The sequence below is a fragment of the Telopea speciosissima genome, chromosome 3, assembly GCF_018873765.1.
Source record: "Telopea speciosissima isolate NSW1024214 ecotype Mountain lineage chromosome 3, Tspe_v1, whole genome shotgun sequence".
Lineage (NCBI taxonomy): Eukaryota > Viridiplantae > Streptophyta > Magnoliopsida > Proteales > Proteaceae > Telopea > Telopea speciosissima.
The window spans coordinates 28,559,935-28,696,523 of record NC_057918.1 but is presented as its reverse complement, the minus strand read 5'-3'; the positions used below and the strand labels follow the sequence as shown (position 1 = coordinate 28,696,523).

The 136,589-nt window shown below is 39.1% G+C and overlaps 7 protein-coding genes and 2 long non-coding RNA genes across 12 annotated transcripts in view; 4 read left to right on the top strand and 5 right to left on the bottom strand.

Annotated features, from left to right (window-relative positions):
• The window catches only part of LOC122653712 (protein BIG GRAIN 1-like A), a 1,842-nt gene extending 412 nt beyond the window's left edge, over positions 1-1,430 (bottom strand). Inside the window, exon 1 of the mRNA XM_043847647.1 lies at positions 1-1,430. This exon is cut by the window's left edge and continues 412 nt beyond it. Within this exon, the coding sequence (XP_043703582.1) occupies positions 1-1,029 (1,029 nt within the window). The 5' untranslated portion in view covers positions 1,030-1,430.
• Positions 1,431-15,427: 13,997 nt separating this feature from the next.
• Positions 15,428-28,645, top strand: LOC122656859. Of its 2 annotated transcripts, none has more exons than XR_006332183.1 (3): positions 15,428-15,556; positions 25,588-25,597; positions 28,635-28,645. It is a non-coding gene; the product is annotated as an uncharacterized LOC122656859 (long non-coding RNA). The 2 variants fall into 2 exon arrangements; XR_006332182.1 differs by lacking the exon at positions 25,588-25,597 and adding an exon at positions 23,863-23,872.
• A 3,692-nt stretch (positions 28,646-32,337) lies between these two features.
• On the bottom strand, positions 32,338-62,382 carry LOC122656495. Of its 2 annotated transcripts, none has more exons than XM_043851037.1 (9): positions 62,062-62,382; positions 61,574-61,733; positions 59,664-59,838; positions 59,062-59,120; positions 45,987-46,970; positions 45,228-45,365; positions 33,954-34,244; positions 33,739-33,796; positions 32,338-32,567 (listed from the first exon to the last, which is right to left on the bottom strand). In XM_043851037.1, exons 2-9 carry the CDS (start codon positions 61,697-61,699, stop codon positions 32,392-32,394), a joined length of 2,007 nt encoding a protein of 668 aa, XP_043706972.1. In that variant the 5' UTR covers positions 61,700-61,733; positions 62,062-62,382; the 3' UTR covers positions 32,338-32,391. The 2 variants fall into 2 exon arrangements, with proteins under 2 accessions (XP_043706972.1, XP_043706973.1); XM_043851038.1 differs by having other exon boundaries at positions 32,338-32,559; positions 33,740-33,796; positions 62,062-62,381.
• LOC122656496 lies at positions 53,530-69,082 on the top strand. Its single transcript, XR_006332113.1, has 3 exons — positions 53,530-53,602; positions 56,757-56,763; positions 69,071-69,082. It is a non-coding gene; the product is annotated as an uncharacterized LOC122656496 (long non-coding RNA).
• A 2,338-nt stretch (positions 69,083-71,420) lies between these two features.
• On the top strand, positions 71,421-72,018 carry LOC122655636. Its single transcript, XM_043849887.1, has one exon. It carries the CDS (start codon positions 71,503-71,505, stop codon positions 71,878-71,880), a length of 378 nt encoding a protein of 125 aa, XP_043705822.1. The 5' UTR covers positions 71,421-71,502; the 3' UTR covers positions 71,881-72,018.
• LOC122655635 (replication protein A 70 kDa DNA-binding subunit A) lies at positions 71,788-74,842 on the bottom strand. Of its 2 annotated transcripts, XR_006331991.1 has the most exons (3): positions 74,148-74,842; positions 72,295-73,966; positions 71,788-72,248 (listed from the first exon to the last, which is right to left on the bottom strand). XR_006331991.1 is itself a non-coding variant. In XM_043849886.1 (2 exons), the coding sequence occupies exons 1-2, from the start codon at positions 74,405-74,407 to the stop codon at positions 72,358-72,360; spliced, it is 1,869 nt and encodes a 622-aa protein (XP_043705821.1). In that variant the 5' UTR covers positions 74,408-74,842; the 3' UTR covers positions 71,788-72,357. The 2 variants fall into 2 exon arrangements, 1 of the variants encoding a protein (XP_043705821.1); XM_043849886.1 differs by having other exon boundaries at positions 71,788-73,966.
• Positions 74,843-77,647: 2,805 nt separating this feature from the next.
• Positions 77,648-81,255, bottom strand: LOC122656635 (40S ribosomal protein S3-3-like). Its single transcript, XM_043851242.1, has 6 exons — positions 81,116-81,255; positions 80,875-81,022; positions 80,593-80,764; positions 78,451-78,505; positions 78,230-78,361; positions 77,648-77,866 (listed from the first exon to the last, which is right to left on the bottom strand). Exons 1-6 carry the CDS (start codon positions 81,143-81,145, stop codon positions 77,693-77,695), a joined length of 711 nt encoding a protein of 236 aa, XP_043707177.1. The 5' UTR covers positions 81,146-81,255; the 3' UTR covers positions 77,648-77,692.
• A 13,050-nt stretch (positions 81,256-94,305) lies between these two features.
• Positions 94,306-95,960, bottom strand: LOC122653577 (protein ELF4-LIKE 3-like). The gene is made up of 2 exons (XM_043847452.1): positions 95,753-95,960; positions 94,306-94,848 (listed from the first exon to the last, which is right to left on the bottom strand). Exon 2 carries the CDS (start codon positions 94,826-94,828, stop codon positions 94,484-94,486), a length of 345 nt encoding a protein of 114 aa, XP_043703387.1. The 5' UTR covers positions 94,829-94,848; positions 95,753-95,960; the 3' UTR covers positions 94,306-94,483.
• A 21,369-nt stretch (positions 95,961-117,329) lies between these two features.
• On the top strand, positions 117,330-118,537 carry LOC122656868 (stress-response A/B barrel domain-containing protein UP3-like). Its single transcript, XM_043851554.1, has one exon. The coding sequence runs from the start codon at positions 117,461-117,463 to the stop codon at positions 118,265-118,267; it is 807 nt and encodes a 268-aa protein (XP_043707489.1). The 5' UTR covers positions 117,330-117,460; the 3' UTR covers positions 118,268-118,537.
• Positions 118,538-136,589: the final 18,052 nt, after the last annotated feature.

Here is a 136,589-nt window from a genome sequence, read left to right as displayed (position 1 = left end):
GAGCGATGAAGCTTCTCCGATTTTCCTTACGGCTGTAACTGCCATCAGATTCGGTTCGTCTTCGTGAAGGCATTTATGTCCACAGGGTCTACAATCTTCATCGAAAATTACACTGACAGGGTAGAATCGAACGGACCTCTTCGTCCCATTACTCAATTTCCCTCTCGAAGATGGGGTTTTACTCAAACAGGACCTTGAGAATGAAGATGCCGATGAGCAAGTCGATGCCTGAGCTGATTTTGATTCCCTTTCATCGCCTCCACCTCCTACTGAAGAAGACGAAGAGATCTTTGCTTTCTTCGGATAACCTGCGGTGAACAGAGAATTGAGAAAGTTGGAGAGACGACCACCGGGCGAGATGGGCTGCTTCGCTTTCTTTAGATCGCCGTAGATCTTTAAAGCTCTCGACTTTGTCTTGATGAAACCACCTTCGTGCTTTGGCTTCTGCTGAGTTACAGAGTTATTTCTCCCCTGGTAATGATTATCAAAATCGTTGGACTTCCTCTGCTGCCGTTCATAGCGCGGAGGTTTCTCCGATTGAACGGAAACCACCGTTTGAACCGGTTTCAAACCTGAGGAACTTGATCTCGCTCCGTAAACTGACTCGGCTTCAGAAGAAGAAAAACCACCTCCGCTGCTAGAATCTGAGGAACTTGAAGTAGAATTGAACAACACAGAATTCCGATCCCTTGGTAACTTTGGTGGGTTGAAATCGAAATCTGCAACCGATGACTTCCGACGGACTACGACCTTCTCGCTTACCTTCTTCTCCATCCATTGCTCGATCAGGTCGGTTCGTCGAAGATTTACCATCTCTTCCTGCGGTAACACGCTGCTTCCTCGAACACTGCTACTCTGTTTCTTTCTCATAGTCTCCCTATAGAGAACCATCTCTTCTTCTCCTCCGTCGTCACCTTCGTCTATCGAGCGATAGATAGCGTCGAGAAGGGTCGAAGAGAAAGATGGGTTTGTCCTCGCGTGTCGACATCTGTCTTCTCGTTGCGACTTTTCCCACTTCTCCATCTCCATAGAAATTTATATATAGAGAGATTAACAAGAAACAGAGGGAGAAACAAGGAAAGATGGAAAGAATCAAGTAACGACAGAAGGTATTGAGCTTCCCTCACTTTCTTGTCAGCTCCAGGAGAAATTAAACAGAGCGATTCAGATCATGTGATGAGAGAGAAAGAGAGAGAAACTGGTATTCGTTGATGGTTATTCTCCTTGGTTCCTGTCACACTCTATTCTCTCTGTGTCTCTGGAGTGAGTGCGAATGTGAAGGAAACATATACAGACAGAGCAATCGATGAGTGCTCGAAGAGGTAAGAGAAAGTGTGTGAGAGAAATGGAGAGGACGAGTAATGAGAGCCCAATGCCACGCCTTGAACTCGAAAAAAACCAGAGAGAGAGAGAGAAGAGGGGGGGCCTTAGGGGCTGTCTTCTCTGTCTCCTCCTCCTTTTTAAGGGCTCATGCGAGCGCGCATGTAGTCCTAGCTGGCATGGATGCCAACCTGGCAATAGATGAAGTGGCAGCTGGGTTGCCCTTTTTAAACCTCCAGACGATAGTACCCTTCTTTTCTTGGTAAATGACGTAAATTTCCTTATGGGTTACATCTTCCATTTGAATGTAAATCTATAAATTACTTTCGATCCAATCCAAACGTCTATCATCAGGAAAATTATCTTCTTTGGGTGGACCGATAGATTATTGGGGGAATTGCGAAGATCTACTAAATAACAAAAAGATTTACAAAATTGATTTGTATTAATTATGTTTTACATTCATAAGTCATTAAGTAAAAAAGATTTATCAAAACCCCATGTGAGTAAAATAAGTTTAAAAAACCAAAAATACCCTTAACATCTCTCTCTCTCTCTCTTGCTTCTTCTCTGGGAACGAACATCATCCCAACCACTCCCTCCTCCCTCCTCCCTCCTCCCTCCTCCCTCCTAACTCCCTACTCCCCTGTAATCCCGCCCCCAACCCATCCCATTTTTGAAATGTACAGTCCTTTCGCTCACCTCTCTTAAACCCCGTCGAAGTCAAGACCAGAAACTAGTAAACATGACACCTCAAATCTAGCAAATCCACTCTCATTCCAATAGAGACTTTTTCAAGAAACTTTGTCCCCGAACCTTGTCAATGAACGAAAAAATCACGAAGAAGAGAAACAATCTTGAACAGTTCGATTAGAGAATGCATTTAGCTTATATTAATAGCAACTATTTCTCTGAACTACATAATCCTATATAATGGGAAGGTATAAATTATCCTCTCTAATTAAATCAAGGGTTCTTACCATAGTTGAAGATGACATCTCTAACAAATAGAAATGCAATTGCCTAGAAAAGTGAGTGGTTTGAAACTGAATAATAGCTTCTGAATTTAATCTTTTCTTTATTACAACGACTTGATCTGTCGTTAAAATTAAGAAACAAAGTTTGCCCTTTTGGTTTTTTGTTGTTTAGCTTCCATATGATTTTCCAGTACTTCGCACAACGTACTTCATTAATAGTATTCAAAAGATTAAAACTAACCAATTGAAGAAATGAAAAATCAGAAATAAAGAGAGAAATTCTTTGGTGGGAAACAAGGCAGCGGCAATTTAAAGATGAGAGAGAAAGAAGCCCCATGGTGGGATGGGTTTGCAGGGGAGGGAAGGGTAGTGGGGAGAGAGAGGGAGAAGGAGGGAGCGGGTGGCTGGCGGTGGAGATGGTGGTGTGGGGCGGGTTTGCAAGGAGAAGGGTGGGACGGGATTGCAGGGGATCGGGAATCAAGGGAGTGGTTATAGGAGAGAGTGGTTGGTTCTGTCGGAGAAGAAGAAGAAGAAGGAGAGAGAAGGCTGTTGGGGCATTTTGGGTAATTCATTTAGCTTCTTTTACTCATATGGGGATTTGGTAAATCTTCTTAAATTAAGTAACTTATGAATGTAAAACATAATTTATAGCTACCGGTTTTGTAAATCTTTTTTTAATCTAGTAGATCTAGGAAATTCCCCCTAGATTATTTAAGTGTGGTGAACTGGCTGCACTTGAGAGGATGAAAATTCCTATTATCATGTACATTACAATTGGAAAATCCAATTCAGAAATTTATCCTCTCAAGTGCGATGCACCACATTTATGAATCCAACAAAAATAAAACATGGGTAGTGACATCTTTTTATTCTCAAACGATTTTCATATTCTAGTTTAATTTTGGGAGACGGTTCCTCCGGTGCTCGTGTGTTAAGGAGTTTGTATACCACACCAATGATTGTCTTAAAAGAGGTATCATTTATATGAAATCTACATATTCAAAGTAGAAGAGAGAACATAATAATAATAAACTCATGTGAAAAGAAATTGCACTCTAAGGTCGTGGAAACAAAATTTCCTTTAATTTTTAAGTGGAAAGTACAAACCGTTACAACTGGTGGACATAGGTTATATATATATAGCAAGGTAAAAAATTGGCTCTTGTACATAATTTGGGGATCCTTCTTAATACATCTTTTGTTTTCTTTACTATGTTGACACGATGATTTGGGATTACAATTACAAGTAAGGAATTGAGTTTGTTAAACATTATAAAAACATGTGAAAAAGTTATGGGTAAGAGATCACAGCTTGGTCACGTAGCCCCTGCACTAATGTAGGGAAAATGAGAGCATGCACAAGGGCATGAACATGGATAAAATTTTTTATTTCATGGGGGTAGAATGATAATGTCGTACTTTTGCATCTGGGAGTAGGAGCCACGCTGCAACATTCTTTTCCCAAAAGTTATATTAGTCTAAAATATAACACATGATAATTGATAAGTAAGGATATCAACATTAATCTTTCAAATTTCAACACAAACCTTGTTGCCACATGGCAATTATAATAGGCATGTCGAAAAGCGTTCTATTGACATTAAGCATTTAGGGAATAATTATCACCTCCAATTCCTCTAATTCCTCTAATAGGGGGGAATGGATCCTACCTTGGGCAGTGTTTTCGAGCAGAGGGTAGGGTGATCATTTCAACCCCCATGTGAGGAATTGGAGGAATTGAAGAGGGCAGCAAATTGGAGGGGATAAGGATTCACATTTACGAATCCCTCACCCATTTTATTTTAAGGGTACATTGATTGAGGGGAGAAGGTTCCCCACATTGTCAATGTGGGGGAGGGGGAATCTCTCATGCCAAACCACTGGCGGCACATAAAACAACATCATTCACATGGGTCTACATGGTTAGTGAAAGAGAGAAAAAAAGCAATAAAAAAAATGTAAGAGGGTGATGGTACACTGGTAGTGTGGGAAATTTTGTGATTAATTGAGATATGGGTTAATGAAAACTTCATGGCTTGTAACATGGCCTTAAATATTTTCCACATGGTCATTTCATGGTGCAATGACTAAAAACTAAAAGGTACAACATTAAATTTAAGGGTAAATTACATGTCACCCCCTGATTTTCAAACGAAACTCAAAATCACTTTCTGATTTTTGAAAATATTCAAATCATCCCCTGGATTAGACCCCAATATGATAATTTAGTCCCTACTGTTAGTTTTATGTTGTTAAGTGATGATGTCAGTAAATAAATTTAAATCCTTAAACTACCTTTGGCATCCAGACATAGATTTTGAAGGGTAGCATTGTAAATTTAATTCTAATGTTTTAGTACAAGGGAAAAATAGTCCTTTCCCACCAATAACTAATAGCGGACTAAAATATGACAATTTAGTCCCTACAGATGAGTATTTTCAAAAACTAGCGGGTGATTTGAGTTTTGTTTGAAAATCAGGGGGTGATGTGTCATTTACCTTAAATTTAAATATGTTTCAAGGATATGATTGAGATTTGGTATCCACAATTGAAAGGATTACTTTGTGGTTGTGGTAAGAACATTTTCCCTTATATTAGGAGTAAAATGAAAAGAATGGTAAAATCTCTAACATATATGATACAAAATTGAAACTTTAATCTCCAATGGACATAGAAAGAAGGATTGAGTTTCCCTCCACTCACGGTGGATAGAATCCTATTCATCGAAGGGCAAGAGCGGACATAGAAAGGACTGAGTTTCTGTCTCCTCTCTTCTTATTTAATGTATACAATTGATCACCAATCAAAACCCTTTTCTCTTTTATTTTTTTTGGGGCATGTGTGATACCTATATGGACTGTGAGCACATTCCTCTCCCAATGAAAATATATGTGCTTTATACAATCGAATATAATAATAAATGAATATTTTATAGAAGGGGGGAGGAAGAGAAAAAGAAGGTTCATAGTCAGACCATGAGATTTCATATGAGCTGTGTCTGAGTGGCGCATGTCGGAACTACCAAACATAACAATGACAAGAATGAGAGAAGAAACGAGTTACTTAGCATATGAAGAATCATTTTTTATATTTACTTATTTTTTATTTCTTTCCTGTTTTTCCCTTACTGTTGTCCTCACTTTCCAACTTATCCCTGTCCCTAGTCAGGGGTATAATCGTTAATACATGAAACACTGGCACATGTGTTGTCATTCTATTTGTTTATAAAAATTATTTAATTACTAACATATGAAGAAAAATAAGGTTCATTTATTCATACATTAGTACGGGGGTTGATCTCATATCGGTTTAATAAAAGATTGGGTAAGAGTTGATATGATCGTAGGCTCTCACCTTATAAGTCAGTTTTTGGGAGTAAATTCTTCTAACATTCGTATTGAAGCAGGGATTAAGTTTCTGACCACCCATGACTATAAAGGATGATTCACCCACCATTCTAGGGTTTACAAACCTCTCCTAGAGTTTTAATATGTTCCAAATACCCTCCCGATACTCTTTCCTATCCTCTACCATTCACCGTGGGTGTAGGGAAACTAAGTCCTTAAAGCAGTTGATATTTGATCACATCCGTCACACAAAAGGGGCGAGTTAGTTATCATTTGATAGAAATCCTAGAGGAGAATGAAACCCCTTAGAAAGTGTTATCTCATTCAGAGTAGACCAACTTGGACATCGATTTGGAATTGTGGTGGTTTATTACAATCCAATATTAATCATATGGGGACCGATGACGGCAATTGATTTGGTCTGTGGTTTAGGGTTTTAGTGCATGGTATCGGCACATCATTGACATTGATACTACCACGAATTGACCGTATTGGACTATTTTACCCCTCAAAATAAAAAAACAGGTTTTTTAAATCATTTGCCCTCCTCTGTTCTGATACCACCGATACAATATTGATCAAGTATCTAATACCAATACCTAAAATCTTGCCCAGGTTGTCCCACTTTGCAACTCAACTTTTAGGGACGAATTTTCCAAAATTCGTATCTCTCTCTCTCTCTCTCTCACACACACATACACACACATACGAGGGAAGAGTCGTTTTACTACTTTTAGTTCTTCCAACCAAAGCATAACAGCAGCCATCATTGTTGCCTCATAAGCATTTTCAGCTTAAATTGTGTTGACCGATGGACATGACCCACTTACAATCTGATATTCGCCGTTGGATTTTGTGGGCCCATTATTTATAGTTTTTTCCTTTCTTTTTGAATTTTTGAATTTCGAAAAAGATCTATTAAAGAACAAATAATTAAATTTTAATTGAAGAAAAAAAAAAAAGAGAGATGTGGGCTTCATTCAGTCGTCTGATCCAATAGGGATGGCCCACAGCCAAGTGCCCACCTATCGAATCAACTCTGAAGATTCTAAAATCTGAACTAAAAGTGGGAGAATTTGGGGCGGAAAAAGAGAAGCATTAAGGAAGTAAATTAAAATTAAAGGAGAAAAATAGAGATGTCTCCATGGGCCATGGGCCTTATGACCTAAGATGAATAAAAGAAGAGGGTTCTTATGAGTATGACCCCCCAATATCTTTTCTTTGGCTCTCGTAAATAATGAAAGGGAGGGGATAAAGATGGAGGTCTCAATCTATCTCTTTACTTGAGAAGATCATAACGTTTGAAGGGACAACTGACCCCACACAATCTTTCTTTCTCATCTTTGAAGGATTGGAAATACTGTTAGCCCCACTAATTGAGATTGAAAATAATTCTTAACCCCTAAATTTATCATTCTTCTTTGTATCTACTCAAACTATTTATCTTTTAATTATATTGAGGATAGAGGATCACTACGTCACTTGCGTCGAATGGAATCTCTCACGTCAAGCAAATGGAAGTACTGGAGGTGGCGTCATACAGAGGGTCTACATGTCAATGAGGAGAGAGAGTGTGTGAGAAGGCTCATGATACCGACAACGTGGCCAACTAGCATTTTCCCTTATTTTTAGATCTATTTATTTCTATATGTAAAATTATGAAAAAGAAAAATTTTCTTGTAAAATAAGTTTTTTCATTGTTTATTTTAATGTAAAATACAAATAAATACACTGAAAAATAAGAAGATTTTAATATTTTCATTAATTTACTACTAGCAGATGAATAGCTAGTGTGGACAATATTATTATTGAATTTTGAGCCTTCCCAACTCCCTACATGGCATTACTGATTCAAGTGTTAGATTGGCTTCTTGCCTTATATGTGCAGGAAAGGTGTTCTTCTATTTTCTATTATTTTTCTACAAAATATATTTCTATAAAATTTATGGTATATATATATTAATTTTTTTTTTTTTTTGACATGTTCCATTATGAAACTTATGAAGTGAAAAATATCTACCACGTGATAGATTGGGTGGGGTTGAAATTTTGTGGATAAGTAGATCACTATTCTTGCTCACATTTCAAGTTTTAGCTCAAATGAAATCGATCAACGACAAAATTAAGATTGAAAAATCTAACATTAAAAAAAACTATTAAAATGAAGGGAAAGAGAATGCTACCTGAACGTGTACGGTGTGCTGCCCCTGCGTCCAGACACAGGAGAGTGCGAAATGACCATGGGCGCGCCCAAGTGATGTTCTTTCTCCCTAAAATGAAATAGGTGACAGAAAATACAAAGGAAAATTTTCAATACATAAAGAATATGATTGAATTTAAGTGCAAATTTTCATATATGATCAATCCTTCAATATCTAACGATTGGAATTGCAACATCACCCTTCCACATGCACAACTAGGTGGGCCATGCAAAGTCTCCATAGTTGTAAAACCTTTGCCACTATTAAATTATCAATTTTCTTTTCAATGGTACAGTGTAGCATAGTGCATTACCTTTCATGATGCTCCGCTAATCTTGTCCACCAATCAGACGTTTTGATTGTTAGGTGGTGCTCTTCATTACTATCAATTATTCTATAGTCTAGTCAAGATGAAATGTTATGAGAATTGAGCCATATCTTAAATAAATTTTTTTATTAGTAAAACGTCAAATAGAAATTAACAAAACATTTATTTATAAATGTCTCATTTTGGTGTAGTTTATAGGTGGAAATGTATAATCAAGATGATGCTCTTGTTGGTAAGTTCAATATACTCCATTATTCTCAAGTGCTTGAACAACCAGCATAGAGAAGCGCATTAATGAGGTGCAATAGAATGATTTCATATATAAGAGGCATCAAGGTCTTTATATATATAGAGAGAGAGAGAGAGAGAGAGAGAGAGAGGGACTAGTATATCCTCCCCTGGTAGCTCTGAGAATCTTTTTCTCAAAACATAAAAAAGAGGGGGTTAATTGGAGTGGAATTGACCTAGAGATTAAATTAAGCAGTTAATGAAAAGATTAAGGAATGTCGTGATTCAGTAGTATAGACGGTTTAGATCAATCGACATTTATAGACAAAAAGAAAAAGCCAAGGCAGATAGATAATTCACAAGAAAAAGTTCTCTAAGCTAGCAGTGTAGGGAGAGTGCACCATTCAAGGAGTACTTTTATGGTTTTGTGATGGGCGATGGGGATGGGGATGGGGATGGGGATTATTAAAATAGAGAGAGAACTACTCGCGTAGTCGACACCAATAATGTCGATACATTTTTTTCATTAAATACTTAAAAAAAATTTAATATTATGATAATTTATATTATCATTTTATACGTCAAGTCAATAGTAATATCAAAATAATATATTAAAAAATAAAAATATTCATAATAATTTATGATACAAAAAATAAAATAATAATATCATATATAGAGAGAAAGAATAATGTGAATGTCACGTTGAAGAAGAGTGAAAAAGATGATTGGACGGAGGGGATATGCCGAAATGGTGAAACATTTACCAGCCAAAATGATGAAAGTTATGTTAAAATAAAGGATTGAAGCCCAAGGTGTCTAGATCTTTGTCTCCCCCCTTCACCTCCTCGGGTTCTGTGTGTGTGTGTGTGTGTGTGTGAGAGAGAGAGAGAGAGAGAGAGAGAGAAGTCAGTCTTAGTGGGTTTAGATGCACTAATGATTGCACTCGTGGCTCTTGCTTACTTTTCATATCTCATTGAGAGAGACTCCGAGCGAGAGACAGAGGATTTGGAAGTCTCTTGCTCTAAAGAAAATAGAGCGTTTAAGATATGATTATTAAACAAATTAGAAGATCAATTAATAGAATCATAAGAAACTGTTAAGAGATCTAGAGACAAGGTTGCAAGCAAAGCTTAATGGAGCGTGTGGTGTGCAATGCGAGGAGGAGCTTCGCACCTTCTTCCAGCTCCCCTTCTCTCTCTCTCTCTCTCTCATCTGCCGCCCCGCCCCGCCATTTCTTTCAAAAATCAAAACTGAGGAGGAGGAGGAGGAGGAGGAGCTAATTACAATTGCAGAGAGAAGTGCTTACGATTAATTCCTTTGAGAAATGTACCCGACAAAGTTTTTCTTGGCTGAGGGATCTAATCATCTCTAATCGGTGGTTCGATCAGTACCCGATACCCAATGTAAGAGAAACAGTCCATCGAACCGGATAATAATAATAATCAAGTGGTTCTTCCTTGTAATAGATTCCGTAAACCTTTAATTATATATCTAATTAATAGTTAAACACCTCCAGCAGTAGGGATATTCAATTATTCATAACACGGAATTGGGGTCCGGGCTGGTCCCGGCTGATTCTGGTCCAGATTGAATTAGAATCGGCTAGGATCAGTCCTAGAATCAGTATAATCCAAGTCTCTAGGGTATTTGTGTTGCGTGCAAATATTTAGAAAAGTTGTTAATTTATGATTAATTATTGTATTTAGATAATTAGATATTGTGTAGTTATCTATTTCTTTGTGAAGTTAAATAAGATAGTGTTAGTAGTGTTGTATGTGGGTTGAAGAAGTTATAGGAGTCTGTAACCGTTTTAAATCCTAATTAAATAGGTAAGAGATGGAATGGGAAAGTAGACTTTGAGAAAGGAGGTACGAGTTCTTCAGCAAAGCCAAGGCGTCATGGCATGGCTTCGCGCGTAAGGCCAACCCTATCATATTATCCTTAGTTATCTCTTCTTCCCCTATTTTATCTATCTCTATCCCATATATTTTCTTTGCATATTATCTTCACTTCTGTGTGCGGAACATTTTAATACGAGGATGGATGAACTGGATCGATTAGAATCAGGATCGACCTCGGTTGGTTCCGATCTAGACTAGCCGACCAATAGTATGTTCCAAAATACCCTCCCCATACACATTCCCATCTTCTCCTGTCCCTCGGTTAATTGGATCCCATTCACCATGGACGGAGGGAAACTTGGTCCTGTTTTTTTGTGTGAAAAAAGATACTTCTTAATTTGGGACTGTTAATGGACGCAATGGTTGTTTGGATCCGACCCTTATCCAGTTCCAATATTAGGACATTAATTGGATACTATTTTACAAATTGTAATGATAAATAGAAATTGAGAGAATGGGAGTTACTAATGTGGATTGTCCATGTCCAATTTATATTATAAGCATAAACTGTGCCATAAGAGTTGAGTGGAGTTTAAGTCAAATAAACAGATTCCGGATCCTCTCCCTAGGTAACCACCACATCCCATCTCACACGGTCCATGGAGTGTGGGGATCACACCCCATAGATAGTGTGAGATGAGGTGGGGATGGTTATTCTCGAGACGGATCATATCCTTGTACAAGTACCATTCAAGGCCCTCCAGGGCCACTCACATGGAATCCACTATGGGACCCACAAGAGGAGTGGATTCCATGTGGAGGTCCTTGGACGGTACTAGTACAAGGACATGATCCGTTCTCCTTGGAGGAACCTGATTCAAATAAACATGTTTGGCATTGGTAAGACAAGCCTTAATCTTTTATGTAGTTAATCACAACTGGGTAGGGAATTCATAACCAAAATTTTTTTAAGGATAAATGTTTCTCACAACATTAGTGTATTATCGCCCTTTGACATAGATTTTTTCTTTTTGTCGTTTACTCTCTACTGCCTTGATTGTGTGGTTCTATATAGATGATACTATTTTCCACGCAACCATTGGTGTGGTGTGGGTGATTCCCCCTACTCTGACATCGTGGAAAACCCTCTTAATATTTCAAATACCCGAGTTAGGAGAAGAAGAATATCAATTAATTCAATTTTTATCTAGTTCACCAATAGACTTTGAATCTTACTGTTTAGAAATATATTTATCATTTGCATATTCTAACAAGTGAAAACCTCTAGGGCTTAAGAAAAGAAAAAAAAACTTAATTTTAAATGATATTTAGGGAAATAAAATACAATTTCTAAGGATGTTCTTTTACTATTTTCTAAATTCTGGTAATTCAAGAAGTTGACAAGCGCTAAGGTTTCAAACTCAAAATTTTAATCTTATGATCTTCCATTTATCAAATATTCTCCCTTGTATTTTTTTTAGCTATCCATTTCTTTTCATTTTTCAATTATTATTTTCCACCTGGCTACATCTATTTAACCTAAAAAACTTAACACGAGAGCAGAGAACCTTGTGTCTATTTATCAATATTTTCTATAAATCACTCACTAATCATGGTCAAATTAATGGAAGGAGAGTGAGATTCATTCAAGAATTACCTGGATATCAGGTAGAATAACGGCGTCGGAAAAATATTTGGGGAGTACTTACCCGGATGTCGGGCAGCGTAATGGTGTACGGGTATTGGGTGCTGAGACCTTGGACAGAACAACAGCGTCGGAGAGCTTAAAAAACTAGGCTTCTTCAAATATCGGATAGAGTAACGACACATGGACGTCAGATACTAGGACCTCGGACAAAATAACACCGTCGAAAACAGCTTCAGAATCTAGGGATTAGGACATCGGGCAAGGTGACTAGGCCATGGGAGGCATCGGGGTTTTGGACAGAATCAGGTTAGGCAAGGTGGGTCCAGAGGACTCGGACTCCAGACAGAGGGACTAGGCTCGAAGGCTCAAAATCGGACAGGGGTAGGGCCCCGAAACTAGGAAAAAAAGGAAAAAACTGAAAAACTGGAGCTCTCGGTGTCCCCTTACTCCTCAAGTTGAGACTTGTTGAAATGAGGGGTGGGGGTAGGGCTATTTATAGGCAAAAATCCATCTAGCGGCGTCGCGGGAAATCTGGCGGCACAGTCGGACGAAAAAAATTACGTTTGGGGTACCCGGCAGCTCCGTAGGGGGCAGGATTTTCTTGGCTGCGACACTGTCAGGTGGCACCGGCACCTCTTGATGATGTCGTTGCCAGGGGCAGCACTGCGGTGCGATGCCGCAGTTGGGTGCGGTGCTACCGGTTAGTGTTGCGGTTGTGCACGATGCCACTGGGTCAAGGCTTCAGGTGAGGGCATCGTGTGGGGTCATTCCGAGCATGCGGGGGGACCACGGGTGGAAACATGATGGAACACGGTGTTATACCCGCACCTGAGATTACTAATTGATTATTAATTTCTTCCTCGTGATGTGTAGAAACTGCTGCCTTGTACGCTAGTGAGCTGTTCTCATTGGTGGTCAAGCCCAGTCATAATAAGATCATTGATCAGTTCATAGGTCTGCCTGTCGAGGAGAGGTTTCTCAATCGGGAGTCGGGGAAATTCATCGATGGTGACTTCGTCGACTAATTTTGATGCATTTATCGATCAAAATGCAAATCATCTGTTGATTGAAGTCCCTACAAACAAGAACTGTAGGATCAAGTGCTTGCAAATCCTTAAAAAGACACCTTGTGAGGGAAGGTGCAAGTTTATTTTCTTATTGCACACCAGCCAGCGCGCATCGTTTCGCCCAACCCGGGATCTGGGGAGGGCATTTTGGGTACATTACACCCCTAACAATCCTCCTCCAAATGCACGCTCAATAACAGAGCACCCATTGTACTAAGGAGACTCGAACTTGCGACCACCTGCTCTGATACCAATTGTAGGATCAAATGCTTGCCAATCCCCCAAAAGATGCCTTATGAGGGAATGTGCAACTTTATTTCCTTATTGCACACCAATCAGCACACATTGCTCCGCTTGAGCCAGGATCAGGGTAGGGCATTATGGGTACATTACACCCCCAATAAGAACAAATCTATTTTGGAGATCAACAAATATGTTTGGGGACCGATGTCATACAGAATATGATAAAGCAACTATTATTTTATTTTTTATATCTTGGACGTTCCCATGCAATTGAAAATATCCGTGAATCAGTTGTTTACAATGAATCCAGCAAGACATGAAAATTGGTCCGGATATCAGTCCTCCCCCTGCTCCAAATGTCCCGCAAGTCCAAAATGTGACACCAGAGTGGGTTGATGCCTCTAAGCTTTCGGAGAAATTCTAGAAGCATCACCCCTACCTTCTACAAAAATAATTTTCTTAGAGAAAGAAAAAGGTATTGGGGGTATATTAGTACATGTTGAGACTTGAGAGATACATGAGAGAGCTTTAAATAACATCTAGAAAACCCTTTTGAAAAAAGAGGAAGGGCGACATTTTGGGTCTATAGAGTGGAAGACATTACACCGTGGCTGTCGAGCATCGCCTTGGCATCTTGTCGCCTTGCATCTAGGTCAGAGTTTCTGTTTATGTGAAGTGTTTGTTGTTGAACTTTTTACATTAATAGAATTACCTTTGTAATTACATAAATAAATTTTATGTTTCCAAAGTATAACAGAAGGATAAAATTTATTAGATCTTCTATTCATTGCTATATACTTTTACTTCCTCTAACTTGTATTTATGATTAGGCAGGAACTTTTAAATTGTTGGATTTGAGGAGAAACAAACAACAATAGCTTTAGAAAGATGGATTAAATACTTTTTGCTAGGATAGCTAGGAATACCTTTATATTTCAAGGTTGATGAATTAGGTAAACCACTATCTTTAGGAACTCTTCAAATTAACAACTTTTCATCCAATTACTCCTGTGACGTGTTCGATCGAAAAGCTTCACAAGGATATTCAAACACTTGGCCTTCAACAAATGCTTACTTGAAATATGTAAAGAATGCCGATAAGAGCCATATCTACCATCCCATTACAGTGGTGCGTTCTTCCATTCAAACTCTAGACCTATTTTGGTATGATAGAGCAACAAATTTTGATGTATTTGTCGATCAAAATACAAATCATCTGTTGATTGAAGTCCCTACAAACAAGAACTGTAGGATCAAGCGCTTGCTAATCCCCCAAAAGATGCCTTGTAAGGGAATGTACAATTTTATTTTCTTATTGCACACCAACCAACGCGCATCGATCTGTCTGAGCCAGAATCTGAGTAGGGCATTTTGGGTACATTACACCCCCAACAATTTCTCCCAAATGTACACCCAATAACAGAGCACACATGGCACCGGGGAGACTCGAATTAGCGATCACCTGCTCTGATACCAATTATAGGATCAAACGCTTGCCAATCCTCCAAAAGACGCCTTATGAGGGAAGGTGCAACTTTATTTTCTTATTGCACACCAACCAATGCGCATCATTCCGCCTAAGCCAGGATCAGGACAGGGCATTTTTGATACATTACACCCGCAACATGAACAAATCATTTTAGAGATCAACAAATATGTTTTGGGGACCGAAGTTATACAGAGTATGATAAAGCAACTATTATTTTGCTTTTATATCTTGGACGTTCCCGTGCAATTGAAAATGTTCGTGAATCAGCTGTTTACAATTAATCAAGCAAGACATGGAAACTGGTCTGGATATCAGCCCTCCCCCTGCTCCAAATGCCCCGCAAGTCCAAAATGTGACGCCAGAGTGGGCTGATGCCTCTAAGCTTTTGGAGAAATTCCAGAAGCATCGCCCCTACCTTCTGCAAGAATAGTTTCTTTAGAGAAAGAAAAAGGTATTGGGGGTATATTGGTACATGTTGAGACTTGAGAGACACATGCGAGAGCTTTAAGGCTCTCTTTGGTATGCTTTTTATTTTTGATTTTTGCCTATTTAACAAAAATCATTTGCGAAAACCATTTTTGGTCAAAACATAAAAGTTGTTTGGTAACCACTACACAGAATAGATTGTAAACAAAAAAATATGTTTGGCATACCTATGTGCATAATAGTTTTTTGAAGTGGGTGGGTGGAGAGATGCCACCTTTACCCATCTTCCTTCTCAAAGCATAAGGGGAGGAACAATAAGTTTGATGGGATAGTATATGTACCAGGGAAAGGGTGGGGAAGGAGTATCGATGTGGATATCAACTTGGAAGCTCAGGCCATGGAGAATTTGGAGAAAGATAAGGAGTTCCTCATGGAGCAGCAGTTTTAGTCTCTGTTTATTCTCGACTCAAATTAGTATAATTTTTTGTAGGTTGTGCTTGTGTGAAAGGTTCTTCTGGCTCTTCAGACATCTTCAGTGTCTACTGCTCTGAAATGGTCTCTGTGACCATCCGGGCCGATGTGCGCATCAACATCATCTTCTTCTTCCTCTATGGTGACCGAACCTCATGGCCTTCGTCTCCTCCTACTCCGATAATGGAAGCTCTGACCTAACCTATCTCCTTCCCCTGTTCGCTGTTAATGGTGATCAAGAGCCCCACCTCCTTACTCTCTTCTACTTTTTCTTTGAAAAAAATCCTTAGGTACGAGGTACTATCATATTCTCTGATATTTTCTTTCTTCTCTATTCCTCAACCTTGGCCACATCCCTATGCTCTCACTATATCATCTTTTTCTTCTTTAAATTCATCTTCCTTCTCTCATCCACCCAATATCTAACCAAGCCCTAACCCACATCGTTTTTTAATCCCCAATATTAAGTGCATTTAACTCCTGAAGTCATGATTGTAGCATCCCCATGTCTGGATTGAGGATTATGTGAGGGGTGTTTCGAGTTCCTAATGGAAGCTGAAGCAACCCCCATGTCTCTTCTAGGTTAAATTGTCATCTGTAGGGTATTTAATCGAGTTAGGATTTTAATTTAACCGTTTCTAGTCGACGATAAGGACTTTGAAGGTTTTTATTTGATTCATGAGGAAACGAAAGATAGCTGATATAATCTTTGGAGATCAGATGCCAAACCTTAATCCTGAGAACCAGCAAAGTCGTTTGGGAAGCTGATTACCTTGGAGTCTTCAACCTTTGATCCCGTTGCCTGACTGAGTTCTTCTTCGTCTTCTTCTTCCCCTCCTCTGGTTTTTTCTTCTTTATTTCTTTTTGAAAAAGAAGAAAGATCTATGGTTATAAGTTTAATTTCTAATTCAGATCTGGACTTTCTTCTTTGCTTTAATTTTTTTTCTTCATTTTTTCAACAAACAAGAGATAAAACAAACTGAATCTGTTGCAGGAAAAATAAGAAGATGACGGGGTGGGTAAAGTTGCAGGGAAAATAAGAAGAATGGGAAGTGGTGAATAGGGTCGTAGTAAGAAGAAGATGAGGGGGCGGGTGGAGTTGCAGGAAAAATAAGAAGAATGGGAAGTGACGATGGGGGAGGAGGAGAAGAAGAAGAAGAAAAAGAAGAAATTGGGAGGAGAGTTGATATTTCTAATTCAACAATGAAATGACGTTATTACCCTTCGATTTTGGGACCTATAAGCACATGCTCATTAAAGTCCCCGCATAATTGGTTGAAAGTGATTTTCAACCAAAAACCATAAACACTTTTAAATCTATTTTTGATTTTTGGTTTTTTTCAATCTTTTTAAAATAGAAACAGGCTCCATAAACGATATCAAACACAATCAAAAACGTTTTTTGAGGCAAAAATAAAAAATAAAAACTATACCAAAGATGGCCTAAATAACATCTGAAAACCCCTTTTGGAAAAAGAGAAAAGACGACATTTTGGGTCTATGGAGTGGAAGACATGACACCGTAATTGTCTAGCATCGCCTTGCGTCCAGGTCAGAGTTATTGTTTATATGAAGTGTTTGTTGTTGAACTTTTTACATTAAGTTTCTGTTTATGTGAAGTGTTTATTGCTGAACTTTTTAAGTTAATAGAATTACCTTTATAGTTACATAAATAAATTTTATGTTTTCAAAGTGTAACAGAAGGATATAATTTATTAGATCTCCTATTCATTGCTATACTTTTATTGGCTCCAACTTGCATTTATGATTAGGCAGAAAATCTTAAATAGTTGGATTTGAGGAGAAACAAGTAACAACAGCTCTAGAAAGATTGATCAAATACTTTTGTTAGGACAGCTAGGAATACCCACGTATTTCGAGGTTGATAAATTAGATAAATCACTATCTTTGGGAACTCTTCAAATGAACAACTTCCCATCCAATTACTCCTGTGACGTATTCGATCGGAAAGCTTCACAAGGATATTCAAGTACTTGATCTTCAACAAATGCCTAGCTGAAACATGTAAAGAACGCCGACAAGAGCCATATCTACCATCTCATTACAGTGGTGAGGTCTTCCATTTAAACTCTAGACCTATTTTTATATGATAGACCAACAAATTTTGATGCATTTGTCGATCAAAATGCAAATCATTTGTTGATTGAAACCTCTACAAACAAGGACAAATCTGTTTTGGAGATCAACAAGTATGTTTAGGGGACCGATGTCATACAGAGTATGATAAAACAACTATTATTTTACTTTTTATATCTTGGATGTTCTCGTGCAATTGAAAATGTCTGTGAATCAGCTGTTTACAATGAATCAAGCAAGACATGAAAACTGATACAGATATCAGCCCTCCCTTGCTCCAGATGCCCCGTAAGTCCAAAATGTGGTGCTAGAGTGGGCTAATGTCTCTAAGCTTTCGGAAAAATTCCAGAAGCATCGTCCCCTTACCTGCTACAAGAATAATTTCTTTAGAGAAAGAAAAAAACATTGGGGGTATATTGATATATGTTGAGACTTGAGAGAGCTTTATATAACATATGAAAATCCCTTTTGAAAAAAGAGGAAGGGCAACATTTTGGATCTATGGAGTGAAAGACATTACACCGTAGTTGTTAAGTGTCACATTGGCATCCTGTCGCCTTGCGTTGAGGTCAGAGGTTTTGTTTATGTGACGAGTTTCTTGCTGAACTTTTTACATTAAGTTTCTGTTTATGTGAAGTATTTGTTACTGAATTTTTTACATTAATAGAATTACCTTTGTAATTACATAAATAAATTTTATATTTTTAAAGTATAATAGAAGGATTAAATTTATTAGACCTCCTATTCAATGTTATATACTTTTACTTCCTCTAACTTACATTTATGATTAGGTTGGAACTCATAAATTATTGGATTTGAGGAGAAACAAGCAACAACAGCTTTAGAAAGATGGATCAAATACTTTTGCAAGGACAGCTAGGAATACCCACGTATTTCAAAGTTGAAGAATTAGGTAAACCACTATCTTTGGGAACTCTTCAAATGAACAACTTTCCATCCAATTATTCCTGTGACGTGTTCGATCGGAAAGCTTTACAAGGATATTCAAGCACTTGGTCTTCAACAAATACCTATCTGAAATATGTAAAGAACGTCGATAAGAACCATATCTACCATCCCATTACAGTGGTGAGGTCTCCCATTCAAACTCTATACCTATTTCTGTTTGATAGAGCAATAAATTTTGATGCATTTGTCGATCAAAATGTAAATCATCTGTTGATTGAAATCCCTACAAACAAGAATTGGTAATATTTTCTTTTCTCGTACTCTAATATTATTGTGTAGTTTAATATTGGTTAAGACTGTGACTGGGACACTGTATTTGTGATCTTGGTAGTATAGGATGATGCTTATCGTCCCTTTTAATGTACTTTATCCCTTATGGGAATGGGTGCGTGATAGCATGGTATCAGAGCGTGATGTTTTGCACCGGCACAGTCTAGTGGATGTAAATGAGGTAAAAATATAAATGATTAACACACTACTTTATTTCCTTAATGTAGTTTAAATCCACCTTGAACAAGACCTAAATAATGCGGTTGTTACCGTATTATTGGGAAATATGTTACGAGATATGCAGCGAGAGCATCGAGAAGCGCAACAAGAGCAGCGTACTTTCATGCAAAACATGACCAACCAGCTCCAAAATATTACCTGGGTAAGGTAACAGGTACCTCCTTGGTACACGTGGCCGCCGCTTTCGCAGTTGCTGCCGCACCTATTATTCCTCCTCCAACACTCGCTGCTATCGAAGTCCTTTTGGTGCAAATAGTGCCAAATCCCCCTCCCCCTGCTTCAGATGCCCCGTAAGTCCAAAATGTGGTGCCAGAGTAGGCTGATGCCTCTAAACTTTCGGAGAAATTCCAAAAGTATCGCCCTCCTACCTTTTACAAGAATAATTTTTTTAAAGAAAGAAAAAGGTATTGGGGGTATATTGGTAAATATTGAGACTTGAGAGACACATGAGAGAACTTTAAATAACATCTAGAAACCCCTTTTGAAAAAAGAGGAAGGACAACATTTTGGATCTATGGAGTGGAAGACATGACATCATAGTTGTCGAGCGTCGCCTTGGCATCCTGTCGCCTTGTGTCCAGGTCAGAGTTTTTGTTTCTGTGAAGTGTTTGTTGCTGAACTTTTTACATTAATAGAATAACCTTTGTAGGTACATAAATAAATTTTATGTTTCCAAAGTGTAACAGAAGGATAAAATTTATGAGATCTCCTGTTTATTTCTATATTTTTACTGCCTCTAACTTGCATTTATGATTAGGCAGGAACTCATAAATTGTTGGATTTGAGAAGCAACAAGCAACAACAACTCTAGAAAGATGGATCAAATACTTTTGCTAGGAAAGTTAGGAATAACCACGTATTTCAAAGTTGATGAATTAGGTAAACCACTATCTTTGGGAACTCTTCAAATGAACAACTTCCCATCCAATTACTCCTGTGACGTGTTCAATCGGAAAACTTTACAAGAATATTCAAGCACTTGGCCTTCAACAAATGCTTATCTGAAATATGTAAAGAACGTCAATAAGAGTCATATCTACCATCTCATTACAGTGGTGAGGTCTCCCATTCAAACTCTAGACCTATTTCTGTATGATAGAGCAACAAATTTTGATGCATTTATCGATCAAAATGTAAATCATCTGTTGATTGAAGATCCTACAAATAAGAACTGGTAATATTTTCTTTTCCCGCACTCTGATATTATTGTGTAGTTTAATATTGATTAAGACTATGATTGGGACACTGTATTTGTGATCCTGGTAGTATAGGATAACGCTTGTCATCCTAGTTACCCCTTCTAATGTACTTTATCTCTTATAGGAATGGGTGCGTAACAGCATGGTATCAGAGCGTGATGCTTTGCACCGACACAGTCTAGTGGATGTAATTGAGGCAAAAATATAAATGGTTAACACACTACTTGATTTTCATAGTGTAGTTTAAAATCCACCTTGAACAAGACCCAAATAGTACGGATGTTGCTGCATTATTGGGGAACATGTTACGAGATATACAGTGAGAGCATCGAGAAGCGCAATAAGAGCAACGCACTTTCATGCAAAACGTGATCAACCAGCTCCAAAATATTGTCAGGGTAAGGCAATAGGTGCCTCCTTGGTACACATGGCCCTTATTTTCGTAGTTGCTGCCGCACCTATTGTTTCTCCTCTGACACCCGCTGCTACCAAAGTCCTTTTGGTGCAAGCAGTGCCAAATCCCCCTCCCCCTGTTTCAGATGCTCTGCAAGGCCAAAATGTGGCGCCAGAGTAGGCTGATGTCTCTAAGCTTTCGGAGAAACTCCAGAAGCATCGCCCTCCTACCTTCTATAAGAATAATTTTTTTAGAGAAAGAAAAAGGTATTGGGGGTATATTGGTACATGTTGAGACTTGAGAGACACATGAAAGAGCTTTAAATAATATTTGGAAATCCCTTTTGGAAAAAGAGGAAGGGCGACATTTTGGGTGTATGGAGTGAAAGACATGATACCATAGTTGTCGAGCGTCGCCTTGCGTCTTGGTCAGAATTTTTGTTTATGTGAAGTGTTTGTTGCTGAACTTTTTACATTAAATTTCTGTTTATGTGAAGTGATTGTTACCGAACTTTTTACATTAATAGAATTACCTTTGTAGTTACATAAATAAATTTTATGTTTCCAAAGTGTAACAGAAGGATAAAATTTATGAGATCTCCTATTCATTGCTATATTTTTACTGCCTCTAACTTGCATTTATGATTAGGCAGGAACTCTTAAATTGTTGGATTTGAAGAGAAACAAGCAACAACAGCTCTAGAAAGATGGATCAAATACTTTTGCTAGGACAACTAGAAATACCCACGTATTTCAAGGTTGATGAATTAGGTATACCACTATCTTTGGAAACCCTTTAAATGAACAACTTCCCATCCAATTACTCTTGTGACGTGTTCAATCGAAAAGCTTCACAAGGATATTCAAGCACTTGGCCTTCAACAAATGCCTACCTGAAATATGTAAAGAACGCCGATAAGAGCCATATCTACCATCCCATTACAGTGGTGAGGTCTCCCATTCAAACTCTAGACCTATTTCTATATGATAGAGCAACAAATTTTGATGCATTTGTCAATCAAAATGCAAATCATCTGTTGATTAAAACCCCTACAAACAAGAACAAATCTGTTACGTCTGTGTCCGGACCTTGACCCGAACTCCGAATGTAGGTCCGAAACCCGATGGATCCTGGGTCATACCCGCTAGCAACCTGTGGTGCACCGACCAGGTAATCATTTTTTATGGGGAATACCCGATGATGTCATACCTACCCATCCGGAGGCAGCTACCAGACTTGTGCTGCGGTTCCATACATAAATTGATGGACGACCTAAGGTACAGCCTCTGTCTTATCACAATAAGAATAAATTTATTTTAAAAAATTAAATAGGGTTTAATGACCACAAATGGTGCAAGGACAATGTCCTTGGCATGGCACAGACCTTGGTGGGGCTCAGGCGTAAGAACAGCAGGGATCCACCGACTGGTCCATCCCTACTGGTCTATTGGATCGACCAGTACTGCTGTACAGCTCAAAAGTCATCTCAGATGTGTGGGGCCCACCGTCTCGCACCCCGGATCACCTCCCCATGCCGAAAATGACTCGTGGAATTGTTGCCCACACAATGGGACCATGTGGGGCCCACATTGAAGCCATTTACCTTGAGAATGCATTCTTAGAATGTGTTTCTTTCAAAAACACACTTGCCAAACAAGACCTAGTGGCTGGGTCTATAAAAGACCAGTCTTAGCTCAGAAAATGCCCCTGGTTATTTCGTTGAAGGAGAGGAAGAGAAGGAGAAGGAGAAAGAGAAGAGAAGAAGAGGAAGGGAAGGCTTGGAAACCCTCTTGAGCTTGGAACTAGCAAGGTAAGCCCCAAACCCAGCTGTTCTGTGCTGTACCATCCATTTTCCATGGCTGCAATCATAAGATCTTCACTATTGTTGGCTGTACAGCCATGCCTTCAAGTGTCTGCAAGGTTTAGCATGCTCTACTAGCTTTTCCTTGCTTTAAACCTTACATGCAAATGTAAATCTGTTATGCTTGACCTGCCATCCACCTATGTCATGATGAACATGGGCTATAACTGTCAAAACCAGCTTTGGGTAACTGATTCACATGCCCATGGTTGGTTTGAAGAGAGCCTTATGGGTATAGGACTTATTAGCTTCATAATATGTTAATGCTAGGCATTTATTTTCTTAAACAGAATTGCTATAACAAAAAAATACACTTATTCATGTGTGATTTTTGCTGTTCTTTACATGAACAGCCAAGCATGCTAGCATAGATAACCAAAAGCACCAAACCCCCATGCATGTTAGATTTTCCACCATGTGCATGTTAGATATCATGCATGGAACCCAATGATGTTCTCTAATCATCCATACATGGTCCTGATCCTTAGATCTAAGCCAAAACAGCTTAGACATTTAAATTCTCAAACTGAACTTACACTAGTCGATTGGACAGACCACTTCCAATCAACCAGTATTGTAAACTGAAACCTGTGTAATCCCCAGCTTGCCCACAGGTCTGTAATGCCCTGTATGGTGTCCTACAGGGAACCCCCGATCAAAATATGGCTTTGAACCCCCGTTGAAGCCGATTTGACGTTCCCGGGAAGGGTTTCGGGTGACTAAACTCATACCAAGCATGATGGCATGATCCAAACCATTGTTGTAGCCAATGCAGCAACAACTGAAGTCCCTAGTATGGAACCTTTTTGATTTTATGACTGAAACCCCTACTGGTCCATTGGATGGATCAGTACCAATCAACCACTAATAGAAACCTAGGACAGTATCGACTTTGGCCTACCCCTTGGCTTGAAACACTTTCCTTAGATCATCTGGGTATACCCTTGGTGCAGACCATTTCATTTCAGCCCTATTCCTACACTTGGAGCTACGGGTTGATTGCCACTGGTCCATTAGATAGACCAGTCCAATCCACCGGTGTAAACCATTGATGAATAACATGACCCTAACCCCTGCAATTACCTCAAATAGTACCTAGGAACCCTTTAGAGACTGTTTCCTCAAACCCCTTGTGGTTCTAGCCACAACAGCCTACTGGTCCATTGCCACTGGTCCATTGAATAGACCAGTGCCAATCGACCACTGCTGCTGTCATGGCAGTTTTGAGTCTTGCTTGGTCTGGGAGCTAGACCAAGGTTTCCCTAGCCTCCTGGGGTACTTTAATGAATATTGATGAATCATCTTTAATTTATTTAATTAAGCTTTGAGTGTCCGCCCAGCGACGCTTATTTATGTGCTCTTGCTGACCATCAGTCTTCAGATCCTGCAGATTACAGTCAAGGTGAGTGGATATCAGATCATTCATGTAGGTGTGGCCTTATGAACATATCGAAGAGTTACCTTTATTACTATTATCTGTTCTATAATATTATTTAAATTGCTTTCGAATATCAGAATTTATTGATGTAGCTATGGAATGTGGTTGTGAACCTATTGAGTAAATAATTGATGAATCAAATGCATGCTATGTGAACTGTTAGTTTAGATGTCGTAATAGACGGCTTGAAAATGAAAGGCATGGTGAGCCGTAGTATGGGCTGCGGGATCACCGTGCATTTCATACTGGAAATGAGGTTTGTGGTAGCCCATAGAATGAGATACGGTCGACACCACTAAACTCATACTAATCATGTAGACCATTGGGCTAGGTAAACATACCCTTATGCTATAACCCTTCCCAACATGGGTGTAGGTGTTGGGTGATCATGGCATCCTGAATGCCGAGGATAGTAGAAGTCGGGTCAGTTTGCTATGATTAACTAGGGGTCTGCCAAGGGAGGAGTTGGTGCTAACTACCCAGCGCGGGTTCCACCCGCAGTGATTGAGGTGGCAACTGAAGACGGAGGAGAAGCGATGGAGGTTGTCGCCCGAGTCATTGCAAGTAGCATACACCTAGTGACTTAGTTGTGATGTTAGGTGGACTAGAGTAATAAAATTGAATCCAACATGTAGATTGATGATTGTGTTGGTTGTACCTGCTTGCATGATCTTATATTCATTTGCTGGGCTCGGTGGAGCTCATCCCTCGTGGATTGTTTCTTTTAGATGATTTTGCAGGTGGACATTATCCTAAGTGAGAGGATCCTTACGGACAATATGGTGATGGTGATCGTGAACATTCTGATGTGGACCCCTATGGAGGTGATCCCTTTGATGCGGGTGCATAGGATTAGATTGGAGGAGCTTATCTGATGGCGGTTGTCCTTTCTTTTTGATGTTCATAGAACATTCTTTTTGTGGATAGCCGTATGACACTTTTCTTTTGTATAGCTTATAGATGCAGCTTTCATGTATTTTGATTTATGATGCTGGGCTATGAAAAGGCCATGTATGTAGTCGTTATGAGTTCCTGTGAGGTGACCCTCTGTTAAACAATGTAGTTAAGGTAGTACTGTGGGTTATGAGCGACTGTCAAACAATGTATTTTGGTAGCTCTTTTATGTAAATACTACGATTTAGCTTCCGTTGCACTCTGTTTCCAATTTTATATTGTAAATGTGGTGTATGTCTGTTGAGTGGTGTTTACTTCCGAATCCTGGAGTTTCGGCGGATGTGATTCGACATCCGGGTTTCCCGCCCGACCCGCCTAAGGGGTGGTTTGGGGTGTGATAAAATCTATTTTGGAGATCAATGAATATGTTTTGGGGACCGATGTCATAAAGAATATGATAAAAACAACTATTATTTTGCTTTTTATATCTTGGATGTTCCCGTGCAATTGAAAATGTTCGTGAATCAGCCGTTTACAATGAATCAAGCAAGACATGAAAACTGGTCCGGATATCAGGTGAATACTTTTTTAATCAAATATTCTTTTAATCTATTTTTTTAATGTGATTGAATCAGATAGGAAGTCCGAGGTGATCATTGTTTCTTTTGTAAAAAGAAAGGTCAAATAAAGCAGGACTACGCTAAATACAAGACTTGGTTAGCCAATCGTGAGAGTAAAGGTAATAATTTTTTGGCTTTTGTTTGTGAATCCAATCTATCTGAAGCCCCATCCAGTACGTGGTAACTAGATAGTGGTGCAACTAATTATGTTGCTTTTACCATACAAGGGTTCAGAAACAGGAAGAAACCAAATAAGGATGAGTCAAAACTCTTCGTAGGGAACAATGAACAAGTTGACGTGGAGTTCGTGGGAGATGTTATTTTAATTCTAGATAGTGGTTTTAATTTAATGTTAAAAGACATTTTTTTTATACATTTTTTAGACAGAATTTAATTTCTGTTTCTAGTTTGGAAATGGGTGGTTATTCTTTTGAAATAAATAACAATATGATTACAATGTTTTTTAATTCAAATAAGGTTGATTGTTACACTATGTCCAATGGATTGTATAGATTGTGTTTGTCTCCTAATGAAATATATGTCTCTTATAATGTTGAAAAAGTTATTTCCAAAAGACTCTTGCCTAAGGAACAGTCTCACACTTTATGGCGTAAAGGGCTTGGGCACATCTCTAAAGAAAGAGTAGAAAGGCTGATAAAGTCTAACATCCGCCTACTCTTGAAGGTGAGCCTGAGACTTGTGTAGACTGTTGTAGGGGTAAAATGACCAAGATAAAGAAGAAATCTGCAGTCCGTAGTTCTGACTTGTTGGAGGTCATTCACATTGACATCAGTGGACCCTATTCAGCCACATTGTGTATAAATTATTATTTCATCATATTCATTGATGACTACTCCCGATATGGCTACTTGTACTTAATTAAGGAAAGTCTGAATTTCTTGAGAAATTCAAGATTTTTAGGACTGAAGTTAAGAAACAGTTAGGAAAAGTCATAAAAATTATTAGATTTGACCTCTAAATGGTGTCAGAATACTTCCCTACAAGTAGAAGTATTTACCTTACTGTACAACATACACAAATGTATTGTGTATGACTAAAATGGTTACTAAAAAATACATAGAGTTGGATGAGGAAATTGCAAAGTTGGAGTAATCACCATCCAAGGTCTAGGTTGGAATCACTCCTGAAGGTGTAGGTTGGAATCACCACCAATCATCTTGTTGAATCACCACAACAGGTCCTATTGAATCTCCACAACATAATTCTGATTTCCACGTGATTAAAACTCTATCCAAAGAAGGAATATGAGTTCTATTGAGGCAAGACTCTTTTTTCCCTAACAAACAATTAAATAACAATAACTTAATAAAATAAAACAACTTAAACTAAACCCCATGATTGGAGTAAACTAGACTGAAACATGGTTCAATTTTGAACCAAAAAATGGTTCAAAAACTCATCTGTAATCCATCATTTGGTTCTGGTTTTCCTCCTGAAGTACCAATGATCTGCATCAATATCATTTACATCGAGAATCAATATGTATTGATCCGTTTAAAGGCTATTTCAAATATTATTTTTTAATTTTTTTCTTCATTTTATTTTCATATTTGTCCTTGTTTTATTGCCAAAGGGAAATAAAATACAATTTTCAAGGATGCTCTTTTACTATTTTCTAAATTCTGGTAATTCAAAAAGTTGACAAGCGATAAGGTTTCAAACTCAAAATTTTAATCTTATGATCTTCCATTTATCAAATATTCTCCCTTGTATTTTTAGCCATCAATTTCTTTTCATTTTTCAATTATTATTTTCCACCTGGTTACATCTATTTAACCTAAAAAACTTAACACGAGAGCAGAGAACCTTGTATCTATTTATCAATATTTTCTATAAATCACTCACTAATCATGATCAAATTCATGGAAGGAGAGTGAGAGATTCATTCAAGTAATAACTAGTTTGAGAGAGAAGAGAGATGATGATGAGGCAATACTTGCACTGATGTATATTTCATTTTCCTTGAATTGCGGTGAAAGAGGTATTACTTCACTGATTTCCATCATCCACGGTGAAGGAAACCTTTCTCTCTTTTATTTAATCCATCGTACTTGAGGCCGGTGAGCCTCTTGTACCTAATCTCTAAGCTTTGATTGCCCTATACTTCAACAATGTTCAAACTTAATAACACCTTCAAATGATAATGTTTGAACAAAGCAAACTAAAGCTGATTCTTTCCCTTTAGTGTTGTCACTAGTTAATCCATTAAAAGAGATTCAAGTTTGGGTTTTCCTTGATACTAGAGAGAGAGAGAGAGAGAGAGAGAGAGAGAGATGTTCATCATCAGGGAAGAAGGGTAGGTTTGATGAGAACTTGGTTGATGATGGACACAATAGAGTAGAATTAGATAAGTGAGGAAAAGTGAGGTTTAGTTTCTTACCTCACACAAGCGTGCGGATTGTACTTCCATTTGGTGCCCTTTACATCATTTATTTACTCAATCCATTGCTCTTTTCAGAAGCAATGCTATAGTAAAGTAGTAGTATTTAGGCTTCGCGTGATCGTTTTAGAGGAATATAAAGAGATTAGAGAGGAAGGACTAGTGGACCGTAATAGTCAATGAGTGTGTGTAGGACTTGTTTCTTTATAAGAGTCTGAAGGGTTACTAGTGCTAATAGTCAATGAATGACCACTTTTTTCTCTTTTAAGAGTGGGAGGGATTAAGCTGGACAATATTATATATTTTCGTCAAATTAATATAGTACTAGAATATGTAGAAATTTCATATTTTTATATAATAATTCATCTTGGATGAATTTTTTTTTTTTTTTTTAATTTATAGAACAATGGTCATGAAGGCTGTCCCAAAGAACTGATTTAGCTAGGAAGTGTGGTGTAGTCTAGTGACCCACAAGCATGGCAATCTATATCCACTTCTCCGGCTCTTTTACGGTTCAGGGAATCAGAATCGGAATCGAATTGGATGAATAAGCCAAGCCTGATCTCGATTCCAATTGATTCCTGCAACCCTCTTTTCAATCGTCCTGGTTTCATATTTGATCAAATTTTTTTTTAGTTAGTAAAATAACACAAAATTGTAGTAAGATCTCCTAGTTTATTGAATTAGAAACTTTTAAAAAATTAGAAAATTAGAAAATCTTTGCTTATTCTCCCCAATTTTAATTCTAAGATGTCGGCCAATTCAAGTTGAATTCATACACACAATCTGCCAGGCTTTAACTCCATGGATAGATTTTTTTTCTGAGCCCACATGATGAGCCTGACCTGAGTCAGGGATTTCGAATTCTATTATAGCTAACTAATTCCTAGCTGATGACCTTTTCATCATAGTTTGAAATTTCATCTCGTCTCACCATTTCGAGCTGTTCGAAATTTTCAAAATATTTCAAAATTTAGATGGAATATATGGGTAGGTTTTTGGCTATATTAAGGTTTGATACTTCATGTACACCTTTATTTAGGCTAAATAAATACATTTAAATTTGCATATTGCAAAAAATGAATTCAAAGTGGTGTTTTTGCACCCTTGATTGATAATATACGGTCGGACCCTGATGTATAAATAGTTAAATACACATTGTTTAAATAATATATTAAAATTTCATGAAATATATCAAAATTTGATCATTTTTCATTTCGAAAGCTCATCTCATCTCATCTCGATAGTATTAAAAATTTTGAAATATGCCGATATATCAACAATATTCGCAAAATTTTGAATCATGCTTTTAATCAAACAATAATAACAGCAACAACAAAGTTAAAAAAAAAAATGATACTAATTAATGAAGAGTAAGCAAAAGGTTTCATTATATTATGTAGAGAAGACAAAAGAAACTCCCCAGTCCCCACCTCACTACCTCACCCTCACCCTCACCTGCCCACCACCATTAGAGATCATAATAAAACAATCCCCCATTCTTTTTCTTTCTCCTCCTTCACCCTCAAGTCCAAATCATGTCCATACGCAGTAACCCACCTCTGTACTTAAAAGGGGACGACTTACTCTAAGCACACAAACATGATAATGGCCGCCATTGATCAGTCACCTTCGTCTGTCCACTACAACGTTGCATGAAAAATAGGAAGATTACCAGTGAATCCACGCTCCTACCTGATTAGGATAGCGATCTATGCATCTCTGCCTGCGTGTGTGTGTGTTACTGCTTAGGCTGTAAGTGGTCACCCACGTGCACGCAGCAAACATCGATGAGGGTGTTGTGTGGGCGATACTGAGAACTGAAGTGGGGCTCTGACACTTGTGGCCGTGTGGGGATCTAATCTGATATATTCTAATTCCTTAAAACTATTAAAACTTAAAAAAGTGTTGGAGTACAGAGAGATTCATCATCTGATTCGGAGTTAGTGATGTCTGACCCCTCCCATGGTGGGAACTGGAAACTGGGAAGAAGAGAATAGTTAGGGACCACCACCACCTCCAGTGCACGTGAGACTCTCTCTCTCTGTCTTCTCTTTCTCTTTCTTTCCTCTGTTGCTGTCTGGGACATGTCCACTACTACACGTGTGGCTTTGTTCACTCTGCCATTGCTATCCACCCAAGCTGAAATCTTCTCTGCTGTCATAGTCATCATTTTCATCTTCTTTAAATTCTCCTGTTAAAGAGACTATTAATGATCCTTTAAGCTTACTACACTGCTGCTGCTGCTGCTTCATGGGCATGGTCTTGAATTTTTATATCATGTGAAGTCGGCTTAGTTTTTTTGCTTTATTAGTTTCAGATTACTTTATCGGTTAATCCAACTAGAACAACAACTATAAACCATTTAGAGAGTGTGTATAAATATATGTTCACATGGTAACTGGAAAAAAAAACCCACTTTAAAAGTCTCAAATCCTGAGTTCAGGACTCCAGATAGATTATCCCGACACGAATATCCTTATTAAGAAGTGTCGGGCTTCTAAGGTACTGCTACTTAAGGGGCAAAAAAAGAGAAGAGAAAATATAAAAAGATTTAAAGATGGGCGTGGAGAGAATAGTTGAATAGACAAAGAAAGTTGCTTTTACTAAAGAAGAATAAAGACCCACTCACTAGTAAAAGACTAAAGGGAATTGAAGCTACTGTCTCACTCTCTCTCTCTCTCTCTCTCTCTCTTTCTCTCCCTGGTTGCAGTTGTTTGCAAATGTTGAGAAAGAGAGATTAGAACTTGAATACTTTGATGAAAAAAACGAGGAAAAGAAAAGGGTTGTTTGGCGATCCCGAGAAATGATGAAGACAGTGAACGGACAATGCCGGACGTCGTGATCCAACTTCCAAATTCAGAGAGAGAGAGAGAGAGAGAGAAGAATCAGATTCCAGAGGGGGCACCCAAGGCAACGTTGCAGGCCCTTTTTCTTTTCCCAACAGTCGAGTACCAGAGTATATAGGCCCCACCTCAACCTTCAAATTTCAATCTACTTTCAGTTCTTGCGTTTTAACTTTTCTGGCCTTCCAATGCCTATTCTCTTCTTCTCTCTCCTCATGCCTGCTGAAGTAGTAAGTCTGTAACTATGGATGTTTACCCAAAACGAGAGAAAACAAAAAAAGAGTCTGTACTAGTAACTATGGATGAGCTGAGGGTCCCATTCCCATTCACACCACCCCAAGTGGGAAATGCCATTGGAATCTGAGTAGCAGACATATGGTCTGTGTTTTGATGACTAAAACTACTCTTCCTCTCTAATTCTATCTGTAATGTAAGGTGGAACTCTTGATAATTTATGTAGAAAAGCATTTCCATAGGCAATGAGTCCATGAGTATTACCTCTATAGTTGTCCAAGTGGAGCCCTTAATTTGGATTCTAACTGTGGTGATTATTTTTAAAATTTCATCCTCACATTAGTCACCTCAACTCTTTCATGAGTGGGAGTGTGGGACTCTTTTTAACTATATAACGAGGTGCCCACAATGTGGTCTTATCAAGGATTTTCAAATACTTGAACCAAACCCTAGCCCAAGCCCAGCTCATGGGCCATAGCCATATAGGGACCTTTATCTGCTCCATTTCCTGAGCAGGTCCATTTCCCCAAGTTCCTCTAATAGAGGGGGGGGGGGGGGAGGGAATGATCACCCTACCCTTGCCTGAATGCACTGCTCTGGTGGGGTCCAACCCCCCCTGTTAGAGAAACTTGGGGAAATGGAACGGGCAGGAAATGGAGCAGATAAAAATACCATAGCCATAGGGATGTAATTCCAGACTCTTAAGTCCTACAGGATCACCCCTAAGGTTAGTCACATTTAGTTGCAGCAGAAGTATGGACAAATGGGTGCAATGTTCCTATATGTATTGTCTGAGCCATAGAAGGGCACCAAGTAATATGTTAGAATGAGGATCAGATGAAACTGATTTTAAGTTCCATGTATTCCACTCACCAATTTAATACAATTTCATTCCTATAAAATCTCTTGCTTCCTTAATTGCAAAACAAAACCTAGGTGAGCCGTGAAACCCCAGAATCAGACTGCACCAAGAATGAGGCATAATCCAGAAACTTGCAAAGTCATCACAAATGCATTCAGAGCTTACAAAGTGAAACACCCCGAGTACCCAATGCCATCATAACCATAGTTGTTATGGCATCTAGGCGAACAAAGGTGTTGGAGGGGACCTGGGCGCAAGGTGAAGAAAATGCCTGCCGAGGTGACCAAGGCACCTGGATGCCAAGGCAGTCACCTAGGCGACACCTTGATAACTATGGTCATAACCTTGAACCTCCTACAACCAGCCTAAGAGGGAGATGTAAACAATACAAATACATGAAATGAAGTGACAAATACACCAATCTGGAGATACAATGGATGAAACAGTTTTTAATTTCTAACCTTAATGTTGCATATACATCTACAGGTACCCAGATCTTGTTTCATGTACATTTCTCACACCACTTCTAGCCATTTTGTTTGAGCTCAAATCGGGCGCAACTTGTGTGTGCATCTCTGTAAGCTCTCTCACACGTAAGAGAATAGGTGCAGGTATGGGTATCGAGGCATGCTTACGACAACTTTTATTCTGCATATAATACCCACGGAAAAAGAAAAAAAAGCAGGTAAATAACCACTATTCACAATATGGTGGTAGATAGCAGATACATCCACACAAGGAAACAGCAGCAAGCAATGTTTTCAGAGCTCCAAAATTCTATTAGAATATAAGAAAAATCCTTCATAAATTTGCAGTTCAAGCTTCTACGCTAAATCAAATTCCCTTTAGCAACTTCTTTTTTTTTTTTTTTGTTTGGGAGGGGGGGGGTGTTCTCAAATTCCTTTTGCATGTTAAAACTGGGGCAAGAATGTCATGAGCTATATACAAAAAATCTTGCAATGTTTTAACAAGATTTGAAATTTAGTAATTCCAACAGGAGCAACACACAAAACACAGTTCGAAAACGGTTCTCTAAATGGGTCAACTGGACCTCATCAATGACTTCAGTAATTTCCTCCGTGTAGAGGGATTAGGTTATCCAGGCCACCTTCCAAATATGGGAAACTCTGGACTGGGAAAACCATGTACTAGACTCTCCCTCACCCCACCCCAAAAAGACAAAAAAAAAAACAAGTTTCAAATTCATATGAAAAATAAAAACATAGAAATACAAAAAGACTTACTTTTGTAACATTGTGGAGTATAATTGAACTCAAGTTTTCATGAAATTATGACATGACCAATGGGTGAAGCCTGTTTGGGTTGCCAAATAAGTTCCATGGAAAATATATCTGATTCACCACCTCTTCACATAACTACTAAAGAAACATGAAAAAAACAAAAAAAAGAAAAGCACATGCAAGGGGGCCCAACAAAAGTTCTCAACTATATGAATCCCTCGAGGACTTCCATCGTCAACAAGGGTTCTTAGGGCAGACCAGGAAAGATTTTAACATAACACAATGCTCTCTTCGACCACTGATGCATAATACACAGCGCACCAGCAAATGGCCAACATGTCAACTAAAGAGAAGACACATGTTGGTCCTCACTTGGACACGCACAAGATTGCATAAGTAGCACTGACCCGTTTCTCGTAAAAATACCATTTTTCTTATGAATACATTGCCATGTCTATGTGAGAACTATGCAAAAATCCTTAGTCATGTAACAGAACTAAAGATTGTAGTCTACGACCGGATCTGGTGATCGATTTGTCCACTGTGTGTGCCAGTTTTGTGCTAGAGAGAGAGAGATGACTCCTTACCCCTTTGTCACCAGTTGACTGTGCAAAACTAGCTCTCAGAAGGTTCCTCCACTTATCCTACGAAAGAAGACCTGTTCTTAGTACTCGCTTTATAACCTCCTATGACATAACTAGGACATAAACCATGATAGTTTATTCTTTGGTGTATGATTGCCATTTCAAAAGACTATTGGTTCACTCTGCAATCTTAGTTGAAGGAGTTCAGCATTCATACCTTCAGATCAACAGAAGTGCGGTATGTTTGGGATGCAAACGCAATCCGTTTGATCTCAGCCCACCTTCCAGCTCCATACCTAGATACCCCCTCAACCAGCTTCATAACCTCGCAGAGAGTCCATGCACGATGATGTTTTCTTCTGGTTCCACCTTTAGTAGTTGATACTGTAGATATATTATCATCTGAATTACTTCCATATGGATCTAAGTTTTCCTGCTCCACATTTCTCCGCTGCTCAAGTGAGCTTATTACCACAGGTTTCCTTTCATTCTTTGCATTAACAATGAACTGGCATTAAAGAGATCGTAATTAGTAAGACGTAGTGCAATACCATCTACTATCACATGCAATATCAGGTCTAAGGTTCAAGTCATAATAAGAAGCGAATGCAGGTCATGTAATATGGGTCAGGACAGAAGAAGACCACACCCAAACGGTACCCAAGGAACCAGTCAAACCAGCCCATGATAAGACCAAAACATCTTGTTCCAACCTTGATTAACTCAATTTTCTGTTATTATTTCTGGAAGATGTCTACAAACCTTGATTAGCTCAATTTTCTGTCAATCTTTCTGGAAGAGGTCCACACTGATAGCAGTTCAAAGTGGGCTAAACCCAGACCATAAACAGGCTTCACAAGACCCAGTCCATGGGAAGAATGGTAATAAAGTAGTGCAGCAGAAACACTGTCTATATGGGCTGGCAAGGGCCGCAAGGCCCACATCCATCATTCCCATTGGTAGAGTAGGCATGTGAAAGAACATTTGATGGGTCCCTGAGACACCATAATGGCCAAAATTAAATGATGGTGTCCATTATTTCTATACAACGTATTCAGAAGGAGACGAATAGACATTGTAACATTCAACAAGAAACTGTGTGAGCCTTGAGGTAAATGTACTATCAACTGGTCTGGAACCAACACAATATGTGCACCATCCTTTATTCAGTCTTCAAACAAACATGAGATGCCACTGCTTAGAGCAGTCAAAGCTGAATTCTCCACAAGGCCAAGTGGTTTACATGGTTGAATACTAACCATCGATTGGCCAAAGAACTTGAGTCGAAATTAGGAGGAGCTCCATAATATGAAATAACAAGGAGAACTAGCTAATTATGTGTCCTTCCAAGAAAGAAAGAAGAGGGGGGGGGGGGGGGGGGGGAGAGCCCCCGAACAGTTGGATTTTAGGTTAGGTAAGCAAGGAAGAGAAGGAGAAGAAGTTGGAGGAGGAAGAAGAAGAGAGGAAGAGAAGGAAGAGTGTTTCTGTCACGCCCCTATTCCAGACAAGGAATATAATATCATATAAAGGGTGACTAGGACGACGCGTGTCATCCTACTAAACCGCCCGGATCACTGACACAGTGTCCCAACGCACAGTCATATCCAATATTAACATAATAAAATATTAGAATGCAGAAAAGAGGAATATTACATTCCAAGGATCAGTAGTATTGCGGAAGCGTATAAATCGAATAGTTACAAGATGTTCAAGGCTAGATGATAAATACAGTAATTAGTTACATTTCCAATGACCATCTAATAACTATCAAAAATGGTATTACAGTAAGTATTTCACCATAGGCCTTAGCCTCAAAAGTGATCAAAAAGGGATCGAGTCCCGAATATCCTCACGGCCCGTAGGCACAATCATCGCAAGGACACCCGTCGCCATGTTCCTCAAACACGGCCTCCGGTTCCTCCTCACCGATCTCATCGTATCCCGAGGGCTGAACTCCAAGTCCTGCGAGATATCCGTCACCTGCACCATAATCTAAAAAGTGTGCGCACGAGGGGGTTAGCTCCACTGAGCCAGTGAGGGGATGGGGATGCACAAACACGCAATTCCACATAGTCCAATGATGCATGCACATGTTAAGTCCATTTTCCACCTAACAAACAAACTAAGTCAATGGCATATGCTCGTGACAACTCGGGAGACAACGTGGGTCACTTAACTTATCGCCACAATGAAACCTCAATTGTCACGTGGGACCTACGCCGATCGAAGCCTCCAAGACCACTCAGTGGCAGACCCCTGATAACCAATACTACCACGATGGCCTCTCCCACCTCCACGTAATCCGGTGTCGATTACCCAACACCTAAACCCCTGTTGGTAAGGGTCGTAGCATAAGGGTGTGAAATCCTAGCCACAATATACTACATGCAAGTCCTATCGTCCCGAGAGGTAATCCGGCGCATCAACTTTTCATCCGGTTTAGTGCCCGGTTACCAGCACGGCACGGCGCATACAGTTCAACATGACATTCAACATAATTTCTTCATAAATGTTTATAGAGTTCGGGGTTCCGGCACCGGTACCCACCGGCACCGAGACCCATCAAGATACAACATTACCAATCAACATTATAACAAATAGATATAAAATTATGCAATATGCGCAAACATGCTTATTAATTATAATGAGTACATAATATATAGTGCAATAATAATAACAAGCCCAAACAACCAAACCCACTCACAACGTATACGCCAAGCACCACGATTATCAGTTGTCGCCTCGATCAAGCAATAAGCCACAAAAGTGAATATATTAACCTATACAAAGAGTGGAATAAGGTTACACGAGCGAAAGGAACGGATCCCCAAAAGGTCTCCCATAAACACTTAAGTATAAGGTTTCAGAGACGAAGTGGTTGCAGGAGTGGTTTCATGCCCAAATTCTGCAACCACATGTAAATCCTAGGAAACCAGGGGTTCGGGACGGTGTTTAGTCAAGGTCGGATGCGAGATGTGGTTTGTAAAACGAATCCAGTGTAAATCCGAGCTTGAGGGGGCTCGGGACAATTTTTGTCAAGGTCGGATGCGAGATGTGGTTTCGAAAACGAATCCGAGTGTAAATCCGACCTTCACAGAATCCTTCTCGGGAAGGTAATTTCAGGGTGGTTTCTTGCAGGTCTGAAACCACATGTAAACCCTCACACCTTCAGGTCCAAAATCCGAAGGATTCCCCTCCAAGGACCCCATTTCAAGTGGTTTTAAAGCACAAGGACTTCTAGAAAACTCCATCCTAAGCTCATTAGGGTCCAACCTTAAATCTCCCAAATGGCAATGAGAACCCTCACATTAGAGCTCATAATGGAGTGAACTAACTCCACCATAGCTTGGCTTTAAAGCTCCATCTACTCCCTAGGTTCCAAGAGAGATCTAGGTCAATCTCTCCCATTACCCAACCCCTTTTAAAATCCAAAATAGAAGAAGGAAGAAGCTTACCTACCCCCAAGATGAGAGCTCCACGATTTATGGCCCAAGAGATGGGGTCTCCACCTTCCTCCAAGCCTCTCTCTCCTTCCTCTTTCTCTTCCTCTCCTCTTTCTCTCCTCTTTCTCTCCTCCACGATTTAGGGTAGAAGAGGGTGATGAAGGAGAAGTGATGTTCTCTCTCTCCCTCATGGACTCATTTATAATAAATGGGTATATGGGTACCTCTAGTCAAATGGGTCATGAGGCCTAATGGGTCAACCCATTAGTCCTATGTGGGTAAGTGGATGGAATAAGCCATCATTGGGTCAATAGGTTAAATGGGCCTGCCCACAACCTCAATTAGGGAAAAGCCCATTCTTAGATGGGTTCATATGAGATGGGTATAAGTCCCCAATGTACTTCCTAAAGGTACGCGGGACCCGAACTTAAATTGTTCCCTTCTCTCATGAAATAGCTCGAGCGGTTCAAGCCCGGACCCGCACTTCGAGGTTACCAAGGGAAGAATAATTAATAAGTCTTGAGGCTAGAACTTACTTTTCCCCTGTCATGGTTTATTACCCATGACCCCGAACAGCTTCGCCACGGCAATGCTAAGCTCATCACCGAACGAATTATCCAACTGAGGTGACGGTCCAGGATGCTCTCTCCTGAACTCCTCGCTTCCCGGGCTGGTACTTGGAGGGTAGTCGACGAAGTCGCCGTCAACGAACTTTCCCCACTGGCGGTTGAGGAATCTTTCCTCCACAGGCAAACCCGTGCTGTGGTCAACGATTTTGTAGCTAGGTTTGACCATCATGGAGAACAGGTCACCAGCATACATGGCAGCGGTATCTACACGTCACGAGAAGAAATGATATTTAATTATATCCCGGGGTACGGGTATAACAGTTTCGGTTGTAATGTCTTTAGTTGGAGAGACTTCTCCACTCAGCTATATTACTTCATTACAAATGATAAATAAATTACATCCACCTCCCTAGGGAGGTAAAAGGTAAAAAAGGAAAAAAAGAGGAAAATACATAATAGGACTGTTGGAACTAAACTAGTTCCTAAAATACCCTTAGACCAGAATATCTAATATCTCTAACACTCCCCCTCAAGCTAGAGAATAAATATCATGCATTCCCAGCTTGCATAAAAGGGTACCAAATTGAAGGGAGGTGAGCCATTTGGTGAAGATGTCTACCAGTTGATCACCAGTCTTCACAAAGGGAGTACAAATGCAGCCAAAGTCAATCTTCTCCTTGATGAAATGTCGGTCCAATTCAATATGCTTGGTCCTGTCATGTTGCACTGAATTGTGAGCAATAATGATTGCTGCCTTGTTGTGTCCCAGTAGAATCTCATGGGGCTTGTAGTATCAAAACCCAATTCATGAAGTAATCTTTGCAGCCAGACGAGTTCACATACTCCATGAACCATGGTCCTAAATTCTGCCTCTGCACTGGATCTAGCTACAACATGCTGTTTTTTGCTCTCCATGTGACCAAATTACCTCCCACAAAGGTACAATAGCTAGAGGTAGATCTCCTGTCTGTGATGGAGCCAGCCCAATCAGCATCAGTAAAACCTTCCACTCTCACGTGGTCATGCTTGGCATACAATAGTCCTTTCCCTGGAGACGACTTCAAATATCTGAGAATACGATAGACAGCATCCAAGTGGCCACTTTTGGGGGCATGCATAAATTGACTCACCACTCCCACTGCATAGGAAATATCTGGGCACGTCATGGAAAGATAAATAAGCATCCCCACTAACCTCTGGTACTTTCCTGCATCAAAAAGAGGGACCACAATCTTCTCCTAATTTGTGGTTCTGCTCAATTGGGGAACTTGCTGGTTTACAGCCTAACATTCTTGTCTCTGTCAACAAATCAAGGACAAACTTCCTTTGACATATGTTGATTCCTCTCTTGGACCTTGATACTTCAATCCCTAAGAAGTACTTCAAGGAGCCCAGATCTTTGATTTCAAACTGGTCAACCAAGTAGATCTTTATTTTATCTATCTCAGTTGTATCATCTCCAGTGACAACAATGTTGTAGGAATATGGGTATTCGTGTAACAAGGGTCGACCCATGATATATAGTCAACCCATGGGGTGTTTTCTATTCTAGTTGTTATTCTAGTTAGTTAGTTAGAGTTAGAGTTTTATTGTAATTGTTTTATTCTGGAACTCTCTCTAGATCTATTATAAATAAATCGTGGAGGGCTATCACATTGATATGCCATTCCAATTATTTCTTCAAATGTCAACAACGTAGACAATAAGGGCTATAATGGTACCATTCCCCCGTTTGGTAAAGAGACTGTGATCTGCTTGACTCTGGGAATACCCATTCTTCAGAATAGCCCGCTGGAAGCGCTCAAACCATGCCTTTGGTGACTGTTTGAGACCATATAGTGCCTTTCTGAGAAGACACACTTTTCCTTCAGCTGAAGGGATGTTGAAACCCGATGGAGTTTGCATGTATACTTCCTCTTCCAAGTCACCATGAAGGAAGGCATTCTTGACATCTAACTAATATAATGGCCAATCTTTATTGGCAGCCAAAGATAGAAGAACTCTTATAGAGTTGTGCTTAGCTACAGGAGCAAATGTCTCCTGATAGTCAATTCCATAGACTTGACTGTACCCCTTAGCCACCAACCTTGCCTTGTATCTCTCAACAGTACCATCAGATTTATACTTAATTGTGTAGACCCATCTACAGCCAACTGGGACACGTCCCCTGGGAAGATCCACCAATTGCGAAGTACCATTCTTCTCAAGAGCCATCATCTCCTCAGACATAGCTTGTCTCCACTTTGGGTCAGACATAGCATCAGTAACATTCTTGGGAATAAAAGCAGTAGAGAGAGCAGTAATAAAGGTAAGACCTGTAGGAGAAAGAGCATCATAGGAAACAAACTGGGCTATAGGATTAGTACAAGATCTTTTCCCTTTTCGAACTGCAATAGGAAGGTCTAAATCAGATGGAGGAGACGGGATGTCACCTGATTGAGAAGGATGAAGCTCAGGATGTGGATCTGGATCCAGAGGACTCTTGGCAGGTCTTCTTTCCTTTATTATGCAAACCTTCACCTCTTTTGTATTTAATGTGGCAATCCTTCTCCTTACCAGAACCACTTTCAACCAATTCTGTATTCACACCTGATTGATCATCAGTATCAACCACATCCACAGTCTTGTGTTTGCCAATGTCAAGCATAAAAGGAGAGATAGGGAGAGGAGAATGAAGAAAATCAGCAGCCTGTTCACTTCCACAATTCTCCCCCTGAAGAGGATGCTGAGAAGGAGCAAAGAAAGGGACAGGTTCAAGAAAGGTGACATCTTTGGAGAGAAGACACCGACGAGAAGAACGATGATAGCACTTGTAGCCTTTGGAAGTAGAAGAGTACCCAAGGAAAAGACACTTGAGAGCTATGGGATCAAGTTTTATGTGATGGGGTTTGTTAATATGCACATAACAAACACAGCCAAAGACCTTGGGGGGAAGAGAGAAAGCAAAAACATGTGGAGATAAGGTTTCAAAGGGAGACTTAAAACCAAGGAGTTTACTAGGCATGCGATTAATGAGAAACAAAGCAGTGAGAAGGGCTTCAGACCAGAAGGTCTTAAGAACATGCATGCCAAAGAGAAGACTCCGAGTGACCTCCAATAAATGGCGCTTTTTCCTCTCTGCTACCCCATTTTGTTGGGGTTTGTCAGCACACGCTAGCTGATGGATAATGCCATGGTCAGTAAAAAAGGTTTGGAGGCCACCAAACATGTACTCCCCCCCCCCCCTATCAGAACAAACACTTTTGATCCGAGTATCAAACTGAGTAAGAATCATTTGATAAAAATTTTTAAATGCATCACAGATATCACTTTTATGCTTCATAAGCACAGTCCAAATAGCACGAGAGAAATCATTAACAAATGAAACAAAGTATCGATAGCCAAATAAGGAAGTAGTGGGGGCACGTCCCCAAACATCAGTGTGCACAATATGGAAAAGAGAAGTAGATTTATTACCATGATATGGATAAGGTGAACGACAATGTTTGGCAAACATACATGGTTTGCAATAAAAAACTTGAGAAGAGGAAATAGAAGAAAATAAGTGAGGTAATTGTTTCCTCGTTACAACAAAAGATGGATGGCCAAGACGACGATGCCATAACATAACAAAATCCACAGAACTACTCTCATTACGTCCACACACATAGGACTAAGCCGTGGGCAAAAAAGGGTCAAAAAGTCCTTACTCCTCACGTCCATTGCCAATAATCCTCTTCGCCACCAAATCTTGAAACAGACAATGAGAAGGAAAAAAAGTGACACAACAGTTCAGATATTTAGTCAAATGACTCACAGATAGAAGATTAAGAGTAAGGTTAGGAACATGAAGAACCGAAGTAAGAGAAATGGATGATGTAACAGGGATACTGCCCTTACCAGAGATGGAGGAAAGGGAGCCATCAGCTACCCTAACCTTATCCTTACCAGAACAAATGGTATAGGAGTCATAATAATGGGATGTACCCGTCATGTGGTCAGTGGCACCAGAGTCAATGACCCAAGACTGGGCTGCAGTAGAAGCTGAGGTGGAGACCTGCAAAGCTGAAGATGACGAGGAGCTAGCCACTGTGAGTGCAGGAGATGTGCTCAGTTGTGACATGACCCTGCGAAACACCGCATCTGCCAGAGTAGAGTCATCATGTGTAGCATCTGCCTCAGCCATAATAGAGTGTGCTCCTCGAGCTCCCCCTCTACGGCTACCACGAGCATCACCTCGAGTACCAGGAGGACAGCCATGAAGTGATGCAGATTCATCATCAAATAAGGCTTGTTTCATTGGGAATAAGTCTAGGGTTGAGTTACATACATGTTGGGCCTTTGATCCCAAGGGTTTTCTATGTATTAGGCCACTTTAGTGGGCCTGAAATAGGGGTATATAGGTTGCATACGGGATTAGCCCAATACTTAGTTTTTATTTTGTGTTTTTAATTGAACCGGTTTAAATTGGTTGCATCCAATTGGTTCAATTGGTCTAATTTAAGTGAAGTGATCCTATTGGCTAAGAGGTTCTTATATCCTATTGGCTACTAGGGAATCTTCTTTATTTTAAGTAGTTTAAGTTGTTTTAAGTCATTAGGACTCTATTTTGAGTCTATTTGAGTTTCCTAGTCAGTTTAAGTTGCCTAATAGGTTAGGGATAAGGTTAGGCCATTCCTTTTTAGTGTCTAAGTCTATTTTTGAGTCTTCTATATAAGTTTGTAAGGGAGGCCAGCATTGTACACGAATTTGATTAATGAAAAAGCTTTTGTTTGCTGCCATAGCTGCTGCTCTGCTCTGTTGAGTGAACCTTGTGAGTAATATCAAGGCTACCTTGTGGGTAATATCAAGGTGAAGGGATTGGTGGACTCCGATCGACTCCTTGCATCTTGTAGATCGGGAGGTCCTTCTTCTAGTTCTTCAAAGCTGCTACCATTGAAGATTTAATCTTTCAAGTAAGTAGTTTATTAATTCAGCATTTAACCTTCTTCTTCTAATCCTTTAACCTAAGCTCCATCTACTCCTATTATCACCCCTTCCATTAATCCATAGATCCATTAGAACCCTAAAACCCTAAATCCAATTCTGCCCTAAATTGTAGAATTTTGTAACTCATCCAAACCCTAACTTCTTTATACCAAAATAACCCCTTAGACCTGCCCATTAATACCCTATAAACCTCTTTCCTAAAATCTGCCCCTAAACCCTAGATCTTACAAACAGTCCATTTTCATAAGGCATCCTACCCAAAACCCTAGAATTCCAACCTCAACCAAATTTGATACAACTTATACCATTAGACTCATAAAATTCTGCACATCATTATCAAATAAAACCCTAAGTCGAAACCCTAACCATAACCCTAATTTTGCCCTAATTAGCCTAAGCTGTCCCAATCGGCCAGCCTTGTTAAGAGATCCTATTACCTTGGTTCCTAGTGGGATTACTCCTACCTAGGACTACATTATGAAGAGTCCAACACCGATACTTGGTATGGCCAAATCTCCCATAATGATCACATTTAAATCTGTCTTTGCCCCCTCCACTAGCACCACCTGTCTCTACTGCTCTGTCTTCCCCATGGTTAGGCCCCTGGCCTTTACCACCACCACGGAAGTCCCGGAAAGAGGATGAATTGAGAGCTGATTTCTCAAGAGATAATGCTGGAGCTAGTTCCATAGCAACACGCCAAGTCTCCTCACTCTGTAAGTAGCTACAAACTTCATCAAGAGATGGAAGAGGAGACCGGCCTAAAATATGGAGCCTGATTGGTTCATAATTAGGGTTCAGGCCTCCAAGTAATGTGAAGACACGCTCCTTCTCGAGGGTGCGACGCACCTTTGCTTCATCCTCTGGATTGGTCAACTGAAGATCCCTGTAATGGTCATACTCCTCCACGAGACTGATGTAAGCATTGTAGTACTCAGAGATGGTCCTGTCACCCTGCCTCATGGAATTAATTTTTTGGTAAAGCTGGTAGACCTTGGCAGAGTCACCTACCCTGTCAAAAGTCTAAGAGACACTGTCCCAAATTGCCTTGGCAGTTTCCTTTCGTATAAACCTTCTCCCAATCTCGAGCTTCATGGAGAAGAGGAGCCATGTCATGACCGTGGAGTTTTCGGCCTCCCATTTATCATAGCCAGGAGAACCTTGCTCTAGGGCTTTAACAGCACCTGTGATGTACCCCATTTTCCCTTTGCTCCTAAGGTAAAGCCTCACTGAGTGTGACCAGTCCAAGTAGTTGGTACTATCAAGTTTCACAATAGAAATCTGTGGGTGTGAAGTCTCATAAACAACCTGAGGGGCTGTTGGAGTAGGTTGTGAGTCAGCCAAGCCAAACCCAGATGTTTCCGAAGCAGCCATAATGCAAGGGAAAAAGCACTTGACCATAAACAAGTGTACCAACAATAAGTGGGGAGTACACACTCAACCCAAATGTGGAATCCGACACAAGACTTCACACAGAAGGAAAAAAAAGATTTCAGCAAGGGAGAAAATCCATGTATTCTCGACAAGACTTCACCCTACCATTCTCCAAGGTGTAACACAAGCTGAAGCAAGCTTAAGGCTTCACAAGGAAAGGTGTTCCCATCATTTCTCACCAAGATAGCAACATATTACAGTCCCAATACAAGTAGCACAGAAAATATGCAGTCTCAGTTTTACCTGGGCAGAAACAGAGATCCCATGAAAACAGAAAAAACTCCAATAGATCCTTCAAGCAGCAAGAAGGGATTTATGGGTCTTGAAGAACATCCTTGGGCGATTCTAAAGACCCATTCCATGGCTGAAACCCATGCCAAGGGAAGGAGAAACAAGGACTGCAAGTTGAGACTGGCGGAAATTTCTGTAGTGGTTGGAAGAGCTTCAAAGCTCAAACAGCATCGTCAACCACATGAATAGGTTATATTGAACCTATTCCATGCCCCTTCAACAACTCTTTACATAGAGATCTTCTCCTTGAACCCTTTTGTATCCTAGGGTTTCAAAGAAAAGAAAAAGAATAGGAGAAGGAGGCTAAATGCGACTCTCAAACCCTAGTGCTCTGATACCAAGTTGGATTTTAGGTTAGGTAAGCAAGGAAGAGGAGAAGAAGTTGGAGGAAGAAGAAGAGAGGAAGAGAAGGAAGAGTGTTTCGGTTGTAATGTCTTTAGTTGGAGAGACTTCTCCACTCAGCTATATTACTTCATTACAAATGATAAATAAATTACATCCACCTCCCTAGGGAGGTAAAAGGTAAAAAAGGAAAAAAAGAGGAAAATACATAATAGGACTGCTGGAACTAAATTAGTTCCTAAAATACCCTTAGACCAGAATATCTAATATCTCTAACATGAACTTCATTAATTCATTCCCAGTATGTCTTTACGCAGTTTCTATGGTACTTTAGCTGGTCAGCTTCATTTCCTAATCAGCATTTTCATCTGGTGAGTCAACACTTACAAATGATATGAAAATGAAAACAAGAATGCTGAATGGTATAACCATAAGTTATCTTACTGGTTGCTGAGTTCGTTTAGGGTTAGAACCACTTCTCCAGATTTTGTTTGCAATATCACTATCTGGCTGAGACATACGAACACCAAGGGCCTTTTTCACCAGTTTTGCTGCCACCCCCATTCCACTAGGATGGAATTTCTGTCAATTGCAATAGAGAATACCCCCTTTCAATTTTGAACAGAAAATAATGAACAAATTAAAATAAATGATAATTCTCGATTCACAAGCCCAAAATAGGGTCATATAGTTTGCATACATAAAATGATGACACTACCACTGCATATTCTTAGAGAAGAATTAATGGATGATTGAAACATGAAAGTATAAGAGGAATAATGACTGGATGATTGAAACATGACAGCACAAGAGGTATTTCAAGGAAACAAACTAAAGATAAGATGTTCACATTCTTTTTTTTGTTCGCATTCTATTTTTCTTGTGCAATTTTTAAGAAATCAGCCAAATAGCTCAGGGGATCAGAGAACCAGGTGAGTAAAAGAAATTGATGCTCCTATGAATCTGTTCGTACAAGTGCACTTGCATTTGCGTGCAAGAATGGTATCAGTCAGCAAGCAAGTAAGAAAGAGCTGATCTGTAATAATCAGTTATGACACTAAAGTATACAATGCCCAAAAGCCCATATATTATACTTTTGGTGAGAGGCAGAGAACGAAGAGACCAAAAAAAAAATTTGATATGAAGGTACAGAAAAAAAATGGCTTAGAACAACACTCATCAGCTAAGGGAATATTTACATACCATAAGAGCCATGAAGTTTTTCCTGGGACGCCCTCTTCGCACCCTAGAAACATAAGGGACCTGAACACCAGACCCTCCTAGAGAGTCCTCCCTAGTGACAAACGTTGTCCTTTCGGAATGCGTGTTACAAGCATGCCTGACATGAGAAATTGGCGAGGGTTGATAATGTCCAGATTTTTTAACGGAAGATACCAACCTCCCAGTACATTCCCTGCACTCAACCTCTGAAAGCTCTTCAATGTATCGTCTAGTGGGCTTTCGAACTCTCTTGACCGCTCTCTCTTCTGTTTGGTTATTACCTTCAATTTTACAACCATATTCAACATTTGGTTTCCTCAATCTTTTGCCAGAGATAAGCTTCCTACCTTCCATTTGGTTAGTTGCACTGGATGGTGACTCTTTAGAGTTATCTTTTACGATATCTTGTCCCATGTGCAGAGTACCATCTGCATCCTTCCTACTTTCTTTGTCAACTTTCCTCACCAAGGTTTTATCTCTAATAATAAATGGTGTGATTGAAACATCACAAGAATTAGTTAATCCCATAGTAATCCGCCTCTTAAGCCATAACTTGTCCTTGACAGAGGTTTCTCTCCCAAATGTTGCTTTGAAAGTCTCATGAAGTTCTCTAATTGTGAGATTGTCCAAGCATATTTCCCCCTTAAATCTAGAAAAATCAGGCTTCAAACCAGTGGAGATGGCAGAAGCTAAAGATCCATGATTTATTGGACCATCTTTAGGTTTTGAGCATGTTTCCACGCTTCCTGATTCATTAGCATCACTGTTATTTAAACTGGTTGATGGTAAAGGCAAAGTTTCCAGCAATGTTTTTTCGGGTTGAAATTTCTCATCACTAGCTAGCAACTTCCCATGCTGATCAGAACACTTGCCATCTAGATTCACGTAATCAGAACTGTCAGGAGATTCACCTGATAAACGGAGCTTCTCTTCCTGTTTAACCTTTTGCAACATCACACCAATAAACTGCAAGGGAGTAGAAAGGCGACCAGGATTCAGGAGAGTTCACAAACTAAGTTCAAAGCAAGACTGGATAAACATGAGCACAATGAATTATAACGCAAATAGTTAATCAGACAAAAAAGGATATGACCACATATTGATGCCATTAAATCACCTACATGGGCTTATTTTATTGGAAGTAAGCTTTGGGTTGGACTATGTATGTATTGGGCCTTTGATCCAATATGTTTTCATGTAATGGGTCACTTTAATGGGCCTATAATATGGGTAGAGGCTAGGTATACGGGATTAGTTAGTTAAGTGTCTTTATTTCTTTATTTTAATTGTTATTAAGTGTCTGGATTACGATTTTATAAGTCCAGTCCTGTTTTGAATCAGTTTCCTTCATTATTTTAGTTTCCTAATCAGTTTATGCTACCTCATTAGTTAAGAATTGGGTTAGGCCTTTCCTTTTTAGTGTTTGAATCTTCTCAATAAGTTTGTAAGGGGATCCAGCCTTACACGAATTTGATTAATGAGATTTTGGCTTGAGCCTTTTCTTTACTTTGTGAGATTCAGATTTGCTGTGAAATGCGGTGCTATATAGTGGGATACCATTAATAGCTGGTGGGACTCCAATCGAGGCTACATTGGATGCTTAATCAGATATTTTCTTCTTCATTCTTCTTCTCCATCAATATCCAAATCTCAAAAGTTCACTGTTTTGACTATTGACCCAAATCCAACCGTTGGAATGTTGTTGCATTTTGGGGATTATCTATTCTAACAGTAAATGATCATTGACCAGAATCTAAGTTCCATTGGATAAGGTTGACTTTGACACTATTGTTGACCTAAATTCTGTTTTAGGGTTTTCCTTGGGATCCTGTAAAATGGGGTGCGTACTCTGAACCTAGGGTTCATCCTACCTACTCCCACCACATATTTAAAGAGTATTTAGCAGGCCCACTGATAGACTACCATAAGTAAGAAGAAGCTGCAATTATGTGCTCAATTTGACAAGTACAAGAAGTTGGTGCAAAAGGTTGTCAGTTAAGGCTGCATTTGATAAGAGGAAGTGAAGGAGACATGACGAAGTTGGTTACTTGGTTGCATTTCTTGACATAATTAGGCAGGAAAATAAGTAACTTTTGGGAACGTTTATCCCTGGTTTTGAGTCTCACTCATTACATGGGAAAACATGGAAAAGAATATTGAAGGAAAGATGGTGACACATGGCTTCTCCTCTCCCTCTTACAGGTGGGGAGTTACCAACTGAAACTCTTGGACAACCAAACAACAATGATGAATTTTGTCCTCTGTTTTCATTAATTTTCTTGGTGCAATGAAACAACTAGCAAAGGAAAATTTTTATTTCCATTTTCTTTTATCAAAGAAAGCTACCAAACTCAGAATAAGAGAAATTGAAGAAAATCTTATCAGGACAGTGTTTCATTAGTCAAAACCTGAATCAAGAAGGTTGTCAAAGTTTAATAGCCAAAATAGGAACTTTTGAGCCAAACATTTTGAACATCAACTCTGACTTATAGTGCAGTTCAAGTAGCAGGGATAAGGCTTAGTTGAGTTGAGCATATTTTATGACATCAATTAAAATGTTCAATATAATTTGGTGAATGCTTTAGAAGAAAAATCAGTCAGGAAAAGGCAAAAAACTGTATATTACTGACATTTATAATGTTTTCCTGCTTGACAAAGAGCATATATATGACATCGTATCTGTCAACTTCGTCCTTGCCCCATTCCTTGTCCTTTGCGCGCAAAGCCGTAATGCATGTGTATATTTGTATTCATTGGGTTTGCGGAGGGTTGGGGAGTGGGCAGGGTAAGATAGATTAGATGCACAGATTAAACTGCTCAAAAAATGATACTCTGTATATTACCCTACATCACAACAATGGATGTGCTGAATCATTTGCCAGAAGTGTTTCATGGCAGATTTCTAGCTTCTTATTATTTTATCTTGTTAAGAAAATATCTTTACTGAAAAGGGGTAATACGAAATTAACCAATCAGAAGAATGAGTAGTTACCACTTGAACATTTCAACAGTGTATTGTCTGAAGACAGCAGAGAGCAAAATGAGGTAGGTGGATGGGAGCAAGTGGTGCAGAAGCAAGCTTCCAGCCCAAGTATCAACGCAGGAAGAAGAAGACCAAGCCAGAATAACCTGAGGTTTCAGTTTAAATCATTTTTCCAGTTCTTTTCTAGCCTGCGGATTTCAGTTTCTTGTTCTCGTTGAAACCAAAATCGTGGAACTTGTTTTGGAGTCCTATTTTCTTACTCGATCATTATTTTTTGTTTCAGTTTAAGGCTGGAAGTAGGAATTGAAGATCCAGTCCTGTTTTAAGTCAGTTTTCTTTTATTTTTTCAGAGCCCTAGTTCTAATAGGATACTTCAAACACCGCGAACAAGTGGGGGTTTTCCCAGTCTGCGTTGAATTGTTATTTTTCTTTTTCAGGTCAGATTTGACCTTAGCCTTTCCTTATTGAGTTTGAGTCAGCTTTAAGAAAGTTATAAATATATGTAAGGGGCTAAGCCCTCCCCACGATTTTGATGAATGAATAGAAGCTTTCTGCTGCTGGTTCTGTGGATTTCAGACCCAAGACTGCTGTGGATTCAGTAGTGAAGGCCTGGTGGATTCCAGATTTCCATGTGAGGCATCGGTGGGATTTCAAGCCTGCAATTCAGGTGCATTCCTGAATTGGTTTATCTTTCCTATAGCTATTCTCTCTTCTCAATTGATTTCAGGTCAGAGATTCTAGAACTTCATACCCTGCAGCTACTCAGTTCTTCATATTTCTTGATTTCAGATTCGCTTTGCTGGTAATCTGCTTGCTGCAGAAGTTTCTGTCTTGCTTTAGTCCTCAATTTACCATTCTGGTTTTCTAGTTCCAGTTCCTGTTTAGCTTCACTAGTTCTGGTCTTTCTCAAATTCTTCAAGATTCTGATTTTCTGCAACTAAGATATTCTGCTACTGATTTTAAATATTGTTTACTGCTTAATCATTAGTTTAGATCAGTATTTGAATTCTGTTTTGAACTCTAAAACCCTTGAATCGATTCTGTTGTTTCTGGGTTTCTTCTCAAAATCCTAGTTCCAGAAAGATTCCTCAATATTTGGAAATCTGACTGTTAGAATATCAGAAGGTAAAACCAGCAGAAAGAAGGGAAGAAGAGTTGAGGGAGAGATACTAAAAGAACTAACAGCTTCCCCCTCTCAAATCTTATTTATAGGAAAGTAAACTGAGTACATAGATTTCTGTTAGAATATGTAATCCCGAATACCGTGGGGGTATTCTGGTCCTTTTGGGGTTAGTTTATTTATTATGTTATTAGTTTATGTCGGCTATGTGGGTTTTAGTCCCACATCGCCTAGTTTAGTCTATTTGTAATTTCCCCTCTAGTATAAATAGAAGGGCTTACCTATCAATTAATTCATTCAAGTATTTTACAACTTCCATCTTCTCTTCTCTCTTTTCTTCTCTCTAGAGTTACTGGTTACAGGTCCTAGGTTTTCTACATGGTATCAGAGCTAGGCAACCAGTGACTAATTCTCTCCGAGATTGCTGTTTTGAGAGTCGTTTAGGGTTCCTTCTTTTTAGAAAGAAACCCTAGTTCATCGAAGAAGAAGAAGAACTAGGGTTTCATACATTGAGTTGCTGATTTGATTTGCTCAGGTTCAGATCCGATTTTTCGGAGATCTATTTTCTATAGTGTGTTTTTTTTGGAATCGATTGCTGTTCTGTTTGAAGATTCCTTGGAGATCGATCAAGGTTATTATTGGGAACAACTCTTTTTTCTGGCCAATTTCGGATCTGGTTCTTGTTTGCCGCTGCTTTTATTTGAGGAATTTATTCCTTGTTGGGTACGTGATAAGCTGCCGCTACTACAATACCCTTGCCACGGTCAATGGTTGAAGAAGCTCTACTGCTATGGTTGAGTTCTTCGATTTCTGGTTTCCAGGGTGATTCTTGCTGTGGGAAACTTTATTTGGATAGATTCATCGACTGTCGCTGCTGCTGTTTACTTCGATTGCTATCGAAGGTTTACTTGTGGAATCAAATCTGCAGTTCTTCTGTTGCTTGCTGCCTATTTGAATCGGTCCTTGGTTCTATTGTTGCTATTGATTTGCTGCCTCTGTTTCATGAGGAATAAGACTTCCTCTTCATTGTGGCCATTTACTTCTATCTATTTGGTGCTGCTATTTCTTCCGTGGTTCTTGAAAGTTAATGGGTTGAAGACAATTCCTATTCTGGTTTCTCAGTTGCTGGTTGCGTGACTGTGAGAAAGACAGTCGCGATTCCTATTCGAAGGTTACCACGTTGATTTCTGCCGGATTTTCTCCTCTTGATCGATGGATTGAAGAAGGTATACCCCTTGGTTTCCCCTTTGTTTCCGCTGGTTTAGAGCCGTGATTGTCAAGAGGTAGAAGACAGTCGGGACTCTAAATTCTCATCATTTTCTTTTCCCATATTACCCCTAGTTGGTACCGTGAAAGTCTCCAACACTTTCTCGGTTAAGCCCTATTTTTCAGGTTCCACCTTGTTTTATTGCCTATTTTCCAAGTTTGCCCCCATCTTCTCTATTTGTGTTAGTGAAGTATCTTTTTACGAATGGCTTCTTTGTTGTTGGTATTTAATGCTAACATGGTACCTTGTATGCGCCAACTTGAGGGGGAGTGTTAGCATTATTATGGAGTTCTTTTTTTTATTTAGTTCAAGCTGGATTTTCCTTCTTCTCTTATTTGTACAATCCAGCTTGAGGGGGAGTGTTAGAATATGTAATCCCGAATACCGTGGGGGTATTCTGGTCCTTTTGGGGTTAGTTTATTTATTATGTTATTAGTAAACGGCTATGTGGGTTTTAGTCCCACATCGCCTAGTTTAGTCTATTTGTAATTTCCCCTCTATTATAAATAGAAGGGCTTACCTATCAATTAATTCATTCAAGTATTTTACAACTTCCATCTTCTCTTCTCTCTTTCTTCTCTCTAGAGTTACTGGTTACAGGTCCTAGGTTTTCTACAATTTCCTAATCAGATTAGGAAAGTGATTTAATAAAATATTAGAAACTCAACAATCTAAGACTTAACAAAAGTCCTAGAACAACTATGAAAGCCGAGAAATAGAAATAGAACATTCCATGATAGAGGGACTCCCTCTATCTTGGTTTACATATAGCCCCATAATTTTAACACTCCTCCTCAAGCTGGAGCATACAAAACACCCATGCCCAGCTTGGAAAAAGGTACAAGACCTCATCTCAAGTACAGGTTTCGACATGGCCAAAAAGCGAGTTGGGCAGAGATCTCGGCGAGTTGGGGTAATTTTTATTTTTTTTTTAACTCGATGGCTGGTTTCGGTGGGTTTTAGACCTAGTTTGCTTATGAAAGTTGGTATACAAGCTATTTTGGGCCATTTAAGCACAATGACACTATTAGATTTTGAAAAATCAAAGTCCAAATAGGAGTTTCACTTAGTGGGAAACCTGGACAGACACTTATTTATGCCTAATGTTATTTAAGTAAATGTTTTTGTTTTTGTATTTCATTTATTTAAGATATTATTCTTAAATAAGCAAATACCCCCTTATTTGAATCCAATAAAAATAGTTAAAAATAAAATTCCAAAAGGATAAAAAGTCAACCCCTAGTTCAATAACAAAAACTGGATTCTTGGCGGTAGGTGCAATTTTCAACTTTCTAATGTTGGGGTTTTTCTCAAATCTAAAAATTCCATAAATCTTAATATGGTAAAACATTGCTAAAAACCAAAAGTGCGGTAAAATATTCATTTCTTTCGATGCCCAAAAAATATTTTCATTCAGAGTGATTTTGACAGCATTCGCGCACACCAAATTAAGTTTGACCAATACATAACTCCTTCAATATAAATAAGTGTATGTCCTGGTTTCTAGCATAAATAAGTATCTGTATACCAAGATTTGCATAAATAGGTGTCTGTATACCAAGATTTCCCACCGAGATGACCAAAACCACCGAGATCTCGCCGAGACCTTGCCTCTCAGTCGAGATCTGGCACTCATACAATGGTGTTTGAGTCGAAATCTCGATCGGGTCGAGATCTTGATTAGGCATAAATAAGTGTCTGTCTTGGTTTCTGGCATAAATAAGCGTCTATATACCAAGGTTTGCATAAATAAGTGTCTGTATACCAAGATTTTCCACCGAGATCTCGCCTCTCGGTCAAGAACTGGCACTCATATAATGGTGTTTAGGTTGAAATCTCAGTTGGGTCGAGATCTCGTCCCGACTGAGATTTCAACCGAGTTGGGGTAAAATGGGATTCCGACCATCATCTCGTCTCAAGCTTTTGAAATAGAGAGATATTTGTGAGATCTCGTCGAAATCTGCGGAGGAGACGAACATAGTAGTAATTAGTTTCTTCATAACAGCATCTCTCACAAAATAAATCAACTTCAATATGTTTGTTTCTCTCGTGGAAAACCGGATTACTTGCAAATTGCAATGTAGATGGCAGCTTGGCTATCACAAAACATTTTCATGGGAGTTGTAATAGAGAATCCCAACTCCTATAATAACGATTTCAGCCGCATTAACTCAGTTGCAGTATGAGCCATGGCTCGATATTCAGCCTCAGCACTAGATCTAGCCATAGTGGACTGTTTCTTCCTACGCCAGGTGACTAGATTTCCTCCAATAAAGGTACAATACCCAGTGGTAGACCTCCTATCACCAACAAAACCAGCCCAATCAGCATCAGAAAACCCAACCAAATCTACTCTCTGATGTAATTTATAAATCAGCCCTTTCCCCAGAGCTCCTTTTAAATACTGTAAAATTAGACAAGCTGCCTCCCAGTAAGGCGTCTTGGGGGACTGTATAAACTAACTAATGAAACCCATTGCAAAGGATATGTTTGGTCGAATAACGGTCAAATAAATAAGTTTACCAACCAAACTCATGTATTGGTGTTTAGCTTCAAGATCTTCACCATCACCAGCCTCTAGCTTTTGATGAGGATCCATAGGAGAATCAACAGGCTTAGAGGCAAGCATACTGCATACCTATCTAAGATAGGAGATCCAACACATTTTTATTGAGATAAGCGGATTCCTTTGTTACTACACAAAGCTTCAATTCCAAGGAAATACCTGAGATAACCCAAGTCCTTCACCTGAAAATGTTGATGTAGATAGAACTTTACTGCTACAATTCCTAATTCATCATTCTCAGTAATAATTATGTCATTAACATACACTACTAACACCACAACCTTGGAATCTTTGTGCCAAACAAAGACAGAGTGGTCAGCATAGCACTAAGAGAAACCACAACGAGTAACAATAGTACTAAACTTGTCAAACCAAGCTTTAGGTGACTGTTGCAACCCGTATATAGCTTTATATAACCTGCACACTCTATTAGAATTCTCCCCCTAAGCAATATACCTCAAAACCCCTAAGCAATATACCTCAAAGGTTACTCCATGTAAACTTCCTCCTAGAGATCACCATAGAGAAAGGCATTCTTGAAATCCATCTGATAGAGTGGCCAATCCAAATTGACAGCCACAGAAATGAGAACACGCACGAAATTGAGACAAAAAAACAAGGGAGAAGGTCTCAAAATAATCAACACCGTAAGTCTAACTGTACCCTTTAGCCACAAGTCGTGCCTTGAGGCGTTCAACTGTACGATCGGGAATGTATTTAATAGTGTACACACAACGGCATTTCACAAATCTTTACCTAGAGGTAAATCCACTAAGGTCCAAGTTCCTCGAGATAATAATGCATCCATTTTTGTATCCATAGCTAACTTCCAACCAAAGTGAGATAAGGCTTCAGAAAGAGAACGGGGAACATAATTAGTAAATAATGAAAAGGCAAAGGTTTGTAACTGACTAGGAAGATCCATAATAGAAACATATTGCTCAATAGGATAGGTAGTTAAGGACTTATGAGTACAAGTGTGTGTACTTTTACAAAGAGCAATAGGAAGAGTAGGAGGGACCACCAGACTTGGATCAAATTGAGTAGCAAGTGGAGCAAGGACAACACTATCTTGAGGCACAATCTTATTGCAGCACTGGTACACCTGCAAGGGAGGCACACTCAGTGGGATAACTGTAGGAATTGGAGGAGTATTATCCGAACCTGCAGGAGTAGGTGGAGAAATAGGAGCAGAATAATAGGGAGTATTTTCAAAGAATGTAACATCAGCACTAATAAACTGCTTATGAGACAACGGATCGTAACACTTATATCCCTTCTGAGTGCGAGAATAACCAAGAAAGATACATTTAACAGCCCGAGGTGACCATTTATTAATATGAGAATGTAGAATCTGAACAAAACAAACACAACCGAATACCCTGGATGGAAGAGAAAAGAGAGAAACATTAGGATATAGAATAGAAAATGGGGACCGTTATTTATCACAGAAGAAGGCATTCAATTAAATAGAAAACATGCAGCAAGGACAACATCACACCAAAAGTATTTTGGAACATGCATGTGAATCATAAGAGATTGAGCAACTTCTAATAAATGTCGATTCTTACATTCAGCAACCTAGTTTTGTTGAGGGGTAAAAGAACAACTTGTCTGATGAATCAGACCATCATCCAAGGACAGCATCACACCAAAAGTATTTTGGAACATGCATGTGAATCATAAGAGATTGAGAACTTCTAACAAATGTCGATTCTTACATTCAGCGACCCAGTTTTGTTGAGGGGTATAAGAACAATTTGTCTGATGTATCAGACCATTATCCAAGCAAAATTAGGAAATATCAGTTTGAACATATTCAAGAGCATTGTCAGATCTGAAAATATTAATAGACACACCAAACTGAGTTTTATTTCTTGATAAAAAATTTTGAATACAGTAAAAAAGTCAGATTTATCTTTCAATAGGTAGACCCAAGTTGAATGAGAGCAATCATCCACAAACATGACGATAATGAAAATCAAACCTATTACTGACACGACACAGACCCCAGATATCCGAATTAACTAAATGAAATGAAGACGAATTACAAGACACTCTTCAAGAGGGAAAAGAAGATCTATGATGTTTTCCCAATTCACAGGCTTCGCACTCAAGACGAGAAAGAGCCCTGCAACTGGGAACCATAAGTTGGAGCTTGGACAAAGACAGATGGCCTAAACGATGATGCCATTGCAGAGGAGAAGAACCACTAGTAGATGTAGTACCCGCAGTAGATGGTCTTGTACGGTCCAAATAGTATAAACCAGTCTGCTCAACCCCGCCACCAATCGTCCGACTTGTCTGAAGGTCTTGAAAGACACAATAAGATGGATAGAAAGTCACATAACAGTTTAGTGTTTTAGTGAGTTGACTAATAAACAAGAGAGATAATGGTAGGCGGGGAACATCTAAAACCAATGACAAGGTCATGGTAGAAGTAGGAGAAATAGTACCATGACCTGTCACTTGAGTAGATGAACCATCCGCAAGAATAACATGAGATGATGGACGAAGGTCAAAAATAGAAGTAAATAAATCAGCCTTACCAATCATGTGAGAGGAAGTACCAGAATCTATGATCCAAGGAGTGGTGGTAGAAAATAAAGCTGAGTTACCTGTGTGAGCTAAAGTGACTGTGGAAGTAGCAGTAGTAGCTTCAAGTTGTTGCAACCGCTTGAGAATCTGATTGTAATCATCTCGAGGAATAGACACAGTGGAAGAAACTCCAGGTGCAGACATTGATTCGGCAGAAGGTATCTTCTTAGTAGAATGGTCAGCTATAGCAGTATTAACCAACTCATTAGCCCACTCAGGTTTGTCGTGCCTGGCCCAACAAGTATCTAACTATATGATTTTGTCTACCACAATGAGTGCAAAAACGGAAAGATTTATCAACTTGCTGCCCACGTCCACCAGTTCCATTACCACGGCCTCGACCACAACCAGAGAAGGAAGAGCCACGGCCCCTACCAGCAAGAAAGGCTGAACTTTCTTTTTGAGGAGAAGGATCAGCCTTAGTAGATGTAGAGATATGCGGAAGTCGAGAAAATGTTTCTTTCAAAGACGGTACTTTCTTAGCAGCCAGAATTAGACTCTTAACAGACTGATAATCAAGATGAAGTCCGGCGACAAACTTAGCAACATCGAATTCAGCTCATTGAAGTTTCAATTTCTCCAAATCAGTAGTTAGTGGTTGTTGGACTTGATGTTCCTCAATATACCCTTATAGGTACTAAAGTATTCATTCAGAGACTTATCCGTTATCACCTTGGGAAAAGCTGAATAATTTCTAATACAGTTCATAAGTACGGGAAATATTTTTCTCCTAGGAGAAACTTTCTTTCAAATCATTCCATACTCCCTTTGCACTATTGTGAAACATAACATTAGCAGCAATATTGGGCTCAATACTATTCCATAACCAGATTTTGAGTATGGAATTCTCACGCATCCAATCTTCATGTGCTGTGACAGTAGTTGGATCTTTAGAATCAATAATAGGGGGATCATCTGTAAGATATTTCATCTTCCCCTTGGCATAGATGTAAACAAGTACTGCTTGTGACCACAACATGTAGTTAGAGACACCATTCAACTTGATACTACTGATTTGAATATGGACATTATCCGTGAGATTCTTTGAATCAGCCATCGTGCACACTGGTAGTAGAGGAATCAAGGATAGCATCTAAAGAATAGTAGTAGTAATATAGAAGGCCAAAAATAATCAACAAAGTTGATATCCAGCAACCGGCAGCAAGTATTAGTAAAACAGAGTATTCGAACCCAGATTTTGGGTCACTTTGATTACCAGAAATTCAGCAACTCAGATCGACCTGTATCGAGTCTAGTACTAGGAGAAGGCAATATTCTCTGAAAAAATCATCCACATCAGATGAGGGACGATGGAGTAGTGCAGATTTCTTGTTCTTGAAGAAAAGCCAATAACAGTAAATTCGCAAGCATCACAGAAGTAGCAGAAAATCGATCTTTTGATCAATGTATCGTCATGGATAGTTGGTAGTAGATAGCAGTAGCAGTGAAGAACCCTAGTTTTACTTCATTTCATCAATTACTAGGGCAGAAGATATTCAGCATAGGCTGCTGCCACCAGAGAAGACCAAAACTTGTGAAGAACACCAGCACCAATAAACCAGAATTGAATGATATAGAATCTACAGGTTTTTAAGCTCTGATACCATGTTACAATATCAGAAGGTAAAACCAGCAGAAAGAAGGGAAGAATAGTTGAGGAAGGAGAGAAGAGAAGCCGCAAAAGAACTAACAGCCAATGGCAGCTTCCCCCTCTCAAATCTTATTTATAGGAAAGTAAACTGAGTACATAGATTTCCTAATCAGACTAGGAAAGCGAAATAAATAAAATATTAGAGACTCAACTATCTAAGACTTAACTAAAGTCCAAGAACTACTATGAAAGCCGAAAAATAGAAATAGAAAATCCCATGATAGAGGGACTCCCTCTATCGTGGTTTACATATAGCCTCATAATTTTAACACTGACCATTAGATTAAAATCAGACTTTGCAGAATTATTCACTCTACTATTTTAAGTACTCTCCTATAATCTCTGGACAATTTAAGTAGATTTTCTTTGAGTTACTAAATTTTCTCTGAAATCTGGTTCTGTTCCTTACCTGCAATTCTGAAAATTCTCTGGTTTTCTTAACCCTAATCTATTAGGTGGTTGGCTTTCTTATTAGGAAGAGTAAAGTGAAAAGGAACGAATAGAATAGAACTTAAGTACTAGCAAAATAACCCATAAGATCCTTCATTTCAACTTTGATATCAAGAGATATGTCAACTGGAAAACCATATGATTGTAATGCACTTTTCATATTGTGGCATGATCTTCACACAATACAAAAATTGCTGTATCACAGAGGAAAATTGCCTCATGTATCACCATCACAGAGTTGTTAGTATTACATGCCTAATGGGCCAACTCCAAAAGTAAATAATGGCTACTTGCACAATTCAGCCTAATAAGAAAGTAATGTTTACAAATACAATGACAGAACTAAGCAATCTTTTGGTGAAAATGCTTAGTACAAACTTTTGAGCAACAACTTTCAAGAAGTCAAGAATTAAATGACAAACCTCCAGCCGAGCATTCAACTTTTCCGCATTGATTTCTTTCTTTTCAGATTGTGCAAAACCTGCCAAAGCGTTTTCAGATGTGAATGCTCAAATAGAACCAAAAGTGATGTTGCAAAATGCAGTAGCAAAAACACTTTAAAGCTTGAGCAAGCCAAACTAAACAAAAGCTTTAGATTCCAAAACAACTTTAAGCTGTACGCCTGTACTACGTTTTGGCATGTGTTATGCACATGGACTATGCATTTTGTAAAAGAGAAGGGTAAGAATGGGAGTAAGGTTGGGAAAAGGGAGAAACAAAAGTAGCTCCCTTGTCTCCCCCCCCCCCCCCCCCCCAAAAACCTTTCCTCAATTTTTTTATAACAATCGGGAGTAAACAAGATGGTAGGGAGATGGGCATTACTTGGTCCATCACATGAAGGACCTAAAAGCAAGAATCTTAGGAGATGAGAAGAAATGAAGAATAAGTGAGAATTCCCATCCCCTCCTTAACTGGATGAGGATTCTTGACATATTGACATCCCTATATGTCACAACTCAAAATATCTCCTAAAAAAACAATAGGTAAAAATACACAGAATCACATAAGGTAATGAATTACAGACCTTCTGAACACTCTAAATTAGTCTCCACAGAGGTAATTCCTCCATTACAAAGGAGCACTTCAGCTTGTCCAGTGTCTACAACTAAAGGCAGATCACTTTTCTCATCTTCAAGCAAGTCCTCAACCTCCATGAGTTCATCATCCGTAGCAGGGACTAATCTTCCATCACCTTCTACCTGAATATGGGGAAGTAATAACACAATTTAGAAAATACAATTTAACCAAAGTATGGAAAATCAAAAAGTACAAAACTGATGATGTAAATAACACATTTAACAAATAAAAAATTTTGCCCACATGTAGAAAAAATGACCCTTTGCTCCACTGGCAACACTAAATTAATAATGCATATGCATGACCTAATCACACAGAGACATGCCCCCACTGACGCACATGCATATATAATTATTAGTAATTTACATTATCATGAGTGCTTTGACTGGCGTTTTACTTAGTATCTCATTCTTTTCATACATTTCCCTTGTTCTATTACCAGCGTGATAATTCTTTACCCAAAAGCCAAACCACTGTAAATGGTACCTTCAGAAATGCTTAATAAAGGATTTGGCAATTTGCAGGAGAGCAGAAAAATAAATCATATCAGTGACCCAATAAACACCAAAATTTGTTATTCCTCCACCAAAGTTGTCAGGGAAGTGCCTATGAAGGCAGCTTACCCAAGCAATGGGTATATAACTGGGGCCATTCAAGCTCATCGCAGCTTAAGCCTTCAAGAAGTTGTGTCTGAAGTCTGCCCTGACGCTGAGTAGGCCAAATATTGGGCCTAAATATGGGACTCCTTCGGGCAGGCTATTGGCATTTTATCCGCAGCTAGACAGCTGATCGCTTTCATTAGTTACTCACTTGTTATTAGGTACTTAGAATCAACCGACCCCGATTCTGATTAACCACGATTCTTAAGTGCCGAGTCTCAGTGAGTCCGGCCGATTGGATGAATGCATTTGTATCAGCCTTTTTTTAAAAAAATCTTGTGCTAGCTATATTTAGTTCTCAGCTCTATTTTTATTTATCTCAACTATAGTCTATAGATTATGAGTTCTGACACTGTACAGTTAAAACTGGATATGCAGATATCCCAAACCCATTAATATAATGGCTAACAATATCTTTCTTAGGATTTTCCTGAAGACTTTTGTTGAATTATTTGAAAAATTATTGTACTAGCTCTAAAGAACAACTTTTTTCAAATCCCACAATACAAGAATTGTATGCACCACTCCAGAATCCAATAATGGAAAACTTTAAGCACCACTCAACCCCATATTATAGTAAATTTCAGTTAGGTCCAAATTAAACGTCTACTCCAAGAACCCAAGGCTTGACTCAAGGAAAATGATTTACAAGAATTGTCATCAAAGAAAAAACAAATTGGATAGGCCTTAAAAACCAGAAATTGATTTAGTAAAATTCAATACAACTTTGGAAAAACAATGTCCAATTTATTCTTTTCCATCCCACACCCCACCCATATATATATATATATATTGATACAATTGCCATCCATAGAGGAACCAATCCCCAGCATATATTTTGATTCCTTTCCTCTCAACCATATTCAAATATGCTTCTTTGTCACCTACAATAGAAAAATAAAAATGAAAAATACAAAAAAAAAAAAAAAAAAAACAGAAAAACAGCAAAGAGAAACATAATTTGAAAACAAAAGTTGATTTTCCAAGTGAATTTTTTTTTTCCAGTTGAAATAAAAGAACCCAAGAATAAAAGAAGTTACAACTTCATGTACAGTCTAGAAGGCTCCCTATTTTTTTCTCGTAGAAAAGGTTTTTTTTTCATTCTTTAAAACGAAAAGAAATAACAACTTCCTATATAATACCAACCGGGAAAAAATTATGGAATAAGAAGAAATAATGATTTACAAAGAAGCGTTACCCGAACGAGTTTGTACACAACAGGGTCTGCAATCTGGTTTGGTGAAGATTGAGAGCTAATATTTCCACCAGAACTCTCCTCAACCCGGTGTTCATCATTTTCCTCTACTGCAACCGGTGCTTCCATGTAGAACAAACCACAAGGAACTGAAATTGACAATCTGAATGTATATATGACATCAATAAAAAATTAATAACAAAAAAAAATCTCTTATAAGCTTACAAAGTAGTCATACACTCATACCGTTATTAAAATTAATACAACAAATATTGGAAAAATTAAAACTTCCAATATGCATTAAATATTTCACTATCTAATTTCCTACTGCCAGCCACTATAGATAACTGAACTAAAATTATCACTACAATTCCTTCAAGTTTCAGTTGAAGTGAAATAAAAAAAGAAAAAAAGAAAATGCTATCTTTAATTTCACCAAAGAAAAAAGAAAGAAGGAGAGCATATAAGATTGAGTATTTGTGTGAACTCACCATAGGACTGTAATAGCTGTTAAATTATAATCCTATCACCGTAGAATATCTCCAATAATAAAATTTCAAAGACCTGAACATAAAAAACGTCGGAAAAGTAATATTCCGGCGCCGAGGAAGTTCAGAAAAGGACAGAAAATGCAATGAAAACAAACTTTAACAGTTGAATTCCAATCAAAGACGAAAGAAACAAATGAGAGATCATGAGACGATGATTGAAGGCTTTGGACTAGATTTGAACTTCCAAAGACCAGATATCAACGGTTTCTCAGGGGAATTTATTTTAACGGCGAGAGATTGAGGAACTGTTCTTAGTGACAGGGAGGGCCGGAGGGGTGAAGTCGCGAATCGACCTTTTTAGTAATGACTTATCCAGTTGTTGCCGACCCAACCCCCCCTGTCCTTTTCTATAAGGATTTTGACAAATGCCCCCTGAAAATGCCCATTTGTCCAAATTCTTTCCTACAATTTTTCTAATGTCAAATTTTCTTTTATTTTCAAAACATTGTAGCACTTTGATCCCTTTCGTTAATTTGAGATGGTAGATGTTAGATGTTAATTTTAAAGAATCTAATGACCAAAATGCCCTTCTAATAATAACTCACCAAGATTAAAGAATAAAATAACCAAAATGTCCTCATCTTCCCAAATCGATTAGGGTTGAAAGTGGAAAAAAAAATTCCCAAATTGGTTAGAGTTTGAATCCATCTAGAAAAACCCTAGAATCAATCACATGGGAAAAGAACCATTGAGGACCTACTGAGCCTGAGGTCTTTTTCCCATTCTAAGAAGCTCTTTTGAGACGCAGAATGCAATAACTTATAGAAAGCTCAGCACAAACACTTTAATGGTTAATAAGAAGTGTTCAACGGAAAAAGAAAGGCCTTTCAATCCTCCATACCCTTCCATGGACCAACTGCCGGAAACTTTTCCGCCTCCTTGGTTCTCTCACAATACCACCATCGCCACTGGAGGCAGCTGAACCACCGTAAAAGTTGCACCTCCTCATTGAATGCTAAGATTTCCCAACTTTCCATTTCCCCTTTTTTGTGCACCAAGACTCCCAAAATAGATAGAGGCATGGCGAAGTGGCGAACCACATCCCTTTCCTTTGTGACATGTAAATCAAACAGAAGGTCAATGCGAAGACTTTCAAAGTTTTTTTTCTTAAATTTTCATCTTATATATTCAACGAGTGGGAGAGCCTTTCCAAGAACAAGGGCAGAGATTTGGGCAATCTTAGTTCTTATGGTTTTTCCTTTAATAAAGTTAAGTTTGATTTCAGGGTTTAGCTTTTAAGCTCGGTTTGGGTGAGCATTTTGTTAAGAGAAACTCTTTTGCTATTGAATTCTAAAACTTCGGATAGAGAAGATGGTGGATTTGTTGCAAGCTCAACTAGAAATAAGTTTCAGATGGCTGTGTGGGCCGTGAAGCTTGGTTTTCTTTTTCATCAGAATCGTATCCACTGTTTTGCTACTCAAGCTCGCAGTACCTTACTCTGTGATGGCGATAGCAGAAGCGGCAGCGAGTCTACCAGAGGTGCGAACAACATCGATCTTCGCCGGCGTTGGTGAGAAATCCTACTCTCCTACCTTCTGGTTTTGATTGAACGAGATCCCGCCTCTTGATTGATGGGTTCAAACCCTAACCAATTTGGAGAAAAAAAATTCAGTTTCAACTCTAATCGATTTGGGGAAGATGAGGACATTTTGGTTATTTTATTTTTTAATTTTGGTGAGTTATTATCAGAAGGGCATTTTGGTCATTAGATTCCTTAAAATTAACATCTAACGTCCCAAATTAACGACAGGGACCAAAGTGCTACAATGTTTTGAAAGTGAAGGTGAATTTACAATTAGAAAAGTTGTAATGGAACATTTGAACAAATGAACATTTTCAAGGGGACATTTGTCAAAAACCCTTTTCTAACTTCTATCATGCTTCATTGCTTCTTCGCTTCAGTTACCATAACTGCATAACATAGGTTTGGACTCCAAAACTTTTATTAATTGGATTTGAAATCTAAAGTGAAGTCCGTGCGGTAATCGCAGCAGAATCACCATTTGTTTTAGGGGTGAAAGTTTGGCCCCGTCGACCTGAACCTGCCTTGGCCCACCCTGAGCCCTAACAGGGCTGGGTTGAGATAACTTGGCCCTGAGGGCGGGTCAGGGCTGAAAATTTCTAACCCTGAGTCAGGGTTGGGTCGGATTAGGGTTGAGGCTTCGAATTGAGCTGGCCCGGCCCAGCCCAGTTCGACCCTATTTTAAGTTATACTATAAAATATATATTGATATAATATATATATTATAAACTTTAAATGTCACCCACATTTTGTTATATAATATATTATATATGAAGATATTAAGTAATATAAACATTGGGAAGTAGTTCTCTGTCCGAGAGTGTGGCCTACGCCAGCACTCCCATGTGTCTATCTCTCTCCTCCTCAAAACAATGGGGCAAAGATGTCTTTTCACATGGGGAGGAGAGAGATAGACTCATGGGAGTGCTGGCATAGGCCACACTCCAGGACAGAGAACTTTTTCCCATAAACATTTTATTATAATGTTATTTTACCAAAAATTGATAATTTTCTCCCTAGCCCAGTCCAACCCATACATCTCCCTTACCCCTCCCCATGATCAGGGTTGGCCCGGCCCGATCCTGAGGGTGGGTCAGGGTTGGATAATTCAGGCCCTGAGTCAGGGTCGGGTCAGACCTGGGCCCAGGTAAGGGGACTCAGGGTTGGGCTAGGGTTTTATAAAGCTTGGCCCAACCCGACCTTGTTGCAGCCTTAATTTGTTTGTTCAACGAGACTTGCCCTGTAAGAAAAGAAAATTACTAGTTACTACACTCATGGTTTCTATTGTCGTAGAAAATCGACCCATACACTTTGGTTGAGCTAGTCTACAAAAGCAAAGAACAAAAAGAGATGATAGGAATGGACTTCGAGGGACTCTCTAATGTTTAAGTCAATTCTCTAAGCAAAGTGGCTATGAGGGACTCGACCTCGGCAAAGGGATCCACAAAGTGGGATCTACTTTAGATAAACATATGCCATGCGTTTCTTTAGAGAGCGATGCCACATATATAGCCACATACCTCGTTTGGAGCTTAGGGTTCTTATTGCTAATGAGAGGGCCTATTCTGAGATCAAATGAGAGATTTGCCTCTATAAGGACGCCCTCAAAGCAAGCTTCTGCCTTCCTGTCCCTAAATTCATGTCATCTCCTTCGTTATTACAATATTGTCCCAGATAGCTTGTGCCCAATGCTTGGAGATGCATGTTAGGTTTTGTTGTCTGATGTTTTAGGTTAGGACGAACTGCTTCTGTTGGTTTTCCGTTCATTGTTTTTACCTTAAATGGTCACCCGATGTATCCTGGATGGTTTTATTTTCACTGTCGATCCACCGAGATGACGATTTTAGATAAAATTCAATCTTTTCATTCATGAGTGGAAAATACAAGTTTTCTGGGCCAAGGATGTAAAACCGTTTAGGTTTAATATTGTTTGGTCAAAGCCGAACACCAAGTCTATCAACAAAAGACCTGACCTTGATGAGGACCAGGAGACCTAGGTTGATTGTGAAGACCCCAACCCAGTTCAGTTAGAGGATTTAGAAGATGAGGTAGTTTTGTTCGAGAATGGGCTGAGCCTCATGAGCTTTAGTGCCAATTAGAGATATCTTTCTTTCTGGTCTTCTTGTGTTGATGTGTTTCATTTCTTTTTAGCAATGGACTTTAATCGTGTCGACATTGTTTGAAAAAAAACCTTCCCCAATAGCCTAGTAGAGGAAGAAAAAGAAGGGGGGGCCCTTAGGGCGATGCTTCTCAAGTGGAGGTCGTGCAGAAAAAGAAGAGGAACACCCCTTCGGTTAAGGCCAAGCAGGGAAGGAGACAATGGTTCTTTCACCGAGTAGAAGTTAGTCGGGGAAGGGAAGTGTGTCTCTTAGGGTTGTAAATCCCAAAGGTCGAGATGGCTTTCCCGCCTCCAGCATCCTAGTCTGCAAGAGCATAAGAGAGGACTGGATCAGATTCCGTGGAGACTCTCTGATGCTTAAGTCAGTTCTCTGACCAACAATAGGAATTAACAGAGAGATTTGCACAAGAGAGTGAAAATTTGATTGATCTCCTTACCTAGGTGCTTACCCTTGTATTTATAGGATAGAGTGGTGAGGCAATCCTGAGGATCGGTGCTGGAAGTTCAATATTGGCAGGTAACCTGAGAAAGGAAGTTGTATCCTTTTGGGAGTCTAATATGGAAGATGTTGAGAGTCCCAAAAGGGAAAGTTCTGATATGGCATGATACCTCAGTGCGGCAAAAGGAAAGTCTCGGTATCACACGACAACCTAGAGTGTCTCGCGATATGTGGGTTATCTTGGCCACGTGGCCCCTACTTAGTGGTAAGTGATATTTATGTGTATCAGTTTCAGAAATTGGAATCGAATTGGTCTATTCGGCATTGATTGATTTGGCTAATTCACACAAATTCCTGTCAGTTTTGGGCCAATTCTAATTTATTCCAATCAAACTCAACACTACCTTATTTTATGAGGGAAGGGAATATGAGAACTAGTAGATTCAACCCGACACCTCTTGGTAGGTGGGCTTTTACACTCCACACTCTACCAATTGCGCTAGGCAGTTGTTCTTAGACACCTACACTTTGCTACCAGAGTATCTATGAATTACATTACCAATTTTCTTCATAAATTTTTTTATTTTATTTTTAATCACAAGTCATGTATTATTTTTCAATCCAATTTCGTATATTGTTTAAAGAAAGGGGAAAAAATGTACGACATTAAAGTGTAGATTTCAATGTGCGACCTTTTATATAATGAGCCTACACTGACACCTTCTCTCCTATTCTAATCCATACCGGCCCCATGTGACTGAAGACATTCTTTGCATTGCCATTGATGTGGCATGCAGATTACTCCTCACACATGCGTTGTAAGAAAACTCTCTCCAATATTTGACTATTAAACAAGATATAAAATCTTAAAATTTTTGTGAAAATCCAGTGATTTTGCAAAAAAAGAGTTGGAAGGAAGTGTAATATGTTTGTGAATAATATAGTTGAAATGGACCATGAAAATTGACACATTGGCACATCATCCCAATTATTTTTGGGCTTGCTGTTTAGAATCTATGGTTCAGCTCAGATATAATCTCCGGTCATCAAGCCTGACTTAAAATGCTACGGTTAATTTAATTGGAACACATTGGACTAGTCCAACCCACTTAGGTCATTACTACTTTTTTTTGTATTTTTTATGAAGACTTGGGTCTTCACAACTAGGAAACAAACAAACCAAAAAAAAAAAAAAGGGAAAATATAAATACACAAAAGGGAAAGGGTTCCCCATAATGTCAGCATGGGGTGGAATCTGCACTCCACAGTTATGGTTATCCTGAAAAATGTACCATCATCAACATGGAGCCTACATATTCTGAACAAAAGTAAGAAACATGTGAGGGAAATTTCACTCTGGTGTCCTGGGAAAGTTTTTCATTATACAAATTAAACTTGCTTCATTATAACACAAAAGCTCGATTTCTTGATTTTGATTTTGAATTTTTTTTTTTTTTTTTTTTTTTTTTTTTGGGGGTAAGAAATGTAAGATCTTCTTGGTTTAGATTTAAAACAAGGAAAACAATGTCTTGCTGTGAAAAAAAAATATCATAACATTATAATTTTGAACATTCGAACATAATGATCATTGTCGTGGGAAAAGAAAGAAATATGTGAGGGAAATTTCACTATGGTATCGTGAGAAAGTTTTTCATTTTACAAATTAAACTTGTTTCGTTATAATACAAAGGCTCGACTTCTTGATATAGCTTTAAAGCAAGGGAAACAATGTCTTGCTGTGAAAAAAAAAATGCCATGACATTATAATTTTGAACATTCGAACATAATGATCATTGCCAATGCAATGGCTGGTCTACCAATAATATATCGACAATTTTCATTATCTGATTTTTCTCACCCATTTTTTATTCCAGTGGCTATATGGGCCATTCCATGTGAAATGTTTAAATTGACAGTAGGGCAAAACAAACCATTAAAATCTAGGATTACCAAAAGAGTGTATGGGACTTAAGTGTTGATTATCCTAACTTCATTTAAGAGGTTTCTGATCAATAGTGGTGGGAGGAAGAAATTGAGAAGTAAAGCTGTTTTTTATGTCATAGCAGGATCCTCTACAATATCGGCGGGGCGGCAGTACACATCCGACGGCACAGCAGAGCTCACGTGGCACACCTGGCACACATGGCCTTTGCTGTGCCGTCAGATGTGCATTGCAGCCCCGCCGGTATTCCTGTAGAGGATTTTTATCCCCCCCCCCCCCCCCAAAAAAATTTTGCCCTAAACAAATTAAGAGGGAAAATAATGAACTTCATGAAAGCTCATTACCTAATTTGTGAGGTAAGATTTAGGACAAAAGTAAAAGAATACGTTATCTTTCTAGGATATAGAAAATAATGCATGTACCATATTTTGATGGTAAGAGTTTCCCTAAATGGAATATTCCTATGGATGGTCCACCTATTCCTTTTTTTTTTTTTTTGTTTGGTACGACACCTATTCTACCATATGGAGATTATTGTGATAATTCCCATCATTGGATATTTATGGGAATAATTTGGTTTGAATTTGTGGTAAATTGACTACAAAAACTTAATCACATACTTCCCATGTATTGGCGTTATCCACTTGATGTTTTTATTAACCAGTTGAAATAAAATGGATAATAAATTGAATACTAAATAAGTTACAACCTAGCCATCATCTTGCATTCTTTTTCTTGGAGATGGAAGGGGAGTATGATGGTGGGACTTGATCCAAACAAAGACTTTACCAGCTAAGCTAGCTTGCACCTTAAATTTACTCTCTTTACCATAATACCGCTTAGATGTTCCATTCTACACCCTTTGGTCCCTTTGGTTGAAAAGAGGAATCAAGTTAAACATCCCCATAGATGACCTGGTTATATGAGCTTTCTCTTTTCTACCGAATCTATTAGGCAGTGTTTGGTGTGCATTCTTAGAATACATTCTAGGTTGAATTCGTATTCTCGGATAATAAAAACAACTATTTTTATCATCCGAGATTGCAAAATCGACTTGGAATGCATACCAAACACTGCCTAAGTCTACCATGTTTTTGTGGCGATGTAAAAGAATGATATGGTAAATTTAAATCATGGCTCAAATTATTTTACAAAGATAGATTTTTTTATTTTTTTGGAAAATCCTAGTGAATTATCGAGTTATAACTCGATATACCTCATGATACATATAATTAACATAACGTATGTCCATGCACCCCGACTTTAATCTCATGCACCCTCTACAATAAGTTTCATTTGAACTAAAATTTGATATCTGAATGGAGGACCTTAGGACCTATCAATCCCCCTTGCTTTCTTCCATTTGATTGGTCCCACATCAAGGGGTCCAAATTCCGAACTTTGTCATGTGATAGTTTCAGATTCAGGGCTATGATTGTTGTTTAATTGTAACCATGACTAACTCCTAGTAGAAGCCATTTTTTTTAACTCCACAAAACTACAACCATCCGATACATTGAGCAATAGACATGCTAATTGCATCTGAACGTATAGGAATGCTATCACTATGATCACCCACTGTTACGGTTCGTAATATCGGATCAGATCGGCCGATATTGGTCGGATTAGATCGGTCTCAGCCATGGGTAAAAAGGAAAAAAATATTTTTTTTAAAAGAAAAAAACAGAGGTAAATACATCATATTTTGCCAGATTGGATAGGTCTCAGTCAAGGGTAAAAAGGTTAAAAATGCTTTTTTACGGAAAAAAACAAGAGCTAATGCGTCATATTTGGCCTGATTTTTGTGTAGAAACTAAGCTTATTTATTAGAACGTGTTTTGCACGTGAAATCAGAATTACAAAGATCTGAAATCCACGGAGTGGAAGATGGCCACACTGTCTCACACGTTAGAGATAAGGCCTTCCTAGCAAAAGAGTCAACCGCTGCTGTTAATCTCTCTTGAAACATAGGAAGGATTACATTTTCTATTGTGATGCTATAATTGGACTCTAGGTTTATCAATAACTCCCTCCACCTATTTTTCATGATCTGAAATACTGAAATACTTTCTTCAATCTAATCAAAGGGTCAAATGGGGATAGATGAAAAGACTCTCTCTTCAACATGGGTGAAGAGCAACTGATTGGTCCCACATTGAGGGGTCCAAATTCCAAACGTTGCTATGTAACTCCGAGTAGACGTCAATTTTATTTTATTTTTTATTAATTTTTCAACTTCCCTAATTTTTTGGTTAATTGGGAGCTTTTACATATATAGTTGATAGAAAGGGGGGGGGATCGAACCGGGGAGGGGATAAGATACCAGTCAAGAGACTCGAACTCGAGACCTCTTGGTGAGCATGGGCATGAAGCGCACCACGACTCACCAACTGAGCTAAGCAGTTGTTGGTACTACTTCCCTAATTTTTTTTAACTCCACAAAACGACAACCATCCGATACAGTGCACAATGTCTATGTGCTAATTGCACCTGAAAGTATAGGAATGCTATCTCTATGATCACCCATATTGGCAGGATTGGATCAGTTTCAGTCATGGGTAAAAAGGTATAAAAAAAAAAAAAAAAATTTAAAGAAAAAAACAGGGGTAAATATATCGTATTTAACCGGACTGGATAGGTATCAATTAAGAGTAAAAAGGTTAAAAATACTTTTTTACCAAAAAAACAGGAGCAAATGCATCATATTTGTCCTGATTCTGGACGATACCAATCCAATCTGAGACATTGATCCGCTGATATCAAGATTATGAACCATGCTCACCGTATGATGGGACCACATTCATACGGACCTCTAGTATACCTCATGTCACCATGTCAATGACCGAAGAAGGATTAAATTTTCTACTGTGATGCTATAATTGGACTCTAGGTTTCATCAATAACTCCCACCGTCTATTGTTCATGATCTGAAAAACTAAAATACTTTCTTCAATCTAATCAAGGTCAAATACGATGGAAGAGAGATTCTCTCTTCACCATGGGTGGAGAGAAACTGAGTCCAACCATGAGTTTTGGATTCAACCGGAATTTTTGTAGCAAGGATTATGAGCTTTGGGGCCCACTCCACGGTCCGGACTCTGGAGCACCAAACTCAGAGAAACCAATGAGGTTACGTTTTAAAATCTTCATCTTGAACTAAATAGGATAACCTTATCTTCCAAAACGACGTGGAGAAGCAGCCACGTGGAAGAAGATGGAGATGACTTGGCCGTTAAGATCCCAACCCATTATCTTCATCCCTTTCCTCTCAAAACGCTCACAGATCTTTAGAAAACATCAGTGGAATTCACGGCTTCCTCGTTTGAGCAACAGAGAAGAAGAGAGGAAGGGAAACCGAAATGGCATCAACTTCCGCTGTTTCAATGGCATTGCCATTAACTTCCGCGAGCCACAAGAGGCAATCACCAAGCTCTGACGCCTTCTTCAAGCCTTTGCCAGTGAGGAAGCCATCAAAGGCGATAACCGGGACATCATCAAGAGCCTATCCAAAGCTTCAAGTTCAAGCATCGCTGAAGGAGAAGGCTGTCACGGGATTGACAGCCGCTGCCTTGACAGCTTCTATGGTGATTCCGGAGGTGGCTGAAGCAGCTGGTTCTGATTTATCTCCTTCCCTTAAGAACTTCTTGCTTAGCATTGTGGCCGGAGGAGTGGTGCTTGGTGCCATCTTTGCGGCTGTCATTGGAGTTGCAAACTTCGACCCTGTCAAGAGAACTTGATAGCTCGGGAAGAGGGACAAACTATGATTTCCAAAGATGTTCTGTTTATTTCTTTTGTCTTTTATGTTTTTCAGTAATTCTCTGTATGTTCATGTTCTGTTCACGTCAGTAATCTGTAACTATTGAACTCTATTTTTATTTAAAATGAATGGGTTTTGAACCTTTGGTGCTCACTGAGTTGATTTTTGGATCCTCATGATACAGTTTGTGTCTGACACCTACATGTGTCAAAAGACAAGTTTATTTCAGAAAGGATTAGGAGAGCCAAAATTCCAATGCAATGGCTTCTCCTCCGAAATAATCAAAGTGGGTGAATGGTCTTGTTCTGTTGTTACAGCTAATGGCACCTACATCATGGACACTCAGTTGATCCAATATTTGCCAGCTCTTTAAAGTGAAGCCAAGTTTGTAATCTCATGGTTGCTTCAATCCAACAGGCAATTGAAAATAATGTCAAACTAATAAGTTTGACCTTTCTTATACTGTAATCTTTGAAATCAAATCAAGTAGATATGTACTCTCCGAAGAGTAGTTCAATTTCTCTGCCTTAACCACTGTGATCTTCACTTGTTGCTCCTCCCCATACATTTCTTCTTTGATCTTAAGCCTGAAAAGATACTGTTTAAAGAGGCTATTGCGGATAATTTCTCCGAATTTTTCATCATCTTGCTCTTCATATTTCAACAAATATAACTCCTTTGCTGAACAACCCAAGATCTCTTCCCCTGATTCCTGAAAAGCTGTCACCCAAGTTAATCCTGTATGATCTTGCACTTGAGCTTGAAGAAGGTATCTGTACTCACACTCTTCAAACTCTTGGTTGCACCTCTCACATTGCCATCTCGTGTTTCCCGACCTTATCACTTTCTTGTTACACTGTCTGTCTCCAATCATCAAAGGGCAAGCAGTGTAGCAGAAAGTATCTGTCTTGAGGAATGTTATAGTTGCCTTCACCGTGATCCAATCTGGTTTATCTGATCTTCCAAGACCTTCACCTTTTATCTGACTTACTGCTTTACGGATCATATTTCTTGAAGCACCTGTCATAATGTCTCTAGAGATGGACTGAGAAGCAGCATTCTTTCCTCCTCTATCAAACCACTCTTGCAACCTACGAGTCTCAGGGAAGTCTGGATTTATAAAGAGCTGAGTTGCAGAGATCGTCCCAACTGATTTCCCACTGAAATCATTCACCTTAACAGCCTTAACAGCTAAGACAGGAAAAAGACCAGAATCGAGCAATTCTTGCAGCTCCCGACCTTCTTTGTTGCAGAACTCACCCCAGAGGGTTAGTTCAACGCTACAGCCAGATGCATCCTTTAGGTTCATATTCCTTCTCTGAGTTTCCAAACCATTCTTCCTCAGAATAGGGACTACAGGATTAATGGATACTACTATCCCAATCACATCTATTATGGAATTGTTTTCCAAATTCTCAATTTCATTAATAGCTTTGAAAGAGAACTGTTGTTTTGGTATGGAGTCATCTTCATCTACACAGAGTTCCACAGTCGAGGTTGCCTCCAAGAATATTTCCCATTCATTCTTAAGATGATTGAAATTCTTCTGAGCAGGTTTTAAGCTTCCCTTCGATATCAAGTAGACTTTACCAACCTCAACAGAACTGAAGAAGCGGTCGGCAACAGCATTGAAACAAGTCACTCTTATTTCTCCTCCATCAGAGTCAAGGAGGTCAAAGGAAAACACCTTCCCATCTCCCCTAGCATTGTTGTAACGGCGAACATCTCCTTTTGCAGTAACTCTAGCCTTAATTGCCCACCGCCCCTGATAAGGATTCAAAGCAGCAATTGGGATTGTTCGTGCTGGAGCCACATTCTTCATAATTGGCCCATGATTTCTATAGTTTGGAGGAGGTTTGTAAGGAGGCTGAACAGTCGGACCAAAGTTCTGCATATTACTGCTGGAACTTGGAGTAGAACTATTATTGGATTTGGATTCACGGTGCTCAGATTCCTTCTCGTGCACAGTTTTCGAAAATGTAGAGATAGATTCTGACAACAGTTTTGGTTTCCCAATAATCTCACAATCCGGGATTATAGTTTCCATATTCAGTACGACAATAATCCTGTATTACAAAAATTCCCCATTTTAATTCATTTCACGGGCATGAAACCAGATGATAAATGAGTTCAAATGTATGATGCATAGAACTACAAGGAATTCGATCAAATTTCACGACTTGCAATCACCAACTGCGAGAATTGCGAAGGAAAAATGCAATCTAGCAATACAGATTGAATACTTACTTCCGGTTTTGGATAGTGCTGCAGATATACTCAATCAATTGCACAACGGACCCCTTCTTCACACTCCCGTTCTTCACCCGATCGTTCAGCTGAGTTGCCAGCATAGCATGTTGAGTGGAAACAGAGTCGGAGAGGAGAAATCGATAACGATCCTTTGAATTGCCTATAAGATTGATGTCCAAGACCTGGACAAGGGGCTTTGAGTTCACATCGCCAGCATTGACAGCCGCGATTGCGTTAGGCGTGAGATGTACAGGCATTATTAGCAAACGTAAAACTCCTGGCGTTCAGAGATCTGCTGTAGCAAACGAATTCAAAAGTGGATTTAAGGAGACTTCAAAACCCTAGCAGAGGGTAAAATCTAAAATTAGGAGCTAAAATTTCAAGAATTGAAAACCACAGATGGTCTTGACAGGAACGAACTAGAGAATTGTAAACTCCAGATGATGGAGATTGGTTGAGAAGATCAGAAGAATGAAACACGAAATCTGATAGATTTTGAGGGTACCAAGTTAGAAATGAAATTGAAAGAAGTAATGAATGCAAGGAGAATCAACGGAGAAGAAGATCGCATACAATACTGTCAGAATAAATTCTCGACAGAAGAAGTTGCAGGAGAAGCGAATACTTGAAACCGCGACCAAGAGCTTATTAGGGTTTGAACTCTGAGCTCCTGAGATCTTTTATTGGCGCGTAATGAAGAGGAAGGCCGCTTCATTCAGGCAAAGCCAATCTGCCTTCTGGTCGTCACCTGTTTCGCTTGAACTTTGACGGTTTGACCGAACACACCGCACAGGGGAAAACGAAATTACATATTTTACCCATTAATTTCTGTATATGCCTTTGGTATCAAGCCGTCGGTTTTTTTTTTTTTTTTTTTTTTGGGGGGGTAAAATCAAGCCGTCGGTTTGATGTTGAGTTCACCCTTATCACCTTATGGTATGGGCAGCTTTAAAGTATTAATGGTTTTTTTCTACCCAAAAAAAAAGTACTAACGGTTGCAACAATAAATAAGTATTATTGTCAAAATATTTGTAAAAAAAAACAAAGTTTCGCTAGTTGACTTGTGGGCAAAAAATTAATTGATGAATGCATAAATATGCATCTGGGGTGGATGGAAGCTATTCATTTCATCTGTGTGCTTAAGGGTGGACGAGAATGGTTTTAATATGAGAACTTGATCTGGACTCATGAACGAGGTATTCCTTCTCCATGACCATTAAAAGGGACTGAAGGGAAGGATATCATCGACCTTCCATCGAATGGGAAGAATAATTATGATTGTCAAGATCGTGGGTGTTTCTTTCCCGTGAGTATTGAGAGGTTTACATATGGCCTATTCTTCAAATTATTCAGTACTTAAAATTGTCACCCACAGTAAAGTAAAATTCTCTTCTTTGATGATTGCATGAGTCTCTTGGATTGAAGTGCTAAAGATATTTTAAACTTTTGCATAAAGGGAGCGCCCAAACACAGGAGCATGCGAAAATACCACCCTACCCCACCCCAAAACAAAAATCGCATCTATATTGATGCCCGTACTTGCATTCTCATAGGCCTCATGTTGGTGCAGGTGCTACACGACCAGACAGCGATCTCTTAGTTGATCATTTTAACTTTAAGTCCTTAAACAACATTCTGAATAGAACCATGGGTATTTTGAAAAGCTCCAAGTTTTGTTGTACAATTGACTGGTTTCTAGGTATTTGCTTAGGACCGTTTTCTGATTTTGAATCCCATACATATGCTACTCTATAGAGGTGATTCTTCCTCCTGCCCTAAACTTTAAAGGGCATTAACGACGGCAAGACTTCCCATGCCCATGGATGAACCTTGCGTCTTCTTTTCTATAGGGAAAATTATTCTCTCCAATTCCTAAAAGTGTGCAGTGCGACAGTCCTAGGTGGAGATGTCGACACCTAGTAAATCGAACATCCAACGGTTCGAGCTCATTGACATCCACTGATGACTTTTAAAACCTATTAGTCGTTTCTGAGCAATTTAAGCTGGTCAAGTTCTTACCGGAAAAACAAAGCTAGTCAAGTGCTTGAATCAGGGAGCTCTCCGACCAGTAAAACTCCCCGAAAATACTGTAGATGTCAACTAACCATGACTCCTTTATTTCTTTCTATAGGTTTGATGGCCCAACAATATGGAAAGTTCAGAGTTCAGACACAGGGCACGCATGAACAACCCAAGTACCCAAAAACTTGCTCCAATTTCCTCTCTTAAGAAGAGAGGCCAAGTTAAGTTGATTTTGTGCTTGTGTGTGCGACTTGACACTTGTGAATGAGCACGTTAGGATCTTCATGTTGAAAGCTTAAAATTGAATTGCCACCGATCATGTGTTCAATACTCAGGATGGATGCACATAACACTAAAAATTTCATTTATCTTTGCCTGCTTGAATATTAAGTGAAGTCCTAGCTATGAATATGTCATACCATGCAAAAGCAGGATTTGATATTTCTGTTAAATATCAACAATTATTCATGGCTACGACTAGAGATCCTGCTACTCCTGTAGATACAAAATTTCTATGGCATCACTACTGCCCTACAGGTTGCAACTTTAAATCCAGTGCACTTCTCAGATTGCAATTGCTTCGGATGTTGAGTCAGTTTCTAAAGTGCCAGCACCTGGCTGCAAAAAATTTATAAGCAATGTTGCAAAATACCTCAAACTTAAATAGAGACTGTTTAGCTCGAGTTAGCCGAGACACATCTTTCTTGATCCCGCAAAAGTGTTCCCCACACAATTATAGTCTAGTACTCTGAATGTATCCTGTGCTGCAAATATCACTTCATGCTTGTGGATATTGGTGATAATACTCAGAAGAGAATTTTGCAATGTGGAGAAAGATTCCGCATGCACTCCCCTATGGTAATAGAACACATCAAATCAGGGTCCAGGTCCAATTACTCCCATTATGTGCCTTCCGCTGCTGTAACAGCCACTCTGCCACTGCTGCACCGCACGATGCACACAGCCACGCTCCAGTTACAGCAGTAGATAAAAATTCAATGTATGGCCACTAAATTGGACCAGGTACTTAATTTAACACGTTCCATCAACTCGGGCTTTGTACCCTAACACCACTTCGTTCTCGCCCACTCCAATCTCTCTCTGTCATGCTTGAGAATGTCATTGACGCCGTCGACCACAGGAAAATTTTCGCCCCCAGTACTGCACATCGACGCAGCAGCACCCATGTGTGCACAGTGAACCCCACCAAGCACAAATGGGTGCCCCTGCACCGCACGATGAGCACAGCAGCACCCCGAGTACTGGGGGCGATAAAGATCCTCGACCACATCGACATCTCTGCTTTCACTAGTGGCAACCACATATATATGACAACCATTGTACACTGGGAAAAAAACTGAGTTAACAGCAGATAAATAGCAGACTATAATGGTTGTCCTCTTTATTCCAACATCAAACTGTCAGCTTCTATCTTAAAAAAATAAACAAAAAATCATCAGATCAGCCAAAATCCTCTATATACTCTAATAACGATATTACACCAACAGCTACAATGGATCTTAAGCCACAGCAATTTCCATCTCAGGTGCAGCAACAAGCATTGCTGGCCTCCCATATTCCTCCTCTTCCTTTGGGGGGTGGATAGTGACCAGATCAGGCAATGGCGTTGTGGGACCCTGCTTGCCCTTGGGATCCCAGTCCAGCATTATCTTCACCTTGATACCCAAAACACCCTATAGCAACGAATATTACGAGAACAGAAAATCAGTTAAGAAACTCTTAAGGATACAAAGAAAGAGATTAAGAGAGCAATTCCAGAACAATGACGGGTGCTTTCAATTTTAAGAGAAGAAGACAGTCCTACAGATTAAGGACTGTCCTGTCCTCCAGACATTTCTGAAAGAAGCAAATCATACAATTCTATTGCTTCCTAATTCTTTATTAAGAATATGGGGAATACTAATGAAAATTTTCTAAAGATCAATTACAACAGTACTAGTAACAATGAAAGGGAGTGGGGAGGCATGCTAGAAAAAGATTCTTAATACAATAAGCAAACAAACATATGTAAAGGACAGCAAAGCTAGGAAACCAACCTGTCTGAGAAGAACATGCCTCACGGCTGAATCAATATATTCATTGACAGGCTGACCAGAGGATATCATGTATCCATCCTTAAACTTCATGGACTTGGCACGCTGAGCTCTAAGCTTTCCACTAACAATCACCTGTGAATATTCACAAATAAGCCCAACCCAAATGGCTAAACATTATATCATACAAAAAAGGTATGGGGGAGGGGTTTTCCAAAACAAACCTCACAGCCCTTCGCTCCACTTTCCATTATAAATCGTAGGACACCATAGCAGGCCCTGTGACAGAAAGAGACTATTAACATAGCTAACATCCAACAGAACCTACTCCTATCTGAGCACAAGATAAATCTAATAGAAGCAGACAGTAGTAAGAATTAAGAAAAGAAAGAAGAGAAGACCATAAAAAAAAATATGGAGAGGGGGGGAAGGGTCAAGAGAGCGCTTGGGAGAGGAGACGACTATCCAAGAAAATATGGGCAGTCACCAAATATCAACACGCACCTAAACAAAAAGGTGGTCCTAATGCAATGCTGCTGAACATTCATAAACTACATAAATCACACTTTATATTCACATAACTACCTGTTAGGGTAAAAGAGTGCAGAAAAGCAAAATACCATAAATAAAGCAATCAGATTTGAACAAAATAATGATAAATAAGGTCCCAACATGAAATATACTATAATGCAACCAGTTTTGGTCCCAAATTATTTTCATTCAGATGATTCAGTACTCCAGTCCAAACTAAGTTGTAACCAATTCTAGAATATCTAACAAAGCCTAAATAACTAGGACGTAAATAAAGGCAAGGGATACATGCAGAAGAGTTCATTACTTTTATGAACTTGGATCTACAGCAATAAGTTCCATTGTGGACTAGTGTTTGCTCGAAGAAATGTAATTTTTGAGAGAAGTCAGACATGTTGCTATCCCTGAGCTTATATGAAAATGTATCAAGCACCATTAATCAAGAAAACAACTAAGGGAAGCATGTTCAATATAGTCATCTTCCGACACAAATTTGGTACACAAATAAACCCATTTGCTTTAAAGATGAGTGACAAATAAATAACAGTACTCCAGTCCAAACTAAGTCTGGCCGCTTTGGTCCCAAATTATTTTCATTCAGATGATTCAGTACTCCAGTCCAAACTAAGTCGTAACCAATTCTAGAATATCTAACAAAGCCTAAATAACTAGGACGTAAACAAAGGCAAGGGATACATGCAGAAGAGTTCATTGCTTTTATGAACTTGGATCTACAGCAATAAGTTCCATTGTGAGCTAGTGTTTGCTCGAAGAAATGTAATTTTTGAGAGAAGTCAGACATGTTGCTATCCCTGAGCTTATATGAAAATGTAATAAGCACCATTAATCAAGAAAACAGCTAAGAGAAGCATGTTCAATATAGTCATCTTCCGACGCAAATTTGGTACACAAATAAACCCATTTGCTTTAAAGATGACTGACAAATACATAACAGGATTTGAAAAAAACTTAATAATTCTTTAGCATGTACCCTCCCTAAAGTAACAGCATGAAAACCAAGGTCATTTCATGAGGATAATTGTTTGGAGAAGTACGTTGGTTTAGTCATCTTCCGACACAAAATTGGTAAAATAAACAACCAATTTGCTTTATCGATGACAAGAAACAAATAAAATTAATAGGAAAAAAAAAAAAAGAAAACAAAAAGCACATTCAAGGTGGAAAACTCATGAAAAATTTTTATTCCTTTCAGATGGCAGAGGGCAAATAGATTTGACAACAAACTGGATATCCGTCCAAATTTTTACCAATAATGCTCCAGGAAGTTGGACTACAACTACCAAGTGATGGGACTCAGAGAAGCATGCAGTCACATATTACAACACAATTTAAGCCCCTTTTGTTTCCTAGTAAAATACCAAAATTGCTTTTTCACTGCCTGTTTCAACCACAGTAAAATTAGATCCATCCAACAATGAGAGACTGTCTTGCTGCCTAAGGGAAACTAACTCCAGCCTAGGTCTATGTAGTTAAGAGAATATCCCTTCCATGATTATATAAAGAGAACAATATGATTTGTTCCTTTGCTTTCATACCATGTAAGGACTACTCAATATAGTCACCATCAGACACGAGGTTGGCATGAGAAACCTACTCGCTGTAAAGATGACAATAATAGCTAGAAGAAACTACCCTATCCATGAAAAAGAAAAACAGTATGAATTAGATACAACCAACCAAACCAACGAGCAAATTAGGGAAAATGCCAACATCGATAACTGGACACGGAAACCATCACAGTGTGCATCAGCTTATCAGGGGAAGTACCGTAAATCTACTGCAGCTCTAGAGACTGAGAAAGAGTACCAATATACCTTCTAACGGCGAGACCACCCAGAAGCTTGTAGCGGAGAGACTCGGCCTGAGCAATGGCACAAAGACCTCTGTTATTAACTTTTTCAGCATAAAGTTCCACACTGTTCTCCGGGAACTTAAATCGTTTCTGAACAACCGACGTGAGTTCCCTGATTCTTCTGCCCTTCTCACCTAAAAACATCAGTTGAAACACTAATTACCAAATCAAGAGATCAAAAATCAGAGACAATGGATCTAAGAAAAGGAGTATCATTGGAAAACCTAGGCAATCAGGCATTTACCGAGAACGTTCTGGGTACGAGTGGCCCTGATGATGATTTCCGTGCGCATAGGAGTAACCCTAACCTCAACCCCTGAGTAGCCATCCTCGGCGAGCTCTCTGGTAAGAACCTCGTTGAGCTCCGCGAAGAAAACTCCATCAGCAACGAACTACAACCAAAAATGAAAATCAGTATATAAAAGAGAAACTTAAACATAAGGTGACCAAGCAGAAACAGAATAGAGATTCGAACAAAAAATGACCTTTCGCTTTTTACTCATCTGAGTCGCCATGTTTGCGGAATCGTGCACAAATGAAGCAACAACGGATTCAAGAGTGCTTCTCAACTGGGTTGGCTGGGTTTCTCTGCAACCCTAAATCTTACGATTTCCTGGGAGGCTGGATACTGCTATATTACCTTTAAGAAGGGTTGGATCTTGGATGTCGAAAACCTGATCGTACGATCAAGAATTTGTGCTCTTGCTTTCGACGGTCGAGATTAAGCATATTAGTTTGGTTTCTCATAAACCCTAACTCGAATTTTCACATGAGTAATGATAAATTAAAAATTACCTGATTATATAATACGTCTCCTAGACTTACGTAAATGTACAATTCACTTAAATATGAACAACGTCACAATATCCCATTACCCTGTATTATTATTACTACATTATTCATGCCAGCGTGCATGTATCGGACCCTTTTTAGGGTGAACGCTGCCTGGTTGTATGGCCCCCGCACCAATGTGAGGGCCAATGATGGAATGTGCAAAGGTATCAATCAAATATTTTCATTTTATCGTAGACCGGGTCGATATATATATATTTTTTGGTACTAACATGAGAAACTTTATAAAGATCAACATGAATTACACATGGATGGAGTTGAACATAACTCTTGGATCCATTGATCAGAATTTGGCTAGACTGTTGTGCATATTACCAACAGCGCCTTCCTCGCTAAGAAGTCAACTATACTATTTACCTCCTTGGAATATATGAAAACAAACAAGAAGTAAAATAGAATAACAAATATTGGAGTATTTCAACAAGTTTTCACATGTTCTAAAGGAGGAAAATAGTGTGGCTGACTCCCTGACAAGGAAAGCACTGTTGGTGACATGCACAACAGTTTTGACCAAATTCCGATCCGAGCTTTTTTTATGTTAATCCAATCATACAAATACCAATGTTTGACGGAAATGACTTATAGGATGTGGGCATTGTTGGTGGACGGGAGGGGCAACGTCTCCTCCTTGTTCAGATGTGGATTTTCCTGTGGTAAACATCTCCTCCTTGTTCTTGTGGGAACATGTAGTAGGGTCGTGAATCGTGACAGTGTCGCTGAAAAACTAGATATGCGTCGAATGCAGAGGAGTGAGTTGGTGTGGCCTTTTAGCACGCTCAGCATGTTGCGATGCGTCAGGGGAAAATTATCCTCTCAGGTTCCCTACCCGGTACAATGTGTTCGGGTAAAGGATAAGGTGATCATTTTTGCCCCTATGAGAGGAACCGTACGAACAGTACCGGACAGGAGAACCTGAGAGGAGAAATCCCGTGCCTCAGGCTGCTCGGCACCAGGGGTTACCACAACATCGACTTGGCGGTCAGAGTCGGACTTCATTCTATCTTGTTCTTTTAATTCTCTCATCATAAAGTACCAAGCATAGGAGAGCAGCTTCCATCTCGTTTTACTCAACTGAGACCCTGGAACCTTGGGAAATGTTCGATGAAATGCGACATTTTAATCATATATGTATCCAAACAATGTTCTAATTCTAAGTTAGGAGTGCATTCTGCATTTCTAGAATTGGAATGCATACCAAACATAGCCTTAATTAGCTGTCTACCTGCCCATGTCCATACCCTCTCGAGCATCTACATCTATGCAACAATTCACTTCATTTAAATCTGATGAAATCTCAATCGCTTAAGAAAGCCAGAAAACAGAACATGGTGTGGAAGAGGGTTCATTGAGGAAATCCATCGGAGTCCTGGAATAACCAAGACTAACTCTGAAAAACCTCTAGTCCGCAAGTAAATGCTGAACATGCCTCACAGCAAGAAGCCCATTCATGAAAACATCACAACAAGAAAAGCTTTTGAAACTGCAAACCAGGGGAACACCATCGTATAGGACCACAGCGCATCCAACGTGGATCCCAGCTGCACTTGACAGAAGTTGAGTTTGGTGCTAGCATCCATTCGATCTCTACCAGTCACTCTGAACCACCACCCTTTAGTAGCCTATAAGGGGGATGGATTGACAGGAAAATTGAGTCTAAAATGTTTTCTCCAATCTTGCACTAGTAGAAGAAAATTTCATAACCAATATGCTTTAGTTCCCCATCTCCATTAAGTTAAAAACCTGCTTTCCTTTTGTAAGTGTTACCTCCACAACCTCTTCCATCTTAATTCGCAGTCCTTAGACTGCTCCGGTTTCCATGTGATCCTACTGGTCTACAGTATGAATTCTTGATGAAGTATAGTTACCCTTGTCGCACCATAACTTGCATCATATGATTCCAGTTCTACATGCACCTTACATGTTCAGTTTTGTTCAGCTCTTATGTTGTTCCTTCCATTAACGAGTTCCGAAAAACTTCCTTTTTTTCTGCCTCATCAAAACTCCCATAGAGAAACCTGTGGCTTATGTTCTATGCCCATTGAAAGCCTTTGAAATAAGTTGTATCCTTTGGAGAATTTTAAGAGCAACAATTGGATTCTCAGCACACTTTCATCTATATAGCTTATTCGGAGAAGAGACTCCAAGTTTCCAAAAGTATGCTTACGCAAACTGCTTTTACTGCTCAACCCTCCAATATTTCAGCAGTTGCCCGGTGGGAGAGCTATTTACAATCATCCTGCAGTCAAGCTGATCTACGACCACCATTCCTCTTCAAAGGATTGCCAAGCACAAGCAACGAGATTGAACAAAGGTAAATAAAATCACAGCGAATTCTTGACAAATCATATGTTCATCAATCATTTCCTCGACGGTGTCTGCCACGAGCATAGTCTTGCTAATATAGGAGCTTCAATGTTATTATGCTGAAGCGACACCCATATGAGGTCCAACCATGCATCGAGTGGGGGAGATGGCAACTATAATACCATTTCCTCATCTATGGGAAAAAAAAAAAAGAGGAAAAAGAGAAATAATAAAAATAAAAGACCACCATCATTAGCAACATCACAGTTGTCACCTTATGCAGCACAAGGCAAATCTGCATCTCATACTTAAACTATTGTAAGATTGGGGACAAGTCAAGGTTTTGAAAATCAGATCAGGATTGCCCAACAAGACTTGGAATTGACCGACCCTGATTGCAACTAACCCAGATTCTTATTAAACTGAGTCCAACTAAGTAATACCAAATTCGACAGATTTCAATCAATTTCAAACAATTTTGGTACAATACCAGCCAATTCCAGGCTAATTCTAATCGGATCTAATGGAAACTGATCTGGTACCCGATTCCAAGTTTCTAAACCTTGGGACAGGTTCCCATAAATTAATGAAAGCTCACTCTGCCTGATTCAAATCAGAATTAATGAAAACAGATCTGGTACCTGATTATGAGCTTTTAACCTTGGTACAGGTTCCCCATCACTAACACACACAGTGTTGGGAAAAACAGACTATTTCACACTTGTGTGCAAATTTATGGAGAAATACAACACCACAGTACACACAAAGCTAATAACGCAGATTAATCGAATCAGACCAACTACAAAAAGAACACATCAATAGAATGCTACACATAGATTATCTACATTATTAACTTTTAAGTGTGTATGTGTGTCTGTGTGTGTGTGAGTGTTTTCCTACACTGGCTTCCAGCTTCCTGATAATGTAAAATGTCATAAAAAATTATGATATGTAAAGAATACAATACGAACACAGCATGACAAGAAATAAATAAATAAGTTAGATTTTCTTCATGAACTCTGATGGTAGTTTAAAAGTAAAATGTTTCCTTTTGAATATATAAAAAGAAGGGAGAGATTTGGGCATGCCGCCAGCTTTCAGTAAGCTAATGGCTTACACTAATCACAGGGTTGTACACAGGAGAGCAAGAGGGTCTTTTCCAAAAGGGAGAGAGGATGACACATGCTCGGCACACTGGCAATGTGCCCAACCTTTTCCCTATAGAAAACCTAAATATATAGGGAATTCTTTTCTTTCTTTTTTTTTTTTTTGGTCCAAAGAAATCCATGTTGCTTTCCTTTCAACTCTGCAACACTTACCATGGGGGTGGAGGGTTGGGGGTGCCCAACAACCACAGCACTTGACGCTGGTGCAAGGGATATTATGCAAACCAAAAGTGTGACAAAAGTCTACTATGGATAGCTGAGTCTATGTACAACAGATAAGGGTGAAATTTTGAAAAATTTTACCTTTTTAAAATTTTCTCAAAAATGGTTTTTCACCTTTTTGATATCATGCATTCTCTCAAAGAGAAACCTCTTTTTTCACATTATTTTCAATTCACTTGAACGATTTTCTTTCTGGTCCAAGCAGACATTTTGTGCCTGTGAGTGCTGTGTTTGGTTGGGGCTCATTTACTTGAGGGTAGAAAAGAGTCGAGGTCATATCTATAAAGCATTCGGGTAAGAAAAAGTAGCAGATTACTTACCTTTACTGGCTTTAGCAATCTCAGCAAATTGAACCTGAACCAAAGCTAAAATTCAACCAAATCCAGTACCATGTTCCGAGGTAAAGCACAGTCATCCTATCCTTACACAGAAAAAGGTTAGAATGGGAGAAATCAACAAATTGTCAATCATGATATTACCAAATGCCGACCACTGTACAATATCTGTATCAACAAAACCACCAGACGAGTTACAATAGATCAAAATAACCTTTGAGTCTTTAAAACAGTTGAAGACATCTTAACAAATCCATGTATTCTATGTAAACAAGATGAAGCAGCACTAACCGAAATCAACTCAGTACACTTTCCTGACATTAAAAAAGTAATGGGAAATGGTAACAATCCCACAAGGAATGCCCAAGTGGAACACTCTTACGGTCTTATGTACATGTTTAACTCATAAGCATGTTTGCTGTAGCTGTTTCTGCATCTTCAGCAGTCTGGTACCCCCTGCTGTTATAACTCATAGTAAATCAACATGGTAGAACTCCAGTTTTCAATGCTTTAATGGATTCTCTTGCGTTTAGGGTGATAATGATCATCTTCTCTATAGTCCTCATCCAAGCCATCAACCATTTCCCATCTGTCTTGACTCAACGGATCTTCTGATGACTTAAGCTTGCGACAGGAATGCTTGGAACTATGACTGCATTTTTTTCTCTTTTTGCCGTCTTTTCCTGTCCCCAGGTGAACTTGGTTCTGAACCAGATTCTGAGTGACTATGATTTTTATGTCTGTATCTTTTGGCATCACTCACAACCCTATGTCTGTCTATTCGTTTATGGCTTCTATGGTGATTCCTGTGGCTAGCATCGCTGCTATGCTGCTTAAAACTTTTTTTATGGTGTCTCTGACTCTTTTTCCTATACCAGAATTAGAGCTATCAGATCTGTCCTGTATTTCTGAGCTTGATCTATCTGAGTGGGGTAGCTTATGATCTCTTCCAGAAGAATGGTGACCCTTATGGTGTCTCTGGTCAAGTAAAGTGGAAGTCTTCATCTAGACATTTATCACAATGGCGTTTCTTTAGTGATCTTCGAGTTAAAGGATCATCTATCAAGAAGTTCCCATAATAATCTCTGTCTAATTGTTGTTTGCAGTCAAATGATCTTTCTGGTTGATTGTACAGGAAGCATTCATCTAAATCCTCATCATCATGGGAGCGTCCTCTGTTGAAAATAGATTAAAAAAATATGTAAATTTTGCAAATTCCACTTAACTGTGACTATAATCAGTAACTTTACAATAGCAAAGTAGGGGGGAAAGTGGTGTATCAGGCAGGCAGCATCATGTCATTTATAGTTGAAATTAATTCTAGTGATGTTAACTGTGTATTGCAAGGATATGACTGAAGTATTGGTCTGTACTAAAAACTAAAAAGGGTGTTCAGACATGTATAAAGTTCCTTCAGATGTGTTCAAGTAGCACAGATTTTAGCACTTTCACAAGACAAAAAATTACAATGAACACATCAACCATCATATCAAACTTTCAAGCTACTAAACAATGCGGACTACAAAAGTAAAATATATTGAAATGATAGATCACAGGCTTAAATGCCATAGATTGCACGTCCGACACAATTTTGAACATGGCAGGCATAAATCATCTGAAGAGCATTGATGGCATTGAGGTTCAAATAACACTGATACCCAGGGCAAGGGATGTTCAAATCTGTGAGCTATTTACAGAATGGCTCAAAGCCATGTTTCAGGCCTAAGACAAAATAGCACACTTCTTCAAGACATAAGCATTCTAAGTTCTCATTGGCCAGTTTTATTTTAAAGATAGATCACATTGTGCCCATGACTTCAAAAGCTTTAGATACCACTGGAAAATATAAACCCTACAAATTAATGTTGCAAGTAACAAAAGCCATGCGTTAAAAAGTGAAGAAAATCCAAACAAAGCTCCATTCACATTATATGAAGTTTAAGGGAGAAGGGGAATTCTAGAAATTTTTCTTTTTGTAACATATTTACAATGAGATGAAAGATAAAACATCAAAGGCATAAATATATTTGTAGGCACAACTAGTATTTGAAAATAGACATTATTCAAAACTTCTGCATTTATAACTTATCCTCCCCCCCCCACAAAAAATAAAATAAATAAAGCATATACACCTTCGTTGCTGCTTAAGATTTTGTCTCTTTTCACAACCCTGAAGCTCCATAAGTTTTGCATGGCTCAAAAGGCACTCTGCCCCTGACATAACTGGAGGCAACAACTTTTCAATCCTCATAAGTCCACTGTCAAGTACTTCTAAATGAATTTACTAAAAAAATAATACATTCAGTTCCTATATATGACAACACAACAAGTTATTAGGAGAATATTCATAAGCATGTTATAGCAAGAAGGAAAAACATAATTGATGCCATAGAATAAAAAATGAAACAAACTTACCACAGGACTGCTGACCCAGGATACATGGATGGCATATAGGAAGAAATTGCCAAAGGTGTTACTGGGACCATGGTTGGATCAAAGGGCATCAACACTGCATTGTCATATATATTAGCAGAGGACCTAATATGGAACAGAAAAGATCCCTGCCAGTAAGATGGTCAATAAGTTGACATGCCTCCTGGGAAAACAGAATCTCCTGAAATCAGAATTCAAATAAAGCGTAGCTCATTCAGAAATTTTGTGAACCAGAAGTAACTTTATAAAATGGATGCACAGTACAGAGATAGTTTTACTGAGAATAAGCAGGATGTGTAGTAGAAGCAGAGGCTTCAGACAGATAAGAGTCTGGGAAGCCAAAGAGTGGAATCTGGCCAATCAGTCCTACACACAATGGATAGGGCCTTCCTAGCCAACAGAGTTCAAAGCCTGTAGAATACAAGTAAATGAGATACTTTGAAAAAAAAACAGAACATAACAGTTTCACATCCCGCAGAACTGCAACTGTATCTAGTGGTGGTAGCTTGCTTGATCCTCTTAAAAATTCAATCACCTCTTTGTTGTCTGCTTCAATCTGGAGGTTATCATACCCAGCCGCCAATACATAGGATAGAGTACTCCTTATAGCTAACGCCTCTCCTTGGATTGGAGAGCAAAAATGTTGTTGTAAGGAGCCCGCTATCACCCATTCTCCTTGCTGGTTCCTAAAGATGAAACCAGGCCCGCCTTTGGTGGATCCACACGGCAAAGCAGCATTACAATTTCCTTTGTAAAAACCAGAAGGTGGTGGCCTCCATTTGGATGGTTGGGGTTGTCTACTGCTACACATGTCCCGCTTCGGATAGTGTTATATTCACATCCGCATCCGATTAGCTATCGGACGGATTCGAATAGTGCTAAATGGATACGGACACGAATATTGATCGGATATTTTATCCATTTACATGTAAATATAGCTTTTCGAATAGCTATAGCCTATCTGTATCCGCATCCATTTAGCTTTCGGACGGATTCGGATAGTGCTAAATGGATACGGACACGGATACGGAAAACGGATTTCGGCTATTCATTTACACCCCTAGTCCTTTCTCCACGAGTGCGAAATTGTGTCAATCAATGCCACTGAGGGGACACGAGCCTTCGCCTAGGAAGCCAGGTCTCGTGATCAAACCTTCGTCGCTACATAATTTCTTGGGACCACCTCCTTGAGGCTCACTGGGGCCAAGAAGCTCCCGATTCGTGCATAGCGTGGGGTCATGTATGAGCCCAAGGGGGATTTAGTCGGCCTAAAATCGAAAATTCCTTCTGTCTCAACAAATAAAATAAAATCTGCCACTAGTGTTACCTCACAATCAAATCCACCTTTCCCATATCGGCCTAAGGAAAAATACAAATTTCCTAGATTGGGAGAACAAACGTCTCTTTTTCAAGTTTCAACCCTCCAATTATTCATGGGAAGGTGCTATATTGGGTGCCAGACTGCCAGGCTTCACAAGATCCTTTCCTTTGGGGTGCCACGTCCATGCCAAAGGACAAAGAAAACGTTATCCTCATCAAAAAGTTACCCAAAATTAATAATAGGGAGAACGTTCTCTCAGTCGCAGCAGACTCTGCTCCCAGGCACATGGACAACCTGTGCAGGGGATAGGGTGGTCATTGCGTCCACCCCCATGTGTCTGGGCGCAGGCTACTCTGTGGTACAGAAACTTAATAATAATAATAAAAATCAAAATGGACCCCACCTTCCCTATTTACCAATAAATTTAAGTGTATTTCAAGTTTTACATTATTAAGGTCAAATAATGGTGTCAAACAGTGACCCGAATCGGTGAAAAAGGACTGAACCGGTCAAAAAAGCTCAACCAAATCGAATCGATATCTTATAAGTTTATTTTCGGATTGAGCATTGTGAAATTGGTTTTTCACATTACCAAAAATTGGACCATATCAAAACCAACTGAAATCACACTGAAAATGAAAAATCAAATCAAAACTAAACCCAAACCAATAAGAAACTGATACCAGCTAAAAAATTAAGTATAAGAAATATGTTTTATTTTTTTCATAAGAATGTATACACATGATAAACCGAACCCAAATCAGATTGAACCAGATATCAAACCGACAAGAGAAAACGAAGTAAACCAAATTCAAACCAGATCATAACTAAAACTAGTCAAATCCAAAACTTCTGTTATGGATTTGGTTTCCGTTTCACCCATTCTAACATAAAAAATCAATTCAACTCAATCGAAACCCAATTTGGATCCTCTATTGCCGAGCTGCCCGGTAGGACCGTGCTGCGTGCAATGTCCGCCTTACCCCTACCCAAACGCCTTACCCGAGTGGGATAAGGCGGTCTTTGCACATAGCACCGTGTCTGGGCAGCACGGTCTTGCCAGGCAGCTCAGCAGTAGAGGATCTGGATCCATGGAAACTATCGCTTGACACCTTTAATTACAAATGACACAGCTTGTCGATTTAGATTTTTTTTGTTGACTTGAGACCCCAAGAGCAATCGGGATCGTCTATGGCCTGCTGCCCGTTGCGACCATAGCAGTGCACTAATGAGGTGCGGTGCAATGACTGCCTTACCCCTGCTCGGGCAAGGTGCTCAGGCAGGGGTAAGGCGGTCATTGCGCCACTCTGGAAGCTACGGACAGGCAGGCCGTAGACAATCTAGATCCCCCTAAGAGTGGAGTGGAGTGGAGTCAACTCAAGGAATTAAGGAGTTAAATCAGAGACTGGTAAAATAGGGTTTCAAAACACATTTTTCGAATACATGTTTAAAAGAATAGGAAAGTTATCTCCTCCAGTTTCCTGCCCGATCCAAGTCCCCCAATGCCTGTGATAAGGGGGTGAACCCCACCTAGGCAGGGGTAGAGTGGTCATTGCCCCCCCTATTAGAGGCACTGGAGGAATTGGGCTAAGAAGGGAATTGGAGGGTACAAAGATCCGGATTTATCCTCACTTGGAAAAAAAAAACATAGTAACTTAAAAAGGCAGAAAAAAGTAAGGACCAAGATTTTCCTTAAGTCATAGTGAAGGGGAATCCTTGACCGCGACTTTTAGATGGGTGGGAGAGGGTATCGTGTAATAAGGGAAAGATATTGTGGACTTCATATGATAAAGTATATTTTAGGATTCTTGGATGGTGGCTAAACCCTTCCCACGTATTGAAGGAAAACTTTCTCAAAAAATAAAATTGCAATTTTTTTGATACCGGACAAGATGTCAATAAGAAAATCCCTTAATTATATTGTTTAACGGATATTAAACTTTGTCGAAATAATAAACAAACCAGCAAATGGTGAAATGGTGCAGTGGTGGACTGGTTAATTTACAAAAAACACCTTGGCATTGAAAACACAAGGGATATTAGGTGTTTGATTCCATAGGACTCCGATCGAGTTATGGAAGTCACTCTAGTTATCTAGTCTTACGCACTAGGGGGCAACATATCAACTCGACTGTTTGCCATAAAACATAAAAAAACTCGACTTCCGAGTGGGAAGTTATAGAAAATAAAGAAAAATATGATTAAGAAATGATTAAAAAATAATGCAAGAGATCTCTGCTTGGTCGTGTTGTAGTCTTTGCACCAATGCTGAGGTCAACGGAAGCACACGCACAAACATCGACATGGATGGAATTTTTTATTTTCACAAGTGATGCAATGGTAATTTCTCATGTTTCAGAGTATAGGTATAGGAGCTTCACAATCAAGTAGCATTTCATTTCCCTAAAGAGTAAAAAAGGGTAAGAGATTGGTGTCTAGCCGCAGGCCAATGAAGCGTGTGCATGGGCATCAATATAGATGGGATTTTTCTTTTCACGGCGTGGGCGGTGATTTTGCGCACTCCTGTGTTAAAGTGCAGGATACACGCTAGCTGTCTTTTTTCGCAAATGAAAATCGGAACTGAACAAATGGACCTTTCAAATTACAGGGTGTATTTCATTGGGAGAATTAGAAAAGCATTACATAAAGAAGTTTAAGTAAATATAGATTAAGTTTAGGAAATTGAAGAAAAAAGAATTCCAACATCAAAACGTAAACTTAAACAGCATTTGGTATGCATTCTACGTCGATTTTGCATTCTTAGATATGACAAAATCGATCTAGAATACATTTCTGGAATGCATACCAAACATAGCCTTAATTTTCTAAACCACTTGAACAGCAAGAGGGGGGAAAAGTAAGCAGAACCTTAGTAGAATAAAGGACAATCATGATGAAGTTCAGTTCCATCTCCAATAAGAACGAGAGAGGGGGAAAAAAACATAAGGAGATCATTAGTAGTAGAAAGGATAAGCATGATGAGAAAATCTCCAAAACGAACCATTGGGCCCTGGCCATGTTGCTGTGGACCAGTGTTTATGAATTGTCTCTCTCTTGGTTCTTATTGTGATTAACGCTGCTTTTTTCTTATCACATTATTAGGGGGAAAGAGCGCTACTCCGGGTGGGCAGTGCATTGCCCCTGCGCTAGATACAAGGGTGGGTGAAATGACCAGCATGCCCCTATGAAAAGGAGGAATTTCTCGGGGATGTGGCAGTCATTTTGCCCGCCCCTGTGTCTGGCCGTAGGGCAGCACACCTCACGCGTCCAAGTAGCATTCTCTTCCCCTATATTATTATTGGGAAGAGGATTCTTTGAACTAGTGACATGGGGAGTGCACCAGCGAGATGCTCTAAAATGGTGTCATAAATAGGAGGGTAACAAAGTCATTACATAAGAGAGAGAGAGAGAGGCACTAATGCACCCTACCTTGGCGGGTAGAGAACCTTTTCCCTTATTATTAGGAAAGAGGTTTGTTGTCAGGTTGCATGGCCAGTGCCAATGCAGGGGCCAATAGGATCATGCGCATGGGCCATCCAAGAGAAGGGGCATGGTAATCATACAGTTGGGCAGCATTGTTTTTTCTCGTATTATTTTGGGGAAAGTTTTCATATACGGCCATGTATGTATGCAAGATTGTGTCCCCTCTCACAAAGAACTGGAAAAGTCATAAACCCCCACCCATTAATTAATGCCTTGAAACTCCCACCCTCTCACATACACGGCTTACACAACCATGTATGAAAACTTTCCCCTATTGTTATTATAGGTTTTTTTTTTTTTTCTCTCTCTCTCTCTATTATATCCTAATTTTATTTAGAGCAAGAGATCGCTACCAGGCTGCGTGGACCTTGCACTACTGTAGGGGCCAATAAGAGTGTGCGAGGGTAAAAACTTCATGCATTCTTATGTCTAGCATAGGTTCCATGCAACCTAGCAAAGATCCTTTTCCTTTTTATTTATAATAATGTTATTTGTCCACTGAGTGTGGCCTCCACCAGCGTCTCCAGGTGTCTCTCTCTCCTCCCCCATATAAATTATAGGAAATAGTTTTCTGTCCGTAAGTGTGGCCTTTATCAACACTCCATTGTACCCATCTCTCCTCCTCAAAATAAGGGGGTAAAGGTATCTTTTCATATGGGAAAGAGAGAGATAGAATCGATAAACTCATGAGAGTGCCTGCATAGACCACATTTCTTTTCGTCATAAATTATATCTCAACCCAAGGAGTGAGGAGAGATAGACCCATAATAGACTAGCGTAGGCCACACTCCAGTCCAGACAGGACAGAAAAATCAATCCCTTATTTTATTGGAATCAAGCATGTCTAAGAGATTTAAATGTAACAAAAAATTTAAAAAAAAACACCCAAAAACTCACCTACTAGATTGTGATTGGTTAGAACCAAAAAAAAAATGAGGTCAAAAAGCTCATCACTGATCCCTTCTAATCTGATCTTGTGGTGAATGATTAAGAGCCAAAAATATCTGAAGCTACATTCTTCAACTGTACGAAAAGCATCTTCACGGGACCCACCACTATCCTTGTAGGTCATTGCAGAAATGTATTCTGTTCCCCTTCTCAGTTCTCCTCACAACGGACAGAACCATGAACACTATTTTCGATTTTCTAAGTAAAAAGGAATAGATCTGATTTTTATCCAAGATGATGACTTCAAGTTAAAGAAGCATAATAGCACCAACTTCACTCCTCTAGGGTCTAGAAAGGGAATCAATTTAGACTGCGATGGAAAAAAGAAAACAAGTAACTGGAAAAGAAAGAATTTATATCAGAAAAAGAGAAGAATGATAGAGAAAGAGTCCCCCAGATCAGATTCCAAACCTTTTTGACAAATCAAAAGGACCATAAGAAAAAGTAAGAATAAATCCAGTTTGGGTGCATCAAAACATAGATTTACTTGATGAAATTCATATAACCTAACAGAGATTAACCAACAAACAGGCAAGGGCATCTGGGTAGGAGAATAGAGTACTATTCAGCTTCTGGTTCACCTGGTTCCCACGAAAGATCAAAAAAGAAGGTAACACGAAACATGCTTAATTTCAATGGGCTATCACAGTTACACAGAATTACAATGACAAGATCTCTAGAACTTATTTCTAATAACTAAAATTTTGCAAGGAAGCCGAATCCTGATACAGATACATAAGAGTTACAGAATCTAATGCAATCCTAAAAACGTTAATAATGGAAATGTTTCTATCCGGGCCTAATTCTCTTCTGGCCAAGCTTACCATCTGATTTCAATGTCCCACCAGAATCTCCCTCCGATGAAGCTTCCAGGGATTTAGAGAAGTTACTTGAAAGGTCCGCGTATAGATCAACAACCCTCCTGATGTTGTTGTTAAGTTCCCTAATCAAACCCACATTTCGGCTCAAGTTGTCAGGAATCTTCGACTCGTGATTCTGGTTGATTTCGTTGATGAGCAATCTGTTCTGATCTAAGATGTTTTGGACTTGGCCAAAGCTCTTCTGAAACGTCTGTAAGACCTTGCCATCGACTTGGGTACCGTTTCCTAGACCTGAAAATGTGTCCCCTTCCATTTCCAAGTCAAAATTCAATCCTGCAAAAGTAACCAAAAAGGAAAAAATCAGCAAGGACTAAAGGAGTAAGAACTAAGACGAGCTTTACTAAAATAGGTTTTAATGTGAACCCATCATCTACTCCTTATCTGAACTTGTTTGAAGGGAATTTTTTGCATGACAAACAAGGTCTGGAGAAGAAATCATGGCTGCCATTGTTTTTTTTTTCTTTTTTAAAAAGGGAACAGAAAGATCAAGTAACAAACATGGGTTCTAATGATAAGATGTAAAAGCAGATCCCGTTTTCCATAAAAAGGAACCTTTTCCTTCGTGGCTCCATAAAAAAATTTTCTATTCAATGGAGAATCTCAACATTCAAAGACCCCCTCCAGAAAACCAGTCAATGTCACTTAACAGAGGAGAAAAGGGTACAACAGCAAAAGAAAAGCTTTTTTGTTTCAGAAGGAACGGATGGATAACCAGAAAAGGGGCACAGCGGCAGAAAAAGAATAAATCTTCAATGATAACATTAATCTAAAGTGATGAGCTTTGAAAACAAGCATGGAATTGTTAACCTAAATGTTCAAGCCCTATATGAAAACTTGCAAATAACCAGGTCAAAAATCAGTATAAAAATAAGAATTCAGATACCCTTTTGGAGATCTGCCCAGGAGAGAACACAAAAAGAAATTGCAGATAAATTGGAATTTCCGGTAAGGGAGCAAAGAAAGAAAGAAGAAGAACTAACTAATCGATTCAGGTTAAAAACGAAAATCGACGATAATCCTCAATCATTAAACCCATTAAAAAATAAAAGCGAAAATTGAAATGTATCAACTCCCACTGATCTTATAAAAGCATCATTTATTTCAGAAAAGGAAATAATTAAAATAAAAAAAAAAAAACTTGTCTTGAGAACTTCTTCTTCCCTTTTTTTCCCCTTACCTCGGAAATCCAGGACATTTTTTCCGATTGAAAGCAAATTGCAGAAGCGAGAAGTTCAAGATGAAGGAAAGAAAAGACAGGTGATATGCTCGAGTCTCCGGGTACTGTACAGAAGAGGCCCTGAAATCAGAAAAGTATAGAGAAAGAGAATATGTAGATTTGACAGTCACGCTCCGACCCCCACCTATTTCCTCTCTCTCTCTCTCTGATCTCTCTGTGTTTCTCTCTCTCTCTCTCTTCCCCTTCTCTAAAGATCTCTCTTCTCTCTCCTCTTTCCTCGTTTTCTAACACTTGGATCTCTATGCATTTTTTATTTTGTTCCATTTATTCATTTACTCATTATTATTGACTTTTCCAACTTCTAGTTTAGTACTTTTGTTAATGATCATCTTTACCGAAAAAGAAAAAAAAAAAAGTTAATGATCATCTTATTCGTTTTTATTTTTTAATCATGGTTTAAGTTTATGGTATCGGATTCGGGTCTATCACCCTGTAAATCGATACAAGATCGGATATGGATCAATGTATCGTACTCAAGCCCTGCTTGACTTAAGAGGAATAGTCATCGAATTAGGTTTGCCCTTTATTTTTTATGCTCAGCTGATTGGAAAATCTAATACCCCTTGGAAGATCACATTGTGAGTTTATTATTGCTCCCCCTTTTTTTAGACAATCTAATTTTGATTATTTAGAAGCCCTTGGGTTGATTATTGTTCATATTGTTTTCTCCTTTGTTTGTCTAGGCACTAACTTGATGGCTCTTTGCCATTTAATTTTCTTTTTTCTTGTTTTTGGGTTTAATATATTTATTTATGCACAAAAAAAAAATTAATTGGGTTTTTTAACCTTAATCTGTACCTACAGATACGGGATCGATATCAATCTTAGCCAATCCCAAACCGATACCTAAAACCATGTTTGTAATAGTTAAGTTGATATTTTATCAAAAAAAATAGTTAAGTTGATATGAAAATTTGCCCCCAAAATTCGAAAGAAAGCATCAGATTATCTTTCCTCTCCCAAATTGTAAGGGTGTCATTCTAGAATTGGAACCGAAAACGAAATTGATACCGATTGTTTTAGAACCTTGAATCAAATTGGAAGAAAAAAAATATTCGGTTCAATATTGATTTTAGAAAATGATTTTTTTCTTTTGTTTTGATTTAGATTAAAATGTTGAAAATTAATGAATTGTAAATTATACAAATTGAATCTAAATGGATTCTAAATCTTATTAAACCCTACAATTATGTGTCTCTATTGAGTTGGATGAAATTGTCTACCACAAGTTTCTTTGTTGAGTCTTGTAAAAAAGATTAAAGGTACTTAGATTTGAAATTGTGGATTGGACTAAGTTTCCATCCACCATTTACTAAAAAATAAAACTTCCCTTTATTAACTTGGTGAATAGATTTCCACCATCCTAGGGTTCACAAACCCTCCTACGTTTTAGTATGTTAACTAAAATACCCTATGATACCCCCTATGTGCATCGAAGGGTGTCATTCAAATTAGAACAAAAAATCGAAATCAAAATCGAAACGGACCGAATAAGCCAAACAAAATTGAATTGAATAAAATGCGGTTAGGTTTGAGTATCGGATTTCAGAACTTATTCAATTCCAAATCCAACATAGGAACCGAATTTCAGAACTGAAACCAAACTGAATTTAAATACTAGCATATTAAGTATATTGTTATATTATAATACTAATATAATATAGTATATTAATACGTTATAATAATACACTACTAATGTTAGCATTTGATTACTATAACACTAATATTATAATAATATATTATGCTATATATTATATATTATAGTATATTGACTAAGTACAAGAATTGGAATCGAACCGTGTAAGGACTAAATAAAACCGAGTAAAAATCAAAACTGGACCAAAATTGAACAAGTTTAGTTTGAGTATGAAATTTCAGAATTGATCCGATTCTCGATTAAGTTTCAGATCACACGAACATTCTCCGAAATCGAATCAAATAACAGATTCATACCTTTACGCGTGAATGGATTCCTATTCATCGTAGCTAAAGGAAAACTTGGTCCATTGTCATAAACTTGTAATTTTTCTAACTTTTTCTTGTTTCAGAAAATTATTCCACCTAAGCCCAAAATTAAACTGAATTATCGAGATCGTGTACAAATCAGATGAAATTGAATATAAAAACCAAATAAAAATTAAACAAATTCAATTCGACTCGATTTCGATTTCAATTTCAATTTATATATATTGTATATATTAACTAAATCAAAAAATAAATAAATTTGAATCAATTGAGACCCTTGGAATGACCAACATACTCCAATTATTTTGCATTTCAACAGAATATATAAAAAAGAAGAGGTGTGGAAGGTTTGGGGATTCGGGGCATTTCTATTTAATTCAATAAATAAAAATGATTTGGCTTTGTACTAGGTTAAAGTATGTGGCAATCACTCACAAGTCACAACTAACTTATGGGTCCTTGGGTTTCATAATAACCAAAAGAAAATGTTTATGGATCCTTGTGTCCGTCTCAATGACGTAAGAGAAAGGGTTTGGTGGTGGATTTTTGTCTACATATACATTGACGTTTGTTTGTAATTATGTGGCCAGCTTAGGACGTAAAATGGGATCTATATTCTTTGATCGGTGATCTCGTCACATTTAGAAGATTGAAGGAGATAAATCTTTTATTTTTATTTAATTTTTTTTTTAAAAAAAAGAGGAGATAAATCTAAACCAGATGTGTGAGAGAGAGGTGTGTTTGTAATTATAATATGGGAGAAAGAATACTATCACTTTGTGTAGCGTATGTTAGCATCTTTTCTGTCTCTATATCTCTCTTTCTCTTATGAACTGAGGTATCAGGCCCTACTATGGGACGAAAAGGATTGCTACAAGACCACTGTGTAGATTCTTATGCATGTCTTTTCACATTCTACCCATGAACCTCACACACACTCTCTCTCTCATTAAAAGCCCCCACTAGACAATTTGATTTCCCAACCCCATTGGTGGAATTGTGGAAACTACATTGTAGTGATCTCTCTTTCTTATTATAAATTGAGAGGGAAGGGTTTGTTGTCTGGTCACATGGCCGGAGCACCAACGTAGGGATCAATGAGGGGGCGTGTAAGGGTATCCAGTAGGAGGGGTGTGGCAATCATTTCACCCCTTTGTGTGTGGATGTAGGGGAACGCAACAAGGCAATGTTCTTTTTCCCATAATTCAAATAATTGGTGGGACAAAGTTTTAGGTGAAGGAAGACAATAAAGGCTATTTCAGACCTTTAATGACCAGGAAGGGGATTAATGATGACTCTAGATGCATGATTATTTTTTCACCCATAATGAAGGAAAACTTTCTCCTAATTGTTATACAATCAAGATGCAAATGATAGTATAGGAATCCATATGTCTTTCTCTTTTTGTATTCGAAATCCTAAATCCTTTAACCCGATAGACCACAATAGAAAAAACTCTCTTATGTGCCTTATAATTGCCAAGAGGCAGTCCACCTATTTTAGAGGATACCTCTAGATTGCACACCTAATTCTGAGATGTAAAGTGGTGATGTGGCAATTCTAATCATTGGATATAAAAAACTGGTTTAATTACCTAAATGTCAAATTTCAGTTGGGCTGCGTTTATTAAAACCTTAGACAAACTCTAGGGCCCTTTAGCTCAACCTAGGGCTACCCCAGGCCGAGGTTGGGCTAAGATATTGCAGCCTAGGCCCAACCATCTATCAGGCTCAACCGAGCACAATCTGGACATGATTGTCTCTGATTGTTCCTACCAACCCCTATGTTTTGTCATTTCAAGGCTAGGAAAGGCTGGGCTAGCGTTGTCTTTTGACTGTGTGCATGATATTATTATGTATAATTGTATATTATATATTTATATTATTACACCCGCACCCAGGATCATAATTAATTATTATTTCTTCCCCGTGATGTGTGGTTATCACTGCCACGTATGCTGGTGAGCTGTTCTCACTGGTGGTCAAACCCAGCTACAAAATTATTGACCACAAGCGGGTTTACGTGGAGGAAACTATTCGGGTCACGGGGACAAACCATGACAAGGAAATAGTAAGTTCTAGCCCTTAAGGTTATTTATTTACCCTTTCTCTTGATGCCCTCAAGTACGGGTCAAGATTTGGACAGCCCGGCTATTTTAGTTGAGTTGGGAATATTCCATTTGTGGGTCCCACTTATTTAAGGGAGCGTGTGATGGGCTTATAATCCCATGGTGGATGGACCCATCCCCAAGTGGGTTCTTTTCTATTTGAAACCTGTGGGCAGGCCCATTTAGTTAAGAGGCCCATTTGACTCTATTTGACCCATCTAACTTAGAGTACCCATTTAACTTGGGTGACCCATTTAACTTAAACTACCCATTTAGCCTAATGACCCATTTATCTTGGATCCACCCATTTAACTCTTGACCCATTTAACTTAAACTACCCATTTAGCTATTTGACCCATTTAACTTAAAGGACCCAAGCCCATTTTCTATAAATAAGACAAAGGGGGGGGGGAGAAGGATTCATTTTCATTTCTTCTCCCATCTAGCCTAAATCGTGGAAGAGAGAAAGAGGAGAGAAAGGAGAAAGAAGAAAGAAGAAAGAAGGAAGAAGGAAGAAGGAAGGAGAGAAGGAGGAAGAAGGGTGGAGAAACTTGGTTGGAGGTTGGAAGAGCACTTCTTGGAGCCTCAACATGGAGCCTTCTATATTGGGGGTAGGTAAGTCATTCAAACCCACATCTCTTCATCTATTTTGATTTTTGAGGTTTGGGAAATGGGAGAAATTCAACCCAGGGTTCTCTTGGAACCCAAGGAATCGATGGAACCTCTAAACCTAGACTATGGTGGAGTTATTTCACTCCATTACAAGCCCTAAGCCTAAGTAATCTCTTTCCATTTAAGAAATTTAAGGTTTCTACCATATTATGTCCTAATTTAGGTTCTCTTTGTTTTCTCTTAAATCCATGGGATTACATGGACCTAATGAGGTCTTAGAACCCTAATGGACCTAGGAGGAAGTTTTTTGAAGCCTCCCTACCTTTAAACCCCTTGGAAAATGAATCCCTAGTGAGAAACCCTTCAATTTTCGATTCTCCAGTATGTGGTTTTACACTCGGATTCGATTTTCGAAACCACACGCATCCGACCTTGACTAAAACTATCCTAAGCCCCTGGTTAGCTAGGATTTACATGTGGTTTCGGACTGCAAGAAACCACCACGAAATTACCTCCCGAAAGCCCCGTGAAGCTCGGATTTACACTCTGATTCGATTTTCAAACCACATCTCGCATCCGACCTTGACTAAAACTGTCCCGGGCCCCTGGTTTCCTAGGATTTACACTCGGATTCAGTTTTCGAAACCACATCTGCATCCGACCTTGACTAAAACTGTCCCGGCCCCGGGTTTCCTAGGATTTACATGTGGTTGCGAATTTGGGCATGAAACCACACCGCAACCACTTCACTTTGAAACCTTATACTTAAATGATTAATGGGAGACCTTTTGGGGATCCGTCCCTTTACTTAATTAACCTATTTTGCACTCTTTATTTAGGTTTAAAGTTTTCATCTTGTGACGTGTTACTTGATTCGCGACAACTCATAACATCGGGACATAACACAAATGGTGAGTGGGTTTGGTTGTTTGGGCTTGAGATTATTATTGCATTGTATATTATGTCATCATTATAAATTATTAAGCATGCTTGCGCATATTGCATATTTTATATATGAATGTTATGATGTTAATTGGAGATGCTTTACTTTGATGGGTCTCGGTGCGGTGGGTGCGGTCGGAACCCGGATACTATATATATTTATGAAGAAATTATGTTGAATGTCATGTTGAATCAGATGCGCTGCGTCGTGGTAACCGGGCACTAAACCGGATGAAAAGTTGATGCGCCGGGATTACCTCTCGGGACGATAGGACTTGCATGTAGCTGTGGCTAGGATTTTACACCCTTATGCTACGACCCTTACCAACAGGGGTTTAGGTGTTGGGTAATCGATACCGGATTCGTGTGAGGTGGGAGAGGCCATCATGGTAGTATTGGTTATCGAGTGCGCCACGAGTGGTCTTGGAGGCTTCGATCGGCGTAGGTCCCAGTGACAATTGAGGTTTCATTGTGGCGATAAGTTAAGTGACCCACGTGTCTCCCGAGTTGTCACGATGGCATATGCCATTGACTTAGTTGTGATGTTAGGTGGAAAATTTACTTAACATATGCATGCATCATTGGACTATGTGAATTGTGTGTTTGTGCATCCCCATCCCCTCACTCGGCTCGGTGGAGAGCTAACCCCTCGTGTACACAATTTTTAGATTATGATGCGGTGCGGAGGAGCCGGAAGGCGTGTTAGAGGAACATGGCAACGGGTGTCCTTGTGACGATTGTGCCTACGGGCCGTGAGAATTCTAGGGACTTGTTCCCCTTTTGTTTATTTTAGGCGTAGGCCCATGTATAAACATTTTGCTATACCCTTGTTGATCATTATTAGATGGAAATGAAAAATGGATTAACTACGTATTTATCATCTAGGCTTTAATCATCTTGTAACTATTGATTTTATACGCTTCCGCAAAACTATTGATCTTTTGGAATGTAATATTTTCCTTTCCGCACTCGATATTATATTGTTTTAATATTGGTTATGACGTATGCGTTGGGACACTTGTCGTGATCCTGGCAGCTTAGTAGGATGACACGCGTCGTCCTAGTCACCCCTTATAATGTATTGTATCCCTTGTGGGATGGGGCGTGACAGTGGTATCGAGAGCAATGATGCTCTGCACCGACCACGTCTCGCGGACTCTTGATTTACTCTCCACAATTAGGTTCTAAACTAAAAATCTTCAAGAACATAAATGATTGTGTGCGGACATAGGAGAAGACTGGTTGTGGTGAAACAAAAACTTAGAAGATAATAGGCAACATGGCACTTAGGACTTGAACCATAGGCTGTTAAGCTACAACTATGTAATTGCTTGGTTGAGCCTTAAGTAGGTCATAAATGAGTAACTATATGTTAAAATTCATAAACAATAATGAACCAATTATAACCAAGCATAATTATCAACAATGATTTAAACAAGAAAGAAGTAAGCAAATACATAGAGATACATATAAGATTAATTACAAATATTCAATTGTTCCAAATCTTCTTGGGAGGCGATCATATCCTTCCCATTTCAACATTCATGATTTCATCTATTCCAACAAAGACATACGATTCTATCCTGCTCAATCAAAAGATACTAATCTAAACACCATGATTGTTCCGATTCTCTTTGGCATAATCGTGTCTTTCCCAACTCAAATGCAAGATCTCATCTGTTCCAACTCAAAACATTTGATTCTTTCATCTCGAGATTAAATATACAAGTCTACCATTTCTAAAAGTTCCTAGTTGTTCATCCTAAGACAAGAACTAGAAGAACTGATCCGAGATAACTTCAATTTGTTGAGAGAAAGCTGGGCTAGTCATTTGCACCACCGCCACTACGCGACCAAGAAAGGTGTTGATGTCAACTACCCCTCTCTCGATACCTCTAGGCGCCAAGTCGATTGGAGAGTTGCTTCGTGACCTCATCGAAGCCATCCACCACTGCAAGTTCAGCCGCCTGATGGTCGTCGAATGTCAATACCTCCCACTTGATTAAGGTATAAGGATTCCTTCTAAGTGAACAATAGGTCCTTGCTCCTCCAATGGACACGTTGATAACGCCGGCCAACTGTGCTGCAATGAAGGCTATAGGAAACCCCTTGACACATGAAACAACCCGATAGTTTGTGTGCCGGTTCTCGGTATCCGTTGGCATAGAAATGGCGAATGAGTTTCGGTAGTATGGTTCGGAAGGTTGAGAATGTTGGTCCACCCCAATGCCTCGAATCTCTGCCCCACCATGTAAGCTTTGAGATCATCCAACACTACATCCCGCCCTTCCACTATATTTTTGAAGCGGAAGTAGTCTTGGTAAAGCTCTTGGTCCTCTATCTTTTGAAACCATAGTGGATCTAGGACGTTGGTGCAACTTATTCAACGCATGCACGCCATGTTCTTGGAGCCATTGATTGTTTTAACTTGCATCCAAAAGCCAAGATTGATAGCAAATTAGTACCTTGAATGCTAAGGCCTAAGTAGATGATCAATGTAAGGTTATGAAGTTCAAAACCTAGCCCTTGATTTTCTTTTCAAAGCAAATTAAATTACGGCAGGATTCTTAGGCTAGAAAATTCTGATTTTATCCAATTGTGATCTAAGAAGTTGGGAAAAAGGAAAGGTATGGCCATTATGTGAATGACATGATAAATAATGAAGATTCATGGTCATATTATGCCTAGGACATGATATTTTATACAAAGTAGTAAGTTCAAACAAAAAGTAGACTTGTTTGATCATGGAGCATGCCTTGGGCTTCAAAAAAAAAAAAAAATTTTAGATTTTGTGATTGGAAGTTTGAATTTTGAGAAACAAGTAAAGTTGGCTTGTGACCACTCAAAGGATGTAAACTAAGCCCTATCTAGTAAGACCGATTCATACATGGCAAAAGAGAAGAGGAAAATTCGAGTAGGTTTTGGTTTTTCCAAAATCCAACCTAAATCCTTGAGTTAGATGCCAAGATCGTATGCAAGCCCTTGTATAGGTTGCTTATGGTGAGAAAATGGTTAAGATTAGATTGTGAACAATCTCATTGAGCAAAAGAAAGCAAAACCCCCAAGTTTCCAAAACCTAAATTGTGTTTTGGGGTTTCTCCTTGAGAGAACTCGATGGGAGAGAGAAAGATCTTACCGAATGCGATTGGATGTTGTTGAGGAGTAATTTGGAGCACTAAAATCCACCGAGGAAGAGAGAGCAAGAACGATCACGGCTTTTGGTTCTTCAAATGTATTAGAGTTGTGTTTTTGAAGGAGGGAAATAAACCTCTAAGTCGTGGGTTTTAAAATTTTAATTTTGGGCCATGCGGTTTCATCCGTGGATCCAATTTTGTGAAACCGACTGAGAATCCGTGAATTTCTAATAACAAATTTGGTTCTGTGAAAGCTTGGATTTACCTGTGGTTGCAACTTACTGAAACCACACCTAAAACCGCCCAAGCCATAAAGGATTTTCTTGCCCTGTCTTGATGAACCAACCTATGTTAGGCTTTTATTACTTCTATTTGATGTTTCCCTCGGCCCTCTTGTGGCATATCTTACCCCGGTAACTTAAGCTTTATCTTGGCAAATAAAAGTATAGAAGTGAAATGCCTATAAGATGTGAAAATTGTATTGTGACAAGAGCATGTAAGGGAAATGAGACATGATAACCATAGGAAGATGTTTGGAGTGAAGAGAAATGAATAAGATCAATGCACATGTAAAATCCATGTGAGATTCCTAATGCGTGGATGTGAATAATGAGATCAATGTGAACAACATATACTTTTGGCTACTTTACATCCCAACCAATATCAAACAAGCAAGTTATTGGATGAAAATACCCCAACAAGAGACAAGAATTATTTATTTGAGGAAAAGAGGAAAGATTCTAAGGATTTTATCAACAATCATGTATACAAGAGAAAATGCTTGAAGATAAGACAATGTGATAATTTTCTATGAGATTTTATGACATGTAAAAGAATTAGATTTGAACTTGGAGAGTTTTCCCAAAATATTGTGAATTGAGGATTTTACTATAACTAAAACCTGGGCATAATCCAAGTAAAATTCAACTAGACATGACAGCATAGTGGTAATCTCAAAAATACTTGCAAAGACTTGAAATTTATAAAAGATGCAATAATCAAACAAGGATCCAACAACTTAGTGCCATCGATCAAATAGGACTTGATTTACACCCAAAAACCCTAGTCTCAATCGATTTGGCATGGATTTGGTGTACATAGCCATGAGATTACAAGCAAAGTCAAGACATGATCACAACTTGAAATGATTCATCCCAAATCCAAGAAAAGAGAAAGTAGGAATGAGAAGAAAGCCATATCTTGAACAACTGAGAGTTGAACCTTGAGATTACAAGAAAAACCACCCAAGGGAAGCTTGAAAGGAAGTCCCTGTAGAGCTTTTTCTCCCTGCGGTTATGTTCCTTTCTTTGGAGCCAAAAGTGAGTTTTAAAACTCGCGGCTCTGTTATGTTAATTTCAGCAAATGAACGAACGAGCGAATCCACTTATCGTGAATCCGTTCCGCATAAAACTTGAAATTATCATTTTAAAACTATACGGATCAACGAACGGATCTACACTCATGCGTCCGTCCGTAGATCCGTTTAACTTACACCCTCTCGGCCATTGAGACTTCTGAGATTGGATGAACGAACGGATTCACATTCCACATCCGCCCATTAGTTCGCTCTCCCTATTTTCGCGGAGGAGCCACGAACGGACCCAGAGTACTGACGTCGCTCGTGAGTCCACCCGATGTCTTTTAGGATTTTTAGCTTGTTTTGGAGACCTTTGACTACACTTATATGTGATGATTATGTGCCTATACCCTAGATCGGACACCCCGTTGTGTGACCCATTTGTGGGAACCACCTAAGTCTAGTCAATACCTTGAATTGAAAGAGGTTAGGACTTGTACCCGATGGGCCAGCTAATAAGAACTAGCGGGCATTGGTAACCGTTGTGACTCCTCTCTTACATAAGAGGAGAAGAGTTACCTTTGAGGATGAAGACCTTCGATCCTATGAATTTAAGGACCCAAACCTTATGGGTAGGTACTAAGAAAGGAAAGTAATAGGCTGGTTCGGGCTGGTCTATGTGATTGAGCCATGAAGGTCACGTGTATTTGGAAGTCATTCATAACACCTCAAGCTAGTGACAACTCTATTTGAACTTTACTTGGTTCATCCAAACCTTGTTTAGACTCATAGAGAAAGTCCTACATCGTGATTTGACTTTCCAAAAAAAAAAAAAAAAAAAGACTTAGTGAACCGTCACGAGAACTTCTTGTTCTTGTGGATTGACCTAGATGAAGATATGTCCATAGGGATTTGAATGTAATTATTGAATCTATGCCTACATATTGGTGTGATAAATATATATAGATATACCTTAGAACCTTGGACTTGTGTGACTAGAGTGATTCTCCGGTACTACAAGTATGACTTACCTCGACCTTCTTTGTGAAACTAGTTGGAGCCACGACCTTGGTTGACCAAACCTTAGGGTAATGAATAATGAATTTAATGACCGGATAGGTTAAATTATGGAGACTGCTTAAGAGTTGACTTGGACAAAAGCTAGTAAAGGTTGTTGGTTCTCGAAAGAGGACTGATGTGGATTCTTCCCTGTGGGATAAGCGTGTAGTAGGTTTAAAGGTTGTGAAAGCTAAACGAAAGGATGTAACAAGACCTTCTCCAACGACGATATGAATGGGGTAATGGATCACCAAATGCGTTCCCTCCGTCTGGGAGTGAACAATAGGAGATTCCATCAATATTCCAAATCATTCTAAAGTTGGGTTAGGTAATGAGACAACCGATGTGAAAGCCTTGAAATGTGAACCCTATGTTGGGGCATGGAAAGGTTAAGTCCTGTAACCCAAGAATGACCAGAGTAGTGAAGGCTAGAATGGTATCACCGATCTGGAAGATTTAGGGAACTCGTTCCTTGAGACTTAACTTAGTAGTTGGAACCCTGTTTTCTAGGGTTATTGTGAACCACACCCCGTGGTAATGTGACCTGTAAGGAAAAGAAAATTGTGGAACTGACTTGCTGTGCCACGTAGGCACTCCTCATCTTGACCCGACCTTTGACTTAGTTCAAGATGTGGGTGACTTGGGATGTTGTTATCCAACAGCCCTTCTCACTTAAGACCCTAGTTGCCTCAAATTTCGGGGACGAAATTTCTTGTAAGGTGGGGAGGATGTTACACCCGCATCCGGATCATAATTAATTATTATTTCTTCCCGTGACGTGTGGTTATCAACGCCACGTGCTTGAGCTGTTCTCACCGGTGGTCAAACCCACTACAAAATTATTGACCACGGTGCGGGTTTACCTGTGGAGGAAACTATTCGGGTCACGGGGACAAACCATGACAAGGAAATAGTAAGTTCTAGCCCTTAAGGTTATTTATTTACCCTTTCTCTTGATGCCCTCGAAGTACGGGTCAAGATTTGGACAGCCCGGGCTATTTTAGTTGAGTTGGGAATATTCCATTTGTGGGTCCCACTTATTTAAGGGAGCGTGTGATGGGCTTATAATCCCATGGTGGATGGACCCATCCCCAAGTGGGTTCTTTTCTATTTGAAACCTGTGGGCAGGCCCATTTAGTTAAGAGGCCCATTTGACTCTATTTGACCCATCTAACTTAGAGTACCCATTTAACTTGGGTGACCCATTTAACTTAAACTACCCATTTAGCCTAATGACCCATTTATCTTGGATCCACCCATTTAACTCTTGACCCATTTAACTTAAACTATCCATTTAGCTATTTGACCCATTTAACTTAAAGGACCCAAGCCCATTTTCTATAAATAAGACAAAGGGGGGGGAGAAGGATTCATTTTCATTTCTTCTCCCATCTAACCTAAATCGTGGAGGAGAGAAAGAGGAGAGAAAGGAGAAAGAAGAAAGAAGAAAGAAGGAAGAAGGAAGGAGAGAAGGAGGAAGAAGGGTGGAGAAACTTGGTTGGAGGTTGGAAGAGCACTTCTTGGAGCCTCAACATGGAGCCTTCTATATTGGGGGTAGGTAAGTCATTCAAACCCACATCTCTTCATCTATTTTGATTTTTGAGGTTTGGGAAATGGGAGAAATTCAACCTAGGGTTCTCTTGGAACCCAAGGAATCGATGGAACCTCTAAACCTAGACTATGGTGGAGTTATTTCACTCCATTACAAGCCCTAAGCCTAAGTAATCTCTTTCCATTTAAGAAATTTAAGGTTTCTACCATATTATGTCCTAATTTAGGTTCTCTTTGTTTTCTCTTAAATCCATGGGATTACATGGACCTAATGAGGTCTTAGAACCCTAATGGACCTAGGAGGAAGTTTTTTGAAGCCTCCCTACCTTTAAACCCCTTGGAAAATGAATCCCTAGTGAGAAACCCTTCAATTTTCGGTTCTGCGGTATGTGGTTTTACACTCGGATTCATTTTCAAAACCACATCCGCATCCGACCTTGACTAAAACTATCCTAAGCCCTGGTTAGCTAGGATTTACATGTGGTTTCGCACGCAAGAAACCACCCGAAATTACCTCCCGAAAAGGCCCCCGTGAAGCTCGGATTTACACTCGGATTCGATTTTAAAACCACATCCGCATCCGACCTTGACTAAAACTGTCCCGGCCCCCTGGTTTCCTAGGATTTACACTCGGATTCAGTTTTCGAAACCACATCTGCATCCGACCTTGACTAAAACTGTCCGGGCCCGGGTTTCCTAGGATTTACATGTGGTTGCAGAATTTGGGCATGAAACCACACGTGCAACCACTTCACTTCTGAAACCTTATACTTAAATGATTAATGGGAGACCTTTTGGGGATCCGTCCCTTTACTTAATTAATCCTGTTTGCACTCTTTATTTAGGTTTAAAGTTTTCATCTTGTGACGTGTTACTTGATTGCGGCGACAACTCATAACATCGGGACATAACACAAATGGTGAGTGGGTTTGGTTGTTTGGGCTTGAGATTATTATTGCATTGTATATTATGTCATCATTATAAATTATTAAGCATGCTTGCGCATATTGCATATTTTATATATGAATGTTATGATGTTAATTGGAGATGCTTTACTTTGATGGGTCTCGGTGCCGGTGGGTGCGTCTGAACCCGGATACTATATATATTTATGAAGAAATTATGTTGAATGTCATGTTGAACTCAGTATCGCCGTGCCGTCTTGTACCGGGCACTAAACCGATATGAAAAGTTGATGCGCCGGATTACCTCTCGGACGATAGGACTTGCATGTAGTCGTGGCTAGGATTTTACACCCTTATGCTACGACCCTTACCAACAGGGGTTTAGGTGTTGGGTAATCGACACGGATTCTGTGGAGGTGGGAGAGGCCGATCATGGTAGTATTGGTTATCGAGGTCCGCCACGAGTGGTCTTGGAGGCTTGATCGGCGTAGGTCCCAGGTGACAATTGAGGTTTCATTGTGGCGATAAGTTAAGTGACCCACGTGTCTCCCGAGTTGTCACATAGCATATGCCATTGACTTAGTTGTGATGTTAGGTGGAAAATTTACTTAACATATGCATGCATCATTGGACTATGTGAATTGTGTGTTTGTGCATCCCCATCCCCTCAGCTCGGTGGAGAGCTAACCCCTCGTGTACACAATTTTTAGATTATGATGCGGTGCGGAGGAGCGGAAGTCGTGTTAGAGGAACATGGCAACGGGTGTCCTTGTGACGATTGTGCCTACGGCCGTGAGAATTCTAGGGACTTGTTCCCTTTTGTTTATTTTAGGGCGTAGGCCCATGTATAAACATTCTTGCTATACCCTTGTTGATCATTATTAGATGGAAATGAAAAATGGATTAACTACGATTTATCATCTAGGCTTTAATCATCTTGTAACTATTGATTTTATACGCTTCGCAAAACTATTGATCTTTTGGAATGTAATATTTTCCTTTCCGCACTCTGATATTATATTGTTTTAATATTGGTTATGACTGTGCGTTGGGACACTGTGTCAGTGATCCTGGCAGCTTAGTAGGATGACACGCGTCGTCCTTGTCACCCCTTATAATGTATTGTATCCCTTGTCTGGGATGGGGGCGTGACATATATAATGGAGGGGGATTGCTGTCTGGCTGCATGGCCTCTACACCCAAAAGGGGCCTAATGAGAGCACATGCGGGGGAATCCAACAAGTGTGTGATTTTTCATTTCATGAGGGGCGGACTTCCATTTTTGCTCTTCCAGTGTCTGCGTGTAGACTCCACATAGCATGGCAGTGTTCTTTTCACCTATATATAGCCATGCTAGTCTTAGATCGAGGCCTCAGCCTATGCATGACCTGGCCTTATACTGGGGTTAGAAAACTCAACCCTGGTCCAATTCGCAAGTTGAAAGGCCCAACCCAGCCCTATCTAACTCAGGGCACGCTTGGGTGGGCTCGAGCTCGACTGCCCAAACTTGCACCCCTATCCTCATATATCATCATACACACTTTCAATGCTTTGTGTCCCTTCTTCATAGTCCAAGTGTTTTTTTTTTTTACCACTCAATATATCTTTTTAGAACTAATACTTAACATGTAATTAAGGGATCTTTGAAACCATATATTCCATAAAATTTAAGTGGCCATATATATGGGCAATTTAAATATGAGATTTTCTTATCAACACCCCGAGTTATCAAATAAATTATAACCTTATTTTTTCATTTTTTTATAATTTAATTCGCAGCAAAAGCATGGTGATTTGTTATGTGCCTAATGGGGCCCACCCTAGTGTATGGGCGCTAGATTGGGCCAGCCTAGTATGGGATAGGTTAAAAGGCTTGATTTAACGCGTTCCATTAGCTTTGGAGCTTTTGGTGTATCGGTCAAGTACCTGACACTTGGTATCAGAGCCAGACACTACGTCATAGGTTCGAGTCACGAAAAAGACTACCTAAGAGAGGACTACCTGGAGTAGTAGAGTGAAAGCTGTTAAGAAAGGGCTACCTACTGCCAAGCAGAAACCTTGGAGCAAAGTGGAGCAGCTTGGAAAGGGCTACCTAACACTAAAGTGAAAGCTGCTTAGAATAAGGGCCACCGAGGATGACGGCTACGAAAGCGTGGTGTCTGTTATGTGTCTAATGGGGCCCACTCTAGTGTATGGGCGTTAGATTGGGTCAGCCTATTATGGGATAGGTTAAAGGACTTAATTTAACGCATTCTGTCAGCTCTGGAGTTTTTGATATATCGGTCAAGTACCTAACATTTATGTTACACTCTTGAGTCCCACATCGGTTGCCTTGGTGACTTGATGTGTGTTTATAAGACTTTGGGCTCTCCCTCCTCCGAAACTAGCTTTTGAGTTGGGCTCTCCTGAAGTCTTATAACATTGGTGCTTTCATTGATGCCATCTTCTACGGTTGACTACTTGAGAGAGGTGAATTAGGGGGGAGTAAAAGGGCTACCTGATTAGAAGGTCAGCGTGGACCCGTATCTCTGCTTAGAGTGGGCTGACAAGGACATCATCATATAAGCATGGGAGAATGTGTTTTTTTATTTTTTATTTTTTATTTTTTATGCACGGGGAAATGTTACACTCTTAAATCCCACATCGGTTGCCTTGGTGACTTGATGTGTGCTTATAAGACTTTGGACTCTCCCTCCTCTCAAGCTAGTCTTTGGGCTGGGCTCTCCTGAAGTCTCGTAACATTGGTGCTTTCATTGATCTCATCTTCTACAGTTAATTACTTGAGAGGAGAAACTAAGGAGGGAATAAAAGGGCTACTTGACAAGAAGGCCAGAATGGAGTCGTCTCTCTACCTAGACTAGACCGACCATTGCAATCAATTTCACAGGGTTCTTCACTACTTACCATACTTTGGGAAAGTAGACTTTTTTGGACTATGCCTCCATCAAAGAAGTTTGAGGAGCAAAAATGTTATGCAATTAGCTTAAGCTCCCTTTTCCCATGTGCTGACACGTCTCAATGTCGGGGAAGGATAATTATACCCAGTTTATGACCACGACATTTGGGTAATGGTTTGGTGAAAGTAGTTGTGACCTGCTCAACACATAGTTCCTTCATTGAGTTCTTCTCTTGTTGTCCATCGACCAAGAACGTTCCATCAAATCCATCAAACAATATGTAAAGGTTCTCATAAGTCCTCGATCCAGTTGCCACAAGCTTGCCATTGCTTATCTTTCTGAACTCACATCCATAGGCAATGAAGCTTACATCATGCCTCTTGTCACATATTTGACTGACACTAAGTTAGTTGTGCCTCAACTCTGTCACACACAGAACATCATGGGATTTGGCATTACCTTCAAAAATAATTGTACCCTTACCAACTATATTGTCTTTATCAATGTTGTCATATTTGATGGATCCTTCATCATACTGTTGGTACCTCTCTAATATGTCTTTATTGCCTGTTAATATGATGTAAACATTTACTGTTGAGAAGTCAAGACATTTAGCTCTGATACCACTTGTTGGTCTTTCGGATTAGGTGCTTACCGCTACACTAAAACCAATTGATGGTAGTAAGGGTGTAACTTTATTTTCTTATACAGGGTGGGTGGTTAGTTCTAGATTTGTGAGGAGACACAGACCTTATAGGCCCACAACATTGGAGGGCAATTAGGTTATTTTATGTGAGGAGAAAAGAGATAGATGCAAATGTTGTAGCATACCCTACCCCCCGCAGTTCAGAGAATATTTTTGATACCATGTGAAATTAGTAACAAGAAGATTTGAGGCTAAAATTACCTTGCTTTCCATTGAGAGTTGGTAGGGTAGTTATACTTAAAATGATAAGGATATGGTGGCATGATTGCCTCCCTAATCTAATGGATATGATTCCCTAGGTTAATACAATGTAACTGTACAATTCAAATTCAAATGTTGTATACTCATACGGTTTGAAAATAACTACAAGGATAAGGCTGAATGTGGTGGCATGCGTTGGCATGGGTAAGAGTTTTCTCATAAAACAATCACTTTATATTATCATTCAATCATAATGTGCCCATGTGTTAGCAACACTGACTCTTTGTAAGTATGACAAAAGCTCATGAGCTAAATAAGCTAATAAATGGCATGACCAATGGCTATGACTGTCTTCTGCCAATTTTATCCCTAATGCTTATGATCAGGCTTCTAACTACTAGTCATATTAGATTGGTGGTGATGTTTTCAATATTTGGAGTTTCTCAATCCTTTATTAAATTAATAAAAAGGAAGACAGAAGGTTGAAACAACAAAAAACGAACCATACTATAGAGTACAAAGTATAGAGTATGAGAGTATCTAAATGACACCTCTAGGTGTATTTAGAATTTAGCACCTTCATTTGTTTTCCCTTTGTCTTATACTTAAAGTTATTTAATATAGTTTTTTCAACGAGGGTAAATCTATCATTCACATAGAATTGCATTAAATGTTACATCAAATGATTTTCGATTTTTAGGAAACCTCTTTTTACCTTTGTATTAAATAAAACAAAGGGGCAAAAAAGTAAGATTACAAATCTATTGACACCATACGGGGTGTCACAGAGTATAGAGATGAAATTTGAGACAAAAATTGTCAAAATGTATCATTAGATTAGAACCCACTACTAACAATGCATACCATAATAGCCTCTCCGCAAAGAGGGGGTAAGGCTGCGTACTTTAGACCTTCCCCAGACCTTGCAGTGGTGGGATCCTCGTGCACTGGATATGCCCTTTAATGTGAAGTTGATTGTCATATAATTCCCATGTAAATATTTTGGGGGAGGGATCGTGGTTTTGCTGGCGTATGATGGAATCCTCATGCTCAGTCAATATGAATGTAGGAGAGTAGACTAGAGAATGTCAAGGAAGAAAAAGAATGTGGGAGGGTATCGTGCTATTGGTGTGCGATTATTTTCCCATATTTTTTTTCTATAGGAGAGTATTCTATGAGCTAGGGGATAGTGTAGGTTATTTCATAAACATTTTCTCTTTTTATTATCATGGGACGCATATGAGGAAAAATTGGCAAGACGTTTTTGAACTAATAACCATCTATTTATCTTAATCCATCAAATCTCAGTTGCTGAACATTTTACTTGAAATGGGCTGTGACGGTGATCTCTCTCTCTCTCTCTCTCTCTCTCTCTCTCCATCCCTCTTCGAAGTCCAAAAATGACCATTTATAGCCAAGTCACAAAAAAGAACCATCCTTTGCATCTTTTCCTTCTCTGTTTTTGGCTACAATAATTGTTGTGAATCGATAACTAAGTTGAAATTTAATAGAAAATTTTGTTTAATTTGATACCATGTCCAGGATTAGAATTTAAAATGTGAGAAAAAGTTGGTAACAAATAAGCTCACCTACCAATCACTTTTAAAAAATCAATAAAAATTATCTATGAGGTGGCATGAGTTACACCAGCCAACAACCGCTTACAGACGTTCCCCCTTTATATTGACTGCTCAAATTCCAATAACTGATCAAAGTGCATTATCTGATTAAGTTGTAATTAAGCAGAAAAAAAGTTCCCTACAATGCCAGAATACTATCACCCTCTCACATTAAATTTTTTTTGTTAGTTTATATCTTCTATCTTGACTATGCGGAACTCGCATGAATAATACCCATGATTTCAGTGCACTGTGGTGTCAGGATCGGTCACTTACAAAACCTGATACGTATCGTCCGCAATACCTCAAACCATGATAATGCCATTAATTTCTTGTGTCTGCGTTGGTGTGGCATGAGAGATTTCCCATAATCACATTTCCATTATAAATACAATGTAATATGTTTATTCCCTAATTTCACACTTTTAGGTTATTTTTAGAGTAAATTACTCCCCCCTCCCCTCGATTATGCTCTAATGACAAACCCCTCCCCTGAGTATTGAGTAATAACTCTCTCCTCCCCTGCATTAACAAGATTCTATCAACTGTACCCATTCCGTTAAAAATGGCTGTTAAGTGATGACATCCTCCTAAATATATTTGTTTAAACCCCAAACTACCCTTATATTTGATATTACAATAATACCCCTGAGCGAGAGGACAAGCTCACAGCACCATCATCTTCTTCCCCATTTCTCGATTCTTCTTCCATCGTCTTCTTCGTTCAGTTTTCTTCCAAAAAACACAGAGAGAGGGAGGGAGAGAAAGAAAGAGAGATGGATACAAAGGGGTTTAAGATCGGTTTCTCTGGTTTTCAAAAGCAAGAAAGGTTTTCAGACTTCGCCCAAAAAACAAAAAGGGATTTTAGACATCAGGTTTCTTCTTCGTTTGAAGAAGAAAGAGAATGAAACAGTGAGAGCATAAGAGATTCAAAACTCAGAGGCTTTGGGATTTGCGATTTAGGATTTCTCCCATATTGTCATTGAACCCTTCTCAGAACCACAATCACTGCTCAATCCTCCTATTTTTTGGAAATTTCTTTCCTTCTTAGGGTTTCAAACCCAATTCGGTGAAGAGGAATTTGGATTCAGTAACCTCTTGCATGTTTTGACTTGGGATTCCTATGTTGATAGAGGTTAAAGCCATGATTCCCTCCTTTTGAATCTCAAAAAATTGCAAATTTTTTTGTCATTTCTCCCTCTGGTTCCTTCATCTCCGCTGGGATCTGAGTTGCTGCTGTGCAATCGGGCAGATGGGATTTTGAGTCTAATTGAGATTGTCTCAGAACCCATCTGTATGGTGGACTGCCGGGTTTGGGTGTTCTTCTTCATGTTTTCAACAGCCAGACTGGGTCAGTACTCTGTGTTTATGAATGTGGTTTCATTTTTTGGTAAATGTCTCTGCTTCCCTTACAAGAGTTTTTCCTTTACATTCTGGACACTTTGCCTCTATCTGATGAAAACCTTCTTGAGTTTTCAACTATTGTGGACAATTTCAACAATGGGGTTTGATTCGTTTGAAGCGGCTTATGGTGCGCAAATGCTTGAAGTTGAGTGGGATTCTTCTTTGAATCCATCAAAGAACACAGAAATAGCCTCATGACACAAGTTCTCAAAGAGGTAGCTGATTCCATCAGAATTTGTTCACTTTATATCTTCTTTTTTTATTTAATTTCGGAAGTATTTCGTTTTGGGTTTGCAGGTTTTGGGGAAACGATTTGGGGAAGATGAGGTATAGCTCTGTTGGTTGCTTCGGTTGTGATCTTGATTGGGGTTGGTGGGTTTATGATATTTAAGATTTGGAGGAGGAAGGAGGTAGGGCATGGGACATTCAAGAAGAAGGAACAGGGACTGTTTCAGCTCCTCATCTTCACTCTCTCTTGTCTGAAGGTTGGAGACGATAGATCAAGGAGAGAGAAGTTAGAATGTTTTAAGACAAACTGTGAAAGGGTAATATAGTATTTTCCCATCACTTAACATCCATTCTTAACGGAATGGGTACGATCGATAGAATCTTATAAAAGTAGGGGAGGGGAGAGTTATTACTCAATACCTAGGGGAGGGGTTTGTCATTATAGCATAATCGAGGGAAGGGGGGAGTAATTTACTCTTATTTTTATTATCCAAGAATACAAAATCGACATAAAATGCATTCGAATAATACATACCAAACTTATCCCAAATTTGAATGTCGCTATCTGTTTCTCGGACTTAAGAGGTTCAAGGAGGTTAGGAAGAAATAAAAGATAGAAATAAAGAATCTTATTAAAAAAACGAAAAAAGAAAAATAAAGAGGAATCAAACAAAAATCTTCCGTGTAAATTCTAATTAGTTTGAAACCAATAAAAAGTAGACGCGTGTCGAACAAAGTTCCGCAGATCGACGGACTTTTACCAAAAAAAAAAAAAAAACTCGAACACGAACCCTTTTAAATGAATTTACAATAATATCCTTAACAGAACCTATAGATACAGAACTGTCATTTTCTCTCATCTCTGTTCTCTTTGATCGGTGACTGCAAGCCAGCCGTGCTGCCTAGGCGGTTCTGCCCGTCTCTATCAGATTTCATTTTTATTTCTATTTTTTAAATATATTTTCTCTACCTATAACCTACTTCTCTCTTGCGCCGGTCGCCAATCACTTTGGTGTGGGAGATGATGTGCCAGTGCGTGAGAACTCACTCGCTCTTTTCTACATCTTTCAAGTTCAACCTCTCCACATCTCGAGCTTGCCCTTTTCAAAGGAAATCCTCTTCTAATTTCAAGCCCTTTCGCTCTTCATCGTCAACTTCTCCGGCCAAAATGTCTGCCCAAACCATAGAGCACATCGTTCTCTTTAAGGTCAAAGATGAGACAGAGCCATCTAAGATCAATTCCATGATGAATGGTTTGAATGGTCTGAAATCTCTCAGTCAGGTTCTCCACCTCACTGCCGGGTCAATCCACAAGAATCGATCTACTGCTTTCGCGTTCACGCATATGTTGCACAGTAGGTACAGCACCAAAGAGGACTTGAACGGCTATGCTGTACATCCGGAACACGTAAAAGTTGTAAAAGAGTTAGGTTTGCCCATCTGTGATGACATCATGGCGGTCGATTGGGTCGCCGATCTCGATGGCCCAGTAGTTCTCCAGCCCGGCGCTGCGATGCGGGTGACCTTCTTGAAGTTGAAGGAGGGTTCGGGGGATACCGAGAAAGGACAGGTCTTGGGAGCTATTGGGAGTATAAAGGAAAGTTTTCCTTCGATTAATCAGCTTAGCTTTGGGGAGAATTTCTCGCCTGCAAGGGCCAAGGGGTTTTCGATTGCATCACTGGCAGTCTTTCCTGGACTGAACGAATTAGACGCTTTGGACTCGAACGAGGAGATGGTGAAAGCACAGAAGGACAAGGTTAGAGACTTACTGGAGAGTGTCATCGTCATCGATTATGCTATCCCGCCGTCGCAAACTGCTAACCTTTGAATGAGCTTCCGATGAGGTTGAGGTTGGGGTTTAATTGTTTCTCCTTGTCTGGAACCCATCTCTTTTTCTTCTAATAATCTAGTGACTGGGGCTACTGTGGTATGATTTTATTTGAAGTAATGGATGAAGTTTTGGTTATACAACGAATTCTCCTGGTCCTAAACTGGAAAATCTATGATTTTAACATTATATGCGAGTATCGGCAGTGTCAATTCATGTTTGAGTAATTCGATTATATCGTCCCTATAACGTTAATTTACTATTTCTTTAGTTTTCAGACATTTGTTGCACGTTTTGATTTGGAACTTTGAATGCTGGTTGTATTAAGTGGGGTAGGCTCATCGTTTTATAGATGGGTTTAACACTCGTCTCTCTTTCGGATTGAATTTTTCCTTGATCTCTTCTTTGGTAGCCTTGTAGTACTGTCTGGTATTACCATGAATTGGTCATTGTTCAACTTTATAGACTCTATATCCCATCCATAATTTAAATGTTTTGATATCTTCAGAAATAGCTCTGCTCAGCCATGATTTCATGTGATCAAACGGTGATGTTACAATTGTTTATGTGAGACTTTTTTTTCCCCCCTTCACAGCTTGGTTGCATGTCAATAACTTCACTCTGAATGTATTGGCTATTAATAGATGCACGATGCTTCTGAAATTGATCTTGGTCCTTATAATGACAAGGAGGTTGTATGACCTTTTAATTTTATATTGTTATTATGTTGTATAACCTTTTTTGTTTAATTTTTTTTTTAGTATTTTACATTAAATGGGCTTAACTGCAATAGTTAATCTATTACAATAACTTGATGCACATCTTCGATGAGCTTTTGGTCACTAAATGATGCATGCTCATTTTGTCATGTATTTCTGACTGCTCTTGACGGTATCAGGTTTCTTTGCATTCTTTATTTATTTAATTTTTTAATTATAAATTTTCAATACTGCCGTCATTATTTCATGTAGCTCCATCAAATATGTGTATTACAGTTCTTGATGTAGGATCTTAAGAAATAGCTAAGGTTTCGGCTCAGCTAGGTTAAGCTGTGTGAGTATATTTTTAGTGCAATTGGAGAAGGTTTAGTATGTAAAGGAGGGACTTAAATGTTGAAAATGTCAGCACATCAGGACGTATGTTTGAAAAGGGGTACAAAATTATAAACTAGGTTATATGTTCAATTACATTCTGGGGTTTTGGCGAGATGAATAGCTTAAAATAGCGTGTCTGCCTTGGTTATTTGGTGTTTTGATTGATTTTAACCAATATAAAATGAAATATCAAGCCTGTGGGAAATCAGTCTTTGTTGGCTAGCTGTTAGCTAATGTAGGGTTTGGTAGCCAATAGTTTTAGAAGTTTTTTGATAAGTGCCATTTGTTTGTATGAAATTGATGGATTTAAAATAATTTTTTTTTTTTTATAGATGATGTTGAACAGAGATGCATCGACTAAAAAGGGGGGGGGGGGGGGAGAGAGTTAAGTGAGAGGCATTAATGTGAAAGTTTCAAGACAGAAATTGAAAGTAGAATACTGACACTTGAGGAAGCAATCACCCTTGCCACACACAAGGTTCTAAATCTCGGTTTTGAGGTCGGTTTCGACCAGCCAAGAAACCGAGATTTCCCAAGTTTCAACCGAAACCAGGTCGAAACCTGGTACTTTTCTGGGCAAAAAACTCGACATGTCATCTGCTGTCAAAACTGGTCGAAACTTGTTGAAACTACCGAAACTGGTCAAAACTAGGCTGGTCAAAACTGGTCAAAATTGGTAGAAACTTGGTATTTTTCGATCAGAATTGGTCGAAACTACCGAAAAATGTGAAATATGGTCGAAACCTGATGTGTTCCAAGTTTCGTCTCATTTTTTTGGAAACCAAGATTTAGAAACATGGCCACACAAAAAGTTGCCAGAGTTTCTCTATTTCTATGACCTTGAATAATGTACATATAATGCCTTTGGTCTGTTGGACATCCAGCTATAGATAATTAAATCTCCTTCTCTTGGGCTGCTCTAGTTATAAGAAAACACTACTACTTATATCCTACTCCCCGGACCTCTTGCTGCTGAAACTTACTAAAACCTTTAAAAGCCAAAATGTTTGCCCCACTGATGAACCAAATTAGAAAGGAAAACCGGAACATGTCTCAGCAACTCCTTTTTTCGGAATGATTACATAACTGCAATTAGAATTTTTTTTTTGGGTGGATAAATTATATTCAATGGTAATGTTGCTTCATTATGACCAAGAGGTCATGGGTTTGAGTCTGGAAACAGCCTCTCTGCGAAAGCAGAGGTAAGGCTGCCTACATTATGACCCTCCCCAGACCCCGCAGTGGCGGGAGCCTTGTGCACTGGGTACTAAAATAAATTATATTCAACAAGCTCAAAAGAATACATGGAGACTCCCTAGCAACGGAAAAGGGTGAGCATGAAAACAGGAAAAAACGGATAATCACCTAGAGCCCTCAAGGGTTGTCATAGCCACTAAGTGCAGCTGGATAGGAATTGCCCAAGAGAGCACAATATGCGTATTTCTTGGGGTATCCAAGCACAAACCGTCACGTAGATAATAAGCACATAAAGCTAACTTGTCCAGAGTCTCTCGACACTATGTGCCACTGAAGTGGCTCTGCACCCATCTCCACTGCAATTGAACTTTAATAATTAATGAAATAGTATAACTAAGTGTATACTAGTAAACCCATCAAAATTAACACTCAAGCTGCTCATCTTTGCTTGTTTGAAGCCATGCTAGCCGCTCCTAAGTGAGCCCCCACATCTTGATAACCTTGACTTTAGAGTTAAGGGCTCAATGCCTGTTGGCAGAATCGTGGGCTAGAAAAGAGAGAGAATAAGAGAATAATTGCTTGTTGTATTGATAGGAAAGCCCATTGATAGGAAAGCCCCTCTATTTATAATAGAGGGGAAATTACAAATAGACTAAACTAGGCGATGTGGGACTAAACCCACAAAGCCGACATAAACTTAATACACTTAATAACATAAAAAATACCCCAAAAGGACCAGAATACCACCACGGTATTCTGGAGTATATATTCTAACACTCCCCCTCAAGCTGGATTATACAAATATTAAAGAAAGAAGATCCAGCTTGGATTAAAGAAAAAAGAACTCCATAACAATGCTAACACTCCCCCTCAAGTTGGCGCATATAAGGTACTAATGCCCAACTTGAATAAAATGGGAAAAAAATAAGTTGTAGCAGAATCCAGCTTCAAGATGAATGCAGCTCACAAATAAACCTTCAAGAACTTGAAAAAATAAATCTTCAAAACTTGGGCAATGATGAATCTCTGACTGATAATCTTGAAGATAAGTAACAAGGGTAGCGAGCAGATGAATCAAGCAGCGGAAAAAAACAACCCAACTGTAGAACCTCATATAGGCAAGCAATAACCAAACATCTTCAAAACTTTAATACCAATCTCCCCCTTACGGCAAACTCATCCCAATAACAAAGTAGATACCCATTGGCAATGGTGATAACTCTGACCTTCTATGTTTTGCACCAAGTGTTCCTGCAAGTTCTGCTTTCTGCAATGGCTGTAGGTATACTGTATATAATCCCCCCCTCACGTGTAGTACACGTGGACATAACAGAGATGATGTAAGAGATAGGGCAAAACATAATATTCCAGAATTTTCCAAGAGGTGCTGAGGGTAATGGAAAAAGAAGAAATGACAAAGAAGAGAATACCATTAACTTCCAAGGTGGCTATGGGTTATGCCAAAGGTATGTTTTGGGAGGTGGTGAAGGGAAAAGAGCAGTGGGATAATGAAGTATGGAGTAAATAATGCAACATATAAATTTTCAACCATCTTCAAACGATCAAACAAACACTTTTGATGGAAACTCCTGCAGGGGAGAAATTCCTAACTCCAATAATCAAATCTGACAAGTATACAGATCTGATTTGAAGTAAGGAAAGGCTCCAATCTTCAAGGCTTGATCAATCTTCAAACAAGGAGGAACGAGTGTGCAAAAAACTCCAATGTATAAACTCCCACATGCTAAATAGGACTGACGAAGATATCTGGACAGCACTGGATGTAAGAAGCTTCAACAAAAAAATTGGATCAGATCTGAATTAGTGAACAATGCTAGGATTCAAGCTCCAAAGTAAGCCGGATATAAACCAAAAAAGCTTCACATAACTGAATAGGTTCGTAGTTGCAACCAATAACCATGGAACACACCGTTGTAATCCCAAATAAGCTGATCTCCAAGGTAGCAGATTTGAGTCTTCAATAATGAAAGAAATTCGATCTCCAATAGTAGGAAACTCAGTCACAATAATAGGGCAGTAGTATTCCACATAAAGGCAGCAGTAACATGTCAACCAGTCATGCTGAATTTTTTCCAAAAAACTGATGTTGAAATATGGGTTGAAGACTCCTGTGATGGTAATAAAACTCTCCTAAAAAATCAGCAAGATTGGATTGCCCTAACCCTTAGATCGATTATAGTCAGGGTTTTTTACAAAACCCTGAAAGTGAAGGTCGATTGTAGGGAAGGGGGCTTCAACAAAAGTGAGGATGACTTGTCAAAGGTGATTTCTTATGGTAATAGATGCTGACCACAACTACTGGAAGGGATCTCCAGTTCGAATACCCAATCTCCTTGGTAATTGAGACTTGATCTTTAAGTGGGAAAACCCCAAAAACTGCAGAAAAAGTAGGGCAGCAGCTATCATGTGTAATAGACCTTCTTTAAGCCATGAAATAGTTGAAGTAGAATGTCCCTCTTGATGTAGAAACACCTCCAAAACTCCAACAACAACAATCAACCCTAACCCTAAAATCGATGTGTCAGGGTTTTGTAAAACCCTGAAAAGGAGGATCGATTGGGGTAAGGGGTCTTCAAACACTTGGAAAGAGGCAAATACTGAGGTCGAGTGATCCTTGTAGGTGGAGTAATCATTCCTCCAAAAATCAGAAAAAACTGAAAATTGTAACCCTAATTTCGATTTGAGTCAGGGTTTTAACAGGTAACCAAAAATAGCAGGTTGATAAGGTTTTGCTGTAGGTACAAATCCAGCCATTAGAAAGTGTCCAAACTGAGGTCGATTAAGGCTTGTAGTAGTCGGGAATCATCCCTGAAAAATTAGTTGCATCTGACAAGGGAAGCCCCAAAATCGATTGGAGTCGGGGTTTTTTCAAAACCCTGACAAGGTGAGATCAATTTGGGTATGGAGGCTAGAAAACTTAATAAAAGATGGAGAGAAAGAAAAAAAGGAAAGTAAGGCTATGGAATAGGGTAGAAGAGGGCTGGAAAAGGCTGCATAGGATGCTCCACAAATTCTGGACAGCTCCAATATTGCAGGTCTGGCTCCAGCAGATTTCGAATAGAATTTTTCAATAAAAAGGCAGAAAGGAAGGGGGGCAGCAACTAAATCATTGATATGCAGTGTCTACCTCATTAGTGCTGCCCCTTTACAAGGTTGAGAGGAAGAAGAAAACCAGAAGGAAGAGAAACCGAGAAAGGGAGGAGAAGGGAGAGGTCGATTGAAGAGATGTAAGGAGAATTAGGGTTTTTTTCTCTCTCTCTAACCTAGATCAGACCAGTTTTGATACCATTTTGGCAGAATCGTGAGCTAGAAAAGAGAGAGAATAAGAGAATAATTGCTTGTTGTATTGATAGGAAAGCCCCTCTATTTATAGTAGAGGGGAAATTACAAAGAGACTAAACTAGGCGATGTGGGACTAAACCCACACAGCCGACATAAACTTAATACACTTAATAACATAAAAAATACCCCAAAAGGACCAGAATACCCCCACGGTATTCTGGAGTATATATTCTAACAATGCCTCATTGTGTGGAACTCGAGTCCACACTCCATTTATTTTGTGAAGGCTTTCTATTTTCTGTGGTAAATGGCTTCTCTAAGAGAATGTTTTCCAATAATTATAACGTATGAGCATTATGAGATTGGTCTGACATGTGCATCAGGCAATTTCATAATGTTTTATGTGTTGGTAGAAGTGCAATTCAGGTGGGCAGGGTTGGGTTTGATAGCCAACCTAAGTGCTACCTTAAGAACCAATCAAATCCACAAGACTACTGTTTGGAAGCAAGGCCTTCCCATTTATGTGTGAATCAAAGATAAAACAGCCCACAAATGTATGTATGAAAATGCTGGAAGCAAAAACGGCAACCACAAACCAAACTGTGGTTGCAAATTTACATGAAAAACCCTTCAATGTGAAGGGAAAAACCACGAGGCAAATCTGATGAGAGTGTTCCACTAATTAAACAATATTACACCACTTTTTCATCTCAAGTTTTTACCCAAAACTTGAGGTTTACAACAAAAATATGGGAGAACAATAACAAATCTGGGAGATACAAGGTTATCTCAAAAACAACTATAAATAATGATATTCCCTTGTGAAACCGAAAAATAAATCTTGCAACAAGTTGGAGATGATTCCATAATCAAGCCACAACAGTTCTGGGTTTCCAGCAGAAAATCTTGAGGTTGGGTAATGTAGTCCTAGATAGGTAGGAGACCTACTAGGAGCCAAACAACAGGATCAAATAACAAAAGGGGCTGCTGGTTCGAATGGACAGCACTAGGATTTAGGTCAATTCCTAGGGTTAGGGTTGGATATTGGGTAAGGGGTTTATAGGGTATTAATGGGCAGGTCTAGGGGGTCAATATGGTATAAAAATAATAGGATTTGGGAAGGTTTTAAAATTCTGCAGTTCTGGACAGAATTGTGTTGCACGTTTTGGGTTTTAATGGAGTGAAGGAATGGAGGGGATAAAGTGGAGACTAAGGGCTAGGGTTAAGGTCGAATGTGGGGATTGGTGTGGGGAATATAAGCTGGAAGTAGGGTTCGAAAGTGATGGCTAAAACTGGGGTTATGGGGGAGTCCTAGTGGAGGTAGGAGTGCAGGTTTAATGGAGAATTAGGGTTTGATGGATGGAGGGGACTGTGGATTAGGTCTAAGGGAAGATGAAGGATGATAGAAGAAGGTTTAAAATAAGAAAATAGGTTCAAACTCACTATATTGCAGGAACAATGGCAGTAGCTTGATGATTTGAAAGAGCCTCCCGATCTTCACAATGCAAGGAGTCGCAGGAGTCCACCTACCCTTCACCACCTTGAGATCCACAAGGATATACACTCACAAAGAGCAGTAGCAACGACAACAAGCATAAAGCTAATTTTTATTAATCAAATTCGTATCTAATGTTGGCCTCCCTTACAAACTTATATAGAAGACTCAAAAATAGACTTAGGCACTAAAAAAGAATGGCCTAACCCAATCCTTAACCTATTACCTAACTTAAACTGACTAGGAAACCGAAATAGACTCAAAATAGAGTCCTAATCCAGTCCAACTAAACAACTAAAAAAAAAATTAATAAAATCACTTAAATTGAACCATTGGTTGAACCGGTTCAATTTAAAACACCAAATAACAAGCTAAGTATGGAAATAAAACTAAGTATGGGAGTTAATCCCGTATGCAACCTATTTACCTATATTTTGGGCCCATAAAAGTGGCCTATTACATTAGAAACCCATGGGATCAAAGGCCCAACATGTACGTAACCCAACTCTAGACTTATTCCTAATAAAAGAAGCCCAGTTTGGTGATAAATCTGCATCATTGGGGATAGGAAAAAACTAGCTAAAGCAATGGTCTTACCTTGTGAGAAATAGCCCTACTGAAATCTCCTCCTCCTCTAGAGGCTTCAAATCTGATCTAATTTGCTTTCTAGAAAAGCTTAAACCCAACAAAGAAAAATCCTTCTAAAAAAGCATGTTCCTTTTTTTCTCCTTCTCCTCACCCACTCACCTCTCTCTCGCTTTGTATTCTCCTTTTCTAACTAAGGAGACTTGGTAAAAAGATGTTGGTGGAAACATGTGGGCCCGTGTCATGGGTTGTACCCCACGACAATCTCCCCCTCCATAGTCCATACCCATGAGGAAGGCCCCATACTTAGTGCTTGCATGTCACCCATACTTGCCAAATCTCTACATAATTCATGCTTCTCCTTTGACACTGTATTTCGTCATCATGTCTAATGGACTCAGATTTGTACGAATCTCATCAAACCTCATTATTCCATTCTCTAACACATCTTTTATACAGTGGTACCTAACATCAATGTGTTTGGTTCTAGAGTGATAGGTAGCATTCTTACTTAAATCCATAGCACTCTTACTGTTGCACATCACCACATATCTCTATTGCTTCAAGTCTAACTCTTGAAGAAATCTCACCATCCACAACATTTCTTTGTTGGTGAATGGGATCATAACATTTATAACCTTTCTGAATGCGAGCATAGCCAAAACACACACACTTGGTAGCACAAATGGATAATTTATCAAGTCCTTGGCGAAGATTGTGAACAAAGCAAACACAACCAAACACCCGAGGCAGCAAACCTAATAGGGTAACACATTAGGAAAAACAACAAAGAATGGAGATTGATTATCAAGAACAATGGATGCAATACGATTAATTAAATAGCAAGCAGTAAGAACCGCATCACTTCACAAGTATTTGGGAACATGCATGTGAAACATCAAGGAACGAAGATATTTCCTGTTGAGTATATTTAAAGGCATTATCTGAATGAAGAACTTTAATAGATACCCCAAACTGAGTCTTAATTTCAGAATAAAACTATTTAAATGTAGATAGAAAGCCAGAACGGTCCTTTAACAAATATAACCACATCATACGATAGTGATCAACAACAAAAATAGCAAAGTAAACAAAGCCTAATTGATTCTTGACACGACATGGATTCCACACATAGGAATGAACTAAAGAAGACAAGGAAGAACTACGAGGAGCATCACGAGATGGGAATGAGGTACGGTGATGCTTACCAATGCTCACGTGCTTTACATCCAATACGAGAAATTGTCTTGCAACTGAGAACCATTTGTTGAAGCTTGGAAAGGGCAAGATGTCCCAACCAGTAGTGCCAATGAAGTGGAGAGGTAGCTTGATAGGTAGCATAAGCAGCCAAGGATTGAGATCTTGGTTTCGAACCTAGTTTTGGTTAGGCCCAAAACCGAGACGTACCGGATCTCGGTTTGAGGTTTCGACCCTGGGTTGTAGCCCAGGGTCGAAATCCAAGTTTCGACCATGGGTTTTGTTTTGACCAGGCCCCGAAACTGAGACAACTTTGAGATTTTCGGTTAGTTTAGACTGAGATTTAGTTCCATGGAAGTAATTGTACTAGTGGAGTCATCAAAATAGTAGAAACAATCCTTCTCACACCCTCCACCAATCGTCTTCCTTGTCTAGAGATCCTGAAAAACACAACAGGTAGGATAAAAGGTGATTGAAGAATTTAAGGATTTTGTCAATTTACTAATAGACATAAGATTTAAAGGTAAGTCAGGAACATGAAGAACAAGAGTTAATTGAGGAAAAGAGGATAAAGAGATAGACCCAGAAGAAGTCACATGAGCAGAGGAGCCATTGGCATGTATGACCTCAGAAGGATGTGTAATCTTCTGAGGTGAAGAGAGAATGTGAGACTTACCAATCATTTGGGTAGAGGCCTCATAATCAATTAACCAGGGTGTGGATGAAGTGATAGAAAGAAAAGCAGATGTGCCTGTGTGAGCTAGTGTGGCTATGGATGAGGAAGCACCAGTGGAAAGCTTAAGGTTCTGGTGAAGCTTAAAAATTTAATTGTAATCATCGCGAGATCTTGAACCAGATGATGGAGCTCTAGATGAGGATGCAGTGTTGATGTCATTGGATGACACCTTTATAGAAGTACTATCAGATGCAGTTGTATTGACGGATGGTGGAGCCCAGTTTGGTTTACCATGTTTTGCCCTACAGTTTTCAACAGTATGATTTAATTTGCCACAAAAAGAACACTGGCAAAAAGGTCGATCACTTCGCTTACCACCTGTACTGCGACTACCATGACCACGTCCTCCCATGATCCACACCCTCTCTCAGAGAAGTTAGAGCCTCGACCACGGCTGACAACAAATGTAAAACTGTCTTTAGGAGAGGCATCCTGGTGGGAAGGTGTAACAATGTGCTGACGACGTGCAAAAGATTAATCAAGTGTAGGTACCTTTTCCCCAGAAAGAAATTGGCTCTTAACAGACTGATAATCAGGATTTAGTCCTACCATAAACTTGGCAACATAAAATTCTTCATTCTGAAGTTGTAGCTGTTCCAGATTAGTAGTCTGAGGTTGATGAATATTGAGCTCCTCTCTTATACGGTTATACCCATAAATGTATTGAAGTATTCATTCAAGGGCTTGTTCCACTGCTTGAAAGAAAAAAAATTATAATATAATTCATAAGTCCACGATATATATTCTTTTCGTGGGAGAAGGTGCGCTTCAAGTTATCCCACACCCCTTTGGTAGTGGGGTGAAACATCACATTAGCTGTAATAGCCATATCCATGCTGTTGCATAACCATATAAGGAGGGTGTCATTCTCTCGCATCCACTCCTCATATGCTTTGACATCAGAAGGTTCCTTGGATCTGTAGGAGGGTCCGATTGGAGATGCTTCAACTTTCCTTTAGCATTGATGTAAACAGTAAACCTTAACGGCCTGAGCCCATAACAGATAATTGGAAACTCCAGTGAGTTTGATAGTGGTGATCCAGGCATTCACAATGTTTGAACTGGATTTGGGATCAGCCATCATATATGGTATAAATTAATACCAAAACAAAAATCTGCCTTGTATGAAATAATAGTCTTGAAAAAAGTATGAGATAACCTCAGATGAATCTCCAAGCCTGGAGATATGAAGAACATTAGAGAGGGGGGGGGGGAACAAATCCCACTAAATATTAACGATCTAAGAGGGGCTGATATAAACAGTAGACCAAAAACTGCAAAACAGAGGTTACTTAACCCAGAATTAAGTGAACTCCAATAGATAAGATCTGAGGGTGAGATGTACCCCAAACTGATATCTAGTTGCCTTCAAGAGGGTAATAAACCCAAAATACTGGAGAGACCTGCTGTTCAGATCCCCATCATCAGAAAAAGATCGAATCTGAAAAAAAAAAAGGCTCTGAAAACAGGGTACCACACATCAGATTTAGAGAACTTGATTGTAGAAGAAACCTGGGGCTGTGTTCACTCTAGATCAGTGTCGAGTGTACTGATTGGTAATATAAATAAAGCCTTTCAATATCAAGAACATTGCTTGCTGATGTAAACAATCATCAGATCTTCATGCTGCCATGATAGGGAATTCAGAAAAACAGAGGAGATACCTGGATACTCCAGAATCAACCTTTGCTGATAAGGAATTCCATAAACAGAAACAAGTAATAGATATTATAACCAAGAAGGGAACTAGTTCTTCATCGATGTAGAACAAGGTATCCATAGAATAGAGTTGCAGCAACAATGGTGGCTGTGCGCACCTGAAGAGAATAGCTTATGTAGGGCCAATCAAACCCTTGATGGAGAAGATACTAATACTGATTCAGGACCTCTGATACCACGTAATCAGGCCAGAACTTAGATAACCAGGAACAAGAACAGAAGAAGAGAGAAGAGAAGATGGAGAGAATATGGAGGAAAGGCTGGCAATAGAAAAAGTGTAATAGCCTATCGTCCCCACCACTTTATTTATGCTCATCTGAGTAGGTTACATAATGGAAAACTCTTTGCTATTTAGCTAGCTAATCCTAAAACCCATTAACCCATTCATAATAGGAAACTAAAGCCTAAGCACAATAGGAAAGAATAATAGCCCCAAATACTATCCCACACTGTTGAGGTTCATGGACACCCACGGACCTCCAACCGAGAATACATACTCTTAACGCAGAATATTTTTTAAAAATAGACACAATGATCTGTAGCTGTCCTTTTAAAATCTTGACTCACCATGAATGAGTCAAACTTCTTATACCAATGCCTTAGGGCCTGTTTCAGCTTGTTGAGGCTCTCCTTTAACTTGCAAACCAAAATTTCCTTGCCTTTGACTTCAAATCCTTCTGGCTGCTCCATATAAATTTCCTCCTTCAAATCACCATGGAGGAAACCTGTTTTGACATCAAATTGCTCAATCAATGTCCATGTTTAAACTTGCTGGTATATCACCCTGATAGATGACATTTTTATCCCAGGAGAAAAAATCTCATCAAAATCAATGACCTTTGTTTTTGCCCGTAACCTTTCACCACCAATCTAATCTCATGTTCTTCTTGTCTACTTCTTCAGTGTTTTCATACCCTTTGGTAACCCTACTAGTTCATATGTTTTGTTCTTATGCAAGGAATCCTTTTCTTCTTGCATAGCCTTCTTTCACTCACAACTGTGCTTGTCAACTTGGGCTTCTTGAAAAATTTCAGGTACACCCTCATCTGTGAGCATTACATATTGGCAGAAGGGTATCTTTTGGAAGGATGCTTTCTCTCCAGTAGATCTTCTCAAAGGAACTTCTACTGGTTTTTCTTGAGGCACTTGAAGAGGGTGCTTAATGGGGGACAGAATAGGAGAAGAGGAAAAGATAGAAAGAAATCAGAGTTGCAGGGAAAAAAGAGAAGAAACTGTGAGAAGAAGCAGGGGGGGGGGGAGAGGAAGGTGCACACGCGCACAATTCAAAATCTCAATTCATTCTTCACTAATCTCAAAGATGGAGGATTACATCATGTATAAAGAAAATTAAAAGACTCCTAAAAAGAAAATTAAAAGACTCCTAAAAATAAAATTCAACTAATTGTAAATTCTGAAATAAAGAGAATAAAATAAACTAAAACACATTATTTCCCCAAATACTGTAAATTCCTAAAATCCTACTAGATCTAAGAATTCAAATTGGACCTGGTTCATCTCCATGCAACTGGGTTTGGGTCGGTCCAAGGTAGTGCACCAGTTGGGTCGGCCCGATCCAAGATTCTCCTGCATCAGTGTTCCTCTTGCTCAACATTCTCATGTATTGGCGTGTCATTTGCAACATCTTGATCTTTTTCTTCTTGGATCTCTCCCCCGATTTTCAACATACAGCCCTAGAGGAGGAACTGGAGTAAGATTAGGAACATTATCTATAAGCTGTTGCTTCTCACCCTTCTTGAAGTGTTCAATGGTGTGATGTTCACAGAAAACTACATCTCTACTTCTGAGCTCTTTCTTGTTTTCTGGAATAATCTATACCCAAGATCATCATCTCCATAGTCTAGGAAGATGCATGGTGTAGCCTTGTCATCAAGCTTAGACCTCTGCTCCTTCAGCACATGCACAAAAGCCTTACAAACAAAACACTCTTAACTGAGAATAAGAGACTTCCTTTCCAGTCCGCACCCTTTGTGAGATACCATCGTCCAATGGAAATGAAGGAGGTCGATTAATTAAACAAACAGTTGTTTTAACAACCTCTCTCCAAAACGGCTTAGGCAACTTTGCCGTTGAGAGCATGTACCTAACTCTCTCCATAATGGTGTTGTTCATCCTTTAGCTACACCATTGGGTTTTTTTTTGTTTTTTTGTTTTGGTTTGGGGGGGGGGGGTATGGGGAACTGTCTTTTCATGTCTTATCCCATGTTTTACTCAATAGTTCACAAACTCCTTTTTAGAGTTATATTCACCACCATTGCCACTACAATGACACTTCAATAATTTACTTGTTTCCCTTTCAACCATAGCATGAATATTTTAAAATGTCTCAGAAGACCTGGTCTTTGGTTTTCAAAAGGTATACCAAGCATCAATAAATGTGACAAATAAGAAGCACCACCAAGAGATTTCAGTTCCATACTACAAACATGGACTTCAAAATTGGCCATAGATATTTTGAAGAGCACCGTGAGTGGCCCATGGTCAGTTCAGCATTTGAAGAGTCTGATTTTGCATATGAAAGAGAGGCTTTCATGGTATGACAATCATCATGTTTGGAGGGAGCTTAATCAACTTGCGGATTACATTGCCTCTTTGCCTTCTGGAGATGTGGAGACTATCATCCATATCATCCATGCTTCTGATTTCCTAAATGAGCTATGTAAACTTATTAAAGATGATTCTGACCAGTGTATTTATTACCGAATGTAATATCTTTCTTTCTTGATGGAATTCTTACTTATAAGAAAAAAAACAGAATATACCAAATCTATAATTTTTGTATCCTTCTTAGTGGCATTTTTAAGGAAAGTAACTCTATGTTGTTTTCCAAATAAACAATGATCACTTGGACTTAGATGGGTACCTTTTATACTTAGGTGGAGCTTCTTCTTTGGCAAGATGGTGTTAAGATATGTACAGCACATTAGCTCTTAGTAAATATTCACGGTAGGGGGAGTTTCCCTATCGTGCTATAGGTTGGTTTAGTTGTTTTAGTTAGTAGTTGAGTCTTATTTTATTTCCTATTGTAACTGTACTTTGACTCTTAGTAAAATTCCCACTAGGAGTCTGTTTACTTTCTTATAAATAGAATAGAGCATCACCATGATAGACTAAGTTGAATCTATCACAATATTCTAAATCTTGGTTTCGACCAGCCAAAAATTGAGATTTGGTCGAAGCTGGTCGAAACCTCGGATTTTTCCCCAGCCAACTCGAGTTGGTGGTTTCGAGGCCCATAATGCTTTTTTTGCTCTGGTTTTTTCTATACAGCCAATTTTTAACATTCTAAACACAGTGCATGAACTATTTTCACAATAAAAATACTCAAAATGGTACTTGTGGTTATTGACCCAAGTTTACTAGGTTACGGACAGTGTACTAAGATTCATAGTTGTCAAGGGCGACGCTTATTTATGCCCTTTATATTATTCATAATTAAGCAAATACCCCCTATTTGAATCCAATAAAAATAGTTAAAAAAATTAAATTCCAAAAGTATAAAAAGTCAACCCCCCAGTTCAAGAACAAAAACTGTATTTTCGGCGGTAGGTGCAATTTTTAACTTTTAAATGCTGGGTTTTTCTCAAATATAAAAATTCCATAAATCTTAATTTGGTAAAACATTGCTAACAACCAAAAGTGCGGTAAAATATTTATTTGTTTTGATTTTTTTAAAAATATTTTCATTTAGAACGATTTTAAACAACATTCATGCATACACCAAATATAGTTTTCTCATGGGTTGCCTGAAGCCTTAGCCTGTGCCAACCAATCTTGAGATTTCTTTTTTTTTTTTTTTTGGTAACAATCTTGAGATTTTTTATATCAAGCTCAACCAACCTAGAAATTAGCCAGTTGGATTTGGAGTCCTTAAATATAGTTTCTCATGGGATGGTTCTGAATGAGGGATAAAGCTGTCTTATATTTTCTCTACGGGGCTTGATATTTAGGAAGGATAGTTCTTAATGTGATTTTCATATGATTGGAAAGGCCTTATAGGTGGAATGTTTTGTACTGCATTCAAACTTTAGTCCTAGTCCCTAGATGTTTTATCTGTTGAATTGTGAAGCTATGGGTCTTTTACTTGCAAAATTAGTAAGGGCTGACAAACATTTGTGGCTTGGAGAAGATTTTTCATGACTGAATATTTGGTGAAACACATCAGGTCAGTTCCACAATATTGAAGGCATTTCGAAGGCCTTCCATATATATCTCTAAATACTGTGGGAGTTGAAACTTGAAAGCCGTGTCTAAAATTAAGAGTGTATATGAACTTCAAAATTTTATGAATCTTCCACACTTATAAAATTTCAGTTTCTTCCCAACATTCCAGAAAAGGAAAAAGGCATCAATGGTCTGGGTCCTTCTCTCCAAAATTTACATCAGATAATAGGTAACATACTTTTTAACTCAATAGAGAGTGAAGCCTCTGTAAAACTGAAGTTGTAAAATTTAGTAAGAGCCTTTGATTATCTTTTGATTATGTGGCCAGATTCTAGTGGTGCTGTCTCATCATGTGTTTGTGAGAAGTTTTGTTAGCAAAAAGGGGTGCATAAAGGTGTTCTATGTTGTTGTGCTATCTCATCAAGTGTTTGTGAGCAGTTTTGCTAGCGAAAAGGGGTGCATAAAGGTGTTCTATGTAGCAAAGTTGATCTGTATTGTGACTTGGTGTAGCTTTGTGCTGTTTTCTGGGATCATTGTTTAATTTGTGTGCTTTTTTCATCCTCTTCTTGTTACTTTCGTCTCTTCTGTTGAGCACCAGCTTGTATTGCATATTTTGTTGGATTCTCCATATAGTTTATCCTATCTCATCACCAATCAAGAACAGGGAAAAATTATTAGTGCTGTCCAGTTTTATTTAAGTGACACCTACGTGATTTTGGCATCACTCAGAACCAACCTTTTTGAGTTTGAGCGTATTCATTTGAAATCTGGGTCCTCTCATTTTTCTTATTTATTTCTTTCCCTGTATTTTTAGTATTTATTCCCTTCCATCATTATACGTCCCATAGGTTTGATCTGATTGTATGGAATCAGACCCATTCTCTCTGAGCCAAGGGTAAGAAAAAAGTCAGATTTTTCAATTGCAAGTACTGTGTGCTGAACAGACCAACTTATTTAGTAGGGTGCTATGGACAAGTTGGTTGCCTAGGTATGAAACATATAACTAGTTGACTCACATCGAGACAGAATGCTTTGTTGATATTCATCTAGGGTCTTGGGTGGCATGCATTTGAGATTATGATGTATCCTACCTATGTTTTATTTTAGTTGGAGCAGGGTCTGTGGGAGGCCATGGGGTAAGTTGATATGTTAACAGCACAGCAAAGGTAAGACAACCTTAGTGGTTATCTGAGATTGATGTAAGGAATGCTTTAAAGGAAACAAAAAGGGCTATCCATCTGAGTTTATTCCAATTTTGTTTGGTGTCTTTTAGAATATTCATTTCGATATTCTTAGTTCAGAGTATCTTTGGATTCCTTTTCACAATGAAGTCACCATTAACAGTCTCTTCTCCATCTGATTAATGTCTGATTTTTCTTACCTTCAACAACCTTGTAATGATGTTCTACTTGAAAGATGATGCTACTGTAAACATGGCTTTGAAGCTGAAACGTTTTTTGGCAAATGGAACTGGTTAAACTGTAGCAAGGGCAAGGACATAGCATCTTTTCCTGTCTCATTTTTAAACTCTCATATTCCCTTCATCATGGTGATTACCTTATCAGCTGTTACCCTTTCATAGTGGTTGGCTGGAAATTGATGATGATGGCAATTGGAAGCTATGAAATGATAATGGTTTTCATTTCTGTGCGACTAGAGTGTTTACTATTTATGTTTCTATTGCTGCGTTTGGTTTGCATTCTAGGTAACAATGCATTTCAAGAAATCATACCAAAACCAGCCTTACTTTTGAAGAAGTCCACTAAATGAGATCTTCAGGGTAAGGGGCATCTGGGACCCACAAAATGTTGAGGTTGAATAGATGATATGATAAATATACAGTAAAAATATGGTTGATGTGTTTAAGATCATGGGCGAAAGATTAAAGCTGTGTTTGATATGATTTCTTGGAATGCTTTGTCGACCTAGAATGCATACCAAACGCAGCCTAAGTTTCAAAAGTTGGGGGGGGGGTTACAAGTTGTGCAGATCCCTGCAGTTTCTCATGGTATGTGTGTTGGGTGTACTTTAACATTAGCATTTCCCTTTCCTAGCAATGCTATTATGCTATAGGGCCTATGAGGATCCCGACGTCAGCTTTCTAGAGAACCCCTCAATGAACTTGCACCGCATGGTATCTCCCCCATTTTATTGGGTTCTTTTTAGGAATGGTTTTTTCATCTATGTAGTCCAATTCAATGTGGGTTCCATTTTACATTTCTGTTTCCTAAGTGATTTACGATTTGTAAAATTCAATCAAAAGTTAGCAGTTTCTGGTTAACTAATGAGGTTGGATCTCTCATTTTCAGACCATGGCAAGAGAGGAGTAGCTAAAGAAGCACTAGAATAGTGCAAGCATACGCACTGGTGTGTAGTCAAGACATGAACTTGAGTTTCCTCCCTGAGAGGCAGGCAGCTCTGGTACAGGGGAACCAGCATGTGTAACGCTCATTCTATTCTTTTAAGGCCCTATTTGTTTGATGAGGAGGATGGGGTGGGAATGTTTTGGGACTGAGTCCTATAGTATAGTGGGTTGAAGAATAACCGAAGAAAGGTGGGATTTTTACTTTTTCCATGGATGGGTAGCCAAAGTCCTTTGTTTTTTGTGAGAATGGAGATAACATAAGGGTGGGAATGTGGGATTTTCAACTGCTATGTTAGCAGACAAAGCATTTAATGTTGTTATCTGACCTTTTGTAAGTTCACCACCTCAGGTTAAACAAACAAGGTTGGGGTGGGATTTTGAAGTGCCACATCAGCACTTACTCACCCCAATTCTCCCATCCCACTTAAGTTCCCATAAAACAAACGGGG

Excerpts from the sequence above, each read along its gene's own strand:
- LOC122656495 (XM_043851037.1), bottom strand. The coding sequence starts at position 61,699 with ATGGAAGCACCGGTTGCAGTAGAGGAAAATGATGAACACCGGGTTGAG. Across the intron at positions 46,971-59,061 it reads AGTTGAATGCTCGGCTGGAG|TTTATTGGTGTGATGTTGCA; the intron begins GTTTGTCATTTA and ends ACTCCCTTGCAG. Across the intron at positions 45,366-45,986 it reads AAAACTTCATGGCTCTTATG|AAATTCCATCCTAGTGGAAT; the intron begins GTATGTAAATAT and ends TGCAATTGACAG.
- LOC122655636 (XM_043849887.1), top strand. The coding sequence starts at position 71,503 with ATGGCATCAACTTCCGCTGTTTCAATGGCATTGCCATTAACTTCCGCG.
- LOC122655635 (XM_043849886.1), bottom strand. The coding sequence starts at position 74,407 with ATGCCTGTACATCTCACGCCTAACGCAATCGCGGCTGTCAATGCTGGC. Across the intron at positions 73,967-74,147 it reads AGCACTATCCAAAACCGGAA|GATTATTGTCGTACTGAATA; the intron begins GTAAGTATTCAA and ends TTTGTAATACAG.
- LOC122656635 (XM_043851242.1), bottom strand. The coding sequence starts at position 81,145 with ATGGCGACTCAGATGAGTAAAAAGCGAAAG. Across the intron at positions 78,506-80,592 it reads GGTGGTCTCGCCGTTAGAAG|GGCCTGCTATGGTGTCCTAC; the intron begins GTATATTGGTAC and ends TTTCTGTCACAG. Across the intron at positions 78,362-78,450 it reads GTGGAGCGAAGGGCTGTGAG|GTGATTGTTAGTGGAAAGCT; the intron begins GTTTGTTTTGGA and ends GAATATTCACAG.
- LOC122653577 (XM_043847452.1), bottom strand. The coding sequence starts at position 94,828 with ATGGAAGGGGACACATTTTCAGGTCTAGGAAACGGTACCCAAGTCGAT.
- LOC122656868 (XM_043851554.1), top strand. The coding sequence starts at position 117,461 with ATGATGTGCCAGTGCGTGAGAACTCACTCGCTCTTTTCTACATCTTTC.